The sequence below is a fragment of the Hylobates moloch genome, unplaced genomic scaffold, assembly GCF_009828535.3.
Source record: "Hylobates moloch isolate HMO894 unplaced genomic scaffold, HMol_V3 SCAFFOLD_10, whole genome shotgun sequence".
In the NCBI taxonomy this organism is placed as follows: domain Eukaryota; kingdom Metazoa; phylum Chordata; class Mammalia; order Primates; family Hylobatidae; genus Hylobates; species Hylobates moloch.
In genome coordinates this window covers 60,021,287-60,165,465 of record NW_026652285.1, presented here as the reverse complement: position 1 = coordinate 60,165,465, position 144,179 = coordinate 60,021,287, and the positions used below count along the sequence as shown (strand labels likewise).

The 144,179-nt window shown below is 40.1% G+C and overlaps 2 protein-coding genes and 1 pseudogene across 2 annotated transcripts; 2 read left to right on the top strand and 1 right to left on the bottom strand.

The window, feature by feature from the left end:
- The first annotated feature begins 211 nt into the window (after positions 1 to 211).
- On the top strand, positions 212 to 1,233 carry LOC116474204 (nuclear transcription factor Y subunit gamma-like; annotated as a pseudogene).
- A 65,361-nt stretch (positions 1,234 to 66,594) lies between these two features.
- LOC116475209 (cell division cycle protein 20 homolog) lies at positions 66,595 to 136,237 on the bottom strand. The gene is given in 4 exon segments (XM_032761236.2): positions 66,595 to 67,735; positions 67,738 to 68,242; positions 101,996 to 102,151; positions 134,829 to 136,237. Coding segments are annotated over 2 exon segments (1,500 nt in total). The 5' UTR covers positions 68,162 to 68,242; positions 101,996 to 102,151; positions 134,829 to 136,237; the 3' UTR covers positions 66,595 to 66,659.
- GAS1 (growth arrest specific 1) lies at positions 136,227 to 139,463 on the top strand. Its single transcript, XM_032164449.2, has one exon. The coding sequence runs from the start codon at positions 137,054 to 137,056 to the stop codon at positions 138,092 to 138,094; it is 1,041 nt and encodes a 346-aa protein (XP_032020340.1). The 5' UTR covers positions 136,227 to 137,053; the 3' UTR covers positions 138,095 to 139,463.
- The last annotated feature ends 4,716 nt before the right edge of the window (positions 139,464 to 144,179 follow it).

Here is a 144,179-nt window from a genome sequence, read left to right as displayed (position 1 = left end):
GGAGTCGGGGCGCCAGGGGAGGGGGAGAGGGAGGGGAAAAGGGGAGACAGTGCACACGGCGTGGCCGCCATCTTGTTTGTGCGTCAGCTTCGCGCGTGCTCCGTTCTCCAGGACTCACGCTTCCCCCTCCCCTCCGCGGTACCTAAGCCTCTGCAGTGCCCGACTCCGCAGGAGCGCCGCGGCGGCTCCTGCTCTTCCTGGACTCCCTGAAGAGGCGTTTGTCGAAATGTCCACAGGAGGAGGATTTGGTGGTACTAGCAGCAGTGATGCCCAGCAAAGCCTAAAGTCCTTCTGGCCTCGGGTCATGGAAGAAATCCGGAATTTAGCAGTGAAAGATTTCCGAGTGCAGGAACTCCCACTGGCTCATATTAAGAAGATTATGAAACTGGATGAAGATGTGACGATGATCAGTGCAGAGGCCCCTGTGCTCTTTGCCAGGGCAGCCCAGATTTTTATCACAGGGTTGACTCTTCGAGCCTGGATTGACACAGAGGATAACAAGTGCCGGACTCTACAGAGAAATAATATCGCCATGGCAATTACAAAATTTGATCAATTTGATTTTCTCATCGATATTGTTCTAAGAGATGAACTGAAACCTCCAAAGTGTCAGGAGGAGGTGCTGCAGTCTGTAACTCCTGCTGAGCCAGTCCAGTACTATTTCACACTGGCTCAGCAGCCCACTGCCGTCCAAGTCCAGGGGCAGCAGTAAGGCCAGCCCACCGCCAGCTCCATGACCACCATCCAGCCTGGGCAGATCATCATCGCACAGCCTCATCAGGGCCAGACCACGCCCGTGACAACGCAGGTTGGAGAAGGTCAGCAGGTGCAGATTGTCCAGGCCCAGGCACAGGGTCAAGCCCAATAGGCCCAGAGTGGTACTGGATGGACCGTGCAGGTGATGCAGCAGATCCTCACTAACACAGGAGAGATCTAGCAGATCCCAGTGCAGCTGAAAGTTGGCCAGCTGCAGTGTATCAGCTTAGCCCGGTCTGTATCAGGCACCCGAGTTCTGCAGGGACAGATCCAGACACTTGCCACCAGCGCTCAACCGATTACACAGACAGAGGTCCAGCAAAGACAGCAGTAGTTCAGCCAGTTCACAGATGGACAGCAGCTCTACCAGATCTAGCAAGTAACCATACCTGCGGGCCAGGACCTGCCCAGCCCATGTTTATCCAGTCAGTCAACCAGCCCTCCGATGGGCAGGCCCCCCAGGTGACTGGCGACTGAGGGCCTGAGCTGGCAAGGCCAAGGACACTCAACACAATTTTTGCCATACATCCGCAGGTCATGAGCACTGCCTCCCTCCCCAGAGGACCCGGCAGATCTCAGCGCCTCCTGCAGGCTAGGACACTGGTGCACTAGGCCCCATGCCTGGGGGCCGAGATTCTCCAACAGAAAGATGGAATATTTTTTGTTTCCTTTTTTTTCCCCAAGGAATCAATATTTCAATATGTTGAGCTGTGTGTCCAATGCTATGAAATTAAAATATTAAATCACATATTTGTGGCATTTTCTTGAAGAGTGCGACTGAAGAAATATTTCTCCTTTTGTTTTTTTTGTTTTGTTTTGTTTTGTTTCTTACCGCCACTTCTTTTTAGAAGCAAATCTCCCCGTGGGTGTACGGTATTTCTTGACCGTTGGAAAAGCTGCTCCCCCCAATATTTGCCATGTGGCCTACCCTCAGATTGAATTAGGTCAATATGTGTAGCTGCTTTTTCACTAGTGGTCCTCTCCCCATCCCTTGCTCTTACCCCAGAGCTCTGTGTATTTGCATCTAGAGGCCATGGAAACACTCCTTGCATTTAAGAGACAGATTTATTCCCCGTGGAGAGTGGGTGGGTTCATTGCCACACTCTTTTCTCCCAGGGACCCGGGACACTAGGACTTCATGCGTTTGCTGCCCACCTCCTCTTTATTTTTTAAATGCATTAAAAACTGTGCTAGTCCCCTTTCCATGGTCTTCAAACTGCATGAAATGCAATAAATCTATTTTAGATTTAAAAAAGAAATTAATGATAAGACCTTATCTTACTCAAAAGTTAGCCCTTAGATTTACTAACACAATAAGAGTTGCAAAATAGACATATGGTTTCAGAAACATACATGCAACTGATTGTTTTTTATTATAAATTTTCTTACTTCCTTAATGATAGGAGTGGAAATGTGGATTTAGCTATCCTGTGGATAGCCACTGCAAAGGTGAATTTAGCCCACGGTTTGATGATTGGACTGTATTCCTTTCTTTATTCATCTGAACATTTCAACCAGATGGAAGCACTGTGCTAGGTGTTGGGGACAAAATGATGACTAGGCCCATCCCGGCTTTGAGAGTTTCACAGTTAATAATTTCTAAATAATGAAGCAAAGACAAAGGAAGAGAAATCACAGGGACCCATGAGAGAAAGAGAAGAACATAAAACTTAGCTTGAATGTGAAGAAACGTCAGGGAGGAAGGGATATCTAAGCCGTGTTTTAAAAATCAGCAGAATTTCCAGAAGGTGAATGGAGAGTAAGAGTGGGGGCTGAGAAGGTGAGCAAAAGGGAAGATGGAAAGGAAGAGCAAGAATGAGAGCAGGGACATCGCTTGAAAAGGACTCAAAATGCTGGGTGTTCCTCAAGCACTGCATTAGAGGCCAGCCCAAGAGGGACGTGCGGGACTGTCGTGCATGTCAGGTTTGTTGTCTGTGCCGCATCTTCTCCCCCTGACTCTGGTAATGGCATCCTGGTTTTCTTTGGGGGAATTACTCCTTCTCTAACTTTTTTATGGTTGGGGATAGGGCTCTATCTAACTCAGGGCTCCAAAGATGAGCACATGACCCATGACTGGCTGCTCAGAACATCCCCTCATTTTTGATACTACTAATGGGTTCAACAAGAGGCAAACGCTCAATGGATTACATAGAATGAGTAACACTAGCTGTTGCAACAGTCTCTAAATCTCAGTGGCTGGTTTCCCCCTCACAAAAACAAACAAACAAACAAACAAACAAACAAAACATCGTGCACACTCCTGATCAGGTGGTTCTTCAGTATGGCTTCCTCCAAGTGGTGACTCAGGGATCTAGGCTCATTTCATCTAATGGTGCTGTCACCTGCTGAATGTTCTATGCCCAGACAATGAATGAAGAAGTGAATGTGGAGTGGGTCCAGGTCTGGAGGAGATGGTCTTTATTTTTACTTACATTTCCCTGCCTGGGACTGTGCGCATGACCAGACGTAGATGCAAGGAACCTGGGAAATGTGCTTAGCTGTGTGCTCCAGAGGAAAAGGAAACAGTTTGGGGAGCACATTCTTTTGAATGACGCTTCCACACTCAAGCGGGGCTAATAAGAGCCAATGAGCCCAAGTCTTGGGGTCATTCTTTCCGGAAATAAATGGAAAAAGAGTTTTAGGGAGGCAGAGGTGACAAGGAAAAAGTCTGGTGATGTGGTAGAACCGTGTCTGGTGCTTTGGTGAGCTTCTGCGCACCGAGCCAGAAGAACTCACCCGAGAAAGAAAGCACCATGAAAACAAAAGATAAGAGAAAAAGAGGGTCCAGGGTAAGGCAGGCAAGATGCCTACAGTGCAAATTTAAGAAGGCAAGCCTGTGTACATGGGCTCTGTCTCTCAGGGCCCTGCTAGAGCAGAGTCAGTACTTGCATGACCTGCTGCCTCAAATCTTGCACCCCAGGCACAAAGATTGCCCAGACCTCACCTTGAGACAGAGAAAATCTTGGGAGTATTATTGAACTCCTGGATCCATCGGAAACCAGACCCATGCACTGGAAAATTCAGCCACATGAACCAATAAACATACTTTTAAGCTAAAGCTTTTTAAGTTAAGTTTTTGTGCCTTGCTACCAACAGAATTCTGATAAATATGCGTTAGTGCCATGGATAATCTGTGAAACGTTTTAAGCAGAAGAGTAGTAGAGAGGGGCCAACATAGTTAACCCAATCTACGTGTAGCACATCCTGCCATTCTCACCGAAAACGGGCACTCATCTTGCCTCCATGAAGGTTTTTCTCTGCATAAACTGTGTTAATCTTGCCATCAGGATTCACATCTGAACGCAAATTCAAAAGCTTTCTCTAAATCAAAATAGCCTTTATAAGACTGTATTGGATGCTTTTGCCTTTCCTGCTTTTAGCTGAAAGTTTTTGAAGCTGGTACTGCAAGCAAAGGCCTTTCTGTAGCTTTTCTGGCCCCTCCAGGACCAATAAAAACTTGAAATCTTGCAGCAGGAAAATATGCTCCAAGTTAGCACTGAGTCTTAAGGAAGTGAGTAAGTGAAACGAGTGTTTGCTTTTTGGGATTGAATTTGATGCTGGGTAAGAACCAGAAAGTATACATAGTGTATTGGGGGCACTGCCAATGTTAATCCCATAGGTGGCCCCAGTGGGGCAGTGGTGAACGCTACCTTGGAGTCCAGAAATTGAAATAGAATCCACTGTCACTGTAAACTATTTCCTGAGACAGTGATTGTCATTACCAACATTCCCTCTTCTGCTGTTTGTGAATCTCAAGGTTTAGATCAAAGTAACACTGGATGCAATGGATATAAATAGCACAGTGGGCCATTTTACAGCCACTCTGTGGCCACACAGGGGCTAACTAGGGAGTGGGTAGGCAGGGAATGGTGATATAATGACTCTCGATTATTACGCAGATCAATTTCTTTTTACACCGAACAGATATGCCCTAGAATATTATGATACATGCTGTCTTCTTATTATCAAATACCAACGTGTTTCTGTCAATGGTTTCGTAATTTCCAAGAGAGAGAAAGCAGACATTTCCCTTGAAGCTGTTCCTCCTGATAAGTATCCCAGATCATCTCAGGAATTTCCATTTGTCTTATCTTTTCAGCAATACTGCCAGGAAAAATGTCAGACTTTTCATTTAAAGAAGCCAGAAGGTATTTGAGTTCACATAAAAGATGAGCAATATTTTGGTTGGTTTTTCTTTTTTTAATCTCACTATTAATTTCAGTTGTAAACTGTCCTATAAGTTAAATGGTAATTTTCTTTTTTTAATTTTATTTTATTGTTATTATACTTTAAGTTTTAGGGTACATGTGCACAATGTGCAGGTTTGTTACATATGTATCCATGTGCCATGTTGGTGTGCTGCACCCATTAACTCGTCATTTAGCATTAGGTATATCTCCTAATGGATTCCTCCCCCCTCTCCCCACTCCACAACAGTCCCCGGTTAAATGGTAATTTTCCTTCAATCTTTTTATGTGGTCACCAAGTAATCTCTGAATAGATTTGAGAATGGATATTAGGAGGCTTGGATCTCCTGTCTTAGGGAAAATCCCTTAAGGGATCTATTTCTCACGTGCTCCTGCAGACAAACAGAAATAAAGCCATGTGACATTGTTGCCTGACAGTTTTATTTAAAGGTGAGTCTTCTTAAATTGATATTAACATATATCTTCGTATTAGTCCACCTTCATACTGCTATGAAGAAATACTCGAGACTGAGCAATTTAAAAAGAAAATGAAGTTTAATGGATTCACAGTTCCACATGGCTGAGGAGGCCTCACAATCATGGTGGAAGGCAAAGGAGGAGCAAAGGCATGTCTTACATGGTGGCAGCCAAGAAAGTATGTGGAGGGGAGCTGCCCTTTATAAAGCCATCATGCCTCATGCCATCATGCCTCATGAGACTTATTTACTATCACAGGAACAACATGGGAAAAACTTGCCCTCATAATTCAATTACCACCTACCAGGCCCCTCCCATGACACCTGGGGATTATGGGAGCTACAATTCAAGACGAGATTTGGATGGGGACACAGCCAAACCATATCAATCTTCTACCCTAAAAATTGCCTATTACAGATTTCCCTTCTTCTTAGACTGTTCCATGAGCCTTTTTGGAGCTGAGCCACTCTCTTCTTTTAAGAGTAGTCTTTTTGTTCACTGACGTAGATCCAAAAGCTTTTTGCTTTGCATTATTTTTAATCATTATAATTCACCTGGGGATCCCTTGAAATGCTTTAATGAAGACATAATGAGCAATTATATGCTTAAAAACACCGAACTAGAAGTCTATGCTAAACATAAGGCTCTCTTGTCATTAGTCTAGGTATTTACCTCAGCTTATCTCTTTGTTATTTTACCCAAAATACTACTTGTTCTAATGGAGTCTATCTGCATTCTAGAATCAGACAGAATTCCTTCTCCTTGACTGCAGTGATCAGGGCTTGGAAGAGCAGACTAGCAAGGATAATGAGCCGATTTTGGGATGCTGTCAAGTAGCGTTCCTTCACACAAATCCCCAACTATTTTGCAAGGTGATTTGGAAAAGAGGTGTTTACCCCATTTGGAATGGCTTTCTTTCTTTCTTTTTTTAAATTATTGATATTTTATTTTATTTTTTTTTTACTTCCACCTTTTAAGTGCATGTGCAGATTTGTTATGCAGGTAAATGTGTGCCGTGGTGGTTTGCTGCACAGATCATCTCATCACCCAGGTATTAAGCCCAGCATCCACTAGCTATTCTTCCTGATGCTCTCTCTCCTTCCACCCACCCTGCCCTCTGACAGGCCCCAGTGTGTGTTGTTTCCCCCCATGTGTCTATGTGTTCTCATCATTTAGCTTCCACTTATAAGTGGGAACATGCAATATTTGATTTTCTGTTCCTGTGTTAGTTTGCTAAGGATCATGTCCTCCAGCTCCATCCATGTTCCTGCAAAGGACATGATCTCATTCCTTTTTATGGCTGTGTAGTGTTCCATGGTGCATATGTACCACATTTGCTTTATCCAGTCTATCACTGATGGACATTTAGGTTGATTCCATGTCTCTGCTATTGTGAATAGTGCTGCAATGAATGTACATGTGCATGTGCCTTTCTGACAGAATGATTTATATTTTGGTGGGTATGTACCCAGCAATGAGATTGCTGAGTTGAATGGTATTTCTGCCTCTAGGTCTTTCAGGAATTCCCATACTGTCTTCCACAATGGTTGAACTAATTTACCATCCCACCAGCAGTGTAAAAGCATTCCTTTTTCTCCACAACCTCGCCAGCACCTGTTTTATTTTTTTTTTTTGATTTTTTAATATTAATAATGGCCATGCAATGGCTTTCTTCTTTCCTTTGGATTATTTAAAGCCCTCTTGTCTCGTCATATAAAACAGAATTCTAGACTCCTGTCAATCATTCATTCACTGATTTATCAAATATTTATGAAGCTCCTACTATGGGCCATGCCTTATTCTAGGCACGTGGGAAACATTGCTGAACAAAATCAATCAGTCATCAGCCCTCCTGATGCTTATATTCCTGCTTTGAGTCCACATGGGTCTTGCTTTCTCTGAAATACTCCGACATTCATTGCCGAAAAGAACTGGATTCTTACCTATATACCCTGATGGCTGGTGTCCTAATTGTTTCACAAGTTAGACTCACAGGGTCATGTTAAACGAACAGGCTTTGGAATCCACTGGCCTGTGTCACATCTCACCTTGATGAAGCACTAGCTTGAGCAAAGACCAGAACTCTCTAGGCCTCATTGCCCTCATTTGGAGGTGGCAAAAATAAAACCACCCAGTTCACAGAGTTCTTGAGGATCATATTAGAGTTCCACATGCCATACTTAGCCCTGTGGCACACTGAAGTATGCATTGCATATTATTATTTTGTCTTGAATGTGAAACTACAGACTCAAGTAGTCAAGAAATACCTTTAAAATTGCTTCAAACTGACCTCATCCTCCTTCACTGGGCAGGCTGGAAAATCATTTTGAGTCACTCCTGTGACTTCTCCTTCTCTATTTATGTTTTAAAAATCTGAGAGCCTTGTGTTTGGCATTCAGAGGCAGAGAAGGGTCTGTGATTTCCAGATGCAAAAGGGTCTGTGTGGCAGATCTCTGCTTTTGGGCCATGCATGAGGCTGAATCTTCAGTGTTTGGGCTCCAGCCTCCCTAGGAGCCCAGTGCCACCACATTACCTCAGAGGCTTTGCAAACTCACTAGGGTGCTTCCAGAGACAGGCCTGTAGGTCCCTGTTTTGCCAACAACTTTGGAACTTTACCCACTTCCTGGTCTGGGGTAAGCCTGTGCTTCCATCTTTTTGCCCTGGAAGATAAGACTCCTTATAGTCCTTTGTATCAAGGACACCCAGAAAATTTCAGTCCATCTAGGCTTTCACAAAGGCAAGAGAGTTGAATTACCAACCTCGAAAAGCTTCAGGTTCCTACCATACCACAAACCTCCCTGATGCAAAAGAGTTTACAGGTAGGAAGAGACCTGGAAACAAGCAGGCCTGGGGAGGAAGACTATACTCTATAGACACAATATCCTTTATAAAAATGGATATCTCCATACAATTTCCTACAACATGGAAATATTCTCTGCAGTTGGGACCACGTCTTGTGCTGTTGTGATATTGCTTACATCACCTGACAGACATAGCCATAAACACAATGAATAAATTTGAAATGCAGGCACAAGGCCTATTCAGTGCGTGGGGAGGTCAGGTTGAAATAGTTGAAATGGACATGACTTACTTCCAGGATTTTGATTTATGAGTCATAGATCCAGGAAACCTCCATGTCCCGCAGTTCACTCCAGATGGCATTCCCTGAAAGGTGTCTGTCTTGGATCTTGTTCATGGAGGGGGCGTTACTAACAACAGCCAGGAAGACCAGTTCATTTCACAACAGGGTCTTGGTCACCTGGACTCTGAGGCTATTGTTAGCTCTGTGTCTCTCTCCCTTTTACTTTTATGCAAATGTTATAAATAAACTATAATACTCATCTTGTGAGATGCTCAGTTCCATTTCCTGATCCTTGGGACACACAGTGCCAACTCTGATGGTAGCATAGTTTCTATGCTCTTTCAAACTCAGCAGTCACAATTGTTTGTTTCTTTTTGAACAATTTGCATTCAGTCTTAATAGAAAGGTGTCAGACTTTATTTCGGAGAACCATCCAAGAAAGAGCAGAAACACACTCAGAAATATTTGTTCAGAGACAATGGAAAAGCAAAATACATATTATTAAGGGTCTGATGTTTATCAAATGACTTCTCCTTCAGCAAATTATGAAGTGCACAGACGTAAGATCCATTTATGTTTTTCTTTTTCTTTTCTTTTTTTTTTTTAAGACGGAGTTTCACTCTTGTTGCCCAGACTGGAGTGCAATGGCATGACCTTGGCTCACTGCAACCTCTGCCTCCTGGGTTCAAGTGATTCTCCTGCCTCAGCCTCCTGAGTAGCTGGGATTATAGGTGCTGCCATCACGCCTGGCTAATTTTTTGTATTTTTAGTAGAAACCGGGTTTCACCATGTTGGCCAGGCTGGTCTCAAAGAGCTGACCTCAGGTGATCCACCTGCCTCGGCCTCCCAACGTGCAGGGATTACAGGCATCAGCCACCGTGCCCAGCCCCATTTATGTTTTGAAGTGAATATTTTGGAGAAAAACACATGGAGGAATAAAATTCATTTTGATGATCACTGCAGTGGTAAAGAGCACAGACTCCGTGAGCAAATGGCTACATTCGAATCACAACTCCTGCACTCATTATCCCTGTGACCCTGGGAGAGTTACTTAGCTTCTCCAGGACTCCACTTCCTCACGCATGAAAATATATATAACAATAGATTTGCAATGAGTATTGTAGGGGTGCTGGCACCCCACTCAACCTCCTATGGCACACCTTCTCCCTGTGAACACTTATGTCTTCTTACCCCAGTCTCCCTACTTGTCTTTGCAGGGACTTGCTGGCCACCAAGTCACATTCAGCACATGAGCAAGGCAGACTGGAGTGCTAGGAAGTCATGGCCCATGGGAGCAGGACTTCTTACCAACAAAACGAGAAGTGGGTAAGTAAGTGCTGCAGCCTTCTGGCCCCTGTGGGGAGTTGGGGGCAGCTCTGAGACTCTACATCCTCTCTCAGAGGTTCCCAATGGAATGGGGGACTGGCTGCCCACAGCAGGAACTGTTCATGAACGCGCCCTGTACTGGCTTCCATCCCTCCGCGCTGTCACCTCTCCAACCTTGCTAGCACTCCTTGGAATCACCTCCTAAGCAAAATTCTGGTCCCCGGGAAACACAATCTAAAACAACTATAGAGTAACGTAATGTTATAAAATGCTCTGCACTTTTCACTAAGTCACAGTAAGTATTAGGTAAATATTGGTCAAATGAAAAAAAAAAGGCAAAGTATAAGTTATTTTTACCAGCCTGAGATAGTCAAAACATAGGATAACATGCTTTACTGGCTTGGATTTGACAGGAAATCCTGGACCAAGAAAAAGTAATATTTAAGAAAAAGAGTATCTGGTGACATAAGATTAATAGTACTTTATTTATTTATTTATTTATTTGTTTAGAGACAGGGTCTCTGTCACCCAGGCTGGAGTGCAGTGGCACCATCTCAGCTCACTGTAGCCTCTGCCTCCTAGGCTCAAGCAATCTTCCTACCTCAGCCTCCCCAGTAGCTAGGACCAAAGATGTGCATCACCACTCCTGGCTAATTTTTGTATTTTTAGTAGAGACAGGATTTTGCCATGTTGCCCAGGCTGGTCTCAAACTCCTGAGCTCAAGTGATCCACCCACCTTGGCCTCCCAAAGTGCTGGGATTTCAGGTGTGAGCCACTGTGCTTGCCCAATTACCATTTTTTTTTTGAGTGCCTACTATGTGCAGAACAAAAACTTTAGCAAAGATTATTGATGAGCCTTAAAATTTCACCTCCAATTTGCCAAATTTCCTAACATTTACATATACTCATACAAATTTATACACCCATGTACATACATCTATCTGCATATGCACAGCACCCACACTCACGCCATGCTACTCACGCATACACAGAAATATTTATGTACATTCATCAATGGGCAATGACTGGAAAGGCCATGGCCAAAGGCAGGATAACTTTCTGTAATAGGCAAGACTGATATTGGGCTGGTATGGTGGAGCCCTAACCTGTATTTAAATACTGCAGTACCTCCAAACTGGTTGGTAAGTAATCTCTGCCCTTTACATTCAACTATTGCAATACTTACCAACATTTCATGAGCAGAAAGGGTAGTAGTAAATTTTCAGTATGGAAGTGCTTCAGTCCTAAGTCCAAAATTAATTGGCTTAGATATTCAATTAGAGCAGATTTGTTAGTATTATCACAAAATTCATCTTCAATTGAGCAGCACAATTTTATAAAGTGACCAAGCAACTCTCCATCAAAAGTGGCAATTTTTGTTAAGCATGAGGTCTGATGATCCTAAATGTGAAATATAGTCATAATAATACAATAAAATAAAACAAAATATTTAAAACTACCTTGAAATTGCTAACACTGTTTTATGCCCATGTGTTCATGAATTCCCCATGTATGCATAAGTCAGAATTTAGAAATATTTAATATAGAACAAACCATGAAATTATCTGTATACAATTAAACATTAAATAAATCCAGATTAATTAAATCAACTTGATTTAATTTGAGCAAAATGTCCTCTATTACAGTATTTTTGTTAATTTGAATTTAATTAGCTTTGTAGTTTCATTTGTATTTAATGTGCGAATATATTTTGAGTTTACAGTTGCATAAGCTTTGCAACTACAGAGGTCACACTTAGGTTTAGGTTTTTACATATTTAAGTGACATTCTAATAAAAATGATTTTTGTCAGGACCAGGGTTCCAGAGCATTTTTCTCCCTTTATAAAGATTTAGTGCCCCCTGACTCAAGTTTGGCACTTGTTCACTGTCTGGGGTGAGCCAGCTAACTTTTCTGTGCCTACGTTCCCTCATCTCTAAAACAAAGATGTTCTCTGCTCACCACCCTGCACCCCCAACAACAATAAAACAGACTTTCTGTGGTGTCCCCAAAGCTCCAGCCAGGCTCCTGTCTGGAAAGGGCATGCGGTAAAACTAACTTGTCTTTCTTCCCTTGCCCTTTCACTGGGGAGACAGGTCGTCTTTATCAGCATTGTGTTTTGTTTGTTTTTGCTTTTAATCTGTGAGCGTTTTTTAAAAAATGAAGTCAGATAATTAATAATAATGTAATCCGTGTTTCAAAATTTCTGAGACAATAGATTTTGAATGTTCCCACTAGCTTGAGTTCATCATTCTGTATTGTATACATATTTCAACCACCACATTGTACCCTCTAAATATATACAATTATTGTTTGTCAATTAAAAAAAAAGAGTCAGATCTTTAGAATCCCAGAAATGAGCTTCTCACTCAGGCTTGGCTATATCATTTTTGCGGCCCAGTATAAAGTAAAATTGTGGGGGCCCCTGTGCAGAAAGCAAGGAGCAGTGTTAGGAATTAAAATATCAAGCGCTTCTCCCCCTACTCCACTCCCTCTCAATCTGCTGTGGTGTTTTATAGTTCCTATTTAGTGTCACTGTCGGCAGGGCCAATGCAGACCCTCACAAGCCCACAGAGGCCTTCAAAGCATGAGTGTGTGCACTGGCTACCACGATCCCCCTCACTTCCCTGGATCCACTTCCCCTGACCCAGGCAGATGGATGATCCCTAGGTATTGTCACCCCTGTAACATGCAGTCAAGGCAGGCGAGAGGCTCACCTCCACCAAGTCACCCCGCCAATGCACCGTGATGCTGCTGCCTTGAGACACCTGACCATCCCCATGCTTGTGCCTAGGCCCCGACCAGGGGCAGTTGCTAGGTACGGGCAGGGAGGAGGAGGAGGCCGAGCAGGACCCAGAACTCCAGAGAGTAGGAAGGCCAAGAACATGTCCTGAAGAGGACCCTGTGTAAACCACATCTCCAAGCCCTCAGCCTCAGTGCTTGCTTCCTTGTCTCGTCAAATTTTATTTACAAAACACAAAGCCAAAGATTAGATGATTAAGAATATCAAGATGACAACCACAGAATACTAAATTCTAAGGACAACCCTCTTGAAGGCAGGACCCTGTGCAATTGTTCTGGCCTCAGGCCCATGTTCCTGTTTCTAATTAAGGTAGCCAATAGGCATGCTTATTGTGATGGTCATTTTCCTAATGTGAGGTCTCTCCCTCTAATGACTACACAGAAATTAGAAAATTCATTGCATGCATCAAAACGTGTACATCTGAATGGGAGAAAATAGATGGGCTCAAGGAGAGCTATAGATGGCAGAGCCTAACTCCTAAATGGAGCACCTCAGGGCCCTCCATCACCAGGAAACACCAGGCACACCGATGAATGTGCTAATTGCAGGTCTGGGTGGGCAGTGCATGGAGAGGCAGAGTTGGCGTGGGCTGCGTGGGATGTGGTGCAGGGAGGGTATGCTTTCCTTCTGCTACACACACAACAGCAGTGCGGCTGGCACAGGAGCTGTCACCCTCCTGACAGCCAGGATTTCCCTTGATGTACCCATCTAGGCTGGGCTCTCAATTCATTTTGGTTGTTTTGTTTCCTGCATGCATTCCGTGGCCAAATGTAAGATGAGAGGTTGAGAATTTCCCAAAATATTCAATTCTGTTTATAACATCTGACTCCTAAAAAGAAAGCCAGATAAGCTGGTATTATCAACCACCCAACAAGTCAAATTCCTTTCCTTTTTTTTTTTTTTTTTTTTCAGATGGAGTCTGGCTCTGTCACCAGGCCGGAGTGCAGTGGCGTGATGTCAGCTCACTGCAACCTCCGCCTCCCGGGTTCAAGCGTTTCTCCTGCCTCAGCCTCCCAAGTAGCTGGAATTACAGGCGCATGCTCCCATGCCTGGCTAATTTTTGTATTTTTAGTAGAGACAAGGTTTCACCATGCTGGCCAGGCTGGTCTCGAAATCCTGACTTGTGATCCACCCACCTCAGCCTCCCAAAGTGCTAGGATTACAGGCGTGAGCCACAGTGCCTGGCCTCAAATTCCATTTTAATCCAGAATCTTTTCCTACAGTTAAAATTGCATAGCTCCAGGACCTAATGCCTGCACAAGGTACACACCCAATAAATATTTGTTGAATGAATGGCTGAGTTGTATGGTTTGGCTGTGGTCTCAACCAAATCTCACCTCAAATTGCAATAATCTCCATGTTTCAAGGGTGGGGCCAGGTGGACATAATTGAATCATGGAGGCAGTTTCTCCCATATTGTTTTTGTCGTAGTGAATAAGTCTCATGAGATCTGATGGTTATACAAATGGGAGTTCCCCTGCACTCTCTTTATTGCCTGCCACCATGTAAGATGTGACTTTGCTCCTCATTTGCCTTCTGCCGTGATTGTGAGGCCTCCCCAGCCATATAGAACTGTGTGCCCATTAAACTCTTTCCTTTATAAATTACCCATTCTTGATTATGTCTTTATTAGCAGCATGAGAACAGACTAATACAATGAGTAAACGAATGCATTAATTTGGAGTTTTCGTGTTTGCGTTGACACAATTTTTACCCCCTTACAATAACTAGAAAAGGTAGACAGAGCAAGTGTTATTTTCCCATTTTACATATGAGGAAATTGAGACTTGGAAGGATTAAGTACCTTGCTCAAAGTTACGTAGGGCTTTTCTGCTGCTACAGAGAACACAACAAAATTCCACCCTGATGGCTGTGCCACCTGCCCTACTTTGCTCACAAGCCACATTTGTGGTTATCCTTTAAGCTTTGTCTTACAAATTTTGTCTTTTAAGTTTTACCCCTTTGGTGAACCAGGGCAGACAAATTCCATTTTTGTGGACTCTGTGTTTCACTGGCTAGAGGTGATGATGAGCTAACAACAGTAAAATGCTTTAAGGAAATCATCATCACCATTATCACACACACACACACACACACACACACACACAAACACTTTTAAGAGACATACTTAGCTGTGGAAGTATCTCTCCAGTGTTCTTTTGGTACAGAAAACATCCTGTTTTCCAGGGATACACACTTGGGGAGATAGAGGAGTGGACAATTATGCTTAAATACTCAAATTCTAGGACTCAATTCGCTGGAATTCCTGCTCTGTACTTTATTCCATGAGTGACCTTGGGGACGTTATTTAGTCTTCCTTGACCTCAGTTTCTCACTTGTAAAATTGAGATCATAAAAATAGAAAACTTGGAAGGGTGTTGTGAGATGGGCTGGTCAAATGCTTACAGAGTCCCTAACACGTGGCGAGAGAATAACAGGTGTTCTCTTGTTTCTAGTGCAGGCAGAGACAGCATCAAGGAAGGATGAGGCCAAAGCACTGAGACATAGATTTGTTGTGAAGGGTTCCCCTTACATATATGTCATTGCACATCTGTGTGTGCATGTCGTGAGATTAAATCGCACTGTCCAGCTGGCTAAAAAACAAATTAAACATATTAACCCAATTAAATAAACGTACAAACTTCTATATTTGCAAGTGCATCTCAATGCTTCTCTATGTTGTATAAAATTCAGCCATACGGCACGGAATTTGCCCCTAAATCTCAAAACATTGGTCATTTTGTGTTTCTTTTATCTTTCTCTTTATTTCTTTCCTTCTTTCTTTCAAAAATTAAAGTTGTTTTCTGGCCTTTTGAAAGACAGTTTCAGAAAATAAAGCTGAGATTGAAAAAAATCCTTATGTTGTTTGTTGCTAAATTCATCCCTAACTGTAACTGGGGATCTCATTTAAAATGAAATGACTCAGGACAATTTCTACTGGAAAATGAATTACTCCAGGCTTATGTTTCCTTAAATGTAAGCGTGTGAGGGAATCTCTTTATACACCTTCTAAATGAACAGCTGCCTTGAACTTTCTCATAATCAACCACACGAAGCTCTCATCCTTTGCTTAGTTCCTCCTTCAAGATGAATCAGGGAAGGGAAAGATGAAAGGGGTTGGTAGGGAAGCATCCCAGCAATCTTCAGACAAGTGGAATTGAAGGAACACTTTTAGATCCTCTCCCAAAGCCTGGCTGCAGCCATAAGCGTGAGCTTATTACCACAACAATATTACCACAACAGTGAACTCCCCATGCCAGCTTAGTTCTCATGGTGGCTTTACAGTGTACACGCCCATTTGTTCATTTCTGCTGTGTGGAAAACAAAACTATCCAAACCTTCAGTCACACATTGCTTTTCTTTTGAGATAAAACCTGCTAATGGGTATCTAGGTATAGACGTCCATTTGATTAATGCCAAGCTTCTGAATAGCAGAGAAGACTAAGAAATCCAAAGAGAGAACAAATCAAGATAAAAGGATATTTTGTGATTCACTCACTTAACAAATGTTGAGAACCTTCTGTCTTCCAGACACTGTCCTAGGCTTTGGGAATGGAGACATGAACAAGACAGATGTGAAAACTTGCTTTTGGGGCACTTAGGTTAATGGGGGTAGACAGACATAAACATATCTTTTAGGAAATATATTTTAGGGGCTTATATATCAAAACAAGCAAGCAAACCACAGCCAGTGCATTTGAGCACCTTGGTCTTCTTATCTGTGTTGTCATGCTGTGATTACGGGGAATTACCTCAAACCTGAGACTGTTTCTTCATCAGTAAAATGGGAATGATTCTACTTACAGGTTTGTGGTGAGGCTCAGATGAAACGATTGCTCTCTTAAAAGCATTAAGTTTGATTTTCAAATTTTGATAAGATCAATTTTTATTGAGCTGCAATTTTGTATCATGGAATACACTAAAGCACTTCAATAGACAACATCTCACCCAGACTTCATGAGACAACTCCATATAGTTGGCAGAGGCACCAAATGGATGAGCTTAATACTAAGAACTGGTTTCATAGGAACTTATTGCTTTTGCTGGAATACGAGATTCAAATAAACTAATTTGGAATAGGCCCCAATGAAATCAAACTGTTAACATTTTCATTCTCAGATCCACTAAAAACTGGTTGTTACTTCTTTAATTCTTACTCTCCTTAAGTAGCCAAAATTAGGTTGGAATTAAACCAGTTCTGATTTGGGGATTTCTCTTTTAATAAAAATGATGATCCCCTTTGCCTCATGCTTGAATGCCTAGGAGTCAACTAAGATTTAAAACATCAATTTGAAGCTGATATAGAGATGCCTTCATTAATGGCTCATCTTTTTAAAGCCTGTGAATCCCTTTGATGGTTGGTGAGTCACTGTTAATTTTGGTTAACTTAGGGGAGAGATATAGGGGAGTTTAGAATGTGGCCACAGTTAGAATTTGGCCCACATAAAAAATTTACGTTAGCTTACTCAACATACATTTTACCTAGGGCGTCTGAGTCTTGGCCATTACAATCCTAGACACAGACAAGTTTTCACTGCTCAGCATTGGGTTAGGCAGTTAGATCACTTTTGAACAAGTGATCAGGGGTCATTATAGCTCACGCAATGTCAGCATTTTACTAGGCTACTCTGCTGCCCGGAGAGAAACGTCTGAGAAAGTAGGGAAAAAAATTACAGCCTTTGGATGGTATTTCAAGTCCTTCATGGCCTCCCCAACTATCCTCTCTATGGCCCACTATTTTCATGTTCTTAGAGAAAACTGCATTACACACACACACATACACACACCCACACACAATGCCTTAATGTACTCCAAATTTAACAAACACAATTACATATTCATGTTTTACAGAATGCTGTTTCCTATATTGGGGATGCTTCTCTCCATGTTTGTCACCTCACGGAACCTTATTCTTCAAGTTTCAGTTCAAAATTCACATCTCACATCTTAGCAAGACCTTCTTTGATCTTCCCAAGTCAGAATGCACTGTTTTGGATTCTCTACTCCCTTACTCATAGACTTCCTGCTTACTAGGGACAGATGGGACAGATGGGATGGTGGGCACAGATATCCTTACATGGTGGTTAAGACAGTCAAAATACTGCCAACTTCGCAGTATCCAAAAGCAGATCGACTATGGTAAGGGCTAGTCATGTTCACTATGCAGTGGCAGAACAGCTGTGATTAGAGGTACACCATTAAATTCATCCAGTTAATTATTCAACAGTTAATTCATCTCCTGGTAACCCATGTTGTGTCATTCTCTCTGATTGGTTTTTACAAATGTAGGCCCACAATCAACAAGCAACATTAGGGTGAGGCCCAACAAACTCTCCATAAATGGCAACATCTGTTTGCTTCCAAGTCTTGCCATCCTTCTAGCAATTCCAAGGCATGTTCTAACCTCATTCTTATTCTCCAGGCCTTAGCAAAATATCTACCACTAATTTCTTAAGTTTCTGGCAGTGAGTACTTGTGCCAGCAATTCCAAAGTCTGCTTAATTTTAAGTCCCACAGCCACAGCACATCATCTGATAGAATGGGGCAATAACTTCCAACTAGTCTGGGCATTTCCTACACGTACTTTCTCTTGATCTCAAAGTACCTTAATATTTTAGAACCTGGGTGTCAGAAGATGTTGGATGAAAACTAATTTTGAGCTCACCAGTTCTCAAAATGGGTTTCAAACACCATTGTCATACAAAACTCACACAGCACTACAAAAGTTCACCTCTCCTGAGTTCTACCATTCATTGCAACAGCTATTATTTGTCTTTACAACATATCTTCAGCTCTTCAGGATTATTCTGGCAGTCATCAGTGGCTGGATTTAACTGACTCTTTTGTTTTTATACCATTTTTCCAAAAATCTTCCTGCCATGGGGAAAATGCACTCAACTTAGGTCTAGGGTAACAGTTAATCCATGGTCTAGAATATAGCCCTTGATATAGCCTCACTTGAAACCATGATCCATGAGGTGCAGCCTTAGAGCAATGGCACGGTCAGAAAATGCATCTGATTATACCCACAATAATCTTTAAATTACCCACATTCTTTATTTTTATTACAAAGGATGTACAAAACTCACTACAGTAACATTCCGTTTTCTCTCCCGTAAGATTCCCAGAAGTGTCCGACATCTTTGAGGCTTCCCCTCCAGCCCTGCCTTAAGCACCGCTTGCCTTTCTCCCCCATGCCTTTCGCCACTTCCTCCAACCTCAGTATCTGAAAAGCCCCCAAATCTATGTGAAAATGGCAGAGGATTAGACAAGGATATAAATGGGATAGGCAAAGCTAGAAATGTTTTAGCAAATAACAGGATAAGAAAGAATGGAACCTACATATATTAAAATGTCTAGTGATAGATGATAAAAGGCTTGGTGATAAATTAGTTGCAAAGTAATACAAACACCCATATGAATTTGGAAGCTTTCTGATTCCATGTCATGCATGGTCTTTGGTGAGTAATTCTTATTCTGGTCTGCAAAGTACCAGTGGATGCTAGCTTATGCTGAAACTTTTCTGTAGCTGGAACTGTGTGTAAAACCCAGGGAGGTCCTTGATTCTGATTTCAGTGCATGATGGTTTCAGGCCTCTTAAAGAGCTGTCTTGATTCCAGTCTTTTCCCATTGTAAGTGACACACGCAAACTTCAGGATGAATTTGCTGTGGGTTTGTGCCATGGATTTTCCAGACTTCTTCCCCTTTCTGTTCCCTTACATATTCTTTTACATAAAACTGATTTCTGGCTCATCACAGATGTCGCTCAGTGTTGTTCTCCCGAGGACAAGAACAGTCTGATTTCTACCACTTGGGCTGCTGCAGAAGCCACGTGACTCCCTCATTTTGCGAGCTATTCTAAAATAAAGAGAATAGCACCTCTTTAATTTTTTTTTTCTTTTTCTTTTTTCTGTCTTTTTTTTTTTTTGCTTGTTAGATAGTTTACAATAGTATCTGCCTAAGTGACACTGTGAGTTGCATTGCTTCAGGCACTCTTTTTAGCTACCTTGTTAGTTTTGACAACTCACTGTCTAACAGAGAACTAGCAGGCAATCCTGGAAAATAGGCTATTTTTAAAAAAAATCTAAAACACATCAGTGTTGTGTATACCAGTAAGAAATTAAAAACCTGTGACATGGTACTCAGATGCACTCTGAGTTTTAGAGATACTAAAATGTGAAAAAGCTTGCATTTAGAATCAGTAGACTATCATGTATACACACATACAATTTTTGCTACTTTTGCATTTTTGAGTGAGAAGAATATATGGATGGCATAAAATCCAAGAAGTCCCAAAATGGCACCCTTGTGCCAAGTCTTCCAGTTCACCATCTAAGAGACAGCCACTCTTACTGGGTTCTTCTGTTGAGCATACATTTTATTGTCATCGCTGTTGTTTGCTATTTAGTTTGTTTAAAGTCAGGTTTATGCAGATATACATATAGTAAGATTCACTCTTGTTAGTGTATGGTTCTATGAGTTTGGACAAGTTCACAGGGTCCCTCATGCTCCCTTGTACCCATCCCCTCCTTAGCCCCCAGGCCTTGATAATTACTAACCTGTTTTCTGTCCTGACAGTTTTTCCTAGTCCAGATGTCGTATCAATAGGACCACACAGTAGGTAACCTTTTGAGTGTGACTTTTTCACCTAGAATAATGCATTTGAAATTCATGCATGTTGCGTGTATCCGAAGTTCATTCCTTTTTATGAGTATGTTTTCAAGTGCAACTCTTTTGAGTTATTTTTTTAACCTAAATTGTCTGTGGCTGATCTGTGAAAATTGTGTACTGTTTCTGTTCCACAAACCTACTCTAAAGTCACATAGCCTGTATATTTTCCAGTGCAGTGACCACCATGCAGCGTCCATGTTAAACTCTTTGGTTTAATTATAATTTAAAGTGCCTTCAAGAGTGGGAAAAAGGGTTACCTTTTCAATAACTGTGAAGCAAAAAGTGGCTTTTAAGGATATGTTTTCAGCCTACCTTCTAAGAATATTCATGATTTAATCTTGGGCCTAGGGTGGCCTCTGGTATGTAATTCAGAAGGATCTGAACAAGGCTTACAAAAGAGTATTTTCTCCAATTATGTTTCTTTATTTCTTTGTGTCTCTACATTTTTCTGTCTCTCCATTTTTGTCTCTTTGTCTCTCTCTTTCTCCTGGTAAAAAGTGTTTTCTCACCTAGCAAAAAAACAAATAGGAAATTGATACTTTTAAATTTGGATAACCTCGAAATTTATAAACATTTTTTCTGGATCAATTGCTAGCCATAAACAAAAAAAAATTAATATAGAATGCATTAACTGGTAAGAGTGGTCCAAAGAAAAGTAAATCAAGAAAGAGGACAGGGAGTGCCTGGGGAACGGTGATCAGTCAGTGCCTCGCCAATACACCATATGATACTCAAGTACAGCAAATTCCAGGCAGAGGGAGTAGCAAGGCTGACACCCTCAGATAGGAGCTTGACCGCACATTAACTCCTTTGCTAATGCTTTAAAAGGTAATATGTTGGAGGTTCCTGATGATAGTAACTGTAAATCCTGAATATCCTTTGGATTAAAAACAAAAACATAACAAAATAGAAATATCAAAGGCCACGGAAAGCCCTAAATTTTGTCTTCACTGAAACTTCTATATTCTTGAGGACAATGACCTTGTCAGGGTTCCTTTAATAGAAGCTCTAACCACTAAATCACAGTGCTCTGGGCTCCAGCCTCTCAGACTACTCAAGGAGATTGTTGACTCTAATCCCACTTCATTTTTAGTTGAACCAAGGTTATAATGGAAACACACACACACACAAACACACACACACACGCCGTACTTTGTGAATGACCCACAAGCCCTCAAATCAAAAAGTCAACTGGAAAGAATGTCTGTGGGTGTGCTATTGCAAAATAGAATAAAATGTTTTCACGATTCATGGCTATATTTTAGATAATCTCGGAAGCGCTTTCCATATTTTCCTCTCATTTCTTGCTGTTGTTCCTCTGAAATCTCTTTCCACTCCTGACTCTCCTCCACAATCATTGACATTAACTGAGTTATATGGAGAGGAGATCTTCACTTGGAGCCTGTAGTTTCAAGCTTGAATTATTTTGCAGGAGAGTTTGATAATTCCTCAGTGGGTCTCCCGTTAGGTCCTATGTCACTTAAGGTGTTTTTGAAATAAAGTAACATATTCATTACCCCCAAAACTTCACATTTTTTAAAATTTTGCACCAAATATAACAAAGTTTATGAAAAAAAAAAGATGACGAAGGGGAAGAGGCAAAGTGTTAAATGTCCATGCATTTCTTCATCTAGAGCACCAACAAAAGCAATGATTAGAACCTGGGGAAGATATCATGAACATTCCTGGTGACAGACACTAAAAGTGAATAAAACTGCCAGGTGAAGACTGCTGCAATGCTTGGATTGGCTCAGAGCTGCAAAAGCTGAGTCTGGTCTGGACGGAAGTGGTTACTCTTAAGTTGCCAACTTGCCCTAAGACCAGAGCAGTACAGAGTTGGGAGCCCAAATCTTGACATGGGGTGGGAGGAGGAAAGCCTGACTGTAAAAACTTATTTCTTATTTTTTAAAAACATAGCTTAAAGGGCTCCTTCTATGATAGCAGCAGCCAAGTTAAGAGATTTTTTCCTTTCCTATGAAGATTATAATCCTACTTTTACTTTTCTGTCTCCTCTTTTCCAGGAAAATTTGTGCATGAGCTAACATGATTTTCCTATGACACTGATGGGATTTTCCTATTTACCATTTGTTTGTGAGCTTCTTCACATTATACAAACAACACATTGCAGGAGAACAGACTGTGCTTGACCAGTTAGAAATGGGATTCTCTTAAAGTCACAACTTCACTCATTGCCTAGATATAATAACAATGGTAACAATAATAGGGTTGGTTAATTATTTAGTGCTTTCCATGGGCCAGGCACTTTGTTAAAAGTTTTATAGATATCACCATATTTAATTGTTGCAGTGATCCCATGTCTAAGGAATTTCTATCCCTATTTTCTGCATGATGGAATGGGAGCTGAAGAAAGCTGGATAACTGTACCCGTGTTACATAGCCAGCAATGCAGAACTCAAAATTCATTTCCAAAACTCATGCTTGCCTCCAAACCATCTTTTGGTTTTTAAAAAATTTATTTATTTATTTATTTATTTATTTATTTATTTATTTATTTATTGAGACGGAGTCTCGCTCTGTTGCCCAGGCTGGAGTGCAAATGGCACAATCTCGGCTCACTGCAAGCTCCTCCTCCTAAGTTCATGCCATTCTCCTGCCTCTGCCTCCCGAGTAGCTGGGACTACAGGCGCCCGCCACCACGCCCGGTTAATTTTTTGTATTTTTAGTACAGACAGGGTTTCACCATGTTAGCCAGGATGGTCTTGATCTCCTGACCTGGTGATCCGCCCACTTTGGCCTCCCAAAGTGCTGGGATTACAGGCGTGAGCCATCGCACCCGGCCCAAACCATCTCTCTCTTGAGTCTCTAAACTTTGAGCTGAGTCTTGAAATTCTTATTGATTATAGCATTGATTTGAGACCAAGAGAAAATTATGAAATAGGCAAGTTTTGTTGCCAGTGGCCCTTCCATGGCCATTTGTCACTACTATCGCCCCTCACTCCTATTATCCACATCTGCTCTCAAATATCTGTTGTTTCTGACCAATTCTTTGTCACATCCTGGTTACCTGGATTCTGTGCCCTCCCATCCACCCCTAAACTACCTCCTTCTGAAGTGCCCATGCCACAGAATTCTTCTCTGAGCAACGTTTATGATTCTTGTGTTCCGTGTGCCTCAGGTTCCCAATCTCTGCACTCCAAAGGAACAGCTATACACTCTTAGCAGTGCATGTGTAGCATCTAACATTAGCAGGTGCATTTCACACATCGTTCTGTGCTGCATTTTACCAAATGTACTGCAAGCAGAATGCCCAGAGGGGTCCACAAAAAACCCCGTCTCTACAAAAAATAAAGAAAAACTAGCCATGCGTGCTGGCATGCACCTATAGTCCCAGGATTCTGAGGTGGGAGGATCACTTGAGCATGGGAGGTAGAGGCTGCAGGGAAGCGTGATCACACCACTGCACTCCAGCCTGGGTGACAGGGTGAGACCCTGTCTCACTCTGTAGGAGGCCTGGAGACCAAACTGACAGGGTATTTCTATGATTCCAGATAGATACGCTTGAAAACCGAGAAGGTTTTAAAACAGAAGATTATTATTTGCATTTACTCTTTTTAAAAAAGAAAATAAAGAAATAGCTGGGCATATGTAAAGAATATTATATGTGAAAATGAGACAAGGTATTGATAAAAAGATTTTAAAGGAGAAGGTGAAAGGGAAGCATCCTGAAAATCCTGAGTCTAATACTGGGTTGAGTAGAAGACCCCTTTGTGCAGTCTTCAAACATGGTGGAAGCTCAAGGTTACAGGGTCCCTGTGTTGTGGTTACTGCAAGTGCCCTGGGGACGGTGTCAGGAGCCATAATATGCTAAATATCTATGTTTTCTTTCCATGTTCATTCATGTTTAAAATAACCCAATGCCTGATTTTTAAGCTGCAGCTAGAAAAAAAAAGAATGTTTTAGAGATGACAATCTTTTGTTGTTTTCTCAAATATTTAATAACTGACAAATCTGACCCAGGTCTCAAACATTACTGTATGCAGAATGCTTGCTGATATGGTGCTGTGTTCTGCACTAATGATAACATTGTGGTAATCTCTTCTTCTCTCAACACTTGCTGTCCAAATTTTCACCATTTGAACTCAGTAGCTGAGCTTTCTAACTGTAGTAAAAATGAGAAGAAATTTTTGAATAAATTCCTTGCAGTCAAAGATTTGCAGCCTGCTCTCTGAAACTTAAGAGCCAAATGGATTCAGAACCAAGTCAATTCTGCCTGCTTTGCTATTCAATCTCAGTAGTTGAACATTTGATATCTGAAGCAGGAACTGAATAGATTGGTGGGAGATGGATATTTTAATCAACTCCCAAATGCATATTTCATGGAGAAGGAGGAATGTTGGAGCAAAACAGTATAGATTTGAGAAGGCTTAGTAGATCCCTTTGTTTAATTGTGTTAGGCAATGAGTTGTAAATTAATTAATGAGTTATAAACTAGATCCATAATTCTATAAGAAAGCTGAGAAATTATTTGGGAAATTGATAAGAGGAAGGAACTCTATAGAGATATTATAATATTATATCATGTCAAAATCTCTTCTAGGCTGAGCTTGGGGGCTCACACCTATAATCCCAACACTTTTTGAGGCCAAGGCAGGGGGATATCTTGAGGCCAGAACTTCGAGTCCAGCCTGGACAACATGGCAAAACCCTGTCTCTACAAAAAAAATAAAGAAAAATTAGCTAGGTGTGGTGGTGTGTGCTTGTAATCCCAGCTACTTAGGATTCTGAGGTTGGAGGATCACTTGAACCTGGGAGGTAGAGGCTACAGTGAGGCATGATCACACCACTGCAGTCCAGCCTGGGCGACAGAGTGAGACCCTGTCTCAAAACAAAACAAAATCTATTCTAGTTACTTTTTAATAAAACGATTTTAGAATTCTCTACTTTCCTTCCTTCCCCTACCTCTCTTGCATCCTGCTTGTTTGTTTCTTGCTTGATAATCTAAGTGATAGTTCTCCACATTGTCTCCGCATAGAACTCTATTATCTGAATGGTTAACTCAACCAGAAGCATAAATGAAAGTGAGGCCGCTAATGAAACCAGAATTTGCTTCACAAACAGGGAAACATCTGGAAGACTTTGGGAATTACTTTGCTTCTTCAGCTGGGGTTTTGTTTGCCCTTTGCTTCTGATCTGCTCCTAGATTTTCACATATGAGACAAAAAAAAACTTTGACTAAAGCAATGTTTCCCAACCTTGCCGGATCACGAGAATCACCTGGGGACAACTTGTTAAATACACAGACCTTGGCATGACTGAATCAGAATTTCTAGGAACTTGGCTTGGAAATCTGTGTTTTAACAAGAGTTCCAGATGAGCCTCATGATCAAATGGGTTCAGGACTCACTAAGACAGGCTTTTGTGGCATGATCTAGAAGCATGAACCAACAGCACAGAGCTCCACTGTGTGTAAGTATGAACAGCACAAGCCATTCACATGAGGACCTGAGACATTCATGGGCATCTGAAACCTCAGCATCATCATTCACAAGCTTTAGTGTCCATCAGAGAAACCAACTGCCAATTCCCTGCCCTGCTCCAGAAGATTCCAAATCAGCAGGCCCAAGGGGAATGCAAAGAACAGTTTAAGAAGCACTCATAAATTAATGTCATCTGTCATCTCTGCTTAAAAGCTAGCTCTTTGCAAATTGGTGAAGTAACACAATTTTCCCAATCATCTTTCTCTTCTTCCCCACCCCTTCTCTCTCCCCTGTATTAGGTCAATTTTCATATGGTTATGAAGAAATACCTGAGACTGGGTAATTTATAAAGAAAAGAGGTTTAATGGAATCCCAGTTCCACATGGCTAGGCAGGCCTCACAATCATGGCAGAAGGCAAAGGAAGAGCATGTCTTCCATGGCAGCAGACAAGGCAGGATGTGCAGGGGAACTGGCTTTTATAAAACCATCTGATCTCTTGAGACTTACTCACTACCACAAGAACAGCATGGGAAAAACTTACCCCCATGATTCAATTACCTTCCACTGGGTCCCTCCCATGACACATGGAGATTATGGGAGCTACAATTCAAAATGAGATTTGGGAAGGAACACAGACAAACAATATCACCCCCTTTCCAAGGCTGGAAGTGGCCTTATATCACTTCACAAGGGCTTGAGTGCTCAGGCCCCATCAGGAATCCTCCTTTCCCCACAATGTTTCATCCCTTCCTCCCACTTTAGACTATAAATTCCCAGGCTATCCCCTCTCTCCTCCATTTATGCTGAGATCTCCCTAAATTTCTCCAGTCCATCAAGCTATCTCCCTTGAGCTTCAGAGCTTTTAACTTCAAAACTATCTAGAGCTTTTCCACCTGATTATATCAGGCGTGCTTGAAAATTCACAAATTTGAGCCACAGACTCCCATGTTGTGGCTGTCTACCACATGCCTGAGGCAGACATGAAGTTTTCCTGATTTTTTTTTTTACTCCATGTCACCTTTTCCCCAACATCATGCCCATCCACAAGTTCTACCAATGCTATCAGCCACACCCTGTTGTCTAAGTACACTATCGTTGTTGGTTCAGACTTGGGTTTTTGGTTGGGAGGCTGAGGTGGGCGGATCACGAGGTCAGGAGATCGAGACCTTCCTGGCTAACATGGTGAAACCCCGTCTCTACTAAACATACAAAAAATTAGCCGGGTGTGGTGGCGGGCGCCTGTAGTCCCAGCTACTCGGGAGGCTGAGGCAGGAGAATGGCGTGAACCTGGGAGGTGGAGCTTGCAGTGAGTGGGGATCACACCACTGCACACCAGCCTGGGCGACAAAGCAAGACTCCATTTCAAAAACAAACAAACAAACAAAAACAAAACAAACAGATTTGGGTTTTTGGGTTTTTTCCTACCCCAAAGCAAAACAACAAACAAGTACGCAAACTCTGCTGCAACCTCTGGCTTTCCTATCTCAGTAAATGGCACCACCATTCACTCCAGAATCTCATGGCAAATAACCTGGAGTCCTTCTTGCCTCCTCGAATCTTCCTTACCCACATCCAACCCATAAGCAAATTCTCTAAAGCCTACCTGTAAAATCAACCCCCAATCTGAACATTTCTCCCTCTCTGCATTGCTCCCACACTGGTCCTTGCCTCCAATACTGGAATGACTGCCCTGTTTTTTCTGCATTCACTCTTGCCACCGCCTGGTGACTGTTCACTGTAAAATACAAAATGATCATTCTGAAATGTAAGTCACTATATTAGTCTCCTGTTTAAACTCTTCCAATTGCTTTCCATACACTTAGGATAAAATAGTCTCTTTTTTTTAAGATGTAATATCACGTATCACTGTTATTAAATAATAAATCCATGTGGTTGTAGAATTTTCTGTTCTACTCGTCTACATTATTTCTTTATATGATACTCTTTTGCAAAAAATGTAATTAGTTGAAACAAGTCTTAATGAACTTTAGAATCACTTTATTAAGTTCTAAGAAGTTGTCTGGCTTTTTAAGTTGAGTGAAAAGTCTGTCAATTTGGAGAAATAACATGTTTTAATATTCAGTTTTATCAATTCAAGAAAAGATTATACATTTTCATTGTTTCAAATATTTTTAATATCCCCTAGTTAAATGTTGTAATTTTTATTTATTAAAATATTTTACTACTTTAAAATGTGTTATTTTCTAAGAGCTTTTAAAATAAGGAATTGCTATTGAATTTTATGAAATTCTTTGAGAAAGCATTTCTTGTTGAACCTTATTTTGTGATGCATAATATTAATAGACATTCTAACATTTTTAATTTTTAAATAATCAACAAAATTATCAAATATTTAAAAATTAAAAATGTTAGAATAACTACTATATATATACATATATATATAGAGAGAATGTCTATATATATTGAAGATGAAAAATTTGGCAATTTAAAATACATGTACATTGTGTTCTGATGATCACAGTCAAATTAAATACCACATCCATTACCATTCATAGTTATCATTTGTGTGTGTGGTGAGGACACTTAAAATTTGCTTTCTTTTCAAATCCCAAATAAACAACACAGAATTATTAACTACCTATAGTCACCATGCTATACATTAGATCCCCGAAACTTATTTATTTTATAACCCAAAGTTAGTACACTTTAACAAACATCTCCTCATTTCTCCCCCTCCACCCTAGCCCCTGGTAACCACTATTCTACTCTCTGCTTCCATGAGTTTGACTTTTTTAGATTCCACATATAAGTAAGATCAAAGAAACTGAAAACAACACAAATAAATGGAAAGACATTTCATGCTCACGGGTTGGAATAATTAATATTGTTAAAATGTCCTTTCTCCCCAAAGTGGTCTACAGATTGAATGCAATTCCTGTCAAAATTCTGTCATTTCTACAGACATAGGAAAAACAATTCTAAATTTTGTATAAAACCACAAAAGATCTCAAATAGCCAAAGCAATCTTGAACAAACAGAACAAAGCTGTAGGTATCACATTCCCTGGTTTCAAATTACATTACAAAGCTATAGAAATCAAAACAGTATTGTGTTAGCATAAAAAGAGACACATAAACCAATAAAACAGAATACAGAGCTCAGAAATAAACTCATTCATATATTGTCAAATAATCTTCGACAAGGGTGCTGATATGTTTGGGTTTTGTGCCCCACCCAAATCTCATCTTGAATTGTAATCCCCATAATCCCCAGGTGTTGTGGGAGGAATTAGGTGGAGGTAATTGAACCATGGGGGCAGTCTTCTCCATGTTGTTCTCACAATAATGAGCGAGCTCTCATGAGATCTGATGGTTTTATAAGCATCTGGCATTTCCCCTGCTGGCACTCACTCTCTCCTGCCACCTTGTGAAGAAGGTGCCTGCTTCTGCTTCGCTTTCTGCCATGATTGTAAGTTCCCTGAGGCCTCTTCAGCCATGCAAAATTGTGTCAATTAAACCTCTTTTCTTTATAAATTACCCAGTCTCTGGTATTTCTTTATAGTAGTGTGAGAATAGATTAACACAGGTGCCAAGAATACACAACAGGAAAAGGACAATCTCTTCAATAAATGTGGCTGGGAAAACTGGGTATCTATTATCAAAAGAATGAATTGGACCTTGTCTTACATCATACACAATGTAAAATGGATTAAAAGCTTAAATATGAAATCTGAAACCATAAAATTTTAGAGAAACACATAGAGAAAATGCTCCTTGACGTTGATGTTGACATTGATTTCTTTCCATGTGACACCAAAAGCACAAGCAACAACAGCAAAAATAAACAAGCAGGCCTACATTAAAATAAAAAGCTTCTGTACAGCAAAGGAAATAATTAACAAAATGAAAAGGCAACTTATAGTATGGGAGAAAATATTGCCAACCATAATATCTAATAAGGGGTTAATATCCAAAATATATAAGGAACTTGCCCCACTCAATAAAAAAATAAAAACACTTGCCCAACTCAAAAAAAAAAATGAAAAAGGCAGAAACAAATAATCTGATTAGCAAATGGGCAAAGGACCCGAATAGATATTTTTCCAAAGAAGCCATATAAATGTCCAACAGGTACATGCAGAAATGATCAACATCACTAATCATCAGGAAAATGCAAATCAAAACCACAATGAGCTATTACCTCACACTTGGCTATTATCAAGAAAATGAGAGATAACAAGTGTTGGCAAGAGTGTAGAGAAAAGGCAACCCTTATACACTGTTGGCAGGGATATAAATTGGTGCAGTCATTATGGAAAACAATATGGAGGTTACTCAGAAAATTAAAAATAGAACTGACATATAATTCAGCAATTCCACTATTATGTATATTTCCAAAGGAAATGAAATCAGTATCTTGAGATATCTGCACTCTCATGTTCATTGCAACATTATTCACAATAACAGAGATGTGGAAACAATCTAAGTGTTAATCCAAGAATGAATAGACAAAGAAAATACAACAGAATGTTATTTAGCCACACGAGAAAAGAAGAAAATCCTGTCATTTGCTACAATGTGAGTAAGCCTGGAAGACATTCTACTAATTGAAATAAACCAGATCAAATAGCACATGATCTCACTATACATGGAACCAATCTCTTTTGGAATTCTCCTAAACCCTGTACCATCTGGCTGTATTGCATCTCTACCTGTATTTCCTGCCCCTCCCACCTCCTTTTCTCTCTGGTCTTCTTGTTGAGAATGTTTGCATTTACTGTACGTCGGCTTGCACCCTTCTCTGTAAGGTCACTGTGGCACAGGCACCTTCTCTGCATTCAGGACTCTGTCCACCTGTGTCCCCCTAGGCAAATTGTGCCCACCTAGTGAAGATAATCATAAATCTCACTTGGCTCAGGGACAGTCCCCTCTTATGCTTCTTGTTCTGACATCCTGTTTAATGTATTATTTGGCCCAGAATTTTTTTTAACGGAATATTGTCAGTAGTAGAGGCAATAACTTATATGAGATATATTTTGTTGTCCTGCATTTTGTTCTTTCAGCTTTTGCCATAGCATTGCCTGTCTAGTAACCTGTGAGGATCATGTGCAGTGAAAAGCACTTTAACATCTAATTAAATCTGAAAGACCTCTAGGGATTATCCTCTGCTGTGGCCTGAATGTTGACATCTCTCAAATTCATATGTTGAAATCCTAACCCTCAAGGTGACAGTATTAGAAGGTGGGGTCTTTGGGAAGTGGTTAGGTCATGAGGAGAGAGCTCTCAGGAATGTGATCCATGTCCATATAAAAGGGGCCCAAAGTAATTCATTAATTTCTTCCATCATGTAAGGACATAGCAGGGAGGTTCCATCTATGAGCCAGAAAGTGGGCTCACCTGACACTGAATCTGCCAGCACCTTGATCTCGGACTTACTAGCCTCCAGAACTATAAGAAGTAAATTTCTGTTGTTTATAAGCCTAGTTTATGGTATTTTGCTGGAGTGTCCTAAGACACAGTCTTTTTCTGATCTTTTCCAGAAGGAACCAACACCTACATTTCAAGTACAGATGCAGGGGGCTCACTGATTAAAACAAAGTGTGTACAGGCAACTAACTCTTCCTGGTTATTGGGTGGTGGTGGGTGAAGTCTCTACCTAGTACTTGGTGCCTTAGTCAATTGTGCCATGGCCTGCATCACAGCCTGCAAGACACACAAAGCTACCAGGCCATTAATCCGCAGAATAAGCAAAATGCGGGAAGTTATACACTGTGTGTACATGAGTATATTCGAGAAATACAAGTTTAGCAAGTCTATCATAGAATGTGTAGAGAAAGACAGAGATTCTTGCTAGAGGATTTTTATCATTTATTGTGTGATATCGATCTCCAGCTATGTATGTACTGCAATGTTCAGCAAGACATTTTTATTTTTCAATACATCCCTTCAACAGCAATAAGCTTAGAAAACTGAAAAGGAATGTTTCATGACAAATTAAATACTACATTTCCATGTCTCAAAAAAGTTGATGATAAATGTGCAACTTACACAAAATATCAATATCCACCATCGCAGGGAACATAGTGATACCAAAGACCATGTGAACCCCAGAAGACACCATGCAGCTGAAGGAGCATCTGTGCCTACCTCAAAATCTCAGTGATTATTTCAAGAAGACTGTGAAATAATGAATTATATGTACATCCAACTCTTCCCTGTATATTTCTGCTTCATAGGCTTCTTAACTTACTGAAAACAGTACTTTTACTACAACACTTTGTGGTAGGCAGGAAAATGACCCTCCCCCACAAGATGTCACACTCTAATCTTTGAAATCTATGAATATGTTACCTTATCTTACCTGGTGGATGAGATTGGACTGATGTTATTAAATTTGTAGCTGTTGAGAGTAAGAGATTATCTTGAATCATCCAGGAGAGCCCCACCTTATCCCAAGGAGACATGAAGATGCTACGATGCTACACCACTGGCTTTGAAGATGAAGGAAGGGACCATGAGCCAAGGGGAAAGATGGCCTCTAGAAACTGGAAAAGGCAAAGAAACAGATTCTCTTCTAGTGCGTCCAGAAGAAATAAAGCAATGATGTCACCTCAAGGTTAGGCCAGTGAGACTTCTGACCTATAGAACTGTAAGGTCAAAAAAAAAAAAAAAAAAAAGAAGTGTGTTATTTTAAGCCCACTATGTTTGTGGTAATTTTGTTTTTTTTTTTCCTTTATTTAAAAAAAAATTTCCCTTTTCTTCTTATTTTTTAGAGACAGGGTCTTGCTCTGTGCCCAGGCTGGAGTGCAGTGGCATGATCTCAGTTCATTGCACTCTCCACCTTCAGGGTTCAAGCAATCCTCCCACCTCAGCCTCCCGAGTAGCTGTGACTACACGAGCGCAACACCATGCCTGGCTAATTTTTTGTGTTTTTTGTAGAGACGGGGTTTCGCCATGTTGCCCCGGCTGGTCTTGTACTCCTGGCCTCAAGTGATCTGCCAGCCTTGACCTCCCAAAGTGCTGTGATTACAGGCATGCACCCCCACACCCAGCCAGTTTGTGGTGATTTGTTACAGCAGCAATGGGATATTAATTTGCACTCCAACCAAAATCTATATTCACGGTATCATCACAAAAACAAATATTTTTATCTTCAATGTGGAGCGTTTAAAGTAAATTTCAATAGTATTCACAATAATAACATACGGTTTATCTTAGGATGAATTTTTTAGACGCTTTACTTTGTTTCCACGAGTTGAATGAAAAAAAAATCAAACAGTTATTGGAATTGACTTGGTTGATTTTCTATCCAAAGCATCTGATGATATCATTTAACCGTTTGCTCAGGTCTTCTGTTGGTGGAGCCGCCTAGGGAGTCAGGTTAAAATATTTACACATTCCCATAACAAGAAAGACCAGATGTGAAGTAGAACTAAAAATATCCTTCATTTCAAGGTAAGAGTTATTTTTATCTCTTATCAACAGATGAGTTATTTGAATTTCAAATTTATGAACCATCAAAGGCAAAGTTTAAGATTGCAGGCATTTGTATGAATAAAAATAAGTTTATTTAAAAAAACTTTAGAAAAATATTAGTCACACAGAAATAGAGATACATGAGTCTAAGATTAAAGTAATAAATATATTTCTCAGAATATATTAGTTTGCTGGGTTTTTAGCACTTATCACACACTTGAAATTAACTAATTTATATATTGGTGTTCATCATCTGTCTTCCCCTGCCCTTGTCAGAATGCAGGCGCCATGAAAGTGTGGCTTTATCTTTATCACATAGCCAGTACTTAAATATGTACAATAAATGAATAAACCTTCTAGCGATCTTCCTACTTCTGATTTTCACTCCTTGAATCTACTCTCACATGGTAGAGTGTGGAGAGAGCCCTTTCTAAAGTCGGGAGCTTGTTGCCAGGGTCAGGCCAGGGTGAGGCATGCGAGGCACTGGGAGACAAAATTTAAGGTGGTGCTCATAACTGCGGGCTGCCCCTGCATATATATGGCCAGAGAGTGAATGGTGCCTTACATTTTGCTAGGCTCCTGGTTTGTCCCACCCTAGTATTGACCTGGCTTATACCTTACTATTTTATTTAAAACCTTTCTGTAAAATCCCTATTTCCCTGGACATAAAATGCAAGCTCTTCAGTGGAGCATACAAGGTTGTACATAATCTTGTTTACCTCTGCAGTCTCATCACCCACCACTTGACTTGTTTATATTTAGAGTGCTTTCCTGTAGGTAGCATGTGGTTGTGTCTTGCTTTTACAACCAATCTGACAGTCTGCCTTTTTAAAAATACAGCTTTATGCCATGGGGAAAGGGCTCCCTAGTTAATAAATGGTGATGGGATAACTGGCTATCCATACGTAGAAGAATGAAATTGTACCTCTACCTATCAACATACACAAAAATTTATTCAAGATGGATTAAAGACTTAAATGCAGCATTTGCTTTTCAGTTCCTGCAATAGTTTGCTAAGGATAATGGCCTCCAGTTCCATCCATGCTCTGCAAAAGACATGATCTTGCTAATTTTTGTGGCTGCATGGTATCCCTTGATGTATATGTACCACATTTTCTTTATCCAATCTGTCATTGATGGGCACTTAGGTTGATTCCATATCTTTGCTATCATGAATAGTGCTGCAATGAACATTCATGTGTATGTGTCTTTATGGTAGAATGCTTTATATTTCTTTTGGTATATACGAAGTAATGGGATTGCTGGGTCTCATGAACACAAAGGACAAAACTACAGACACTGGGGTCTACTTGAGGATGGAAGGTGGGAGGAGGGAGAGGAGCAGAAAAGATGACTGTTGGGTACTGGGCTTAATACCTGTTTGATGAAATAATTTATACAACAAACCCCTGTGACATGAGTTTACCTAGGTATCAAGCCTTCACATGTACCCCTGAACCTAAAGCAGAAGTTTTTTTTTAAAAAAAGACTTAAATGTAAGACCTAAAACTATAAAAGTCGTAGAAGAAAACCTAGAAAATACCCTTCAGGACATCAGCTTTGGCAAAGACTTTTTGACTAAGTCCTCCAAAGCAATTGTGACAGAAACAAACACTGACAAACAGAACCTAATTAAAACAGAGAGCTTCTGCACAATAAAAGAAACTGTCAACAGAGTAAGCAGAAAACCTATAGAATAGGAGGAAATATTTACAATTTATGCACCCAGCATAGGTCTAATACCCAGAATCTATAAGAAACTTAAACAATTCAACAAGAAAAGACAAATAAATCTGGGCAAAAGACATGAGCAGACACTTCTTAAAAGAAGACAAAAAAGCAGCCAACAAACATGAAAAAACGTTCAACATCACTGATCATCAGAGAAACGTGAATCAAAACCACAATGAGATACCAACTCAGACCAGTCAAAATGGCTTTTATAAAAAAGTTAAATAATAACAGATGTTGGTGAGGCTGCAGAGAAAAGGAAATGCATATACACTGTTGGTGGGAATGTAAATTAATTCAGCCACAGTGGAAAGCAGTTTGGAGATTTCTCAAAGAACCGAAAATAGAACTATCACTTGACCCAGCTATCCCATTACCAGGTATATATCTAAACGAAAATAAATTGCTCTACCAAAAAGACACATACATGTGTATGTTCATTGCCACACTAGTCACAATAGAAAAGATGTGGAGTCAACCCAGATGCCTATCAATAGTGAATCGGATAAGGAAACTGTGGTACATATACACCATGGAATACTATGCAGACATAAAAAAGAACAAAATCATGTCTTTTGCAGCAACGTGGATCATCTGGAAGTCATTATCCTAAGCAAATTAATGCAGAGATAGAAAACAAAATATCGCATGTTCTCACTTATAAGTGGGAGCTAAATATTAGGTACACATGGTCATAAGATGGGAAAAATAGACACTGGGGACTACCAGAAAGCAGAGGGAGGGAGGGGCCAAGGGTAGAAAGACTACCTATTGGGTTTTATGCTCACCACCTGGGTGATGGGATCAACCACATCCCAAACCTTAGCATCACACAATGTATCTCTGTAACAAACCTACACATATACCCCCTGAATCTAAAATAAAAGATGAAGTTTTTAAAAATAAAAAATAAAAATATATCACAAAACGATACACCTTTATAAAGATATAATTCACAGACCATAACATTGACCCTTTTAAAGTTTACAAGTCAATGGTTTTTATTATAGCTCAGAGTTGTGCAACCAACACCATGGTCCAATTTTAGACATTCTTATCATTTCCCCCCAGAACTGTCCCCATTAGCAGTCACTCTCCATTCTCCCTCCCACACCAGCTCTATGCAGTCAAGAATCAATTTTGTATACTTGTTTGTTCTGGAGGTTTTGTATAAATGGCATCATACAATATGTAGCCTTTTGTGACTGGCTTCTTTCACTTAGTGTAATGTTTTCTTTTTTTTTTTTTTTGAGACGGAGTCTTGCTCTGTCGCCCAGGCTGGAGTGCAGTGGTGCAATCTCGGCTCACTGCAAGCTCCGCCTCCCAGGTTCATGCCATTCTCCTGCCTCAGCCTCTCCAAGTAGCTGGGACTACAGGCGCCCGTCACCACGCCTGGCTAATTTTTTTTTGTATTTTTTAGTAGAGACGGGGTTTCACTGTGGTCTGGATCTCCTGACCTCGTGATCTGCCCGCCTCGGCCTCCCAAAGTGCTGGGATTACAAGCATGAGCCACCGCGCCTGGCCAATGTTTTCAAGATTCACCTATGTTGTAGTATGTATTGGTATTTCATTCCTTTTTATTGCTTAATAGTATTCCATTGTAAGAATATATTATACATTATTCATCCTTTCATCAGTTGATGGACATTTGGCTTGTCCCCAATTTGGCATATCATGAATAATCCTACCAAGAACATTTGTGTGTAAGCTTTTGTGTGGACACATATTTTCAGTTTCTTGGGTATATACTTAAGACCAGAACTGGTGGGTTATATGATAACTCTTTGTTTAATATTTTGGGAAATTTCCAAACTGTTTTTCAGAGTGGCTGTGTCATTTTTCATTCTCACCAGCAGTATATGAGGGTTCCAATTTCTCCATATGCTTGTCAGCACTATCTTTTTTTATTATGGCCATCCTAGTGGGTGTGAAGTAGTATCTCATTATGGTTTTTATTTCATTTCCCCAATGACTGATACTGAACACATTTTCATGTGCTTCTTGGTCATTTGTATATTATCTTTGGAAAAATTTCTATTCAAGCCCTTTCTCCCTTTTAAAAATTGAGTTATCTGTCTTTTTAAATTGTTAAGTTCTGAAAGGTCTTTATATATTCTAGATGCAGGATCTTTATCAAAAATATAATTTGCAAATATTTTCTCCCATTCTGTGTGTTGCTTTTTCACATTCTTGATGGTGTTAGTTGAAGCATAGGAGTTTTCAATTTTGATAAATTCCAATTTAGCTATTTTTCTTTTGTCACTTCTGCTATTTTCTGCCTTTTAAATGGTTTCAGATCATTTTCATTTAGTGTCATCATTGATAGGATTAGATTTAGATCTATCATTATATTTGGTTTTATGTCCTATATATTCTTTCTTTCCTCTCAAAGTCTTTTTTGTCTTCTTTTGGATTAATGGAATATTTATCTTTTTAGTGGTTGCTCTAAGTTTTACAATTTATATCTTTAATGTATTACTTCTTACCTTCAAAAATATTATAGAATCTCAAGTATAGTCTGAGAGCCTCCTAATTGTGTACTTCCAGGTCTAACCTCCTAGCCTGTGTTCAATTTTTTACCACACATTTTATTCTTAATTCCTACATGTGTTCTAAATATCATAATACATGGTTATTATTTTTGCCTTAGACAATAAATTATTGTATAAAGGGATTAAAAGTAAGAAAATATTTCTTTATTATTTGCCTCATTTTCAATCATTTTTAGCACTCTTTCTTTCTTTGTTTAGATTCATATTTCTATGAGGTATCATATTCCTTCTGCCTGAAAAACATTGCTTAACATTTCTTATAATTCAGGTTGCCAGAACTGATTTATCTTAGCTTTTGTTTGCTGAAAAAGTCTTTATTTCACCTTCATAGTTGAAAGATATTATTGCTGGGTATAGCATTCTGGATTGAAAGTTTTTGTTTCTTTATTTTAGACATCTACCCATTGTCTTTCAGCTTGCATAATTTACAATATGAAGTCTATGGTAATTCTTTTCTTTCTTCCTTTTGTGTTTCTCTGGCTACCTTTAATATTTCCTTTTTATCTTCCATTTTCAACAGTTCGATCCTGAAGTATACTTGCACTTTGTATCCTTTTTCTTTTTCCTCTTCCTTTCCTCCTTGTTTCTTTGTCTTTCATCTTTATAAAGTTCTTTTTTCCCCGGTTTGTTTCAGTTTGAGTAATTTCTCTCAAACTATTTTCAAATTCACTGATGTTTGCCCTCTTGGCAACATACAGTCTGTACATGGGCCCCAGAAAAAAATTTTTTTACAAAAAACTCTGATTTGTTTTTTAATTTCTGGTGTCTCAATTGACACTTTAAAAAATGCTATTCATCTCTGCTGAAATACCTCATTTGTTTAATGAATGTTTCATTCAACTCTTTAAAATTATTCTCTCTTCCCTGATGGTAGAATGCTGTGGTTTTTGTTGTTGTTGTTATTGTTTTCATCATTGTTTTAATCTTTTTCCACTATAAACTAAACTTTGTAAGGACAAGGACTTGGTGTAATTCACTGTCATATTCCAAATACTCATTACTATAGTAATGCTTTAACAAATTGTAATTGAATGAACAAAGTAACACACTTCTATTTTAATGGCTACTACTGCCATGGTTTAAAGTGTTGCCACTTGCTGATAAAATGTACATTAGTATCTGTTTCTGTTCTATATCTCAAAAAAATTACTAAACATAATGATTTATGCTTAAATAAGATAATCTAGGCTAAAACATTCAGGCTCTAAAAATTGAAAATGAATGCATTAAATATGAGCTAGGAGCAATAATGAATGGTCAAAATGTTTTAGAAAAGCATAAATACCAAAGTTCCCTACTGCAATGAACAACCATAGTTTCTGGTCATTAGTTTTAAAGACTGGCATTCATTGGAAAGCAACTGATAGCTCATAGAACTGATAGGAAACTAGCAAATAGAAATTAAAGGATGTGAGAGAATGAGGCTGCTCTGGGGGATCCAAGGACCCAATCACTTTGTAAGAGGCCCAGTCAGACCAAGACACTGCTATTGACATAAGACTCCTGCATAGACTCCACCACTGACTCCCTGGAAGCCACTGTCCCTAGCTGCTGATTGTTTTGGCTCATCCATTTTGGTCTTCAGCAGTGGTAGGCAAAGCATAACAGCCACTATTGGTGGCCTGCCACTATTCCCTCCTCTCATTTCACTGCAAGCCTCCACACTTTCTATTGTCAGCACCTGCACCCCTTAGCCTGAGGGAGCCCTCAACCAAGAGTATTTGCATTAGTCAGGGCTATCCAGAGAAGCCAAACCAAAAGGCTGTGTGTGTGTGTGTGTGTGTGTGTGTGTGTGTGTATGTGTGTGTGTGTGTGTGTGAAGACAGAGACAGACAGAGAGAAGAGATATTTTAGTAAATTCGCTCACAGGATTTCACAAATCCGAAATCTGTGGGGCAGGCTGGAGATCCAGGATAGAGCTGACATTTCAGCTTGAGCCTGGAAGCAGTCTGCAGGCAGTCAATTTCTCTTAAGTCCTTCAACTCATTGGATAAAGCCCAGTGACATTATGGAGGGTAATCTGCTGTATTCAAAATCTAGTGATTTAAATATTAGTCATATCTAAAAATATACCTGCACAGCAATATCTAGACTGGTGTTTAACCAAACATATGGGCACCATAGCCTAGTCAAGTTGACATGTAACATTAACCATCACAGTGTTAATGTTTAAGTTCCCCAGCTCCCCCATCCTTCTGGTGTGAAAACTCTGAGAATTGTGTTATAGGCTGTTTTCCAGAGTTTCTCATAAGGATTAAGCTCCTGTTGCCTACAGTGATGACTCGCTTGATAATGCAGCATTTATTGTTTTTTTCTCCTTGCTGTTTTACTTTCCTGCCATTTTACCAGTGTCTTTTGGAGTCATTTTCAAAATAAACTCCTTGCAAGTAACTTATTGTCTCTCAGTTTGCTTCTGACATAATTCAAACTGAGATACAGAGCATAGAATTACCACAGTAGCACATACAATAAGGAATTTCTCTTAAAAAGAAAAAGGACATTTGGGATGCTGGACAATCAAAAAGTATTTTTCTACTTATAGCATAGGCGACATTTAGACATTGATCTCTACTGAAGTTTTCTTTCTGAATCCATCTTTTTTTGTTAGATCATTAATAAAAAAAATTTTTAAAGTTAGAGAAGTAATTGTCTTCTTAATCATAATAATAAACATTAGAGACACTCACTTATTAAAAGATTTATAAATGGCCAAAAGAATACTGACAATTTCATTGAAAACAAAAGTATAATACAAAAAAAAGCCTGAATTTTGTAACAAAATTGACCATGTAGTATAATGATCTTAAGGGTAGAAGTTTTGTCTCTGTATACGTACTTATGTTTTCATTTATTAAGCAAGGCATAGCATTTAATCATGGCTGGTGACTGATTTTGTATTGCTGTTAGGTAATTATTTTCAGGCAACTTATCAGAAAATTGGCTACTTTTTAACTCTCAAATATTTTATGAAGGTAGTGTAGTTAAGTGTGTAATTTATGCAAAAAAACCAAAAACATCTACTATTATGTGTGTACTAATTAAGAGCATCTTGTTCTTAATGTAACAGTTTTCTATAAGAATATTTCCTGCCCTTATAACCTGCTTTTATATCTTTGACAGCATTTTTGCGGTCATAGACTCTACTAAAATATTTTGAAAAAGAAATCTGTGAATTGTATAATTGAGGTGGGATAATTATATAAATGAGGAAGGCCATATACAGTATGAATTTTGTATTTAAAAGGCATATGAAATAAAATGAAGGGTGGCAGGTTGGTTATTTACTTTGAAAATGACTCCAAAAGACACTGGTAAAATGGTGGGAAAGTAAAACAGCACAGGAGAAAAAAAAAACAATAATGGTGAAATGTACCACAGTTTAAGTAGGATTAATGTCTGAAGTGACAGAAATCATTGCCCTAAGTTTTCCAGGACAACCTGACAAAGAGAATGTTTGAAAACAGAAATATCTGTCACAATATGTCTGATTTTTTATTCAAAATATGGATCTCATCACCCTAGTTTCTGGTCTCATTGTTTTTAGATTTATCTCCACTCCTATTCCCAATATTCTTCATTGAACATATTCTCTTACTCTTCATTTATAATTCATGATTAACTGGCCAAGGTTTATTGAGAGAATCCTCAGTCTGAGTATCAATGCACTGGTTATAATTGCCACGCACTTACATTGATGCATCATTTATTTTGAAATAGAAGTTTTTAAAATATGCTAATAGTCTTGTCTCCTAAACTGTGGAACCATGGTTTATAATTCTAAGGCCTTCCTTGTCACCTAAATAAATGTCAGTGTTTGTACTCGAACCTTTCACTTCTGAATGAGGTATATGGATAGGCTCTCTATGGCTGATTTGGATCTGTAGAATACCTTGCAAAGCAAGTAAAGCTATTTGCCTTACAAATCAGGTCCTTCTTACATAGAAATAGTCGTAGGCAGTTGGCTCACCTGGTCATCTCTGATTGAGTTTTAGTAATAAGAAGGTTTTGAGCACATAACTATTCAGATGAATGAGAATTCTTAGTACGTTATGGCTAGTAAGCAATCTCTTAGAACCAACAATATTGTTGAAATTAGATGACAGTCTCTCTCAGCACAGAGGCCTAGTTACCTTCATTGGCAACTTCTTGGTAGGATGAAGCAGTTTGGGTGAAGTATGTCAAACCCATTCACTATAACCAGAGGGATTTTTCCATCAGTGTGATGTCATTACAGAATAAATAAATAGCAAAATTTTGAAAATGATTATGATTTGATGAGGCAATAAATAGCAGTCATTAAGGACAAGGCTTTTTAAATAGGCCGATATGATGTTTACACCCCATCTAACCAACTAACTAAATAAGGAATGTACTGAGTCTCCATTCTCTCTGCTATAAAACAGCAACAATAATCACTTACCTCAGAGGGCTGTGTGAGTATTAAATGAGATAAAACATTGTGAGTGCTAGCTTAGCACCTGGCACAATGACTGCTCAAATAAGCCCCAAAGGGTGCAGAGTGACTATGTCACCATCTTGATTGCATAAAACAATTATATTCAAGGCTTGTTTTTCTTGTCTTTGCTATCAGCTCTTAACATATTACAGCTGTTCTATGTCTTGGAACCCCAAAAAAATCATCAAAACACCAAGGTCTACTCTTAGAAATGTGATCACTTTTGTCAAGAAAAACGTATTTTAAAATTCTCTCCATCACTAGTTTCTAATTCTATCACTAAGGTGAGCGTGCGTACCCAGGGGATAGCAAGATGCTCCAACTGAATGAATAAATTTTCTATGTCAATTTTCCCTCTTTTGTGTTTCACTTTTGTGTTAGTGCAGTAGGATGTATATAGAATTTATAAATAAATATGCATGTATGGGGGATACTGCCCTGAGTACACAACCTTTTGGAAACCACTGTTCTAGAACAGGAGCTGGCAAACTAAGGCCCATGGGTCAAATCTGGTCCATGGCTTACTTTTATAAATAAATAAAGTTTTATTGGAACCACAGCCGTACCCATTTATTTACATATTTTCAAAGGTCACTTTTGCACTACAATGGCAGAGTTGAATAGTTGCAACAGTGACTGCATGGCCTGCACAGCCTAAAATAATTACTAACTGACACTTTAGAGAAAATGTTTGCCAAACCCTGTTATAGAAAATGATTTGTATAGGAGGAGAAACATAATGCATACCGAAACCTGGTTTTTATACCTGTTCACACGAGTACTCAGACCCACCGGCCAACTCAGGAAGGTGGATGATGTTTCCCAGTTCCTTGCTACTCAGAGTGTGGTCCAAGGACTGGCAGCATTGGTGTCATCTGGAAGCCTGTTTGAAATATAGATTCTTTGGTCCCATCTCAGACCTATCAGAATCTGCTTTTGAACAGGACCTTCAAGAGATATGTGTGAACGTTAAAGTTTAAGAAATATCAGTCAAATTTATATAACTGTTAGGTGGCATGTTGGTGAAATACTTAGAAATGCCAAGCCACTATAAGTGGACCTTAGTTTTCTATTTCTCATTGTACATAAATCTGCCTCTTGCATTGCACCAATGCACTGATTGGCCATATATAGAGAACTAGGGGAGCTGGCATGGTCTGGCTCTCCTCCAGTTAATATTTATATATGGAAAGACTGAGTCAGCAGTATATGAGCTTTGCAATCTGTCTTTTTTATGAAAAGAAAAAAAAGTATCTTGTTCCTGAAAGTTAAACCTTAGCGATGTGTTTATTGTTGGAGAAACATATACTGCATTGAAGGAAAATTGATCTCTAGATTTTTGTTGCCATAATTAAAAAAAAAATTCTTAACAGTTATAAAAGAAGGTTAAAGACAGAGTTTTTGTCCCCTACCTCACAAAGATGACACGCATGTAAGATTCACTATAGGAGGGCAGCGCAGGGCAGAATGAGCTTCCTAAGCACACGAGGAGAAGCCGAGGCTCCCACTCAGGACTGGGCACCTGGGCCTGTGAGCACTAAAGGAGCATCGGATCAGGCTCATTGTACATTTCTGGTTTGGAGCTGGCTGACCCTTTCCTTCTTGAGGTTTTGTCAAGGGGTTTCCAGTTTTCCTAATTAACTATTAATGAGGTGGGTGTAATTTATTGACTAGGGCGAGGTAAACTAGCTGTGCCTGGAGTTGAGTTATGTTTCCTGAGGGAAAAGAAAACGTATGAAATAAATCATTCTCTCTTTAATTAGCAGCTTTGGCTAGCTCACTTGAAATGACTGCGCAAAATGTGAAAAGAAGCCAGAAGTTTAGTCAGAAACCTAAACGTGGGTCTCATTTGCTGCTTACTGAGAGATTTATGCAGTTCAGGGTGAATGTGTCGGGGGACCTGGGTGAGTTGCATGAAGCACCGTAATGAAATGTTTTCCTTCTGCTATGACTCTGGACAAAGCCTGAAGTAGGTTCCTTCCTTCTTTATTCCAGTGCATGCTCCAAATGTAAAAAGCCAGAGGACCCCAGATAGAAGAGAGGAACTAATTAGTGTGTTTTCCAACCTTTTAGCTTTATCTTCCTGTCAACTTATCTGCACCATTAGGTCTATGTATCATTTTTACTTTCTCAACACAGAGTGCCTATTCTCTGACTTTAACACTACAAGCTATTGGATATAACTGCACCCAAGCTGGAAGCAAAACTTTATGTATTGATCAGTACAGGAAAAAATATATTTGTTGTTTCAGTTCTGGTCAACATTCATTGGGTGCCTACTAAAATGTGTCAGATACTGTACTAGGGGGATGTAAAAATGACTCAACCCGGTAGGGGATCACAGATGCTGTGAGAGGAGAAGAATCTTTGAGAGTTCATGAGAAAAAAAAACAAAAAAAAAACTGATTATGGAGAAGTTTTAACTTTCTCAACAGACTAAGAGTAACTGAGATAATTTTCTTCATCTCACAATACTGATCATACTTAAAAGCTCTAAAGAACATTGACCCCTTGTCTTCCCGTGATTACTATCCCCGGCCTAAAAATTGCATGAGGAAAATGTATTCATTCTTCTTCCTGTTATTTCTCAGTATAGCCAATTAGACTTTTTCAAGGTAGAGCCCACTCACACCTTGAGAGTGAGTTTCAAGTTGAACCTGCTCTTTCTGGGGTTAGAATCCACCTTCTGTGGCCAAACGTGGTTTTCTGCCTTGAAGAAGAATGACCCGACAAGCTTTGTGGACACCCAATGGCTCACTGAAACGTTTCGATGAATGAATCAAAAACATATGGATTACGTTTTCTTGAACATACTGGTGATTTTCACAGAAAATGAATTTGGCCCCAAGCATTTTGTTCTCCTGAACTTTCTGTCTGGACTCCAAACCTTAGCAGGAGGCTGGGCAGAGATGGGGTTGGCCCGGTGTTTTCAGTCTGATAAGTGGATTTTATTAAAACCTGCAGCTTCTTTCCTGACTCCTTGTTTGAACGTTTTTGTGAGGGGTCCGCTGCAGACGAGCCCACTTTTAGCTTCTCGAAGTCATCCCTTTCCCCAAATGGCGACCTTTTTACTCCTTGGAAACAAAGGAAAGAGGAATTCCCATGCTTTCCTAGGAAAGGCTCATTCCCCTGTCGCAGACCTCTAGGAACAAAATCACCCCCACACGCTACCATTTTAAAAAGAACAAAACAAAAGAGTTCTGGGAGCCTTTTTCCTGCCACAGAGCTATTATGAAAATCTAGCTCATGTTTCTATTTCGATCCCATTCACCTTTGTCAGCTAATACTTCATATTCGTTAAATCCAAACCTTGACACTCCAGTTTCTTTTCCATGCCTTGGTGTGGAAGAAAGAACCGGCTTTTCTCAGAGGCCGGCATCTTTCCTCGTCCCCTTGACTAAAGCCACTCTGCCCACCTGCTGCCGAGAAAGCAGAGGCCAGTTCAAACCTGGGCATGGCCCTTGCCAAACAGGGGCTGAGAGCTCATTTGAGGAAGAACAGACCACTAATAAATCGCATGGTCATTACCCTTTATGCATACTTGTTCTAATAGGTGTCGCAGATTCCTGCCTCCTAATAAGGAAAGGAAGTAGAAAAACACATAAATTCTCTCAAGGGAGTCAGACAGCCCGAAGCCACGCTCCACAGCTGCAAACGTTACCATGAGCACAAAAGCAAAACAGGGTTTAAAAAAGTGATACATTGCCAGGGATTTTGGCAAGATTTCCTTGAATCCAGACTATGTTTTGCACTGTTTCAGCTGAAAAGAAGAACAGCACTCCTGCCTGCCACATGTGGTGGAATTTGGAGATTAAATAAACAACGGTGTTAATTGATCTAAAAGGGCTTGATTGAAAGCATCCTAACATTTCCCTTTATCTTGTTTTGTTTGTTTGCCTGCTTGCGTAGTTAGTTATTTTAACTTTCGTTCTTTCTTTCTTTCTGTTCTATCTTTCTTTCTTTCTTTCTTTCTTTCTTTCTTTCTTTCTTTCTTTCTTTCTTCTTTCTTTCTCTCTCTCTTTTCTTTCTTTCTTTCTTTCTTTCTTTCTTTTTCTTTCTTTCTTCTCTCTTTCTTTCTCTCTTTTCTTTCTTTCTCTTTCTTTCTTTCTTTCTTTCCCTTCCTTTCTTCATTCCTTCTTTCCTTCCTTCCTTCCTCCTCTCTTTCTTTCTTATTTTTCTTTCTTTTAAAAAACTCTTAGCAGTTCAAGTTAGAGGTGTTTTTTCCTTTTCTTTTCTTTTCTTTTTGCCTCCAATGCCACCACATCATTAAGTCTAACTATTGAGCATTGAAGGTTTGCTCAGGGGACGATTCTTGCCCTCCCCACCTCCTCTTCCTTTCTTCTTTTCTAGGATTTACTTTCTCTGGGATGGTCTGGAGATTTGCTAGAGATGTACTGCATACATATGTGGTGACTGCAAAAGGGGAAATTCATGTGCCTGTTGAAAAGGCCATTAGTCTACCCCGTGAGAATTTAAGGGCTTATGAAGAAAATCCATCAGAATATATAAGGCCAGAGTTCAAAGGGGACCCAAAAATCCAGAGCAGCAGATATAAATTGCTGCACATTCTGATTTTGTCCAAATTTGTTTTGTTAATTAAGACTGAGTCTTTCCTATGAGCTAGAATTAATTTTCCACAAAGAATACATTCTAGACTTTATTTCACAATTATTTCGTTTCATCTAGTCTTGCTCACACTGACTTTAGGAAGTTACTTTTGAAAAGAATGCATGATTCTGAGCTTGGATTTTTGTTGTTGCTCATTTTTAAAGTAATTTGTTTCATCTAATTTTGCACAAATGGAAGCTGAAATATTGTATTGCTGGAGGGTCTCTTATTCACATAAGAAGCAGAACTCCACAGAATTCCATGTCTTCATTAAATAATCAGAAAGGGCTTTTATCCATTACTTGGCATATTTTAATGCTTGTACTGAAATGCAGCATCAAATAAATGCTCTATTTCCTCCATGATTGGGACCTATTTCCATTTTTCTAACCAGAAACTTAGTCTAGGAAGACAGGAAGTCAGGCCTCAGCTCCATTTTCCAGCATCCAGCCGGTATTTTTCTTTCTCTATTTTGTATCATAGAATAATCAAGGTATTTTACAGAGTTTCACATTTCTCAAAGGCCACATAGGCAGACATGGTAAACAAAATAGCTAAAAATCCTAGGTCCAGTGGTTTTCAAAATGTTTCAAGAAACTCAGAGATTCCGTAATCATGCTTCAGATGTTGAAAACTTCAATTTCAAATTAATAGCTTATGGAAAACTATGACAATCTCTATTAAAATTAAAAATACATACAATATTTGACCTAGCACCTATACTTTGGTGGAATCCTTCCATTAGAAATAAAATGCCACAGTACATTAGGATGGATGGATGGATGGATCGATCGATCTATCTATCTATCTATCATCTATCTATCTATCTATCTATCTATCATCTGTCTGTATCTATCTATCATCCATCTTCCTATCCATCCGTCCATCTATCCACACACACACAGGATTATTAGAACATTGTTTACTTTATTAAGGAGATGGAAACAATCTGAATAGCTAGTAATAGGGTAAAGACTGAAAACATGGTGGCCCATCCTTGCAGGATATTTCTGATGTATCATTAGGTGAGACCCTCCATAAATAAACGATACGGGTATTTAAAGATGCCAGTTCTCATCCACAATCACAGATGAAACATTCTTTTCTCTCTCAAACATCTTTATTGTCGTTATTTATGCTGACATTTAGCTTTCATGCCTTCAGCATAAAGGAGTTTTAGGTAAGATTTAATTTAAAAAAAAAAAAAAAAAGCCCTACCAGATAATGAGCCCTTCAGAGAGAGAGAGGAACACAGCTGGGAGGGACCATGGGCATCTCACCTGTGTTGGTAATGTTTCATTCTTAAGGTGGATGGTTACTACAAGAGTAGTCATTATGTCAGTCTTTATATTCTTTTGCATGTCTGAAACATTTCTCTTTTGTGAGACAGGGTCTCACTCTGTCACCCAGGCTGGAGTGCACTGATGCCATCTTGGTTCACCGCAGCCTTAACCTCCTGGGCTCAAGACATCCTTCCACTTCAGTCTCCCAAGTAGCTGGGATTACAGGCACCCGCCACCACACCCAGATAATTTTTTGTTTTTTTTTTTTGTAGAGACGGGGTTTCACCATGTTGCCTAGGCTGGTCTCAAACTCTTGGGCTAAAGGAATCCACCTGTCTCTGCCTCCCAAAGTGCTGGGATTACAAATGTGAGCTGCCGTGCCTGGCCTCATAATTTTTAAAAAGATAGTTGAGCTTTAAAATGTGCAGAAGTTCCTAGGCTGGTATATCATAATCATCATGGGAAACACAGGGTAAGAGGAGCTATCACAATAAATCTAAGGATATCACACCTATCTTCAACATCTAGGCTTCCCCACCACCCTCTATACAAAAGACATCCCAGAGAAGCAAAATCATTTAACTTTTAGACATATTACAGTATGTTAATAATCATAGCATAAGAGATAACATTGACATTAATTAGCTAAGAGAGATTTAGCTATGATTATGGTCAAACATAGGTCACGTTTCTATTTGCTGTGATGGAAACATCATAACTGCTTATCACGATAGACACATAGAGCATCATCTTATAGAAAAGTCTGCTGACATCTGATCATGTCCTAGTGCCCAGGGGCAGGCTGAGTAGAAGTACTGTCTCCCAGCTATACCATAGTGACACAGAGAAAGCATTGAACCCACGATTCTGGAATCAGATACATGGATTACAGAAGTAAATGATGGTAGAACTATCAGGTATAATCTCTGCCTTTTGCAGGAATTTTTTTTTTTTTTTTTTTTTTTTTTGAGACGGAGTCTCTCTCTGGCTCCCAGGCTGGAGTGCAGTGGTGCAATCTCAGTTCACTGCAAGCTCCGCCTCCCGGGTTCACGCCATTCTCTTGCCTCAGCCTCTCAAGTAGCTGGGACTACAGGCGCCCGACACCATGCCTGGCTAATTTTTTGTATCTTTAGTAGAGATGGGGTTTCACCATGTTAGACAGGATGGTCTCGATCTCCTGACCTCGTGATCCACCCGCCTTGCCTTCCAAAGTGCTGGGATTACAGGCGTGAGCCTCCGCGCCCGGCTGCAGGAATTTTTAAGGGAGCAGATCCATGAGTTTGAATGGCCTGTGGTAACTGCGGCTGGCTGGAGGCACAGTTTTTCCTCCAGACCTGGCTTTCTGACTCCCATTCCAGTTCCTTTTCACTGTATTACACTTCACATCGTCAATCATAGGGCCTCGCCCCAGCTCACTTGAATCAAATAATCATCCAAAGATATCAGTTTGCTTAATTATATTTAATTTCCCAAACTTCCTTCCGGGATAGGAAGCAAAATTCAACTGGGTATGGTTTTTCTCTTGTAAATATTTAGAGGAACTGTACTGAGTGTTAGAATAAGTGTCTATTTCTAGTCAGAGAAAGTTGCCTTTCAGTGGTGATGAACCAAGGCCATTTGCCATCCAGAACAAGCCATATAGCTCTGGAACAAGCTGTAGCATCTAGATTGTGCTGCTCCACTTCTTAAAGAACTCAGAGTATAACTCTACAAGTTTCTTTATGATCATGGTATCTCCCCTGCCAGGTAAGTATAAAAAGTTATTTCAATTAGAGTTTATGGCAGTCATCAAATAAGCTCAGTGTTGCTAACTAGATCTGTTTATTATTTTAGTCGTCATTTATATATGATGATTTAATTTTAATTAACCTGGATGCATTGTATTGTAAAATGCTCTGGTTCCCTATAGCAGGGTGGGAAGGGAATTATATTGCTGACTTGCATTAAAGTCAGCACTAAGAGGCAGGTTGAGTAGAAAGAACTCAGGCAGACACACAGGCCTCAGATGGGTTCACTACAAAAGGGGGAGGAGAAACAGAAAGAGGAAGTTGGCCCTTAAAGAAGGAAAGAGAACAAAGGAGAGGCAAGCACAGAGAACATGATAGAATTAGACATAAGCAGACTGTTCAGAGAAATGAGATTTGATCAGAAAAATAGAAAAGCATGTGCAGACAGCTTCTGAGTAGTAAAACTGTGTTGTATTCTGCTTTGTTTTATCACAAAGACTCATTCTTTTTATTATTGTTATTATACTTTAAATTCTAGTGTACATGTGCACAACGTGCAGGTTTGTTACATATGTATACGTGTGCCATGTTGGTGTGCTGCACCCATTAACTCGTCATTTACATTAGGTATATCTCCTAATTGTATCCCTCCCCCCTCCCCCCACCCCACAACAGGCCCCAGTGTGTGATGTCCCCCTTCCTGTGTCCATGTGTTCTCATTGTTCAATTCCCACCTATGAGTGAGAACACGTGGTGTTTGGTTTTTTGTCCTTGTGATAGTTTGCTCAGAATGATGGTTTCCAGCTTCATCCATGTCCCTACAAAGGACATGAATTCATCATTTTTCATGGCTGCATAGTATTCCATGGTGTATATGTGCCACATCTTCTTAATCCAGTCTATCATTGTTGGACATTTGGGTTGGTTCCAACTCTTTGCTATTGTGAATAGTGCCGCAATAAACATACGTGTGCATGTGTCTTTATAGCAGCATGATTTATAATCCTTTGGGTATATACCCAGTAATGGGATGGCTGGGTCAAATGGTATTTCTAGTTCTAGATCCCTGAGGAATTGCCACACTGACTTCCACAATGGTTGAACTAGTTTATAGTCCCACCAACAGTGTAAAAGTGTTCCTATTTCTCCACATCCTCTCCAGCACCTCTTGTTTCCTGACTTTTTAATGATCGCCATTCTAACTGGTGTGAGATGGTATCTCATTGTGGTTTTGATTTGCATTTCTCTGATGGCCAGTGATGATGAGCATTTTTTCATGTGTCTGTTGGCTGCGTAAATGTCTTCTTTTGAGAAGTGTCTGTTCATATCCTTCACCCACTTATTGATGGGGTTATTTGTTTTTTTCTTGTAGATTTGTTTGAGTTCCACAAAGACTCATGCTTATCAGCCAGAAATCAGCAGACATAGAACACAAATACCAAGCAGTAGGGAGACAAGAGTAATCCTAGGGTCAATACGTGAAATGATACAGAATTTTGCCCTTTTATTGTTACACTCGTTTGTGATGTACTTGTTTATTTCTATTTGAAATGGACGCAGTAATTGATCATGTCTTCATCCCACAACTGAAGCCCTCCTTTTCTGCCCTAACCCAGAACCTCCTCCTGTATTGCCTTTCCCTTTTGGGGATACCTATGCAGGAGGCCTCTCAACTTGAACCATAACTTTTTTTTTTTTTAGTGCTTAATAAATTAATCTCATTTGTTCATTTATTTTTTTTTCCTTTCAATTTTTATTTTAGGTTTTGGGTGTACATGTGTAAGTTTGTTACAAAAGTATATTGTGTGATGCTGGGATTTAGAGCACGATTGAACCTGTCCCTCGGTGGTGAGCTTAGTACCCCTTAGGTATTTCTCAACCCTGGCTTCCCTTCCTCTCTCCCTCTCTAGTAGTCCTCAGTGTCTACTTTTTCCATCTTTATGTTCATGTGTGCCCGGTGTTTAGCTCCCACTTATAAGTGAGAACATGCCATACTGGGTTTTCTGTTTCTGTGTTAGTTTGCTTAGGACAATGGCCTCCAGCTGTTTCCATGTTGTTGCAAAGGACATGATTTTGTGTTTATTTTTATGGCTGTATAGTATTCCATGGTATATTTGTACCACATTTTCTTTTTCCAGTCCAGCATTGATGGGCACTTGGGTTGGTTCCATGTCTTTGCTATTGTCAATACTGCTGCAATAAATATACAGGTGCAAGTGTCTTTTTGGTAGAATGATTTATTTTCCTTTGAATATATACTTAGTAATGGGATTGCTGAGCTCAACTGCTATGAATATGGAAATTTTAATAGAGCTATGATCCTTCTCACTTCCTAATAATACTTCCAAATTGTTTCTTAAAGCCTCCTTTACATCTACTCCCCTTGCCCAGTTCAGGCCTTCATGATGTCTCACCTGGACCATTGAAATAGACTCCTCCCTCCTCTTCTTGCCTTTACTCTCAACCATCTCAATGTATTTTTCACAGAGAAGCCAGAGTGCCAGATTTCTAGAAGAAAATCTCAACATGTCAATTTCTTGATAAAAACCTTTCAATTACTTCATGAACTACAAAATAAATTCATTTCCATATACAGATTATGTGAATAGATTCGTTTATCTGTGTAACTCTTGTTCCTCATATAAGATTTAGTTAGGGCTTCACCTTATCGAAAAACTAGTGAGAAGATCTTGCTTTTTTTACTTTAGTGTCCTGTGTAAACCATCATCATTGCACACCTTACATTATATTGTAATTACCTGTGCAATACGTTTGTTTCTTTTATTACATTATAAACTCCCTTAGGGAAGTTGCAGCTCTTATAAAAACTTTTTGAGAGCTTAACACAGTAGTACCTGGCATATGATAACAGGTCAAAAAAGGATAATTGGACAAATCTTTTTCTTATAAAAATACTATTGAGTGCTAAGTGGTTTAAAATAAACCAGGTTTTTCCATGAGCAGAGCTTTCTATTTCTAAATGAAATCAACCCTAAAAATAGGAGCCACTAGATATCAGAAACTAGAGATGTACAGTGTGCATAAAGAAGTCACAAATGTTCTCATGATGATGTTAATTTTCTTTTAAAACGAAGGAAATGAAAACCGTGTTGATGTTCTAAATCAAGACATATGGTTGCCTCAGGAAGGAATTCTTATTTAATATCAGCTTTATTGAGATGTAATTAATATACACTATTTTAAAATACATAATTCATTGTTGTTTAATATGTCCACAAAGTTGTACAGCCATCACCTGTGTCTCATTGTAGGACATTTTTATCACCCTACAAAGAAATTCTGTACCCTTTCAGAGACACTCCACAATGCCTCCTCCTCCAGCCCCTGGCAACACTAATCTGCTTTTCATCTCTACGGACTTCCATATTTTTGGACTTTTCACATAAATTTAATCATATAATGTGGCTTATTGTGTCTGGCTTCTTTCATTTAGCATAGTGATTTTAAAAGTTTAACCATGTTGTACCATGTATCAGTATTTCATTCCTTTTTATGACTGAATAATATTCCATTGTGTGTGGATAGACCACATTTTGTTTGTCCGCTTATCAGTTGAAGGACTTTTGGGTTGTTTCTATTTTTGACAATTATGAACAATGCTGCCATGAACACTCATTTACTAGTTTTTGTATGAATATGTGTTTCAGTTCTCTTGAGAATACAGCAGGGAGTGGAAATGCTGGATCATATGATAACTCTATACATATTTAGCATTTTGAGAAACTTCCAAACTGGTTTCAGAGTGGCTGCACTATTTTACAATTCAAACAGCAATGTATGAGACCTTTAATTTCTTCATATCTTCATGAACACATTTTTAAAAATTTTAGCCTTCTTCATAGTTGTGAAGTAGTGTCTGCTTGTGGTTTTGATTTACAATTCCATAGAGACTAATGGTGTTGAGCATCCTTTCATGTGCTTGTTAGTCATTTGTATGTACTCTTTGAAGAAATATCAATTGAAATCCATTGCTTATTTTAAAATTGGGTTATTTGTTCTTTTGTTGTTGGATTATAAGTGTTCTTTATATATTATGCATTCAAGTTCTTTGTCAGAGAATATGCATGTATTTTCCCCACTCTGTGGTTTGTCTTTTCACTTTCTTGATGCTATTATTTGAATCACAGTGGTTTTACATTTTGACTGAGGTCAATTTACCAATTTTCTCTGCTTTTGATGCCATATCTAAGACTTCTGCTATCATGTAAAGTCACAAAGATTTGCCCCTATGTTTTTTGCTAAGTGTTTTATAATTTTTGTTGTCACATTTAGTTCTTTGATCCATTTGAGTGAATTCTTATATGTTGTGAGGTAGGGGTCCAACTGTATTCTTTTGCATGTGGATAGGCAGTTTTCCCAGCATTATTTGTTGAAAAGACTATGCTTTATCATTTAATTGTCTTGACATCCCTGATTTTGTAGAAAATCAGTTGACCATAAAATGTGAGGATATTTTCTAGATTCTCAATTTTATTCCATTGGTCTATGTTTAGCTTTATACCAGTATCATACTCTTTTGATTATTGTAGCTTTACAGTAAGTTTTGGAATTGAAAATTGTGATTCCTTTTTGTTCTTTTTTTCAACACTATTTTGGATATTATGAGTCCTTTCCATTTCTGTATAATAAAGAGTGTGGCTGGCCTTTGTCCTCAATTCCTGGGAGATAACCTCTGAGCCCTTGGAATTTCTCAAAAATAGTAGTTTCTTTGTTGTTCATTTTGGGCCTTTGGACCACACCTGTTAGTTTGTGCTGACAAGGTTACTCAAAATGAGTCTGTAGATAGTTTATGATAAGAAAATGACTCAGGATGGGGACTGTCCATGCCAAAAAGACCAACCATATGATTAGAAGGCTAGGGCTTTGAGCCATATCGTAGCATACCTGACTTGGGGGAGGAGATGGGAGGTTAGAGATTGAGTTCAACCATGTAGCCAATGTTTTCATCAATTATGCCTATGTAAAGAAACCTCAGTAAGAACTCTGGACACTGAAGCTTAAATAAACAATGGTGAACTTCTCTGGTTGGCAATTCATTTTGAGTAAGTAGGAGCACATTTCAATGCCTAAAGGGTGGCACATCCTAAGGAAGATGGAAGCTACACATTTGCAATCCTCTCAGACTTTTTTTCATGTGTCTCCTCCTTTGGCTGGTTCTAATTTATATATAATTAAAATACTTCTTTATTTGCGGAAATGAAGCTGTTGTCATAAGTATAGCACTTTCTTGTGTTCTGTGAGTCATTCCAGTAAGTTATCAAAGTTTCTCAAACTCAAAGGCAGTTGTGGAAACTCTTGAATTTTTATCCAGCTTGTGAGAAGTGAGGATGGATTTGGGGACCCCTGAACTTGCAGCTGGTCTCTGGGTTAGGGCAGTCTCATAGAGGACTGTGTCCTTAACCTTGAGCTAGGCTAACTGCAGGTAATCTTCATACAAATTTTAGGACGAGCTTGTCAATTTCTGCAAAAAAAGAAAGCTGGAATTTTATTGAACCTGTAGAGCAACTGGGGAACTTTGTCATCTTAACAGTAGTAAGTCTTCTAATCCACAAACAGGGGATTGTTTTACATTTATTTAATATTCTTTTGTTTCTTTTAATTATATTTTGTAATTTTCACTGCATAAGTATTTCACATCCTTGGTTAAATTTGTTCTTAGTTGTTGTTTTTTTTTAAATGCTCTTGAAGATGGAATTGCTTTCATAATTTTATTTTTAGGTTGTTCATTGTTAGTGTATAAAAATACAATTGATTTTTATAGATTGATTGATATGGTTTGGATCTGTATTCCCACCAAATCACATGTCAAATCGTAATCCCAATGTTGGAGGTGGGCCTAGTAGGAGGTGATTGGATCATGGCGGTGGATTTCTCATGAATGGTTTAGCACCATCCTCCCTTGGTACTGCTCTTAGGATAGTGAGTGAGTTCTCATATGATCTGGCTGTTAAAATGTATGTAGCAACTTCCCCTTCTCTTTCTCTTGCTACTGCTCCCACCATTTGGTATGCCTTGCTTCCCCTTTGCCTTCTGCCATGATTGGAAGCTTCCTGATGACTCCCCAGAAGCAGAAGCCACTATGCTTTCTGTACAGCCTACAGAACCATAAGCCAATGAAACCTCTTTTATTTAAAAATTACCCAGTCTCAGGTTTTGTTTTGTTTTGTTGTTGTTGTTGTTTTTGAGACAGGGTCTCACTCTGTTGCCCTGGCTGGAGTGCAGTGGCACTATCTCGGCTCACTGCAACCTCTGCCTCCTGGGCTCAAGCAATTCTCCCACCCCAGCCTCCCAAGTGGCTGGGATTATAGGCGCCTGCCACCATGCCCAGCTAATTTTTTGTATTTTTAGTAGAGACAGGTTTTCACCATGTTGGCCAGGCTGGTCTCGAACTCCTGACCTCAAGTGATCCACCTGCCTTGGCATCCCAAAGTGCTGGGATTATAGGCATGAGCCACTGCACCTGGCCCCAGTCTCAGGTATTTCTTTATAGCAATATAAGAATGGACTAATACACAGATCTTGTATCCTGTAAACTTGATGAATTCATTTACTATTCTAATAGTTTTTTAGTGGATGCCTTAAGATTTTCTATATATAAGAATATGTCATTTCAGAATAGAAATAGTTTTACTTCTTTCAGTCCAGTCTGGTTGTTTTTATTTCTTTTTATTGCCTAATAATTCTGGATATAACTCTCAGTACAGTGTTGAATAGAAGTGTCAAGAGTAGACATCTTTGTATTTTTCTTGATCTTAAGGGGAAAGCATTAAGTATAATGTTGGCTGTGGGTTTGTCACAGATGGCCTTTATCAGGTTGAGGAAGTTCCATTTTATTCCTAGTTCTTTGAGTATTTTTATTAAGAAAAGGTAACTATTGTTTTGTGAAGAGCCAAGAAGAACAGCTGAATGAAACACCCTATAAAGCAACAACATGAGGCCTCTTCCATTTAGCTACTTCCTTATTTTCCATTCCAGTTGTGAATCTTGAGAACAGAACCTCTGAATTGTAGCCAGTTGCCAATTTATAGCAAGCATGTTACTCTGCTGCCATTGGAAACTTACAATGAGACACATAGCTCCCTATTAACCTGTGGGCTATAAAGTTGTTCTTCTGAGAATACCCAGGGGAAAGAATAAAGGTAAGGGGATGTAGAGAGCAGATGACTCTTCTCAGTACATCCAGTCCCCTCTCTAAGCAACTGTGCTGGCAGCTTACACACACACACACACACACACACACGCACACAATTTCACAACAGCAAATACATTTTCTTCCTTATCTGTGACTGGTCAGAACACTAAACTATTAATATCTCCAACTAGATTGTCCTTAACTTTGTACAAAGGTGAAGAGATACCCTCCTACCCTCTATCGACCTGCATGCAAATCATCTAATCAAGAAAATATCCTGTTAAAGTGCTCCTGATTTCTGAATGTATGAGCAGCAAAGGGGCCCTGAATCAGAAATAATTATTTCAAGGAAGTACCTTTACAGTTCCAAGAAAGTTCCTGCTTCTTTATGAAAACAAATTCTCTCTAACTGAGATATTAACTTCCTCAAACAGGAGGTGCTTAGAAAGAAAGGACAGGGGATAGAGAATGGGAGTTCCTTTACTCCCAGTGGGGGTTAGTCAACTCTCCATACCATCCATCCATCCTCATAAGCGTGACCTTTTGTAGTCACCTGACCCTAACAACACAAGAAAGGAATTTTAAAAGGAGGTTTAGAGAGAGCAACTGTGCCAGACACAGCAGTGACGGAATATTCACTTAGAAAAAGATAACTCTCTTGATTGTGATATTGCTGTTTGCCTCATTCTAGGTATGCAGTGAAGACTCTGCTTCCTCTTGCACATCTAGTCTGATTGATTGTAGTGACTGTCTTGTGAGGCTGGGTCAGGGCTCAGGGAAACAAAGTGCAGTGATGAATTGGCAATGCCTGCCAAGACCAGAGGCAGAAGATATGTGGTCCTGCCTGACTGTTTCTCCAGGGTCATTAGTAATAACTTCCCTATTTAGTAGAAGAAGAAAGTAACAAAGTGGGATCGAGAATTGACTTTGAATTTTAGCTGGAGTTCCACTGTTGCAGATATTCTTGGATAGAATGCAAGGAAAAATACATTTACTTTTCATGATCTGGGAAACTCATCGAGACAACTGCCTTAAGTTTTTTTCCTTTGTGTTGTGAATACCACTGCCATTTCCTTCTGAACAGGTAGTAACATGGTTTTGTTAACTCAAAGAATACAGACTTTGAGTCTCTTTCACACATATCTAAAACCACCCCTGGGACAGCATGGTATGAAAGGAAAGCCAGTTTCTTATTTTCCTCTCTGACCATTCCATTTTGTCTTGGCTGCAAGAGATGCTGTTGTGAAGCTCAAGTTAGGAGAGAAACAAAGCGTCATCTCTAAGTGGTGTTAAGATGAGCTAGAGCTCTGGGAGGTACACCAGGGCATGAACAAGTGCCGTGTAAGCCCTCAGGAGCACTCCAAGCTGATGTGCCATGGAAGGAGGTCAGAATAGCTGATGGAAAAAATAAAAATGCATAGTGATTGCCATGTAGCCCATGCATGGAAGTTTTGATGGTGTGTGTGTTCTCCAAGACCGCCAGTCCAGGGTTCAAATCCTGGCTGTGCACCCGCAAAATTCAGAAGGTCCTGGACAATGTTTTATTTCATCTTTGAATTTCCTCATCTGTAAAAAAAATAAATAGGCAGGGGGCAGTAAGAATACCTAATTTACTGGATAAGTGGAGGAGTAAGTGAAATGATATATAGGTAATGAGCATACAATAGGGTGTGAGTGTGTGCATAAAATTTTGTATATATTTCATGCAGGTAATATTTTTGACATCAAGGATTAGAGATCCTCTGAAGTAGATTCGATCTTCAATACTAGGTTTTCTAACTTAAATTGGAATTCAGTGTAAATAAGGGAAAATATTAAAATCAGGCTGAAGAAAAGCAACATAGACTAAAGGGAGTTTGTGGAACCAGGGAGAAAAAGCTAAGAGAAACAGAAAAATGTGATTTCTCCTCCAGCAACAAGGGCATCGGCGGGCATATTCCACACCTCTATGGTGCCTGGCAGAGGACACACTAGGTATGATGTCAATGCCTACCCATCTAGGATGAAAATCTTCCATCACTGGAGGGTCCACTAGAAGACCAGGTGTGCCTGAGTCCCACAACATCATATGTGTTCTTACTGACGCAAATGACAATCACTTCATGTGTCCATTTGACATGTAACGTCTTGAGCCTTCTTCAGTATTTGTGAAATTGGCTTCAGTTGCAAAACTCAAAAGACAGAGGCTGGGGGCCTTATGTTCATGGTTCATAGTCTCAGGCTGCTCTAAAACCTCCCAACTTTTAGCTAGAAAGAACTCTTGATTTACAATTACACCATGATGGATTACCTGAAAACTCAACCTTCAGGCAAACTGTGATTAACTTGACCAAAGACATCTGGGAGAGCCATCGATGGCCTGAAATTATGATCTTAGTATTCTAGCCTGAAACTAGACACCACTGGAATTGCCCTTCTGCAAGACTTCAGCACAGGGGCCTTTGTTTGCTATCTCAACAATTTTTTGTTTTTTTCTTGGAACAGTTCAGCAAAAAACACATCCGCAGGAACAGCCTACAAAGAATCAAAGATGACTGTCCAGCTTAGCAGAAGTTGCTTTTAGAAAACAAACTTCATCTTGCTTAAATGCTGGGAGAAAAGCAATTAATGCCTTAATGATTAGCAACTGCCAAATAAGTAAGTTTGTCAGAGCCATGGACTAAGTATAAAATTTAGTGCTTGAAAAATCATATGCTCACAATTAGCTGGGCTTTGCTGCTGGATACTGTAAAATCACAACATGCTGTCAAGATTCATTTTCAGGGGCTGTTATCGGCAGTGAGTAAAGGTTGAAATGAAATGCAAAACAGATTTACAGGTGCTAACATGAGCAATTTATCAGCATGCAGCAGGCTCCCCTTTGTTCTCTGGACAGCCCTGGGGACTTTGGTGCCTTCTTTTGTGCTGGGGAGTTAATGATCCAGCAGCGGCCCCAGAAGTAGGACTTAGAAAGAAACTAAAGAAATTAAAAAAAATCAGTAAACCCTCTCACCCAAAAGAGCCTTCCAAGAAACTATTTGGGCTTAAAAACTACAGTTGTAGAGACAAGCTACATATTTTCTTTCTGTCCATTTCCCTCCTAGCCAATACATTGCCATCTAATCTGGGTCATTTGCTCTAAGGGGATTTGACTTTTTTTTTTGTCTCCACAAAGTCTAAACCCTATGCCAATGAGGACAAGAAGCCTACAGAGCTTATGCCCATTTGCTCTAGAGGATACGGCTTATTCATGGAAGAAAAATCAGCAAATTCATCCATTTACTTTATGTTTGGGAGTGCCTTAGGAGCACAGCAAATGGGTGAGGTAAAAGTATCTAGGTGTATAAAATTAAGTCAACTTTCCAAAAGGGCCAGGGACAACAAAGCAAGCAAGAAGATAAAACCATTTGAAGGTAACTGTTGTGGAGGCCTTTCGCATTTTGAAAGACCAAACTCATGCTTTTAAAAGAAAATCAATGTAAATTAGGGGATTATATTTAACTCTGAATCATAAACACTAAAAATTTTGCTAGAATTTAAACTTCTCCAATGAATTAGAAATATTTTCTTCCAATGAGAAACAAGTGAATGGGGTTAGCAGCAAATATATAAGAGTAACACATCTTAGAGGAGATTTTCACATGGCGGAGGAAGAATGGAACAAGTTGTGGGGCTCACCTTGGGGTGAAGGACCTCGGTCTGTCACGCCTGGCTCTTGCCATTGCCATTCCGGCTGTCATCAGTGTCTCTCCTTATCCCTGGACCTTTCTCCTACACTTCACCTCCTGGAAAGTCCATTCTTTCAATATTGGCTTCCTTTGTAATTTTCATCAGCCATTCATTCTGTTTAGTTGGCTTCCACTGATGAACGGGGTGATGGTGGTGCGAAGGGAAAGAAAGTAAAAGAGGTGAGAGGCGAGGTAATGTGCAGAGTAGTCAAAACCAGGCCTTACAAGAGCCAAAAATAGAGCCCTTGAAATCATAAATATCTGGAGATCACTTCAAATAGTATGTCTCCTTCCTAGTCTTCAGGAGCACCCTGAAGCTTCCATTCTAGCAGGTCAAGGTCCTGCTTTTGACCTAAGGCAAGGTCAAAAGCAGGTTTCATGAAGAGATAATGGAGAGGAAAAACATCTATACTTAAAATAAAGATTTGCTTTCCTGTGGAATTGTGAAAGCTTTTGTATAAACAACTCAATTTAGGACTTTTACTTTGGACCCTTGGAGGTGTTAATAGTTTACACGGAATGCCCCTAAAGAGAAACCACTCTTGACATTAAAAATCTGCTATGGTTCACCTTATACTTGCATTACAGAGAGGCCATGTCCTGATGAAATTCAAGTGCAAGTCAAAACTTTAAGATATATTTCCCTAAATAGATTTGCTATCTTCCTAGGCATTAAGGAATAATCATATTTTCATTAGACATTTTTCTCAAGTCAATGAGATATTTCTTCCTGTTTCACGGGTCTAAGGGAAGATGTGTATTTTTAACTTGGAGGCCAGCAGGGAAAAGGTGAAACGGGAAAAGCAAGAGAAGCAGGAAGGTGCCCTTGCTTGCAGCCACAGACAGTCATGCTGCAACACTCTCTTGCTCTCCCTTCCTTGAATTCCTCCTGAATGGGTCAGGAAACAATGAGAGACATGGGAAATTAATATATTTCATTTGCAGGGAGCAAAGTTGGCTCTGGACTTGCATTCCTGCTCATGATGCTCACAGATAGAGGGGTGCTCTTTCAAGGTTAAGGGGAGAACCTGGAATGGAGTTATAATGAGGACATGGGAAAGCTGGGGAGCTTTTTACATATTACCTCTTTACTTGTTCCTGTTTCATGATAAAATATGTTATGATCTTAGATCATTGGCATAGTTGGAACTACCATTAATAGGTATGAAATATTCTTAGAAAGCTAATGATCCATTACATTTGAAAACAGTAAAGTCCTGCAGACATTATTGAATCAAGGCTAACATTGATGGAGTCCAGGAGCCCATCTGGTTTTGACTCTACTTTGAGCCTTAACTCTACCTTGCAGAGTTCTCCAGGTAGCAGAGCTCAATAAATGTTTGCTGTTGAATTAAGTGACTAAAATTGAATACAGGATGAAGGCCACATTGTAAAGTTGTGGGAAACAATGGATTTGTTTTAAGAAAATAATGTTGGCTTACCATTTGAAGAAAATACTAATTTTCATATGATTTTAAAAAGAATTTTCAGATGAATGAAAAGGCCAAATGTAAAGACCAAATTTGGAAATGCAGAAGAAAATAAAGGAGACTCTCTTTACAAGCTTGATATGGGGACAGTCTTCCAAAAGAAGATAGGATACCCAGAACCCATAATGGAAAAGAAAATCAGATATAATGACCTTAAGGAAATTTTTTTGAGGAATGAAAGACACTATAAACAGCATTAAAACACACACACACATACACACACGCACACACACAAAACACAAAACAGTCTGGGAAAAAGTATTTGCAAAATATATAACCGTTAAAGGAAAGACAACAGACAAACCACACAATAGAACAAGGGTCAAAGGATATGAGTAGTTAATCCACAGAAGAAAATTCAGATAATCAACAAACACTTGAAAAGATACTCAGCCTCACCAACAATCAAGAAAACACAGACGAAAAGAAACACGAGATACTATTTCTGCTGCCCACTTGGCTGGAAAAAATGAAAACAATTGTGAATTAAGTGTTGGCATCCTGAAGACTCCCTTGCAGCATGCTGCTAGGAGTGTACATTGGTAAATTTGTGTAGGTAAATACTGAAATGTAAAACATGTGAATTACTTGACATCTATAGACAAACACCTGATGCATTTACTGCAGTAGAGTTAGCAAGACACAGGGGGACTAAAAGATCCAGAACTAGATTATTTTTGTAGGGGGTGAGCAAAAGTCAGGAAGTAGTGTAGGGTGAATTGGGCATTGTAGTGTAGGCAATGAATGGGTTAAAGAAAGGGCCATGGGAACGGGGAAGGGCGGGAGAGTTAGAGGGAGGAGCCTTCCAAGGACCAAGGGAGAGTCTTCATGGTACTGCTCCCGTGGCCCAAGCCATTGGCCAAGAAGTGGTTCCTGGGCTGCAATCCACTCACACACGTTTTGTTTATTGGGCTTACATTTTCTGGTAGCAGCCATCACCTGCAACTCTGTTTTGCCACAGTCAGTACCACTTACTCCCCATTATTTCCATCTGGCCAGGATGATTCATTTATGGTTTTGAGCTGGCTTCTGTCAAAAATTTCAAGTATTTTTGTCCCATGCCCTCTGGATTAAGCCTGCATTGTTTGTTGTGCAAGAATATAAGATAGTGAGACCTGGAGTGCAACCTGATCTCATCCCTCATCCTCTATCCCTCTGCTGGACTTGTACATGTTTGGGAAAGTACCTGGATTCCAATGGAGTCCAAAGGGTAAAACATATCCAGACAGATAAGAAGTAACCCATCCCCATGCCATCCACAGGTCATCACTAAGATTCTGGGGGTAACGATGAGGGCCCAGAAACATATGCCCTCAGGTGCCAACCCAGATGGCAGGCCCCAGAGTGGAGCTTGAGACGTTCCCTATGGAATGGGAAAGGCTCAAACTCCCTGTAGGTTGCAGATAAATGAGGGGGAATATTCAACTTTATGTTTAGACATCGTTTTTATTGTTTCTTGATTCTGTGATGTTTACAGAACACAGGACATGTCCTTGTCTTTCAGAAGTTTACCCGAGTCCCAGAAACAAAGGCATACAAACTCAGTTGATAGAAACTCCACTTTTCCCTTTACCCTTGGACTATCTCATTTTTGTCCCCTCCCTTTCTTTCACACCCCATCTTGAATCCCTCAGCAAACTCTGTTAGTGCCACTTCAGAATAGATCCAGGGTCTGACCACTTCTCACCACTTTCCCTGCTACTGCTTTGGTCTAAGTGAATCCTCTTCCTACCTGGTCTCCCTGCTTCCACCCTTGCCTGGCCTCAATCTAGTCTCAACATGGCAGCTAGAGTGACTTTCAAAAGTCAGAGGCCAACAGTTCTTCATTTAAAATCCTGCAATGGCTCCCCCTTCAGCCAGAGTAAGTCAAGATCTTCATAAAGGCCCAGGAGACCCCATGTAATCTGTATCCCTCCACCCCATGACCTCTCTGACCTCACCTCTCACTAGGCCCCCATCCCTCTCACAGCTGCACTGCTGTTCCCCCACCCCTTGGTGGGGTGGTACAGGACTCCTGTACCATTCATTCTGCCTGCCCAGGCCACTCCCTTTGCTTGGCTAACCTACTTTTCTTTGGCAAGCGTTTGAAAGTCACCTTCTCAGTGAGACTGACACAGAACCATCCCCAACTAAAATTACAGTCCGCTCTGTCTGTATCTCCCTACCATGTTGTATGTTTTCCAAAGGGCTTAAAATACCATGTATTTTACTTATTTATTATGTTTATTCTCCACCTACTAGAATTTTAGCTCCTCAAGAACAGAGATTTTTTTAACCTGTTTTGTTCCCTGGTGTATGTAATCCAGAGGGCTGTGAATGAATGAATGAATGAATGAATAAATTTATGAACGAAATGGTTATTAACTGATATGGATGGCTGTGTCCCCACCCAAATCTCATTTTGAATTGTAGTTCCCATAATCCCCACATATGGTGGGAGGGACTCGGTGGGAGGTAATTTAATCATAAGGGGATTACCCTCATGCTCTTCTTGTGATAGTAAGTGAGTTCTTATGAGATCTGATGGTTTTATAAGTGGCTTTTCCCCATTTTGCTCAGCACTTCTCCTTGCTGCTGCCATGTGAAGAAGGACGTGCTTCCCTTTCTGCCATAATTGTAAGTTTCCTGAGGCTTCCCCAGCCATGCAGAACTTGAGTCAACTAAACTTCTTTTCTTTCTAAATTACCCAGTCTCTGGTATGTCTTTATTAGCAGTGTGAGAACAGACTAATATATTAACAAAAACTTCATTTGTTAAATATCTAGGAAGAAGCACAGATTAGTGCTAAAAATTTAATTAAATGGAGACGTCAGGTTTTCATAAATAAAGATGTATCACCAAAGTGCAAAAGGTGTTAATTTGAGGAATGGTTTGTCCTTCCAGGTTGAATTCATACAGTTTAAGGACAATAGTGTGCAATTTAAAGATAGTGTGATTCAAAAATAAAGACAACTCCCAACTTTTTTACCCTCTCCTGAACTTTGGTATTTGTTTATCCAAGTACTGGATTGACTCATTAGAACTAGATATTTGGAATTATATTTCAGGAATTCATAACTGCTTTTAATTACTGTAGCAAATATCTAAGCATAAGAAAATAAACTGCAAAAAGATTAACAGGTATTAAGTACTATTTGACAGTGGATTCAAATGCTGTCAGATCTAAAAACTCAAGTCATGCATTTTCCAGCTGTTTTAAGTCTCAGAGCAGAGCTGAATGTCCTGAAAACTTATGTTTCTACAGAGAAGATTATTAGCACCAACTGGGAATCGTCAGGTTGGCTCCAAAGTGGCTAATCTCAGAGATGCTGCTCCAGGAAAAAACTTTTTTCTCGTAATTACAGGAGATTGCAACCACGGAAAAATAAAAGGCAGGAGAAATGGAGAAGTAGATACTCTGGAAATGTAATCTTGGTTAGAGAGAGAGAAACCACCTGACACAGAGAAAACAAAAAGCTATGTTTCCTCAGCCATGCACACAATTTAGTCCTGCTATTCTATTCTGTGAATATCTGAAAGTGAGGTAGTCATAGCTCACATTTTTAACCTAAATAGAATTACCTTTTGTGACCACTGGCAACCTAGGTTTGCTTAGAGTTTCTAGATATGAGTGTGAACTTATTTAAAAGTATTTTATTGTGTTCAGGTTTTTGGGTGCCTATTTTAACATTTTTTTCTTGTTTAAAAAATGCTCATTTTAGAGAATTCACACTGAAGTGTACAAAGAAAAAAACTAAAATCACCTCTAACATCACCATATCATTAACATTCTGACATTATTTCTTTTCCGTCTTTTTCCTCTGCTTGTATGATGACTCCAGACCTCCATCTAAATTTTCAACAGGTTGTCTTTCATGTCTACCCAGTGACCTCCAAACATTTTTGATATGACTGAGGGGTCAACCCCCTTTCTTATCATCACTTTGTGCAGAAAATACCAGGACTTTTAACCATTGGCTAGAATGCTCCATTCTGGGAACTGTTGCCTTTACTGCTGACAAACTCAGGAAGTCTGCAGCAAGGCCAGTCCAACGCAGGACCCTGGAGGGAGGGTCTTCAGTAGAACAAGAGTCTGGAGGTCTAAAACATTCACCACTATGTGAAACACAAGTCTCACTGCCAGGTCACTGGTAGAAGTTTCTCTGGAAGAGGAGGCTCGAAGGCAAAAGGAAGGTCCTCCTCGCATTGCTGCTCAGGCCATGCAACTACAGCCTGGATTGCTCCTTGTATTTGCCCACTCAGGAGATACACTGGGTTTGTGTCAAGGCCCTTCTGCTCGGGTGGTCAAGTCAGGAGGAGGTTGACATTAGCCTTACATTGTGCCTCAATCCAGCCTCTCCCTGGAGCAACTTCAACCCTGGTTTTGGGCTCAATATCAACTATAGACCAATCTAAATGCAACCTTGCCATCACCAAGCAGAATGTTAGTGGAGCTCTATAATGGGAATATTGGAGAGGTTGCCTCATCACTTCCCTGAGAACTTGACCATGCAGTGGGTTAACGGGGGTGGGCACGTGCTTTATTTATTCATCTCATAAATACCACTGACTCCTATTTTTTTAATCACACTGTGGTGTCAACCAATCTCTTCTGTCCTCCATCTGCTCTGAAATTATTCAAAGCACATTGCTGCAGGTGAGTTATTGTAAATTGTCTCTTATTTATTAAAACAGGATTGAATATAATTCTATAATTAGACAGCAGTTTTTTTTTTTTTGAAGAGAGACATGACTTTATTAGAAAAATAAAAAACAACTGAGGTGATGGGTTGGTCTTCAGCGGATGCCTTGGTGGATGAGGCTGCTTTTGGCTGCACTGGCCTTCTCCTGCTCCCGCCGCCACGCAGGGTCCAACTCAAAACAGTGCCATAGCCTCAGGGTCTCATCTGCTGCTGCGGATGCCACTGTGGCCCCATCTGGGCTCATGGTCAGACTCAGGACCTGGGATGTGTGACCTTTGAATTCAGCCACCTTGGCTGTAGTTGGGTACTTCCAAATAACCAGCTGGTTCTGTGCAAAGCCATGGCCTGAGATGAGCTCCTTGTAGTGGGGAGACCAGAGGATGGAGCACACCTGGGAAAGGGCATCCATGGCACTCAGACGAGCACCAAAGCACACGTTCCAGATGCGAATGTGTCGATGACTGCTGCACCCTCCTGTTGCCAGGACATTGGACTGCCAGGGACACCATGCTATGGCCTTGACAGCCCCTTGATGCTGGGTGAATGTCTGCAGAGGAACCCAGCCACCCTCTCCAAGAGCACTAGGCCACACATTGACCAAGTTATGATTGCCACCACTGGCCAAATGTCATCCATCTGGGGCCCAGCGCAGCCCACACACTTCCTGGCTGTGGCCACTCAGTGTGGCCACATGATGTTCTGCTACCCGAACATCATGGTGGTGGATGTGGCCAGAATGTGAACCACTGGACAGGATACAGCTGTTCCAGCTTAGGGAGCCCACTCGGGCAGAGTGACTGGTCATATTTCGAAGCCATTTCTGCTGCTGCACATCCCATAGCTGCACCTCAGCACTGCTGATGCCCACAGCCAAGTAGTTGCCCTCTTTGATCCAGGCCACAGAGGATACATATTCCCCAGCCTGCTCCATTTGCAAAAGCTGCAGGATGTCACCAGAGCTTGCACTCCACAGGTACACACTGTTGTCCAGTGCCATGGCCAGTACATTCCCAGAGCTCCAGTCCACAAGGTTCAGGTAGTAGTCATTTCGGATTTCAGGGGCATCCACGATATGGTCTGGCAGGGAAGGAACGTAACGGCAGGTCTTCCGGCTGGAGCCAGGAGTGGCCTTTTGGCTGTAGAGTACTTTCAGTCTGTTCTGGTAACCTCTGGCGCATTTTGTGGTTTTCCACAAATGAGCCGAAGGATCTTGGCTTCCTCTACATTAAAACCGTTCAGATTCAAAGCCCAGGCTTTCTGATGTTCCTTCTTGGTGGGCTTCTGGCTGTTTTCAGGCTGGTTCTCCTTGCTCAGGAGGAAGCTGGCCACCTCCATCTGGGCAGCACTGCGATGGGGGATATAGCGGTCACCGCCAGGTTTGCTAGGAGTGGTCTGAACCTTGGAACTGGATTTGCCAGGAGTTCGGCCCGGAGTCCTGCCGGCGCTGTGGGATCGGTTGGCGGCCCGCATGGGTGAGGGGGCCGGGCCTGCGGCTTCCTTGGCTTTGCGCTGCCAGCGCGTAGGGGGTGCACTGGGGATGGGTGCATCCAGCTGAAGAAGCGAGTGCAGGTCACTCTCGAAAGCGAATTGTGCCATGGGAACACCCGCAGGGGGAGGGGTCCTTGCAATTGGTGCCTACGGAGCCCGTGCCCTCCGGAGCAAGTTGCAATTCCGACCCTAGATAGCAGTTTTAAAAGCATCAAACAGAACAAAACAAAACAAAACAAAACAAAACAAAACAAAACAAAACAAAAAACAAAACAAAACAAAACAAAACAAAACAAAACAAAACAAAACAAAACAAAAAACAGGCAATGACTGAATATCGTTGTCAGCTCTATTGCTTCATTATCAAACGGTTTTCAGCCACAGCTTATTCATGATGGTGTAGACACTGTTTTGAACATAAATAAATTATATTTAGGTACCACGGTATAAAAATCTTGAATATGTTTTGAAATATACACAAAAATATAAAACAACGGATGATATTATGATAGACACGTGTATATTCAGATATACATGTATATATATGTTTATTCATTCATGTACATTTCTATGTGTGTATATGAGTACATTTTTGTATATATACATAAATGCATGAGCACCAGTATTTTCTCTCTGTCTCTCAGGGAGCATTCCTATATACCTATTTTTTAAAAATCCTGGTTAAAGAATATATTTTCTACCTTGCAATATATTACAATTGAAAGTGGGCGTTGTTAACAAAATAGAAGAGAATAATTCTACAGAGAACATCTAAACCATTCACACAAACAGCAACTAATACCCATGAATGAACAAACAAATAAAATATGTACACTGTTTATGTATGATGGTTGATTTCATACTTAGAGGCTCTGTATAAGAAAAAGGACAGGAAGAAAAAGGCTTTTCATATTCAGGAACATCTTGATACTTCAAGAAATATGTGAAGGAAAGAGAGGAAGGGGTGGGCCAAACATCACTGGGATGAAATTTCTGGCATGAAAGAGTGCGGGTGAAGACCTGATGTTGTGAGTGAAAAAGCACATGAAAGTATAATGCAAACACCAGATGGCTTGAGAGAGAGAGAGAGATTTCATAGGTCCTAGGAAGAGACGGGACATTTGCAGCATACTGACAGCCCATCATCTTTCTAGAATATTCAGAAAAATTCAAGTTTTAACCTATATTTGTTCTTTATAGAGTCCCTTTACGTAATTCTGCTTTAAAACAATTCTTCCAGAAGGAATAAATGCAATTTATTTGCTATCCAATAGAGCTACAGGGATTTCCATTGGCGACTTCTTCCTTTGAGAATAATTATCTCGGGAGTTAAAGAGTACAGACATCATGGCATGTGAAGATGCCTCAGTGGCTTTGCAGGAAAAGCGAGTTTGCACAAAAGCAACAGACAGCATCAGAAGTGGCTCTTTGAAACAGGAACAAGAAATCCAAATCAAATTTTTCTGCTCCTAAACCTTATAAACCTTTCTTCTCTGTGCTATTTGCTCCCCATCTTCAGTCCCCAGAGGAGATGTCCATCCTTTTACCCTAGGATATTCCTGAAATTTATTTTTGGAAGCAGCCTTCCTTCTCTCTGGCTCTAATCCTTTCTCTTTCTTCCCTATTAGAGTTCAACCAGGATGGCAACTTGACTGGGTTTTACAGTTTCATTGACACGCATGAGCTCTATCAAACTTCTGGGAGTTTTTCTGAAATGTTTACAGAGAAGGCACCTGGAGCCTATTGAATTTCCCTCTTCAGATGTTTAAGTTTTCTTCTGTCTTGGTGGCTACTGCCTCCTTCTCACTTTCTGCCTTAGGTCAAGATAAATGAATTTTCCACCAAGAAAGCCATATGGATCTCTGAGGTTTTGAACTCTAACCAATGCTATCTCGTTCATTGCCTTTGGGTTTCAGGGTCTTATTTTACGTCAACCTCAGCCTCTCTCTTCTGCAGTTCCGTATCCACATGAGCTACAAGAGTCCCATGAAGGCCTCTTCCTCTGCTAATAGCTGCCTTATTGTACCACTTCTGTATTCACTTCAGAGATAGAGGATCAAATGGTAGAAACTTTTGGCAAACTTTTGACCAAACAGAGAATGGCTTACATGAGAATTAATTATGCACTTGTTCGTTTTACTCAATAGAACAATCCCATCTGTATTGGGTCTGTATGTTCCATCTCCCATGCAAAAGAAGCACCCTACAAAGATACCTTCAGTCCGGGCGCAGTGGCTCACACCTGTAATCCCAGCACTTTGGGAGCCTGAGTGGGGAGGATCATTTGAGCCCAGGAGTTCGAGACTAGTCTGGGCAACAAAGAGAGACCCTGTTTCTAAAACAAAAACAAAAACAAAGATATCTTCAGAGCCTGTTCAGTCTTTGGTCCTGGTTTAGATATAGGTATACAGAGAGAGCTATTTGAATAATCAATTCCCAGTATGATATGATTTGAGCATTTGGAGAGGTCTTCTTTATATATCATAGTCCTTAGATTATTACCAATAAATATTTTTCTTTTGGGGTTAACATTATGTAATAATATATTTTGAATCTAAAATTTCGATGGAGACACAGGACACAGAATATATAATGCTCAAAAAATGTAATGCTCAATGAAATGAATGTCTCTATCATATTCTTTGTTGTTGTTGTTATATAGATGAGGGCTTCCTATATTATCCAGGCTGGTCTCGAACACCTAGCTTTGCCTCCTTATGTGCCAGGACAACAGGCCTGAGCCACCGAGACTCTCAATATATTATTAAAATATAAACAAATTACCTGAAGTTGTACCCCTCAAAATAATATGTCATTTTCACTTTAATGTAAATTAGTCTTACTATAAAATCACTTTCCTGCTTTCAACAAGTTGCAATGTAAGACGGGACATTTTCTGAAATGGAGAGAAGATAAATATGAAGTAAGAAGCTTTGCCCCAGCAGGCTTTTCCTGGCAGAAAATATGGACATCTGGGTGGTGTCATAGTCAGGAGGCCAAGAGGAAGGATTTGCCAAAATGGGTAAACTGGGCAGTGCATGAAAACTGGTGCCTTTGCTCCTATGGGCCATCATCCTGTTGATAGTGAGGTACCAAGAGAAGTGCTGAAGGTAAAGCCCTGTGTCCTCCTCATCCATGATCTTGGCCGAAAGCATTAACCTCTGAAGAGTCTCGGTGCTTTTAGAGACTTCCTGGTCTGAAGTGACTGCCTGTTGTGGACAAAAGCTGAAAACAAACGACATAAAAACAAACTAAAAAGGTCAGTTACTCAAGGATCTAGACAACTAGCCAACACCTCCACAAACAAACGGGAGCTTAACAGACTTTTCAAAATTACATTTTTTCCAGTTTTTTTTTTTTTTTTTTTTACTTATTTAATAAAGTGGAAAATACAATGCAGTTCTGCGAGGCATTTTTTTTTTCTTTCATTGTGTCATTTACTGCTTTGCTTAAGGGGGAAAAGTCTTTTACACTCTTGCCAAAAAAGAAGCAGGGGAGGACTAAGAAGGAATGTTTTATTTGGGATTCCTGTCCGTATCCGTCAAAATGAAAGAATTGGCAAGATGATATTGAAATAATGGTGGATAGTCTTGTTGGCCTCATTTTGGATACTTTCTTGAAAAGGCTGTTTATTAGATTATGCAAAGCTCTTAAAAATTCAAAGAACTCTTATTTTGACAAAACATTTTTCCATCATCTGGTTAGAATTTCTGGGCCAGTTAGCTCAGATCTACTATTTCCTCCCCATGTGTTCTGCAAACCATGGGGGGAGAGTGTCATTATTTTGCAGGAGTCAGGAATGAGATGCAATTATGGGGCCTGTGGACAGGAGAGATGGTATCTTCTCCCAAGCTCGCTAGCACAGAAGGCCACTTGTCTACATTCAGGAGCCGCTGATTGAATTTGGCCTAGTATATCCTACAAGTGCCTTATCAGCCAACTCTCCTCTTCTGTTAATTTAGAAAGAAACCATTGTGTGATGTGGTTATTCTTATGAGGCCTGCAGAACAAGTGCTGCCTTTGACATGCTGAGTGTGCAGTGTACACATATGCCCTCGTCTATGAGTTCACATGCACACAAACACGCACACAGCCCCAAATACCCTCCTGCTTGGTATGAAGGGGAAAGCCTCAGACGGGGGCCTGCATCTCTGTAATTCAAGCAGATGGATTTGGAGCTGGCCAGAGGGTTTGCTCTCCTCAGTCTCTTTCTTAATATCTTGGGGGTCAGTTTATATTCAGAAATCCAGTGTATAGGAACGCTGGAATAGCTGCAATTTGGGGTAATTTGCCTGGGTTTGCATTTGTGCTTTCTTTGGCCTAATCTGCTTAATTGAGACCTGAACTCCGGCTGGCTGCCAGCATTCACAAAGCATGTGGGCACCAGACTGATTGACCTCTATTTCTGTCAACCGAAAATGCCATCCCTCCCACTCCTTTAGCCTCTCACCCCCAGGAAAAGTCATATACTGAACCTACTTGCCTGAAAATAAATTAAAATTTTCAGTAAATAGAGACAGTAAATGTACCCATTTTCACACTTATCTCTCATTCTCCAAAGATGGAAATGTGTTAACAAAAGAAATATGTCATCTAAAAGGGAAATCAATACTGGGCCAAAATTCATTCTCATTTACCAGAAGAGAGTTCACTTAGAAAGAAATATTCAGACACGTATTGACATGTCTACTGAGAAGCTCCCATCCTCAAGCAGCCTTGGGAATTCCAGACAAAGTTTCCTGGACCTTATTTAACTCGAGAAAGGGAGAGGGATGCATGTACAGTGTACTCTCATACAAGACAGCATGAAAGGACATAGATCTATTTTAGAGATAAAAGCAATCTGTACAGAGAGGGGATGCATTTTGTTCTGGGAGTTGGGGAAGGAAGGTTCATGGAGGAGTCCCCTTCTAAACTGAAACTCTCTTCCATCAGGAACATACTGCTCACAGACATGGAATAGCTAAATGGGAGCACTACTTTCACTTTCCAGGTGTGAATTGAAAAATACCACACACACACACACATATGTGTATAAATATATATGTATGTGGTATGTGTGTACATGTATATATGTATTTCTATGTGTGTATATATGCAAATGTACATATATAGGGAGTGAGAAATTGTTGGTTTTTTTTTAAAAGGATGAATTATTAACTTTTATTATTTTTATAGCATACATCATACTTTCTGAATATATTTCTTTTTTTATTATAATATTTTTCTTTTTTTAAATTTTTTTAATTTTTTTATTATAATTTAGGTTTTAGGATACATGTGCACAATGTGCAGGTTTGTTACATATGTATCCATGTGCCATGTTGATTTCCTGTACCCATTAACTTGTCATTTAGCATTAGGTATATCTCCTAATACTGTCCCTCCCCCTCCCCCCACCCCACAACAGTCCCCGGAGTGTGATGTTCCCCTTCCTGTGTCCATGAGTTCTCATTGTTCAATTCCCACCTATGAGTGAGAACATGCGGTGTTTGGTTTTTTGTCCTTGCGATAGTTTACTGAGAATGATGTTTTCCAGTTTCATCCATGTCCCTACAAAGGACACGAACTCATCATTTTTTATGGCTGCATAGTATTCCATGGTGTATATGTGCCACATCTTCTTAATCCAGTCTATCGTTGTTGGACATTTGGGTTGGTTCCAACTCTTTGCTATTGTGAATAGTGCCGCAATAAACATACATGTGCATGTGTCTTTATAGCAGCATGATTTATAGTCCTTTGGGTATATACCCAGTAATGGGATGGCTGGGTCAAATGGTATTTCTAGTTCTAGATCCCTGAGGAATCGCCACACTGACTTCCACAATGGTTGAACTAGTTTACAGTCCCACCAACAGTGTAAAAGTGTTCCTATTTCTCCACATCCTCTCCAGCACCTGTTGTTTCCTGATTTTTTAATGATGGCCATTCTAACTGGTGTGAGATGGTATCTCACTGTGGTTTTGATTTGCATTTCTCTGATGGCCAGTGATGATGAGCATTTCTTCATGTGTTTTTTGGCTGCATAAATGTCTTCTTTTGAGAAATGTCTGTTCATGTCCTTTGCCCACTTTTTGATGGGGTTTTTTAATGCTATCTTTAAAATGGTATCTCTTTTAAATTGTTGAAGCATTGTGATAAATTTAGGAGATGTTAAGCAATACTTAGTTTATGGAGATATAGGCATATATGCCATTATTGGTCAGGTTTCTATCTACTTACTGACAGAATAGACATAATTTTCCACAGTGCTTATAGCTATATGTGATAAGAAAAATTGTTGTCTTTCTATTAATGTCAGTATTTTTTCTTTCAGCAACGCTACTACAGAGATGCTCTACCTTACCTTCAAATAATATGGCTGGAAACACTGGTGGGATTTCTGGCAGACAGTAGCTATATCTGAGGTTCATATGTGGCAGCTGCACAACCAGCCCAGTGCAGCCTGCAGTGGTAGAGCATGACTTCCCTCATTTGAATCCTGGCTCTACCCTGTTCACACTGCCTGATCCTGTAGTTACTTTAAGCTTTCATTTTCTTCTCTATAAAATAAAGATCATGACTAGGCCTACCTCTTGGGATTGTTACAAGTCTTTAGTGGGACGATAAGGTCAGCCCAACATATCTGTGGGTTCTGCATCCAAGAATTAAACTGTCTGGGGATGGAAAATATTTGGAAAAAAATAACAGTACAACAAGAGGAAATAATATAAATAAAATACCAATATAGTATAGCAATTAATTATATTGCATTTACATTGTATTGGGTATTATAAGTAATCTAGAAATTATTTAAAACATACAGGAGGATATGCATAGGTTATACCCAAATTTATTCATTTTAGATCAGGGACTGGAGCTTCAGCAGATTTTGGTAACTTGGAGGTGTGTGGAGGGTGGGGGAGTGAGGAAGTGGTCCTGGAACCAATCGCCCATGGATACTGAAGGATAACAGTATACACTAAACATATTGCACAATCCTTGGTACAGAGAAAGCATTCTAAAAATGTTATCTATCATCATATACACAGTGTAATAAATACTTGGACATACAGTACACAACTTAGACAACATAATTATGATTTCCTTAGAATTGTTTTATCTTACTTTTCTAACCTGAAAGTACAATTAAATTACTAGAATATCATACAGAAAGTAATTGACTAACACTTTCTTTTATATGTATAGTATTGACTTTATTTCCAGTTCTGCTGTGATTCAAGTCCTGCTAATTCAAGGACAGGGAGATTGGTAAAGGCTGGGCAAAGGGATCTTTCTCAATTGCTGCAGTTCATCAAGACAGATTCGATATCAATGAGAACAGTATTTTGAGAGTCTTATTATCCTTAGTGCTTCTATCTAATGAATCACAGGAGATAGGTCTCCATAACTTAACAGAGCATTCAGGTAAATTCAATGAAAATAAGTCATTATTGCATGTTTTGACTTGTAAAGCTCCTCCACTAACTCCTGAATTCCTTGAAGTTAGCCATATTCATCACAGTCCCTCCCACAGCCCATGGCAGCATGTTGGGCTCTACCTAGGACTTTTGCCATGAAGAAGGAATGAAACAAATGCAGCAGCTCCCTATAGTTGGGTGCAGGTCACATGATGTATGACTTGGTCAGCTTGAGCCAATGACACAGAGTTATGTGGCCTTTGCCTGCTCACGAACCTTCAATAGCTCTCTCTGACCAAGAAATCAAGCCCCAAATCTTTAATCTGTGTAGAAAAAGGATGATATTTGCAGTCTTTCTGCAAGGCAGTAGGTTAGGCTCTGAGAATACAAACATGAGAGACTCAATCTTTGTGTTAGGGAGCAGTGCTAGTTCCAGAGGGCCTAGGAATGTTATCTATTAGAGATTGATGGGAAAGAACCCAGATCATCTGGGTTTTTCATCTGAGAAAAAAAATCATAAATGCTCACAACAGTGTGATATGGACTATTTTCTTAAGTATTTCTAAGGAAACTCAAATATTCAGTTAACAAAGTTTCCATCCAACATGGAGGTAGAGCGTGGAAAGATAGACAACAGGGACTGGAAAGAGTGAGTGGGGACAGGGGTAAGATGAAAAGAAGTGGATTAAAAGGTACAAACATAGAATAAGATAGAAGAAATAAATTCAATGTTTAATAGCAGAATAGGGTGACTATACTTAACAAAAATGTATTGTACTTGGGTGGTAGACATCCTAAACACCCTGACTTGATCACTATGCCTTATATACATGTAACAAAACTTTTCATGTACCCCTAACAAATTAACAAATTAACAAACAAAACAAAACAACCCAAAGGTTCCAACTAGTTTGATAATTTCAAGATATTTCCACTCACATTGTGAAGACTTTCTTGATCACCCTGCCTTCTCATAGTCTAGTTCTTTATCTTTCAAATTTCTAGAACAATGGTCATCTGTGTGCCTTTACTGGCATAGGACACAGTAAGGTGTAGGGTTCATTATGTTTTCTGTACAAATGCACCAGCACCCAATCTTGATTCTAAGCTTGGTCAAGCCCTAGATTCTTCTCCTGTGATGAAACACGACTCAATCCCAACATAAACACCTATGAACACCTTGCCACCTCACAGTCCCTTGTCAAGTGAGTACTTCATTCTTAGTAAGCCTTTTGGGACTTAAATCAGTCAATATGTGAAGTTTCCACGTTTCCTGGTTTCTGCAGTGGTGATAATGTTTGGTTAGCAATATCCCAGTGTACTTTATTGCTCTGCAAGAAATTCCCTCAGGCCTGTAGAAGAACATCCTTATGCTGTATGTCAGACAAGAGTTATTTTAGTTACCTGAACTGAGATACCACTGTCTGCTGAGTAAACATTCTGTTCAGGGGTTAATGTGTTCTTTCTGAACCATTGCTCCAGGAATTTGGAAGATGGATAACTAGACTATCAGAAGGTAGGGTGATCAAGAAAGTCTTTGTGATGTGGGCAATACTTTGAAATCATAGAATTAAATTGGATTTGGGGAGGGTTTTGGGGGTGTTTTATTTGTGCAAATGTATGGGGTACATGAAATTTTTGTTACATTTATTTATTGGGCGGGAGTCTCTCCAGTTTATGTTTTATGTTGTATGTGAAGCTACTGCAACAAGTAGAAAGAAGGAAATAATGAATTTGAGTAAAAATTAATAACAAAGAAAATGAATGTACAAATAACACATTTATGAGTAAGCAAGTGTGCCATAAAGAGACTTGAGAATACTAAATGTCAGTTATTGGAAAAGGAAAATAAAATTAACAAACCTCAGGTATGACAGATCAAAAATAATGGTCTAAAAAATAGATTGAACCTTCAGTCTTTGCAAAAATGGAAGATCAGGAACAAGATCTCAGAATCAACCTGAAACAAACAAAACAGAAAAAAATATGTGAAATAATGGTTTTCAATACATTGGACATCAGCAATGAAACACAGTGATCTATGAGAGAAAAGAAAATAAATCAGGTAAGGCAGGGTTGTTTCACAGTTCTGCCTTACAAGAGATTCCAGGCCATGGCCTGGGGTTGGAGATCATAGTAGAGTCACCAAGTTGAGGAGTCAAAGCTAAAAATCTGAATAGATGAAAGTGGCTGGAGTTTACTGGGAAGCATACCAGAGAGGGCAGCTGCACACAGAGAGAACTCAAGAGATCTGTAGAGATTTTCCTTTATTTATTCAACAGAGCAGTAATCAGAGCATGTTTGTGAAGAAACTACCCAAAGTTGGGGAAAGAACTTCCCTAAAGACTTGGAAGGAGCAGTGTCTGGAACTCACATAAGGCAGGTAATGGTGCCTGTACTCACCATTAAACTAAAAAAATAGTGTAATTCACCTAGCATTGGGTAGTGTTTAGAAGGGATTTATCTCAGTAGTTTGAATAATTAGCACTAGACTGAACACTGTTCTGGTCCTTTTTAACAAATCTTAAAATCCAGATCTAAAAGGATCAAACTGTCTCCAAATAACACAATCGTATCCCAGAAAAAAAGCTCAAGATACTCAAAAGAAAGCAAAAAGTATCCAGAGCTCAACAAGATAAAATCCTCAATGTCTAGCATCCAATAAAAAATTATCAGGCATTTAAAGAAGCGGAAAATATGAACCATAGCGAGAAGGAAAAAAATCAAACAATCAAAATATTAAACATTGCAAAAGGAAAGGTTGGTGAGTTAAAGACATCGCAAGATAAACTATCTGAAGTAAAACGTAGAAGAAAAAATGACTCAAAACAAGAGAAAATAACAAAAACAACAGAGCATCATTCATGTGTGGGACAACATCAAATGACCTAATATACCTGTAATTGAAGTTTCCAAAGAGGGGAAAGATGAGACAATGACTTTTAAAAGAAATAATAGCTAAACCTTTTTCAGGTAGATAAAAAGCTATAAATTCACAGACTGAGGAATCTCAATGAACTTTAAGCAGAAGGAACATGAAGAAAACCACACCAAAGTATAATGTAGTAAAATTATTCAAAGTCTGTAAAAAGCGAAAATCTTAAAGATTTTTCTTCCTCTGGAAATCATGCCAGCAAGAAGATAATGGAGTAACATTCTTAAAGTACTGAAAGAAAAAAAAGTCAACATAGAATTTCATACCTAACAAAAAATATTTTCAAAAATAAAAAAGTTTTTTAAGTATACCAAAGCTGAAAACATTCATCACCAGCACCTTCAGGCAGAAGGAAAACGATATCAGGTGGAAATATGGATCTACACAAAGAAATGAACAACACTAGAAATTATAACTATGTGGTTAGTGTATATTTTTATTATTTATTATTAAGTCTAAATAAAATACTGTTTAAACAAGAATATTACAAAATCATGTGGAGTTTATAACACGTAGAAGCAAAATGGATGAGAAGAATAGCACAATTACTGGAGGAAAATGAAAGTATACTACAATAAAGTTTTTATACTATGTGTAAAATAATATAATATGACTAGAACATAAAATGTGAGAAGTTGAAGATGTTTACTATAAACCCTAAAGCAACCACTAAATTAGCAAAATAAAGTTATAGCTAATAAACAAAGATGAAATAGAATATTAAAATACTCAATACAAAAGAAGGCAAAAAAAGAGTTTTTTTGAAACAAAGAACAAATGGGACAATTAGATATTCAATACCAAAGTGGTAGATTTGAACTTAATACATATTAATAATCATAGTAAATGTAAATGATCTAAATACATTAATTAAAAAGCAAAGATCATCAGATTGGATAAAAAAGATATAGTAACATAATATAAATCATATGTGTAATGTCAATATAAAGATACATTGGTTAAAAGAAGAAGGATGGAAAAAAGATATAGCAAGCTAACACTAACTGAAAGTAGAAATAGATAATTTCAGCTAGAAATTTCTAACTGAAAGTAAAAATAGACAAATCCATGATTATAACTGGAAATATTGACACCTTTCACTAATTGATAGAGTGAGTAGAAGCCTGGCCAACATGGCAAAACATATGAAAAATACAACTGACAAACCAACCAACCAACCAAGCGACAACAAAACAGGTCTACCCTGGAATCATACTCTAATTTTTTCTATTTTCCTCCCTTTCTGATCCTTTATCCCACTTTCTTTTTCTTCCTCTTCCTTCTCCTTCTTCTTTGTCAAATAGAGGATTGAGTTAGTATCATCGATCCATACAAAGTCCCTCTCTCATTTATTTTCTTTAATTCCCACCCCCCATTTCTATTCCCCATCTTCCCATGTGCAACCTTCCTAATATGTTTGATATGCATCTTTTTGTTTGTATGTACTTTTAGAAAATGTTTATTGTTTTGTGTGCAAAAAAATAAATAAATAATTTCTTTCTTCAAAAAAAAAAAAAAAGAAAATCAGTAATAATAGAAAAGACTTGAACAACACTGTCAACTAACTTGACCTAATTGACTGTTACAGAACATTCCACTCAACAATAGCAGAAAACACATTATTTTTAAGTGTGCCAGGAATGATTACCAAGATAGACCATACCCTGTGCCTTATAACAAGTCTCAATATACATAAAATAATGCAAGTCATACAAAGTATTATCTCTGACCACAATGGAATTAAATTTAAAACAGATAACAGAAAAATATCTGGGAAAAAAATGGATAGAAAGGGGGAACATAACTTCACATTCTGCTGAGATTTAAATAATAAGGGGTTATTAATACAACTTTAATGTGACTTGAAGATGTAAATGAAAAGTAGAAGTTTCTGGAAAAAATAAGCTGTATTACAAAAATAAAATAATGATTTAAAAAAATCAGTATTTTATCTTCCTCCAAAAGGTCTAGAATTAAGTGCCTTTATAGTGAATTCTGCCAAGTATTTAAGGAACAATTAATTTCAATAATACATAAATTATTCCAGCTGGTGAAAAGAGGAAACTGTCTTCAACTCACTTTATAAGTATTATATAATCCTTGTACCAACCAGGCAAGGACAGTACAGGAAAGCAAAGGCATCAGCCAATCATACTAAATTCATTAATCTTTATAGAAGATATCATGACCAAGTTAACTCAGAAATGTAAGGTTGGCTTAACACTCAAAAAAATCAAAGTAAAGGAAAAACTACAGTAACAAAAAGCAGATCCATGGTTTACTGGGGCTGGAGAGAAAGCGAGTATTAACTGCAAAGGGGCCTGAGAAACTTTTTGTGGTGATGGAAAAGTTCTAAACCTGTTTATTGTGTTATTCGCATACATTTACCAAAACTTACCGGACTATATACTCTAATAGGGTAAATTTTATTATATATAAATTATGCCTTAATAAACCTGACTTTTAAATATCAAAATAAATATTTATACTAAATTTTAATAATCATGTGATCATCTCAATAGAAATGCAATGGAGAAAATTTGATAAAATTTAACATTGATTTATAATAAAATCTCTTAATAAACTAGAAATAAAAGCAAATTTCTTAACCTCATAAAGACTATCTCCAGAAAACTTACAACAAACATACCCAATTATGAAAGGCTGATGCAAGAGCAAAGACCAAAGGCCAGAGTAGTGCAAACACTGGAAGTCATAAAGAGTGCAGCAAGGCATAGAAAAAAAATTAAACCTGTAAAGGTTGTGGAAAAGAAATAAAATCATCTTTACAATGAGTTATAATACAATTGCATAGAAAATCCAATAGAATAGGCCAGGCGCGGTGGCTCACGCCTGTAATGCCAGCACTTTGGGAGGCCAAGGCAGTCGGATCACCTGAGGTCAGGAGTTCGAGACCAGACTGGCCAACATGGTGAAACCCTGTCTCTACTAAAAATACCAAAAATTAGCTGGGCATGGTGGTGGGCGCCTGTAATCCCAGCTACTCAGGAGGCTGAGACAGGAGAATTGCTTAAACCTGGGAGCCGGAGGTTGCAGTGAGATGAGATCACGCCACTACACTCCAGCCTGGGCAAAAAGAGTGAAACTCCATCTCCAGAAAAAAAAAAAAAGGAAAATCGAATTGAGTAAATAAACTCTTAGAAATTCTAAGAGATTTTAACAGGTTTACTGAATACAAATCTACGTTTTAAAAATCCATTAAAATTTTCTATGTGACATAGTTAAAAATGTATATATTTTTAAAAATACCATTTATAACAGCATCAAAAATATTAAATACCTAGATATGAATCTAAACAAAAGATGCACAAGGCCTCTAAAAAGACAATTATAAAATGTTATTGGAAGAAGCCATAAATTGGTGAAAAAATAGATCATATTCGTAGATTGGAAGTTATAATACAGGAAAAAACTGCAAACTTGCCCAAATTGATAGAAGGATAAAAAATTTTGCCTTTTTTTTTCATGCATGACAAGTTAACTGAAAATATAGGTGGAAGCACAAATGAACAAGAATATCCAAAACACCCCTGGATTTAAAAACAAAAGAAACAGGGTGGGGAGTGGGTATTTGCCTAATCAGATACCAAGAATTACTACAAAATTATATAATTAAGACAGTTGAGTATCATTAGAGAAAAAATGCATATCAATCAAATGCATATAATTTTCATTATATGAAAATATATATGCATTATAGTTCAATGAAAGAGAGAATAGGCTTTTCAAGAAATCATGTTAAAACAATTGGTTCAATTTTTATGGAGAAAAGTTAAGTCAGACTGTCCTTCAGAATATGCACAAAACTCAATTCCAGGTATATTACAACCTAATTTTGAAAGGCAAAACTTTGATAATTTTAGAAGACAATATAAGGAGAATATCATCATAACTTTGGGATAGAAAATGATTACTTAAAATGCAAACTTTATAGACATCAGACAGAAATTGATATATTAGATTACATATATATATTTTATACTTTAAGTTCTGGGGTACATATGCTACATGGGTATACACGTGCCATGGTGGTTTGCTGCACCCATCAACCCGTGATTTACATTAGGTATTTCTTCTAATGCTATTCCTCCTGTAACGCACCACACCCCTACAGACCCTGGCGTGTAACGTTCTGCTCTCTTTGTTCAACTCCCACTTATGAGTGAGAACATGCGGTGTTTGGTTTTCTGTTCTTATGTTAGTTTGCTAAGAATGATGTTTTCCAGCTTCATCCATGTCCCTGCAAAGGACATGAACTCATCCTTTTTTATGGCTGCATAATATTCCATGGTGTATATGTGCCACATTTTCTTTATCCAGTCCATCATTGATGGACATTTGGGTTGGTTCTAAGTCTTTGCTATTGTGAACAGTGCCACAATAAACATATGTGTGCATGTGTCTTTATAGTAGAATGATTTATAATCCTTTGGGTATGTACCCAGTAATGGGATTGCTGGGTCAAATGGTATTTCTAGTTCTCAATCCTTGAGGAATCGCCACTCTGTCTTCCACAATGGTTGAACTAATTTACACTCTCACCAACAATGTAAAAGTGTTCCTATTTCTCCACATCCTCTCCAGCATCTGTTGTTTCCTGACGTTTTAATGATTACAATTCTAACTGGTGGGAGATGGTATCTCATTGTGGTTTTGATTTGCATTTCTCTAATGACCAGTGATGATGAGCTTTTTTTCGTATGTCTGTTGGCTGCATAAATTTCTTCTTTTGAGAGGTGTCTGTTTATATCCTTCACCCAATTTTTAATGGGGTTGCTTGTTTTTTTTCTTGTAAATTTGTTTAAGTTCTTTGTAGATTCTGGATATTAGCCCTTTGTCAGGTGGATAGATTGCAAAAATTTTCTCCCATTCTGTAGGTTGCCTGTTCACTCCGATGATAGTTTCTCTGGCTGTGCAGAAGCTCTTTAGTTTATAGACTACATATATTTTTTAAAGTCTGTCAATCAAAACGTGACCACAAGAAAATGACAAGAGAAGTCAAAACTGGAAAAGGACATACATCACACAAATTATTGGCAACAATCTTATATCCAGAATGTAAAAGAAGTTTACATAAATTAATAATAGGCAAAAACAGAGAAACAGGAGAGGACATAAACAGCTATTTCACAGAAAAAGAAACTTGAGTGGCTCATAAACAGAAAGTGGCAGATTATATTCCTAAGGGAAACAAACACTAAAATCTAATGAGATAGCATTTCTCACATCCCAGATTGGCAAACATTTAGAAAGTTAGACAGTAAGTGTTGGTGAGGTTATAGAGTTAGAGAAACTCTCATACAATGCAGGTGAGAATATAACTTGGTTCAACCACTTGGAAAATAGTTCAGATAGGGCATTCACATTGGGTATGTAAATATGCACATCCTCTTTCACTCAGCAATTCCAGGAAGTATATCAGCAAATATCGTGTACATGTTCATCAGAGGTCATACTAAGAATGTTTCTATAGCTTTATTCAAAATAGCAGAAAACTAGAACCAGCAAAAATAACCATCGAACAATAGACTGAATGAACAGAGATAGTCTCATGTAATAGACTATCAAACAGCAATAAAAGCCAACGAACTTCAGCCATATACATCAAATTGATGAATCTCAAAAACATAAAGAACAAATTGCCCATAATTTTATTTGTATTAGAGTCAAATATGTGAAACTAAACAATTAATTTTCTTAAAAAGAAAGATTGGTACAGAGTATAGGGGAGTGGGTGCCCCTGGCGATGGAAGAGGGAATGGGATCAAGAAGAGATATCTAGGGCAGAAGTCTGCAAATGCTTGCTATAAAGGGCCAGACAGTATCTGTTTTTGGCTTTGTGGGCCATATGTCTCTGTTGCAACTACTCAATTTTACTGTTGTAACAAGAAAGCAAGATAGATAATATGTAAATAAATGGCCATGGCCGAGTCCCAATAAAGTTTTATTTACAAAAACAGGCTGTGGGCTGGATGTGGCCTGAGGCCCATAAATCTGCCAACCCCTGATCCAACATATTAGTAATGAATTTATGGGTGTCCAATAATTATTATTTAAAGAGTATATACACACATTACACACATTCATGTGCATTCACTATTTATGCATGCTGTATTCCATAGTAAAAACTTAAAAACATACAAGCTAGATAAATGGGTTTTATTTTTTCCGTTGCCTAAAAGAACCTAGCCAAATGCCACCATGTTGACTTCTCAGGCAGAGCTTGAAAAATGAAAGACCCCATTGCTGAAAAGTAAAGAAAATGGGAATCAATCCAAATGTCACCCAAGGCCTGGCATGTAGCACACGTCAATACCTAGTATTATTATTATTGCTTTATTATTTCCCAGTTATCCTAAATCTTAATAGCCATTCTTCCACTGAGTTTTTTAGTTCCACACTCTTTGCTTCACCTCTGTAGATGGGACCTGTCTTCCTTCCGAGAAGGGATTGTCACCAGGTTATCACCCCCACACCTAGGATACCTTTGCATAGTATCTGAAGCTGGATTATTTGGGCTCAGTTTGTAGTTCTACCACATAGCAATGTGTTGCCTTGAACAAATTACTTAAATTCTTGGGGTCTCAGTTTCTTCATCTGTAAAATAAGGATAATAATAATATTTGTCTCAGGATTATAATAAGGGTTAAATAAGTTAATACTTGTATAGTGCTTAGAATAGTGTCTGGTACACAGTAAGCTATACGTAGATTTTACTTTTTATCACTAATAACAAATTGATTAACTTTATTAACATACAATTTTAATATTATGTCTCGTCACTCTAGAGATAGTCTCCCTTAGAAATGGAGAACTGTATGACAGGCTTTTTTCTGGAGTACTACTGTGTATTTGGATTCTTAAAAATGCAAAGATATAACGTAGAATAATTGATTTGAGCTTTGTTTTCATGAGTTTTACTTCTCTCTCTGCTCCCTTCATTTCTAATTTTTTTATTATTGTTCAGCACAAGTATGATAAAAGTTATCCACATCTGTTATTTATCTTTCCATCCTGAGCAAGGCAAATGTGTATAGTTCCCCTCAGGATAACACGAACCATATGGAGCCTATGGAATTATATGTATTATCAGTTTATAAATTCAGACTTTGCCAAAGACTGTCCACAAGCAGCCCAGAGTTCTTGGGTGCAAGAGTTTGCACTGGGATGTTTATATTCAGCAAACATATTGGTGTAAAGCATGCTTGCAGCTGGTGCCTCCTCAGAGAGAGGGGGCTTGACGGTGCTTTGCTGCACATTAGGATCGCCTCAGAAGCTTTAAAAAATATCAATGCTCAGGCCATACTCCATACCAATTAAAATAGAATCTGGTGGGTAGGATCAGTGGCATCAGTATTTTTGGTTTTCCAAATTCTCCAGGTGATTCCATTGTGCAGACAAGCTTGAGAACCACCAAAAGCTTTAGAAAAGAAGATTTTGCATCTTTTTGGCCCCTATAGGAAAATGCCTAGGAATGCAAACACACCCTCATTTGGAACCAGTTTTTGCCATCTCAATTATATGATGCACATGCCTGGGTAGAAATTTCATCCTGCTCAAATCCGAATTAGCATCCCTGAAGTACTATACCTCAAGAATATAATTCTTAACAACAGCAAGCACTGATTTGACTAAAGATGATTTAATCTAGCTATATTGAGAGGGAGAAAGAAAAGAGAGAGTAAAGAAACGCAATCCCTATCCATCCAATTTTCAAGTCAATTGCTATTTATTCAACAAATTACATCCTGGGCTTAACACAAACTCTGTATCTGTTACCCTTAATCACATGCAGTTGGTCCTCAAACAGAGACCAGAAGGTGACAACCAAGGTAAGCTCCTTACATCAGCTGGCTCCAATTCAGTGTCCTGGAAAGAGTCATGCAGAATTGTGGGTCACTTTTCAGAGGACGGTCCACTGGATGCCACTCTTAAGATAATTTGCTTTGATTTCCTATGAGCAATTTCACTTTCATGGAAATCTCTGGGTCCTGCAATTCCTTATGATGGTCTCAGTGCCTACAGAATCCTTTCCCAAGTTTTCCTCTTGTTGCAGAGAAACAATGAGGAATTTAAGTTACTAGCAAGAGCGTGTTGCCATCAAGAATTGGATTCCTCATCTTGTTTTCTTAAATATTAAATAGAAGCAATATTTCAGCTGGGTGTGATGACTCATGCCTGTAATCGCAGCCCTTTAGGAGGCTGAGGCAGGTGGATCACCTGAGGTCAGGAGTTCGAGGCCAGCCTGGCCAACAAGGTGAAAGTCCGTCTCTACCAAAAATAAAAAATTAGCTGGGCATGGTGGCGGGCATCTGTAATCCCAGCTACTTGAGAGGCTGAGGCAGAAGTATCGCTTGAACCTGGGAGGCGGAGTTTGCAGTGAGCTGAGATCGTGTCACTGTACTCTAGCCTGGGTGACAAAGCGAACCTCCATCTCAAAAAAAAAAAAAAAAAGAAATAATATTTCAAACAATAATTTTCCTTTGTATGTTAAGTTGCTTTGCTGTATAGAACCTGCTCCTGATGGCTTTAGGTAAACGATTTTAGTGATTACAGATTATCTGTAAAATGAGGAATTATTTAACAACATAATCTCCAAGGCTATTTCTAGTCCTCAAATCTAAAATGATCTGAATTTGAGCACTTAGAGGTGGTAATGTAGTTGAAAGACAGACAAAAGTTCAAGTACCAATTTCACTACATATTTTGGACAAGTTACTTATTTTTTCTGGGCCTCAATTCCTACACCTCTAAACAAGGAGCTGATTATGGTATTTGCCTCCTACGTCTGGAGAGTCAGGTAGCAAAGCATGGGCTCTAGAGTTAGGCTGCATGGCTTGAACCACAGTCCAAGCACACTCGGCTATGTCACCTTGAACAAGGTATGTAACATCCTTCTACTTCATTTCCTTCACCTGTAAAATTGGAATATGACAATGAATATTTCATAAGGGAATCATGAAATGATGTAAGTTAATGGATATTAAATTTAGCACAAAACCTGTGTTAAATAACAAACATTTAAAAATAACTATTGCTATCATCACCATGTCATCAGTGTAAAACAAGATCACACAGATAAAGTACAGATGCTAGAGACGTGCACGCTATCATCCTCCTTGTCTTCCCCTCCTTTTATTTCTATAAGATTCTCCAGCTGCAACATCTTCCTAATATCTTAGATTAAACCTGTGGGATCCCTGAGGATATGGAAAATTGGCTCATTTTTCACTCCTAATGCTATTCCCTGTACTCAGTAAACACTCAGGGAATGAATAAATGAATGAATAAAAATGTTTGCGAATTAAGTGAGAGATGTGATAAACTGGGAAGTGATGATGAAGTGAGAGTCCTTAGAGAAGCCTCAGGAAGAAATGTGAAATTATTTATACAGAGGGAGGAGGGGAAAAATTAATGGATAATAACAAAAGTTCTTAAGGAGCATGTGAGAAAGAAATTAAACTTCCCCATCTATGAATATGCCTAATGGAGTCAAAAGTTATATGTAACATTAAGCCCATCCTCATGCTTCACCAGCAGTGTGGCTATCAGGGGCTTTCAGGAACTTTCTGTGGGAGATCAAAGCTGCCTTCCATGATGTCAACACAGAAGCTTAAATGTTCAGTTTATATACTTGTGACTAAATAATACACATCTAGATAGAGGAAAACTAAGAAAGTCACTATGGGTTCTAAATGACAAGTGTGGAAAGCACACATCTATCCTTCACTTTCAGATCCCCTTTGAACTGCCACACCAAAAAAAAAACAAAGAAGAAATACCTGTGCAAGGGACTATTTAAGAATGTCATACGTATACTAAAAATCTTAAGCACGCATCTATCCTTCACTTTCGGATCCCCTTTGAACTGTCACAACAATACAAAAACAAAGAAGAAATACCTGTGCAAGGGACTATTTAAGAATGTCATACGTATGCTAAAAGTTTTGAGGAATTTCTGTGAGATGTCTGGGAAACAGGGCAGATTGAGGAAAAAGTCTGCCAATCACAATTCACTGCATGAGAAGGTGCCATTTTCTCAGCAGAATCTCACCAACTTCTAAGTGCCAGAGCTAAGGTCAGTCCATAACACAGCATTTGTAGGAAAAGTTTGATCCTAGCAGGCACTGAAGGTCACTTGGAGTAAGGACCCCATGAACACACTCACTCCCACTTATCCTGTGTTTGAAAGTAGGATCAGGCAATAACCAGGGAATTTGAAGAGGCAGTTATGCCAAGGGGAGGTGGGAGTCTCAGAACCAGCTGAGAAACCAGTGACAAACAGGAAAAAAGAACTCTTTGAAACCCAGGTGACACTGCCTCTAGCTCTGACTCCTTCCTTATTTCTTTTCATTTTCTGAAATTTTGTGTTAGTGAAATAAAATTACAGAAAATCTAATCTTTTCCCTTCTCTCTTTACCTACACCACTCAATGCCTTAAAAATATTTCTTAGTTTTCCAAAAAGGTAAAATACAAAATTTTCTTTCTGCAGGAATGAGCAAATGGACACAAAGTGCCAGGCACAGGAATTAAAAATGTCTTCTAAAGGTTTTAAGGAATCAGAAACAATATCCTCTCAAGAAACAGAATTATTATGTGAAGTATGTCTGGAAATAAACTTAAGAAAGTCTGGAATTAATATTCTTGATAGGATTTAGAAAACTATTAAATAAGCAATCAGACGAGAGGGAAATGCAACTTGAGATAAGAATATAATTGTGTAATTTGAAACCCTGGTAATGGTAGGGAGAGGCTGAGAACATATTGCAGCAAAAAGAAACAGTGATGCCCAAGTTAACTTTCAGAAAAAGAAAAATACATGTTATATTTGCTTTTACTTGCATGAAAAAAAACTGTGGAAGGTACACAAAATACAATAAAGGTAATTAAATATTGTTGGTAGTAACAGTGGTAATGGGCAGATGGGAGTGGAATGGGAGAGAAACTTCCACCTAAAAAAGAAACCTGTGTAAAAGAATCTTATATGCCTGATCTCTGCTATAAGTTTGCTATTTTAAATTACTGATATTAGTGGGATCATAGAATATTTGTTCTTCTGTGTCTGGCTTATTTTGTTTGACATAATGTCTCTCAGCTTCATCCATGTGGCAAATGACAGGATTTCCTTCTTTTTTAAGCATTAAGCCACCCCCCTTTTTAAGGCTGAATAATATTCCATTGGATGTATGTATCACATTTTCTTTGTCCGTTTATCTGTTCATGGACATTTAAGTTGTCTCTGTGTCTTTGCTATTGTAAGTAATACCATAATGAATGCGAGTGTGCAGACAGCTCTTGGAGAATTTGGTTTCAGTTTTGCAGGGTATATACCAAGAAGAGGGATTGCTGGATCATCTGGTAGTTCTTTTTTTAAGTTTTTGAGGAACTGCTATACTGTTTTCCACTGTGGCTATACCAGTTTATAGTTCCAGAAAAAGGTTTACAAGAGTTTCCTTTTCCCTATTTTTTTGATCATAGCTATCCTAAAAGATGTGAGGTATTACTTCATTGTGGTTTTAATTTGCATTTCCCTCATAATTAATGATACTGAGTACTTTTTATATATTTGTTTACGATTATTTATGTTTTTTTACAAAGTGTCTATTCAGGTCTTCTTCCCATTTTAAAAGTCAGATCGTTTTTCTGCTATTGAGTTGTAGAACTAACTCATATATTTTAGATATTAAGTTTTAATCAGATGTATGATTTGCAAATATTTTCTCCCATTCCACAGGTTTCCTCTTCATTCTGTTAATTGTTTCCTTTGCTGTGCAGCAGCTTTTTAGGTTGATGTAGTCCCATTTATTTATTTTTGCTTTTGTTGCCTGTGCTTTTGGTGTCATATTCAGGAAATTCTTACTAAGGTTAATATGAAGAATCTAGAAATTTGTATTTATTTAACTTTTGAACAAAGTTAATGTGTTACATATTCAAAAAATAAATAAAAACCATGAAAATTTCTATTTTAAAACATGCTATTTAAAAAGGTAATGCCAGAAGAAAAGATAATAAAGTGACTTCTGAAGAGAATAAATACAAGTAATATATGAGATACTGCCATTTTTTTCAAACGCTTTTAGCTTTTGACTTGTAAAACTGTGCATATGTATTTTTACATCAAAAACACAAAATTAAAAACTTCTTCAAGAAATTAGAAGAAAAAAGATTATAGATTTAGTGAGAAAGAGAGCTATAGATATTACCAAAATGAGAAAACAAAACAGAGAGTGAGAAAGTAATCAAAGATAAAATAGAAAAAAAAGTGTATTGAACTAAAGCAGGGGTGTCCAATCTTTTGGCTTCCCTGGACCATACTGGAAGAAGAATTATCTTGGGCCATACATAAAATACACTAATACTAATGATAGCTGACGAACTAAAAAAAAAAAAAAAAAAATGCCAAAAAATCATTTGTGTTGGGCTGCGTTCGAAGCTGTCTTGTGGGCTGCAGGTTGGACAAATTTGAACTAAAGCATTTGTGTTGTTAAAGCAAATAGGCTCACTGAATATGAGGCAAAATAAATAAACAAAGACAGACATGGAGACAAATCCTTTGGAAACATATTTTTGAGAGGATATAGCAAAAGATTTCATAATGGCAAAAGATTCTCCTCTACAATACTAAATCGTAGCTACTGCTTTTTCTTGTTTCCATCTTCAGCACCTGAATATCCTTCTTTTTTTTTTTTTGAATGGAGTCTCGTTCTGTCTCCCAGGCTGGAGTGCAGTGGCGCGATCTCACCTCACTGCAACCTCTGTCTGCTGGGTTCAAGCAATTCTCCTGCTTTAGCTTCCCGAGTAGCTGGGACTAAAGGCATGTGCCACCACGCCCAGCTAATTATTTTGTATTTTTAGTAGAGACGGGGTTTCACTATGTTGGTCAGGCTGATCTTGAACTCTTGACCTCAAATGATCTGCCCGCCTCAGCCTCCCAAAGTGCTGGGATTACAGGCTTGAGCCACGGCACCGGGCCAGGACCAGCAATATCTTAATGACCAGCATTTGTGGTTGCTAAGATCCAGGCACAGTGCTTAGGGTTTGCATGTGCTTTTTCCTTGAATCTTCAGGACAATGCCATGAGATGGGAATTTAAGTATCAGAAATGCTAAATAACTTACTCAAGGACACAAAGCGAAGAGCTGAACTGATGCATTCTGACTAGATGATCAATATTCCTTATCACTGAACTCTATAGGAATAAAAAAATAAGGTTGTAGTTTACAACCCCAACTGCAAATTAGAATCTCCTAGAAAGATTTTTAACATCTTGCTTCACTAATGGTGAGCCTGGCTTAACTTGTCTGAGGAAAGAGTGTGGATATTAAATTTATCGGATAACATTTAAATTCTAGTGTGAAGCCAAATTTGACAGCCACTATATCAGAGCAAAACCTAGGGAGTTTTGAGGATAAAAAATGTGCCCTAAGCAGGACTAAAGTAAGGTGAATGAGGCCCTGAGGTGCAAAATTTTAATGAACACCCAAAAATTCAGTAATCAGGAGAAACAATATTTACTGTAATTTTTAAAAATAAGAATTAAATGACATGTAATGAATTCTAATTCATGCTGGACGAAATACTAAAATTTTAAATTGGGGAGATCTGATGTTGCACTTGTATGACTCACCCCACCCTAATCTTGCCTTGTCAAACTCTATTTCAAATTTTTATATTTTGTCTATCATAGATTTTTGCATAATTTTTATTTTTAAAAATACTTTATTAACTTATTCTGTCTCTTCATATTTTAGGTTTTTGTTTGTTTGATTTTGGTTTTCTGACATGAAGAATAGGGAAAAGTACAGCCACTCCATCTTTCTGGGTGTCCTAAGAGTTTTACATCTAATGAAACAGTCAAGTGAAAGCAAATGAAAGTCATCCTCAGAAATTAAAGTCTTCAAGTAGAGTTTCACACATATACTCTTCTTTCAAACATTGCTTAAAGGGCCAAGCGTGGTGACTTACACCAGTAATCTAAACTCAGCACTTTGGGAGGCCAACGTGAGTTGATCTCTTGAGGCCAGGAGTTTGAGACCAGCCTGGCCAACATAGCGAAAGCCCGTCTCTACTAAAAATAAAAATTAGCCGGTTATGGTGGTGCGTGCCTATAATACCAACTACTTGGGAGACTGAGGCAGGAGAATCAGTTGAACCGGGAAGGCAGAAGTTTCAGTGAGCCAAGATTGTGCCATTGCACTCCAGCCTGGGTAACAGAGTGAGACTCTGTCTCAAAGAAACAAAACAAAACAACAAAAGAAACAAAAAAAATTGTTCAAAGAAATACTATAGCATATTCAAGAATGAGGAAGGCATAATATTTTCATCAAAGATGAACGATGAAATCAGAAAACTACAAATAAGTCTAAATAATTATTGTTAATGTGAATATTAAGCATAATGCAAATATCAACAATAAGTCTTAAAATAGAAGACATATACTATAAAAAATTAATAATGTGTATCTAAAATTCTAATATATAAAAAATTGAAAAGAAATGTAGAAAGAGCAGAAATAAAAATATATTAAATGTATTACCTTTCAGAGAGAAAATGAAGCTATTCTACTTTGTTCTTTGCAATTTGTTTTTTTCAAGTGAAACTCATGTAATGTAAAATTAGCCATCTTACAGTGAACAATTCAGTGGCATTTAGTACATTCAGAATATTGTGCAACCACCTCTTCTATCTAATTCTAAAACATTTCATCACCCCAAAAGGAAACCCTATACCCATTAAGCAATTGTCCTATTCTCCTTTCTCCCAGCCCTTGGTAACCATCAATCTGAATTCTATCTCTATGGATTTACTTATTCTGGACATTTTGTGTAAGTGGAATTATGCCATACTTTTGTGTCTGGCTTCCTTTACTTAGCAGAATGTTTTCAAGGTTCTTCATGTTGTAGCACACATCAGTAAAACATTATTTTTATGATTGAATAATATTCCATTGTATGCATAACCACATTTTATTCATCCATTAATTGATGGACAATTGGGCTGTTTTTACCCTTTGAGTATTGTTAATAGTGCTGCTATGATCATGTGTGTACATGTATTTCTTTGAGTCTCCATTTTCCAATTCTTAGAATAAAACATAGGAATCTTGGATTTAACAATGATTCTTAGATGTGACACCAAAATCACAAGCAAAAAAGAAGATGAATAAATGGACTTAATAAAAAATAAAAATTTTTGTGCATCAAAGGACATTGCCAAGAAAGTGAAAAGACAACCTACAGAATGGGAGAAAATATTTGCAAATTATGATTTGATAAGGGTCTAGTATCCAAAATATATGCAGAACTCTTACAATTCAACAGCAAAAAAAAAAAAAAACCACTCAATTTTTAAAATGGCAAATGACTTGAAGAAACACTTCTTCAAATAAGCTATACAAGCAGCCAACAAGCACTTGAAAAGATGCTCAACATCATTGGTCATTAAGGAAATACAAATCAAAACCACAGTGAGGTACCCCTTCACACCCACTAGGATAGCTATTAACAAAAAAGGAAAATAACAAGTGTTGGTGAAGATGTGAAGAAACTAGAGTCCTTATATATTGCTGGTTGGAATGCAGAATGGTTCAGGCATGTTGGAACAGTTTGGCAGTTCCTCAAAAAAAATAAACATATTAAGTTTGTATCCTAGCAACATCCCCTTTCAAGGTACCAGTTTCTGTATTAGGTATGGCCAGCTAAGTTGCAATGAGAAAGGGTTGTTGTGCTAATACAGATGAAAGAGCATGGTGGCTTAGACTAGAGTTTTAGCAATAGAAATGACAGGACATGGTCAAATTCCAGATGGAACTGAGACATAGAATCAACAGGACAGACTGATACATGGCATATGGGGGGACTGGGAAAATTGGTAAATAACCTTCCAGGCTTTTGGTCTGCATAACTGGGTGAGTTGGTGAGGGGTAGTGGGGGACACATTTTCTGAAATAGGAACATTTGACATTTGACCTGAATGAAATACAAAAGACGAAAAGGACCCAACCAAGCAAGTATTTCTGGGAAGAATATAGCAAAAAGAAGAAACAGTAAGTGCAGAGACTTGAGGAATGAAATGAGCTTGGCTAATTTGTGGAACGAAAAGAAGGTTCATGTGGCTATGCTGAGAGTTGGGGGTTTTCTTGCCACTGAAAAAAGATCACTTCAGTTTGCCCTCTTTAAAATGATAAGAATTACTGATCGTTTTAATTAAGTACAGTACTAATTACTGTACATGGTATACCCAAAACAGGATATTATCAGCTTTAAAACTTGCTGAAATTGATTTGTAATTTGAAAAAACACACCTGTAGTTATGAGGTAGATGATTTTAAATTATTTTCTGAAAAGTTCAACAGTTCTAAATCATTTTGTGTACATTTTTCGTGTCTTCAAACAAGGCAGGCAAACACTGTTTTTAAAAAACAAGCATACACTTAAAAAAAAGGTATACACTTTCAAAAAGTTCAAAGAAGTATTAAATTCAAGGCCTTATCTACTAGAAACAGAATCTTCACAAAGTAATATTATTCAAGTAATTACAGACTGATAATATTAAGATTTAATATTTGAATAATTCAAAAGTCAGCAAAATCTTATTTTACCTCTTATATTTCAGTGTTGTCCAGGCCTTAGCTTGGTTAAAATACTTAGTTGTTAGAACTGTATGGCAAAACCCGATAGCGCAAGTGGAGTGCTAAAAGTTAGACCACTGAGCCTAAGGCCACAGAACAAGGCAGAGGCTGGATGAGGAGGGTCTTACAGACCAAATCTGGTTGTGGGGGATCTGGCTGGCATGAATTACAGCCACCAAATCTTCACATCACATGTTCTGCTGTGTTAGTTTAGACACTGCCTAAGTAGGTTTCTACCATACTGAATTATTTTTGGCATGAGCACCCACTTTCATATGCTAAATAAATGTGTTCAAACTTCTCTCCTTCTCTTTGAATATAATGTTTCCTTGGTCTAATGCAGACAATCACAATATTTTGTATTCATAGAAAACTTTTTATGCATGAGATTTCAAGTATGTACTTTGGCAAAATAAACAGCTCTAATAATTTTCCCAGGTCCCTGATGTCCCAATTGCATTGGAACTTGCAGTTTTCTTGGCGGGGCGGGGAGGGGGCCACTGGGCCAGTTGAGATACCATTCTGCCTCTATCCTCCCCCCTCCTTCATATTAGATAATATGCTGAAGAACTGCACATCATACATTTTCTTCTGAGAAGTTTTTCTCCAGGAAGTTGAGCTTCCATGGAGGGTCACCTCCTTTTAAAGACCTTCCTTACTCTTCCTCCTACTACCCCCACTCCTAACTTCCACTCCCTGCTCTAGTACCCCCAGCAAAATTAACTCCTTCCTCCTTTTCAAGCTCCACTTTACCCTGTTGGAAACTCTACCATGGCTTGGTTGTCAGGATTATGAGCTTTGCAATTAGAAAGACCTAGAGGTGAATTCTAGCTACTCCATTAACTAGCTGTGTGCATTTGGGTCTCAGAGGCTCACCTCTAACACAGGCATGACAATTGGACTGACCGCAAAGAATTGTTATAAATATCATAAGAGACAGTATTTACAAAGTACTTGGGACAGTACCTGGGGCAGGGGAGGTGCTTGATCACTGGTAGTCATTAACAGTAGTAATCCCAGTAGTGTTTCATCATTGTTATCACTATTTTGGCAATTACGATAGCTTTTTGCATATACAGTTGCCCCCTTCCCTGACTCCCATTCATGGGTTCCACATATGTAGATTCAATAAACCTCGAAAAAAAAATTTTTGGAAAAAAATTTCATCTGTGTTAAGCATGTACAGACTTTTTTTTGTTATTGTCCCTTAAACAATACAGTATAATAACTATGTATATAGCATTTACATTGTATTAGATGACTTAGAGTATAAGGGAGGATGTGCATAAGTTATATGCAAATACTATGCCATTTAATATAAAGGACTTGAGAATCCACAGATTTTAGTAGCCATAGAAGGTCCTGACACCAATCCCCAATGGATACTGAGGGACGATTGGACTTGTTCACTTATCTTTCTCTACTGAGTTGTTGCTAAGCCCTGTAATGACAGGGCACTAACTTATTTGACCTTGTTTTCCCACCACCTAATTGAGGACCTTAATAAATGTTGATTGAATTTACGAATGAACTACTTTTGCTCACGACTAGCATTTTCAGTCTTTTTTCTACTCTCTAGACAACTTTTAATCCACAAATAATCAACAAATGACTCAGTTACAACCTCCTTTCCCTGCAAGTTGTTTATCCAATCAGTGACGCTGACAGATTTGAAATTCATCTCAGGCCAAAAGGATAAGTCAAATAGGCTCACAGCTAACAGGAGAGAATGGAATCGCTTGGACAGCCATAAGTAAAATCATTCAATTTTTAGTAGTGAGAACTATTTGTTTTTTTTTTTTTTGAGACGGAGTCTCGCTCTGTCACCCAGGCTGGAGTGCAGTGGCGTGATCTCGGCTCACTGCAAGCTCTGCCTCCCGGGTTCACGCCATTCTCCTGCCTCAGCCTCTCCGAGTAGCTGGGACTACAGGCGCCCGCCACCACGCCTGGCTAATTTTTTGTAATTTTAATAGAGACGGGGTTTCACCATGGTCTCGATCTCCTGACCTCGTGATCTGCCTGCCTCGGCCTCCCAAAGTGCTGGGGTTACAAGCGTGAGCCACCGCGCCCGGCCTATTTGGTTTTTACTATTTCTTTATGTCTGAATTACAACATCTTCAAGATAATTAATTTTACAATATTATATTATATCACAATATTGGCTTTTTCCCACCATCCTTCCATCGTCATTAGCATATTTGTATTCATCCTTGTGCTGTCACCTCATAGGGTCAAGATGGCTGCCAGTTCTCTAGGCATTACATCCACCATCAACAACCAAGTGGAAAGTAGTGGACAAAAGGCTTTTTTCTCTTGGGGCTCCATCTTAAAACTTCCATTTTTATTTCTTTGGCTAAAAGTGGTTATCGTTTATACTCCCTCTAGAGCACTCATTGGTAAAGAAGAACGGAGCTAGTATCGTTACATTAGATCAACCAGAATTTGTCCACTGGGTCTGGGTCTTCCCTCAGGTTGAGAGACCTCTGCTGGCTACATGGACCCAAAATCTAGGCCCTTTGTGCAGAGAAGAAGGTATTAAATGGCTGTTTGGTTGGAAATGAACTGCATCACAATTATTATCAAGAACTTATAGATAAGAACATAGAGGCTCTGAGAAGTTAAACAATACCGTCAGCAGTACACAGCTCATGAATAAAATGCAAGATTTCAATCTTCAATGCCATCACCAAATTAAGCAGTTCTTAAAATATATAAGGCTTGCAAAAAAAGAAGAGAACCCCTTGGAATTAGGGCATTCCTGAAGAAGCAAATTAGTAGAAAAGTGAAGAGAGAAGGAAAAGTTTTACTTAGCTGTCTACTATAAGCCAGGTGGTATGTTATTTACACTGTTTCCAGACTTAGAACAATTGATTTTACAAAGAAGGGCCCAGAGAAGTTAGGTAACTAGCCCAAGGTCACACAGTTTGTTAATATGGTACAGTTATTGAAAAGCAGGTATTCTTATTCCACAGCCCATGATCTTTGCATGCCATTGCCCTGTCCTTTTGTGTAAGCACACAAAATGGGTTTCTGGAATCAAAACTTACACCATGAGCAGAAAAGTCCAAAATTGAGCCAAGGGATTGCTGGGAGAAGGAAGGTAGATGGCCGCCCAGGAATCCCTGTGTTCCTCTAATTGCCTGATGCTGTGTTTTCAGATAGGATTCATTGTCCGGCTGCCCACTGAACTAGTCCCTCAGAAACAACTCTGCTTCTGACATTTTCCCATAAAGCTGTCACAATCCAAATTCTTACTTATTTAAAACCAGTCATTTGTTTAAAGCCACAGGAACACATTGGTGGCTGTGGGTGGCTGGGGGCCAGCAGAGTGATCTAAATGGCCTAAATTATATGGAACCCTCGTTTTCTATCCTGACAGCCTGCCTCTGAGATAGAGTCTGGGTCCAAGAGTGGAAATCAATTTTGAGCTGAGGTGTGTTAATAATTACTTCTGCAAAGCTCTTGCTGCCATATCTAATTCCCTCTGTGGGAATTCTCTGTGATGAGGGATTAGATGAGAGATAAGAAGTTTAAAAGAACAAACATCAAAGTATCTTTCTAGAAGTTTCTGTTGGGAGTAAGAATGGGGCTCTGTGGATAAGTAAAGCTTCAGAGACAGGCAGCCTTGGTTTGCAATGCCATCTTTACCATATAGTGGCTTAAGATTGTCAGGCTATTAAGTTTCTCCATGAATTTTATTGGTAAAAGTAAGACTGACAAAATTGGCCCTTTGAATGCCTGTGGGCATAGCGCAAAGTAAAGCTCAGCCCATTGCTTGGTACACAGCAGGTGCTGTTTACTGTCACATCTTCCCAAAACCTCCTTTCTCAACTGGCTCTGTTCCACCCATTTGGATAAGGACTGAAAAGCTGTTCAGATACCTGTTCCAAGGCCAGGTATCTAATGCCCAGTTGTAGAGGCATGCAAAGCATGACGGCGCCCTTAACATTTGGTAGTCATCAGATAAACAAGACCCTGATGCCATAGGTCAGATTCTGACATTACAGCTAAGGGAAGCCAGTTGTCTAGAAATGGAGAAACTGGCTGGCAATTAAGCAAATTTATAGATATTTCTAAAATTCCTAGGAGCCTAGATTTAGCAGGGAAGGAGAGGTAGGAGTAGTGGTATATTTTACCAAAAGCTCAAATAAATCCAAATCCAACAGAATCACTGCTCAGAGATGTAAAAAGACAAGAAAACAATGAAAGGGCAGAAAAAGATTATTTTTCAAAGGTTTTCTAGTTGGGACAGCAGGCACACACACACTCTGTTTCTTTTCTCTATCTTCTCAGGCTGGCCCCAGGGTCAGAGGAAGAACAATCCTCCTCTGGTTTGTTTTTACCAACAGTCTCCAAAGGAAAGATTTGGGAGAACTTTTTTTTTTTTTTTTTGCCAATTTGGATGATGTCTTGCCCTCTAATCCAGAAAGTGGATTTTTTTTTTTTCACCCAGCCTTGGAAATCAATGCCAATTTATTTATTTATTTATTTATTTATTTATTTATTTATTTATTTATTTCTGTAGAAATTTTGCACAATTTAAACATGTGAATTTTCACATTGGCTTTGTTCTTCTTTTCTTTGCATAGATTTCCAACTTAATCAGGAATGGCTGGATACTGTAACTTTTTGGCACAAATAGCAAAAAAAAGGGGGGGTAAGGGTGGGGGGAGTTCTTTTCCAGGACCGAACTGTTTGCACTCTTTGTTTTGATGGTGCCACCTGACCCCCCTGGGAAGGGTTGAGTTTCTCCACATCCATCACGCCTACAGAGGGCTGTGTCAAAAGCCCGACCAGGCCTCCCCCTTGCCCATCTATGGCTGATTATTCACTGCATTGTGTTCTGAAGACGCACAGGCTGTCACGGAAAAGGTGCATTCCGGCCTAGCCGCTCAGGACATTGACCCTTTTGTGAGCCGACTTTCCTCTCTTATTCCCATATCTATGACCTTCCTTCACTGTTCAGAGCCGTTTCAAGTGTGAGCTTGCAAGGCATCGTTTATCCAAAAATGTTGGCCCATAACCATCAGCATTCAGATATGAGTAAAAAGATATGTTGGTAATAAAGCCAAACAACAATTAATGTGTCAGGATTCCAAAGCACATTTTGCAATACCAGCTCATGTTGCAGCTGATGTCAGAATGTACATGCTGTTAATCTAATGAAAGGGCACAAGGATTTCTCTAAGCCCTGCACATATGAAGACGCTATCAGATCATCTGACTTTTTGTTTGAGCACATTGTGTACCACATTGAAAGTATTCCAACTTGATTTCTATCCTTCTAAAAATTCTCTCCTTATCTGCTGAAGTCAGATTTGGATATATTCTCAAGGGAGTAAAGATTTAGCTGATCAGAATTGGAGTCATTAAGCAGGCCTGGAAATTCCCTATCAGGCACCCACGCCAGTATTTCTTGGTGCTGCATAGGTTAAGAATTTGGAAGGAATGGGGCAATGGGCCAAACAATCTCATCTCTGAGGTTTTTTTTCTGAAATTGGATGAAGGCACTCTTTGCAATCACACAGGATGAAACATTGCAACTAAATAGATTGCCTTTAGTACCTTACCCTAATTAAGCCAGTATTGAAACTGTATATAAGCAGTTTACCAGGAATTGCAAACTCAGGTGCCCAGAGGACCACATAGGACAGTTGGAGGGGATGTGAGACGGTACAGTAGTGGGGACAGTGACAACCAGAGAGAGCATTCTTTGTCTAGAGGGACATTCACTACTCTTCTATCCTGAAAATGCAAATATGGCAAGATTTTCTATTTTTTTCCAAGAAAAGTAAAAAATCCTGATGTTTAGGATAAATTTTTAAATCTTGGCTACCAATTCAATTAAAAAAATCCATGCAAATAAAAAAGTCTGACTGCTGAATTTGGCCCATAAGATATTAGCTTTTAATCTCTACAACAGACTAGAACTTGGAAATTTGTTTCTACCCACACAATTTGAAGCTTGACGAGTTGAGAGTTATAGTGGCCTTTTTCCTGTGACTTCTTGGACAGTCTGTCACTCAGTTCTGCACAAAGAATGATTCAAGATAAGGGCTTCTTACCCCTAGGCATCCCGGGGTCCTTCACCACAGTTAACGCACATTGGGGGTTGATTCAGTGATGCTGCTCTTTGTTTCCTATGACTGCTAGCCCAAATTGCCACAACCTTGGTGGCTTAAAACAACACTAATTTGTTTCTTGACAGTTCCGTTGGCTGGAATTCTGACATGGTTTTTACTGGGCTAAAATCAAGGGATGGGCAGAGTTGCATTCCTTTCTGGAGATTCTAGGGGATAATCCATCTCCTTGCCTTTTCCAGCTTCTCGACACTTCCTGCATTCCTTCCCCTTTCTCCATCTTCAAGGCCAGCAGTGGCAGGCGGAGTCCTCACATGACATCCATCCTACCTTGCGTCCATCACCATGTCCCCTCGGACTTTGGTTCTTCTGCCTCTTCCTCCACATTTCAGGTTGCTTCTGATTACATTGGGCCCTCCTGGATGATCTCCCTATTTTAAAGTCAGGTGAATAGCAACCTTATTGCCCTTTGCCATGTAACCTAACATATTTTCAGGAAGACCTGTTGAGATGTGGATGGGAGAACCTGAGGTTGAAGCTTTAAAGTGAGACCAGTGAGCCACTGGCTTTTAACCTAAGGAACCCATGTTCCATTGACTCTTTGGGAACCTTCCCATGAATGACAGCAAATTTCTGGTGACTTACTACCCGGTTGCTTATCTAACGTGAGGGCTGTAGACGGCCTTTGCTTCTTGTCATCATTTCTCCTCTTGTTGAGTTTCGGAATCACTGGCCATACCAGAGTAACCAAAACCAGAGTACAAACAGCGTTACATGGGGCAAAGAGATCAGCAAGGGATGAACATAGAACCAAGTGTTCTCAATGTCTGCTTTAAATGCCTGCTTTTCTGGAAGGTGTACAATGGTCTTACCATTCATCATTTTCGTAAGTCATATGATATTTCAGCATCCCATTCATTCCATTATTTTTGCATTGAACCAAAGGAAGTTTTCTTCAACTGCACTTTTCTTCCCTAATCTTTGGAGGCTCATACTGTCCCCTCCAATTAGTTGCTCAGCTCCTCTGCCTGAAAAAGATAAAAAGATTCAGGTAGCAAATGCCATTTCCTGTCTACTCACTTAAAATCCCTAAAACCAAGGACTTTGTTTTGTTTCTTTTCTTTGTGTTTTTTGTTTTTCAATTTGCTAAACCTTTATTGAATGGCCTCACTGTCTGTAACACTCCATTAGGGTTGGGATGGGGAGACTAATTTTTCAAAGTAAATTAAATGTCCTCTATTCCTCATTCTCTTATTGAGTAAACAACTGGGTAAAAGTGGAAACGGAGGAGAAAATGAGTGAATGTTGGAGAGTAGAGAATGCTGCCTGGGGAGTAAGAATGGATCTAATGAGCTTCAAAATATCAACTGGAATGTTGCTATTACAATCTGGTTTTCTGCCTTAAATATTATTTCGTGCTACAATTGAAAGGAGAGAATCCCATGTTGGGTGAAAAAGTTAAAAGTAATGCAACATGGAAGGTCAGGGTCAATGCTGTGGTGTGAATGATGGGGCAATTGAGAATGGGTCTCCCTTAGATTCTACCTCATTTTTTGCAGTTTTTGGCCAATGCCTTGATCAGAACTTCTTTTCGTGGTCATAAATATGTGCCAACTTGTGAAATTCAAGAGAAAAAAGTACTCTGTCAAAATAAAACCACAAAATTCTGAATGTTGGTTATTGATGTTGCATGTAGCTGATTGTATTGCAATTTACTTAAAAATAAACCTGTCTTCCCCTTGAGGCTGAGGTGTTGAGGAAGCAATGAGTCCTGACTTAACTTGTCCTTCCAAACTTGAGTCATTCTTAGCAACTGCTAGGTGCTTAATGAAAATGTGATTTAGGTTTTGCCCTTCACTCCTCTGAATTCCATTCTCCCACCAGCTTATGATATCACAAAAACACAGTGCTAGACAGGATTTTGGCCCCCATGACTTTCACTCCATGTTTTATGCTTGTGATTATGTTATATAATTAAGGTTGACAATCGACCTTCAATTAGAGAGATTATCCTGGATAAACAGGGTGAGCCCTGGGTAATCACAGGGTGCTTGAGAGTGGAAATGGAAGGTAGACAGATGAATCAGAAGAGATGTGCAGCATGAGAAGATTCTGATCCTGAACTGTAGGGATTGGACCATTGCAAGGTGTGGAGAGAGGTCTTTGAGAGCTAAAGCTGACCCCAGCTGACAGCCAAAAAGGAAATGAGAACCCCAGTCCCACGACCACATGAAACTGAATTCTGCCAACAATCCAAATAAGCCTGGAAGCAGATTGTCCCCCAAAGCCTCCAGAAGGAATGAAGTCTTGCCAATGCCTTGATTCTAGTCAGGTGAGACCATGTCAGACTCTGACCTACAGAACTGGAAGGTAATAAATTTGTATTGTGCTAAGCTACTAAGTTTGCAGTAATTTGTTACAATAGCAGTAGATAACTAATTTTAAAAAACTATTTGTAGATCCCTAAAAATCCTTCTTGTAGACATTTTATATCTGGCCTCTCCAAAGAGAAGTGTCCCCTCCCTCCTCCTAACCACAGAGCACCTGCTATCCATTTGACACTTGTAGCATAAGACTTACCATAACATTAGCTCAATTTTCTTGTACCTTATCTGACCCAATTGACTGTAAGGTCCTTGAAAGTAAGGACCAGGTATTAGTGATGTTTGTCTCTTTTTGCATAAGGCTTAAGGGAAGCCATTTATTTCTGACAAGAAGGAGTCCAGAACTTATTTGGGAGAGAGGTGGTAGCAGGCTTGACTATGGGAATTGTTTCACAGGCTGGGGTCTACAATGGGTGGAAGTGTTCAGCTCTAGTCCACCAGGAGGGTCACTGCCAAACCTGAAGGAGAACCAAGTCAGATACGGCAGCTACCGTAGGAACCCAGATATCTGAAGCCAGGAAATGAAAGCAAGTACATGCATGTTGGGAGCAGCAGGGAAGGACCTGGAAGATTACATAAAACATCTGCTGAGTTGAAAGATTTGCCTTTGGTGCCCAGTAGGATATAGTTGACCTGACTTAAAGGGCCCACGACCTCATGAGTGTCCAGGGATAGCCATTTTCCTAGCTGGCAAGCTATAGGCATCTCCCTATCACCAGACTACCATCAAGATAATAGCCTTCAAGCAATGTATTATCTCTAGTAACCTAGAGACTAACCCCTCACAAAGAATTCTAGAGTCCAAATTTATAACTAACTAACCTTGAGTGGGTCTTGAAACATTTCACTTGATTCCATAATCTGAGTCTAAAGCTTCAAAAATAAGATCTGTTCCCCCACCTCCCCTCCACCCGCTACCACACACACATTCCCACTTGGCTAGCCTGGAAAGTTCAACTGTAGAGACTACCTTCCATTTGGATCTCAGTCAACCCTAGGCGCTCTCGTGGTTGTCTCAGAAATACGGATCGTCCGCAAATCAGACTTTTCAGCTCACCAATCCCAAGTGGTAACCTCTCCAGCCAAGTCACCCCTGGAAACATATTTTCAACTCTTTTAGCAGAGAAAAATATTTGGATCTCTGCCTATTTTGCAAAGGCTTAGCATCAAATTACATACTCAAGGCTTCTGTTTTTTTAATATTATGTGTCTGTACTATTTAAACATACATGGAAAGTAGTATTTTTTTCCTAACAAACTAAAGCTTGCTGGCGCCAGAGTTGCGTTTGTGACTGTGACCGTTGTGTGAATCGTGTCACTGGGATGCAGTTAAAGGCCTCAGCAAAGTGGTCTGAATGCTCAGGATGGAGCCAGCCGGATTGGGACAGGGAATGTGGTCCTTCCCTTTGCTTTTCTGGAAAGCGTGATCATCACTGCTCCTACAAAAACTTTCCATTAATTACTCAAATGTCACATCCTGTGTTTCCAAGCTGACCACAGTAAGCCTTTGGATATTGAAATGTTATTCTCCTTTTATTTGTGGATACTCTTTTCATTAAATATTTTTCCTGTCTATAATCTTTTTTTTTTTTTAGTTTAGAAAACATTCTTAGCCTAGGTATCTAGGCTATGTAAGCACATGTGCTTTGTAACACTACATACTTCAAGAGGAAAAGAAAGAGATTTTTGGAACGTATTTTCCAAGTCTCAACTGATTAAGAATCTATTTTATCTTCTATGTCCATGAATAGTTCACCAACGATGTGGCCCAAGTCTCTTACCCTTAAATATCATATAGCGTCATTAGTGCAGACTTCCCTTGGGAATTAAGGAACATTTGAGCAGTGGCTGCACTGAAGCTTATGGTCCCACAGTTCAGGGAGGAAAAGTTAGCTGAATAAATTAACAATATAAATAATACTTCAGAGGTTTTTTAAAACCAGTTAAGAAAACAAGCTATTTCCAATCTCTCCATATGAATTATTAACATTCTAAATTCTAATACTAAATTTGTTATTTTGTTTTATTAAGCCAGGCATTTTCATTTTCCCTGCTAGGAAGGCCCTTATTAACATAGCTGAAGTTATTATATCTACCTGAAATAAGTAAAACTATATATCTTTAAAAATTAATACTTTTTAAACATTTTCAACCAGAATTTTGCCCCCTTTAATGATGTTTGACTCCAGCTTTAATTACATAATAAGCTGTTTGGCTGTTCCCTTCCTTTCTTTCCCTTAAGAACCTCATTTTGACTTTGGACCACTTTCTTTTTGCTTGATAAGTGTTGCAAAGTCCTTGCTTAATTTACCTGGATCCCCAGAGCTGGCTGATGAACAAGTTGTGTTTCCTAGGAGGCTGTGATGGTTAAGTGGACTCGCAGAATCTGTGCCATCCAGCTCAGCCATGCCTCATCAAACAGAACTCACTCTCCTGTAGGCCTGCCACAAGTGGAGGCAGGAGCTCACATTTTTGGTTCACCTACTATGTGCCACATGGTGCAAATCACTATAAATGCATTACCATATTTCATTCTCCCAGGACACCTAAGACAAAAGTGCCATTGTCCTGATAATTTCCTACTCAGAAGAGCAGTGTTTTAGGCTAAGGACCATCTGATCCCAAGGATCATATGAGTATATGTAAATAAATTGGTCCCTTAAGTCCAATAAAAGATCCAATAAATTACAACATCCTTTAAATAAAAGCAGAAATAATTTCACAAGTCAACCACTTCAGTGGAACTAAATATTTTGTTGAATTTAAGGAAAGAATTGTCTTACATGTAGTACTTTAAATTGTAATAAAGAGTTTTGAGTAAAACAATGACAGGCCTGAAAATTCTTGTAAACTGAATATTTTGGAGGTGATTCAGATAAAGATTAAGGCAGGAGGTTGTTTCTTCTTTTGCTTTTCAGAGTTATTTTCTGATTTTCCCCTGATTAGAGTGAGATGAAATTTTTTGCCTTCCCCTCAAACCTGCAAGTCTTGTCATAGCAATGAGAGAAAAGCATGGCATGGCTGAATAATCTTTAGAATATGCAAAGTCAGGCATGTCATTTCCCTGTTCTAAATGCTTTAAGGACTCCCTGATGTCCACAGTAGAATAATCTAAGCTCCTTGGCAGAGCAGACAAAGGCTACAGAATCCCACTGTGACTTGCTGTGCAGCCTCTCCCCCGGCCCTCTACTCCTGCATTCAGTAACAGAGACACCACTCCAGGCCCTCATGGTCTGGATATCATTCTGTCTGCCCAGGGAGGCCATCTCCACTCTACTTCAAGCATCATAAACCACTGCTTTCCTCACTTGTTTCTGTCCTATCCAACTCTATTCCTGCCTCAACAGGGCATCTGCCTTTGTGTATTGTAATCCCGGGGCTGTGTGTTGATTTCTCACTAGATGTCAAGCCTTCTGAGGACAGACACTGTGTCTTTTCAGCTCAGCATCCCCACAGTTTTACTAAGTCACTTTGCCTATTGTGGAATGAACAACTTTCCTTTGAACCCACTCTGAGGTCTATAAGCCCAGGTTTAAGCAATAGAAGTTAAGGACAAAATGGCAAAATAAGAAAACTGACCTTTTTACATTGGGTGGTCTATGAAATTCTAGACGAAATTTTGTATGTCTGAGCATCAGTTTCCTCATCTATAAAATGTAAGAGTCTACATAATTGGCTCTAAATGATGTCACCCACGGCTAGAAAGAGCTAGAGTCAAAGGCTGACCTCCCATCTCCAGATCCTTGTCTATTTTCCTTTTATCACAGGTCTAGTCTTGACGCGGTAGCCAAAATCTTAGCAATGTGAATTCCTTTAGAGCTGTTGAGCCCTAAATCTCCAGTTGCAACATTTTTTAAGTGACTCTGTTCGAAAGAAATAAGCACTGGGCACATTACAATTCAGGGACAGCCTGATGATGAAAACTATAGATCGTGTGGTACTGGAAATAACACAAGGAAAACCTTTTCTTTTTCTTTGTTTCTTTATAAAATGTATAAACCGTGGCTGTATATGCAGCAAAATATTCTTGGGGTATAAGATATCAGTAAATAGCTATTCATAATATCCTGAAATATACAACTTTCAAAATTGAAAAAAAAATTTAAAGGAAATATATAATACTAAGAGGACTGGAGATGGTTAATAGTTAATAGTTTAGAGGAGGAGTTAATAGTTATTGACAGTTATATTCACTATGTTGTCTCCTAAGTAAAAGAATGCATGGAGTCGACTTAGGAATTTAGTTACAAAGAACAATAAAATGCATTTCAAAAGCAAAATTATTGGATCCAGATAAAAAAAATTTCAGGCCCAATTGTGTGCTGCAAATAATAGAAAATTGTAACTTCAAATATTTCATAACCAATTTAAAAGAAAGACTTCCTTCAAAGTAAAATCATAGTATTTTACAAATTAGAAGATATTTTCACTATCTGAACTTCAGGCACATGGAGAAACTATATACAGTACACAGCTGTCTTTACATTGCCCTTTTTGTTACCATAAAGTACAGTAAAAAGAGACCAATCCCTATAGAAATGAGATATGCTCTTTTTTTGTCAAAAAGAGTTGCACTTTCATGATTTCCCACAAAACAGCTGCAAAAATACCTACAGTAGGGCATCTGGAATTCTTAAAAGTGACTTGAGGATTTGTGGCTAATGAAACATTGTGAAATAGCACTCACCATGTTGTAAAAACTACCCTTAACTATTTATTGGTATTTTTTAAGACAAAAATGAAAGGTGCCCTAAGCATATTAGCCTAGCTTGATTAGAAGAAAACACTAAAGTGACAAAGAAATAGTGTAAATAAATGCCTTGCCAGAAACAAATCTTGACACAGTAGACATTTAAGTCTCTTTTGAAAGTTATGAAAAACTGTGGTAAAATCATAACGTGACGGCTGTCGCTTAAGTGTTTGATGAGATTGCGGGACATCATCAGTAATAACTTTCATGTTCTTAAAAAATGTGGTTTCCTATTGAGACTGAGCATTGTTCCCAGGGAAAAAAAAAGATGGAATTCTCTTAAAGATGTTTTTCATTTTTACCTCTCACAAAGCAGGACTATCAAAATGAAAGCAATGGCCTTTTCATGAGAACTTGGGTCAAATAAACCACATATTGTTCCATCTTAAAATGAAACATCTGGTTGATTTAAGAAGAAAACGAGCTTAATTATTCTTGAGCATCTAACAGAGAGAGGTTAACTTCAAAATCTATATGTCTTTCCAAGCTAAACATGGAGGGGGGAAAAAAACTATGAAGTTATTTTTGACTCAGGAAAGTAGATCTGGAGGTAATTTAGTGAACACAAATTACCATTGACAAGGGAAGAAATAATTTATTCTCCTAGTGAGTCTTTTTTATGTGAGTGGGCAGTGTGGAGCTGTCAGCAGAGAAAAGGCATTTGGATAGATTTAAAATAATTGAAACCCAAGTCCAAAATCCTATAAGATATCCAGGGTATCATATACAGTTGTGACATTCCTTGGAGAAGTTTAACTTCTAAACTGAAGCATGAGGGTGAAGCCATGAGATATAAATTTGGGTAGAGGAGAGTTCACAACTTGGAGATAAACAGGTTGGAGGGATAGCCATCCTAAAGTAATTCTTAACAAATCCTTTTCTTTTAGCCTCACTTTCCATTTTTTCCTTGGGTTGTCAACCTAAAGGTCTCTTCTCACTTGAGTATTTATGGATGTCTTCTTGGAAGTCCTGTCTCAGCTCAAGTGCTCCTCCCTATGACCCCTTCCTTGAAGGTGGACCTTGACTCACTGTTGATGGTCATTACCAAACATAATCCCCTTGGAAGGGTGTTGTCCTTTCCCAGCTGGAACCATAAGGCATAGGTGGGATGAGGCATTGATTGGGTACCTGGCCAAGCTTCCCTCAATGTCCTGTTTCCTCTTCTTCACTTGGGTGTCACTGAAGACTAAAGGGATGATCAGATTTTCCTGAAGGTGTGGAGTAACTTCAAGGCAACTACATCCTAAGAGAAAAAAAACTTTAAAAAAACTTACAATTATACTTTAAAACTGTCTTCTCTCACCGCTCTGGGGGAAAGCACCTATAGTTGAAGGGAAAAGTGCCTTCATAAGGGATCTCCTCCAGGTCACACTCAAGTTAATCACCTTGACCTTGACCACCTGACCTGTACCTCCCTCCACCATTTCTTCTTCTAATCTCCATGATGTGAAACTCTGCAGGCTTTTTGGCCCTCATCGGCTCAACTCACGATCTGTCCTTTTCTCTGCCTAGCACTATATTTCCTCCAGTTTAGAACACTTTCTCTCTGAGAGGAACAGCAGACTAGAAGGAATTGTGATTGCTGGTAATTAGCCTTTTAAGTCAATGAACAAGCCATCTAGCTTCCTTTACATGATGGAGAGACTGTTGAACACACATACTTACATATCTCACAGAGACAAACTTTAAATCTCAGAGAGTATCAACTAAACTTGGAGGGAGAGGAGTAATTACCTGACTGCACCATAATTTGCAAAACTGCCTCTCTCCCAGTGGAGTTGTACTTCACTGTATTACACAGAGCTCTGTTAATGCAATCCCTTAAACCCCAACAATGCTCTCATTCTCTCTTTACCATCTACAAGGAATAATCTTATAGCTTTGGTTAGAACACTCTTTTAACTACACAAATACTTCTCCGACACTTTGAGGTTGACAAATACATCAAATTCTTATCTGAGTGTCATCATAGTCTTTTTCTGGGGCAAGGAAGTTATAGTGACACCTGAAATTATTTTATTGACGAAGATTTCATAGCTGGCTATTGGTCATATAATCAAATGCAACATGGGTAGTCACATGGATAATCTCAAATAATTTATGCTCAAAATAATCTTAATCTAATGGTTTATGTATATTGGAAGTGAGATATGTTAAAAATTTGAAAATCTACTATAACTCAGAGAATAGTGAAGCTTTACTTTAAATACCAAATGCAAGAGGCCCTGAAGACTAGCAGCATATTTGCAATGACTCTTCAATGCCACATCCATGTTTCTGGGGATTGAAGTGATCTACCTCATCATTAGGAATATTCTGGAACTCAGGCAAGTCCTATCTCTAGCTCTGTGATTCTCAAACTCTTTCTTAAGGGAGAGGTGTGTATGTGCGAGGAGCAGGAAGAGGAGTGGTAGCAGCAATGTGTGTGTATGTGAGAGGAGGAGGGAGATGAAACATAGGGAAGGGCTCCCAAATGCTTTTCATGGCAAAGATGGCTCAGGAAAGCCAAGTTTCATGAAGAATCAGGAATGGCTATAGAAGCTCTATATATTCAGGACCCACCTTAAGCAAAACTGTCAATTTGGTCAACTATACTTTGTAAGACCAGCTGGTAAGCTAGTCTTACCAGGAGTTAGGTTGTATGACAAATCATTTGCTCAATGAATCCCACAAAATAGGGGAAGCAGAACATCCCTCATATTACCTATACTTTACCTCACTGTAATTTCTTGGTTTCATGCTTCTGCCTTTATTGTTTAAATTGGTGCAGGATGGGAAGGGTGAGAGAGAGAGCAAGCGGGGAGAGAGAAAGATCGTTTGCTAAGGAAGATCTGAGTCCCGGGGATGGGGAGAGGAATTGTAGCCAAGGCTCACCAGAAAGGAAGCTTGGAATAAGCAGCTTGAGGCCCCGTTTCTAGCACAGTTGCTTATGCATTGTGGGATCCACCATGTTTACACCAGGGAAAAAAATTGAATCTACATTAGTAGGTTGGTTTTGTGTGTGTTTAATGCCCCATGTAAGAGAAATGAAGATTATCTCTACTTTAAAAAGAAATTAATAATAAATTCAGCCACTAGAGTTCATTTTCAATTGCATTATGAAATATTAACAACGTAACTAAAACAAAGACATTTGACTTTATTTCTGAAGGTGGTATTAACTTAGGAATTCAAAATACTGACTAAGATGAATACAAAGTGATCAGGTGACTTTAATATTATGCTGAACAGCAAATCTTAAAAATGAGTGCTACTAATGGGTCTTTTTTTTTAAAGGATAAGAACACTGATTTCCAGCCATGGTTTGGAGTTCTTAGGAATTTCTGATTATCCAAGGACTCTTAAGGAATTTGCCATTTTAAGTCTTCTGAAAAAAATACAGATATTTGTTACTCACTATTTGATTATTTCAGTCGGGGGTTAGAAGGTTAGGTGGAGTCATGAAATAAGGCCAAATAATTTAATGTTGCAACTTACTTAATAAAATTAAATCCAGGATACACAAGTCACTGAGTTGGGAGAGAACTTTCTGGAAAAGGTTACAATTAAAGTAAGAGGGCTTCTCATCAAGACAGGGCCTCAGGACTTTGGCACTGAGGCATAGCCTTGTTTCCAGGGAAAGAAAAGAATTTTTACACATTCTTTGAACTTATCTTCACTGCTTTAAAAAAGAGAACAAGATGGAGAGCTAAAGCCAGAGAAAGAAAGGGAGGAAGAGAATGTTAAGGAAACTATGACGCATAAGGGATAAAAAGAAGGAACATCTGCAGGATAATTAGCAAATTCCTTCACAGACAGAACATTTAAATCTTTAAACTTTTCAACACCAACTAGGCTGCATTGCTTTCAAAATACTGTTTACTATTATTTTCTATTCTAAATTCAGGAACTTCTTTACAGAGGAACATGGGGAGAGAGAGGGGAGAACCATCTTCTTATGGAACTACCATTTTAAATCTCAATCTATCATGAATGTTCGGTATTTTGTTTCCACTGATAGGGGAAAATAGCTTTAAATAACTTCCAGGCCTGCTAGATATTCAATTTTGCCCATGCTTTAAATCCAATTAATGTGATATCCAAAGGCACCACTTTTTAACAAACCAAACAGATGGTGTATTTCACCTCCTTCGGTTACTAAGGAAAGTTAAGGGATGAATTGGGTTTTTCATCTGGCAAACATAAAAAGGAACTTCAAATGATTGTGTCTCATATGGTAAACCAGCAAACAATTAGCTTACAAGATTGACTGGGTTTCAAGAAGACAATGGAGGTGAGATTGGTTTTTATACTTAAAAATTAAGAATAAAAGTATACTTTAACTATAAAAGAATGAGAGGTAAGCTAAGGAAATGAAGCTTGCCTCCTATCAGAGTAAAACAACGAAAACGAATAGAAAGCCCCACAAGCCATCCCTACTGGGCTAATGCAGTGCAAGAAGGGTCCCCATCCCTAAGGCAACAGGACAAGCAGGTAGTAGCTCAGACAACAGCATCTGGAATGGCCATGGCCTTATCCGTCACTCCTCCTTAACTCCTTGTCATCCTTCCCTCCTCCCCTCCTCTTCTGTTTCTCCTCCACCCCTTTCTTCTTTTCATGTTATCAGAGGATACTCTGATACTAAGTTAGGGCTACTACACCTCCACTGAGCCCACAACTGGAATTTAACAACGTCTTTCCCTCTGAGGCTAACATATGAGGCAGTTTGACAGGAAAGCAAGAGTCTAGGAGTATCGAGGAAGAGAGGTAAAAGATGCTTGTTATTCCAAACTCTGACTTTCACCTCTAAGAGGCATTAGATGATTTCAGTTAGTGAAAATGATCAATTTCTTGGCATCCCTCAAAATACCATGATTTATAACATCAACAAGAATTTGCATACATGTCCTTTGGTAAGTAAAAATATGCACAACTCTTCAGTCACCACAGGCCATTTGTGATGAACCTAGCCAGTGCTTATTTGCTCACAGGAAGTATCAGTTACATCGTGAAAAATCACAGAATGCTGCTTTCATAGCTCCCGTCTTCTGTGTCTTCCTCATCATTCCTAGCGAATTGATTATCAGTGTGTGGACCTCGCAGGTCTCATAGGTCAATGCCTGATGCTATAGAAAAGGTCTTAATCGGCAGGGCGCGGTGGCTCACGCCTGTAATCCCAGTACTTTGGGAGGCTGAGGTGGGCAGATCATGAGGTCAGGCGATTGAGACCATCCTGGCTAACACAGTGAAATCCCATCTCTACGAAAAATACAAAAAAATTAACCGGGCGTGGTGGCAGGCGCCTGTAGTCCCAGCTACTCGGGAGGCTGAGGCAGGAGAATGGTGTGAACCTGAGAGGCGGAGCTTGCAGTGAGCTGAGATGGCACCACTGCACTCCAGCCTGGGTAACAGAGCCAGACTCTGTCTCAAAAAAAAATGTCTTAATCACTCACTTAGCTCAACACCAGACTGCCTATATCAAGGGCAGGAGGAAACGTGGCTCACCCACTCTTCTGAATATGATCCCAACTTTTCCTGCCAAATGAATCAGTTGAAATAATAATAACAATAATTTATTTGGATGGAATTTTTGGTGCTCTGTGAGAATATGTACCAGCAGGCGATTTGATGGCACCCCCATATAACAAGCCTTGACATTAACACTGCTCAAACGAGAACATTAATAAATGTTTGTCTCCTAATATCTCTTATTAAGTGCAGGCAATAAATCAATTGTGCTGATTACATTCCACTGACCTGAAAAGAACATTCTTCAGATCGTCCCATCTTTTTAGATGCTGGCTATGTAACAATCAATAACTATTCACCTACAAACTTGTGTTGGGCATAGTAGGTACCCACTGAATGTTTGTTGAATTGAAAGAAAGACCCCTAAACTATATCTTACCAAAACCTCTCAAAGGCAATTCATAGGCATCTGAAACATTCCTAAGTGCGACAAAAACTAGCGTAACTATATTTATCAGGATCCACCTAGGAAGGCAGAAACCACTGTGGGTACATCAAAGAAAGAGAATTAAATTCCCTACATAGATAATAAATGCTAAGAAGCTGAACCAGGCACAGTGGTGTAACCCAGAGATCTGCATGAGCAGGGAGCTGCCACGTCTCCAAGGCTAGAAGGACAGAGAGAAAGATCATAGTTACCTGAGCCCAAGGGTCAGGTCACAGGAACCAGTGAGAACTATGGCAGCCAAGTGGGTAATGGAGGTGTGGAGTTGGGGGATGCTGCTTGAGGCAAAAAGGGACAGGAAAAACATCCTGGATTCTCCCTTCTTTCTTTCTCCTTTGTCCCTCACCAGTGCCTCCCCTCAGCAAAACCCTGCTGAAAAACAGCTTACAAGGAAGCCTGAGAAAGTCAGCCAGCAGGGTAAAGCTCTCAGTGATGCAGAAGAGGGGAGAGAAGGGGAAGGACGGGGACTGGATCTGGAGCCAATGGCTCAAGGATGGCACAATGGTGGAGTGTCAGCTTAGTTAACATTAACACTAAGTGGCTAAATACATTTAGAAAAGAGAGAGGCACTGTTCTCCCTGACACATTATAATGTATGTGCTCAAAACAGCTTATGTCACATATACATTTAGCTATGCACACAAATATCAGAAAGACTCAAAGAAGTCACCAAGAAGCTCATACACAAAATGAAGAATAGGAACATTTAAAATGACATCAAATAATTTTAGACACATTTCTCTCCAGCGTTGCCTAAACAATCAAAAGGGATCACTCTGCACATGTGTAGTGTTGAAATCGGCATCCTGAATCCAAGGCAGCTAACTACTTAATCTTCCTTCTCTTTAGGAAAGCAAAGGTTGGCAGCCTTGGGAAGCTGGCTGCCCACGGAATGCACATTTCCCACCAATCTATTTTGCCCAGGCTTTTTACCAGTTCTTGGAGCCTACGGTGTCTGGCTTGTGGCTAGACCACAATTCTGACAGGAATTGTGAGTGGGGGCCACGCCAGGCTGACTTCACCGTGATGATATCAGAGCTGAGGCTGGGTTGCCAGTCTCAACATGCTGATGTCAAAGCCAGCCCACTCCTCCAGCCTGCTTGGTTTGTTGGCTAAAATAATTGGCCAACATTAAACCAGGGACTAAAGACCAAATGATTGTTTAAGGCCCCAGCAGACCAGTTTCCCAGCAGCTGCTCAAAGTAAGCACTTGATAGCACATCATGTACAATGAGGCAAGAGAGGCAAGATGTTGGAATCAGAGAGATCTAGCTCCAAATCCCAGTTGCTTGCTAGCACTATGGCTCTGGGCATCTCAAGCCATGCATCTGCAAATAGGCAGAACAATGTTAGGATTAAGGGCATGGTGCACATATAAACCTAGTACACTCTAGCGTAGAGTATGTGTTCAGCCCACGACATCTCCTGAAAGTATGAATGCTCAATAAAAATTAATCATCAATGGCTGGGTGTGGTGGCTCATGCCTGTAATCCCAGCACTTTGGGAGGCTGAGGCGGGTGGATCACAAGGTCAGGAGATCGAGACCATCCTGATTAACATGGTGAAACCCCGTCTCCACTGAAAATACAAAAAATTAGCCACGCGTGGTGGCAGGCGCCTGTAGTCCCAGCTACTTCGGAGGCTGAGGCAGGAGAATGGTGTGAACCCGGGAGGTGGAGCTTGCAGTGAGCCAAGATCATGCCACTGCACTCCAGCTTGGGCAACAGAGCGAGACTCCGTCTCAAAAAAAAAAAAAAATTAATCATCAATAACAATGATAACCCTTGGCTGGGCGCAGTGGTTCACTCCTGTAATCCCAACACTTTGGGAGGCTGAGGCAGGCAGATCACGAGGTCAGGAGTTGGAGACCAGCCTGGCCAACATAGTGAAATCTTGTCTCTACTAAAAATACAAATATTAGCTGGGCGTGGTGGTGTGCGCCTATAATCCCAGCTACTGGGGAGGCTGAGGCAGGAAAATATCTTGAACCCAGGAGGTGAAGGTTGCAGTGAGCCGAGATCATGCCATTGCACTCCAGCCTGGACAACAGAGCAAGACTCTGTCAAGACAGACAGAGACAGACAGACAGACAGACAGACAGACAGAAAGAGAGAGAGAGAGAGAGAGAGAGAGAGAAAGAAAGAAAATACATGAGGGAGATAGTTTTGCAAGGTGGAATATTGGGCTAATCACTAAAATAAAATTGCAGTGTAAATGGCAAAATGAGTTGCCCATGTGTATTAGTCTGTTCTTACCCTGCTATAAAGAAATACCTGAGACCAGGTAATTTATAAAGAAAAGAGGTGTAATTGGCTCATGGTTCCACAGACTGTACAGGAACATGATGTTGGCATCTGCTCGACTTCTGGGCAGGCCTCCAGAAAACTTATAAACATGGTGGAAGGCAAAGTGGGAGAGAGCACTTCGAATGGCCAGAGCAGGAGGAAGGGGGAGCAGGAAGGTGCCTCACACTTTTAAACAACCAGATATCTCGTAAGAACTCGCCCATTATACAGTACCAAGGATGGGTGGTGCTAAACCATTCATGAGAACAACGCCCCCATGATGAAATCACCTCCCACAGACCCTACCTCCAACATTAGGGATTAAAATTGGACATTAAATTTGAGTGGGGACACAGATTTAAACCATAGCACCATGTATGTTTAATAAATATGTCCTTCTCTTGCTTGAGACACAGAGTTCCCCAGGTTGTTTATTTGGCAACTAACCCTCCCAACCAGGCTTCCCACACTCTCAGATGATAATCCTGATTCATAAAGTCAACAGCCCCTAGAAAGGAACTTTCTACCCTGAGTCAATATATACGAAATCATTAGTAACACCGTTACCCCCCTTTTTTCACTGTTACTGAGAAAAAACAGTCCTAAATACGTTTCACTTTGAATACGAAGACTGTGCCTTACTGGCTATATATGACATTGAAGCATTAATATTTGCTGTAGTAAAAATTCAGAGACTAGGCTGAGCGCCGTGACTCAAGCCTGTAATCCCAGCACTGGGAGGCTGAGGCGGGTGGATCACCGGAGGTCAGGAGTTCGAGACCAAGCTGGCCAACATGGCGAAACTCTGTCTCTACTAAAAATACAAAAATTAGCCAGGCGTGGTGGCACACACCTGTAATCCCAGCTACTCAGGAGGTTGAGGCAGGAGAATTGCTTGAGCCCAGGAGGCAGAGGTTGCAGTGAGTTGAAATCGTGCCACTGCACTCCAGCCTGGATGACAGAGCAAGACTCTGACTCAAAAAACAAAGAATTCAGAGACTACAAACTTCAAAGGAGATTACTATTTCCTAAGGCAGCACTCTCAAACAATTACATCTAAACATTGCTTGCTGTTCCCTTTCTTCTTTAGCTTCCCTGCCCTCCTATTTTTTTCCTTCTTGCCCTATGTAGCTGTACCATTAAATTAGACACATGAAATTATTTGTAGCAAAGTATCCAACAGGCCGTCTAAAAAATGTGAGTCATATCCAAGTAATTATTTTAAGGATTTTGTTATTTCAAAATTTGAGAAATCTGCACATGAGAAGAGTCCAAAAGCTAGGCAACTGCTTTTCTTTCAAGGGGTATGTTGACATATTCAGCAAATAATTTCCAAAACACCATGATATGTTTGAAGTTGTTTTTCTCTCTAGACAATTGTGTCACTAGAAAATCACATTTGTGAAGTATATTTTCTTAGATTGGCTTGCCAGGTGACTGGAAATAAAAGGCAGGTTCTTAAAAATTACCTCCTCCGAGGCCTATCTCCCCCAATCGGGGGGGTTCAGTGCATTCCAACTGTACACTTTTTGCTTTAACGCCCTGTGTGGCCTTGCTCAGTTTAGATTTGAACCCAGTTCAAAAAAGCACAAGTCCAGGAAAAGATTATGCAAGACTTCCGTGTTTACGCTGCGCTGTACATTCTTAGCAATACTAGCCATGTCATCCGTAAACTTCAATCTAAATCTTATAAGATTACCAATCAACTTCTTGGCAAATATGACAAATTTCAAGACACGAATGGAGAAAATTATTGAAAAACAATGTTTTCCAAGAAGTTTATGAATGATAATGAACACGAGTGCATTTATGAAACCAGTGAAGCAAACGTTTGTGGAGTGTCTCCTTTAGGCCTCACACTGTTGCTACGTGCTCAGAGAAACACAGAAGTGAGTGAGACCTAACTCTAATACTTACATTAATATACTTTAATCTTTAATACTCTAATACCATAATACTGTACTCATAGATATAATACAATATTATTCCACTTAGTGGTATAAAAGAACCGCCATTTTACTATGCTCACAGATTGTCTGGATCTGTACATTGGACATAGGAAATCAGATGGGAGTGATCTGTTTCTACTCTACAACATCTGAGGTCTAAGCTCGAAAGACCTGAACAGCTACAAGTGAACTGACCAACTGACCAATTGCAGGGGGATGGAATCATCTGGGTGATTCTTTCTACACATCTGACATTTGGCCTGGGAAGACTTGAAGGCGGGACTCAGTTGGAACTGCAGAATGGAGCACCTACTTATTGCCTCTCCATGTAGTTTGAGGATCCCCCCAACATACCAGCCTCAAAGTACTTGTACTTCTTACATGGCAGCTCTGAACTCCAAGGGCAAGGGTTCCTGTGAGCAAGGCAAAAGCTAGATCACCTTGTGTACCTAGCCTTGGAAGCACTACTTCTGTTGTATTCTACTGATCAAAGCAGTCGCAAGACTGCTCAGAGTTAGGGGTGGGAGGAACATAGACCTTACTCTCCACGGAAGCAGTGTTAAAGAATGTGTAGCTATGTTTAAAATGGCCACAGATGACTGTTATTAATACCTGCATTCTACAGATAAGAAAACTGAGGCATGGAGATGCAAAGTAACTTGTGCAAGATTACTTATTAAGCAGGAAGTAGAGCCAAGTTACAAACCCAGCCCACCTGGCTCAAGAGCCCATGTTCTTTCCTAGTAGCTACGCTGCCTCTTAATTCAGTCTTGCCATTTATTCAACAAATGTTTATGAAGGTTTATGTGCTGGTCTCTGTTCAAGGCTCAGGGGCTCTAGCACTAAACAAACTATATAAATGCCCTTCTCTTAGCATTTTACATTCTGTTTGCGGGTGACAAATAATAGAAAAGTAAGTATATAATATACCAAGTGATAAGGGCTAATTAAAAAACTAAGCAGAACAAGGCAGGTAGAGAGTCACAAGAAGTTACTTGATTAATGTTATTCCATGTAGGGAGGTCATGAAAGGCCTCTGTGAAGATGACACAGTGACATTACTGGAATAATAATAATAGTCCATCATGTGGATTTCAGGAAGGATTGTATTTAAGGCAAGGAATACCACCTCCAAAACCTTGATGGAGAGGGAAGGACGGAGGAAGTTTAGGTCCACCAACAGCAGAGTGAATGGCAGGAACAAAGGACCAGATTTGGGAGCCAGCTTGCTAAATATAAATGACAACACATCCACCTGAAGGTCTCCAGCAGATTGCTTGTGGGCCAGTGAGAAGAGATGAGGTAAGGGAGGTGCTGGGGGATGGGATCGTGTAGGACCCTGTGGGCCACTGTAAGAATTTTGGCTTTGACTTGTAATGAATTGGGGGAACTATTAAAGGGATCTGAGCAGAGAAGTGACATGATCTGAATAGTTTATGAAGAACAAGTGTAGAAGCAGGGACAAGTTAGGAAGCTCTTGTCACAGTTTAGGCCAAGGATAATGTTGGTTGGGCCACAATGGTCAAGTTGGAGGCAATGAAAAATAGAAAGATTGTTGATTGATTTTGAAAGTGTAGCTGCAGGATTTGGTTATGGTACTATGGAAGAAATGGGAGTTCAAGAATCGCTTCAGAGCTTTGTCCTGAGTTGTAACTTGCTGAGATGGGGAAGAGGCTGGGGGGAGAAGTAGGTTTGAGGAAAATGGAAATTCCAGCTTGTGCTTTTGATGTGCTCCATTGACAGTGACTACTGGACTTCTGAGTGGAGATGTTGAGGAGGCAGAAAAACAAATCTGAAACTTAGGGGAGCAGCCTCCTTGAATGAAACTTGGAGTCATCCTCTCTTCCTTCTATTACAGTGGGTAGCTAGTCAGGCATGGGCAGGGCAGCAGAAGTCTCCCCCAACCAGGAGTGTCAGGTCGCCGTCAGGAGATGGTCAGGCAGTTGTTACAGTTTCTCTAAAATAATAATTGGTCACAGCCAGAACCAGGGAAAGGCAGTCTCCCAATAGAGAGAGAAAAAAAACCCCTTAAACTGGTGATCAGCAGCTTCCTGATAAGATCTCACGAGCTGTGGGAGTGAGCTCAAGCATATGCATTAAGAAGAGGCAAAATGGTGGAGTTGATCTGGTATATGACCTTCTAGGAACATTCGAATGCTAAGGGAAGAACGCCTCAAGTGAGCATACTTACAACTCCAGTAGACACACTAGGCATGTAGCCCCTCCCAAGTGCCAGCAGTAGACACACTGCACATGTGCATAGCCCACCCCAAGGGAAGAATCAGGGGAGAATCGAGGGAGATGGGCTACAACCCTTCAGAAGTATACCAACGTTTAAAACCCCGAATCAAAGTTCAAACAGTACACTTGATCTCTCGAGTTGCCCACTTGGCCCTCTTCCAAATGTACTTTACTTCCTTTCGTTCCTGCTCTGCAGCCTTTTAATAAAGTTTAACTCCTGCTCTAAAACTTGCCTCAGTCTCTCACTCTGCCTTATGTCCCTCAGTCTAATTATTTCTTCCGAGGAGGCAAGAATTGAGGTTGCTGCAGACCCGTTCAGAATTGCCTCCACTAACTTACTTTGGTGTCACGTGATACAGAAACATTCCACTGCGAACAGTTCCTTTATTTATTATATCCAGTCAGTTACTAAACACTGTCATTTCTTGCCTTGAAAACAATCTTTCTTGCCTGCCCTTCTTTTTATATTCACTGCTCCCTCCTTGTGCATAAGCACTCTTTTCATCCTGGTTCATGGCAATCTCATCTTAATTAGTACTGCTGCCTCTCTTCCCTCCAATCAGTCCTAACAGGCTAATCTTCAAATGCTGCTCTGTTGTCACTCATCTGCCCAGAAACTTCCACAACCATCCAAGTTTCCTTAGCAAGAGTCCTCAGACTCCAGTGTGCAGAAGAAATCACTGTAGATGGTACCACATGGAGTTCGGCAGGCTCCACTACCAGAGTCTTCTGCAGGTCTAGTAGATGTCCTGGAATCTGCATTTATGAAATAACCCAGGGAAGCTCTATTCAGGCTCAAGATAGGCCACTGTGGTGGTAGAGGGATCTTCTTGCTTCAGGTTAGCTGGTGAGTCTGTGAAGGACAGGGACTGTCTCACATTCACCTAGAGCAGCACAGCACCAGGACACGGCAGATGGGCAGTAAAGAGTCATATGCACAGAACTGCATGAGTTTCTTTTCAAGAGCCACTAGGTGTGTGCTCATAGATACTAGACAAATAAAGCATCTCCTCTGTGGTTTGCTTTAATTTAGCCAATATGTGTATCATGCTAGATACTCAACTCTTCAGTTAATAATTTTATGCTCTGAACTTCCTTTTACCGGTTAAGAAATTTGAGTTTCAGTGAGTTTGACTAATTCCTATAAGGCTGAGATTCAAACCCTGGCTGTTCCTAGCATCTGTGCTGATAACCAACCACCTCCCCTGGGGAAGTCCGCAGTGAGTAACTCTCTCATTTCTATTAAAAATCCTGGAAAAAGTTGCTTTTACTTACTTTTTCCATTGTCTCCTCATGTTCTCTTCCCAATTCACTATAATCAGACTTTACCTCATCATTTTACTTGTCAAGGTCACTAATGATCAAAATCTTGCTCTACGCAATGCAATGGTCACTTCTCAGTCTTCAGCTTATGTGACCTTTCCATAGCATTGGACATGACCAATCACCCCCTTCTTTCCAAAGTGCTTTTTGATATTTTCAATCTTAGTCTTTCTCTTATCTCCATATATATATACTCATTTGGTTGTTCAAAAAACATCTCTAACTTATCCTGCCCCAAGAGCACTTCTAACTTCCCACCCCCAATATCTGGTTAGACTTGAATCAGAGAAGTCAGAATATGGCAGCTAGCACTCAAAAGCAACGGGAAAGAGAAGAGGTTCAGCCCACCAACATTGTGCTTTGCCATTGACGAGGTATTGTACAAGCTGGTTAGGCATCAATGGCACCCTGAACCTTTTTCTCTATGTAGTAGCTCCATGACTCACTCCACAAAGCTCAAGTTCTCATTAAACTTGTTACATTATGCCTAAGAAGCTTCCCTACACATGAGATAGACATTTTATTCACAATCATCATTTTAAAACTGATGTCATGGCCAGAGAAAAGGTGGGCATTGAGGAGAGAGCAGAATCGAAAGGGACCAGCTAGGTGACCCCAGAGCCTAATCTTGCCCTATTATCTACTGACACAAATGTAATATGAGGCATATCCAGCATCAATCTTAACGGTCGTAGCAACTGAAATAGAGACCAGTTCCTGAGAAATAGAACTAGATCACAGACAGGCAGTGGGGCGTCTCTCTCCTTCCTTCAGGGAAGCATATGGTTACCAGTTGCTTCACGTTTAACTGCTGTGGACCACTGGGTCTTCCTCAGCTGTTTCTCTCTGCTCCTCTCTCCAGTTAAGCTTGCTCTGTTTGCACATGGCCTGCCCTGTCAGCCAGCTCCCAATCTATGCCACATTTCAAGCCAATCTCCTTGTCTCTTGGTTCAAATCCCAAAGAGAGGAATCAGATTGGTTGCTAGACAATGGGTTGGCTGACCTTGAGTCAGACGCCAAACCTGTGGCCATTAAAAGTCGAGCTGTGTTTTTCAAACATGAACATCTGGGCTTATGAGATCTATGAGTCTGGGCATTTCTCACTGAAAGAAAATATTTTATAGTAAATTCCAATGGTGTGGATTATGTAATGACAAATAGCAAAGCAAGATCATGTTTTCCTGATAAATTCTTCTTGAGAGTAAACTACTTATAATGATTACTGAAAATTACAGAAGTAGGAATCAAATGTACTGTAAAGAAAGCACTGAAGTTAAAAAAGGAGAAAGACTGATTTGAAAAGGACAGGTGGAAATGAAGAGGGAAAGAACATAATTCACTAAGTGCAATGTCTCCCTGAGTATGCGTATACACGTGAGACTGTAGATCAGCAGAGAAGGAATGAACCAATTTTTGGAGAAACAAAAAAGCCAAAGGGGAAAAATAGGAAAATACTGGTTGGATGATAGCCAATTTCTCAGCTCCAGACATCTGGAGACAAGACACTGAAAGGTGAGGAGCTGCCCTTGCTGCAATTCTTGACTCCGTGTGGCTGGTTACTGGGGATATTTACATTAAATTAATGTGGCTGGCTATGGCTGTGTTCAGCACTTGGATACGCGGTTAAATAATCAGTGTGGTTTGGCTGCTGGTTTCTTTACTGTGGTTAAATAATTGGTGTTGTCTTGGTTGCTAGCTACTTTAAAAATGTATATGTGCACTTGTTTCTCCCTCTTTTTTCCTCCCTCTTGAGCAATTTTGACAAGCCCTTGGCAGAGAAGTGGCTGATCAGCTTTTAAAGGGAGGCTTTTCTTCCACCTTGTTTATGCTTCCCTCAGATGTTTCTCAACGATTTGAGAATCGCATAGACTTTTCCTCCAGGACCTAGAAGGTCCTAGGAAGGAATTCACTTCACTTCTTTTGCTTGTAGAATAGAGATAAGGCTAAGCCTGAGGGCATCTGCCGTTTTCCAGAAATTCCAGAAACAGACTCGGCTTTTGTAATGATGGGTCACTCAGTTCTCAGATTTACCACGAAAACGGGGAAAGAAAATTATGAGAGCCATTGGATAAAATGAACTACGAGCAGGAATTTCCTCCTGTTAGTTATTGCTAGACCTCTGGAACAGAGACCAGCTTCTGACACAAACTGGTGTGCAATTTTTTTTTTTTTTTTCTGAGGCAGTGTCTCGCTCTGTTGCCCAGGTGGGAGTGCAGTGGCACGATCTCGGCTCACCGCAAGCTCAGCCTCCTGCGTTCACGCCATTCTCCTGCCTCAGCCTCCTGTGTAGCTGGGACTAAAAGCGCCTGCCACCAAGCCCGGCTTTTTTTTTCTCAAGTGTACTTCTGTATTTTTAGTAGAGACGAGGTTTCACTGTGTTAGCCAGGATGGTCTTGATCTCCTGACCTCATGATCCCCCTGCCTCAGCCTCCCAAAGTGCTGGGATTACAGGCGTGAGCCACCATGCCCGGCTGGTGTGCAATATTTGTTCGATTAATAAAGAATAACAACAGCAAAAATGCATAATTCAAGATTGACATAACGTCTGTTCCAGAAAGTTGGTTCATTTGGTCACTTTGTTAATGTGTTTAATAATTGTTAAACTACCACAAACTGCTCTGCCCTGGGACCATAGGAAACCTTCTTGCTTCCATATGGCTCTGTCTCTTTCCTTCCTTCCAAACCAAGGGTCAAGAGTGGATTTGAGGGTACAAGAAGGGGCAATTAACCCTCTTAGAGCAGCACTGGCTGTGACAGTGAGGCAGTAGACAGCTTAGGTCCAGAGACAAGCCTCTACCTGACAAACACAACAAATGCAAATGAAAGCAGAGTCTTCACTGGCTGCTCAGAAACCACAAGATTCTCAGGGTTCCATAGAGCATGGAAACTCAATGCTCTGAATTTGGTCAGATACAGAATGGAAACAGGTGTTTCAGAGCAGGAAGTTAGGGAGGAAAGAGCAAAGCTTTGTTTCTCAAATATGTCCCATCAATAATAGGATAATTTCATCTCAAACAGAAGTCCAGATATTTTGTGTCAGTCATTCAGTGATTATCCAGATAAAAAATGTTGATTTTTTTTTCCTAGTATGTCTCTAGTGAGAGGGAAGGGAATTCCTAAAATTTTAAATGAAATCTGGGAGGATTCTTCAGAATTAACTGATTTTGCCATTTTAGTAAGAAAACTTATTCCTCTTCACAAAAAGTAATAATTTTTTGACAATACTGATCAAGTGGAGGAAAATGCAAACCTTTAACCAAGCCTATTGGCACTGTGCTATATAGTACAGGGAGGTGGGGGATGACAGAGGACAGGGGCTTGGGAGAGCACTTTCTGGGTGCCCTCACTTATGAGTTGGATGATGTTGGATCACTTAACCTCCTTGTAGTTAAATGTATTCAGTCTTTACCTTACTAATTTCCTGAGGACTTAAATAATAATGTATGACTTACACATAAGAAGAGAAATTAAAATTAAAGCTACAATGGCATAAATTTTCACTTATCAGATTGGCAAAGATCCAAAAGCTTAATAATAATATGTAATGTTGGTGATGATATTAGGAAACACTCTCATGCACTGGCACAACTTCTACAGGGAATAATGGACCTATCAGAGATACACAGATAGAACAATTGATCCAGAACAATTTAAAATGAACCTCCTCTTTGACTCAGTAATTCCACTTCTACAAATGTAACCTATGGCTGCATTAAAATATTTATGAGATGACAAATGTGCAAGAATATTCACTGCCACATTGGAATAACAAAGAATTTGAATTTAAATATTCAACAGTAAGGGACTAAGGGACTGCTTAAATAATTTATGGAACACTCAAAAGTGGAATGCTACATACTCATCAAAAAGGATAAGCTAGGAATACATTAGCTTTGTACAAAGTGACATGGAACAGTGCCCAAAATATACTGTTAAGTAAAAAAACAAGGCAAAGATTGTTGTTTTTAAAAAGATTCTTATATATGTGTATACATGTAATATCTCTGGAAATGCATGCCAGAAATTGATAACAGTGGCTAAAGGAAGTGGCAGTTTCAGTGCAAAGGTAAGTGGAAGCTTGCTAAAATTATACAATAAAAAAAAATTCTTTTGCATTTTGTACTATATATGTGTAAAGGATTTTGATAATTAAATATATGTCTATGTGTGAAACAAAGATATGTAACATAAGGTCACCTATCACAAACTTCACTAATCAAGAGAAAACAGACCAGAATGCTTGGCCCAGGGCAGGTACTCAAGAAATATTTCCGGATGGATAATTGAATTATAAGAAGTACTATTTCAACATAAATAATCATTTGAGGAGATGTGTACCACAGAGAGACCAACTTTTGAATTCAAATAGCATGCAAAATCTCACTTCATTTTTTAAATAATGGACAAAAAAGAAATACTAAATCCAGAAGCTTTAAGAAGTGAAGCTGTAAACGAAAAAATTTGATTTAAGATCCCTTCTAGGTTAATACAGAATGCTTCCAGGGAATTTAGGGAGATGAAACTCTGTATGATATTCTAATGGTGAATACATGACATTATACATTTGTCAAAATGCATAGAATGAACAATACTAAGAAGGAACTAATGTAAATCGAAGACTTTAGTTAATAATAAAATACCAGTATTGGTTCATCAATTGTAACGAGTGTACCACAGTAATATAATACAGAATGTAAATAATAGAGGAAACAGTTGGGGGGAGGAGGAATTGTGTGGGAACCCTCTGTACTTTCCAATAAATTTCTCTAAAATTGCCTTAAAACTAAAAGTGATTTTTTAAAAAAGTCTAGTAATAAAGAAAGAAAAGAGGAACAGAGATGGAAGACTTGAAAAAAAATTATTCACCTTCCTAGAACATACAGTGGGAACTCAATAAACATCTGTTGGATTCAACTGAATCAAATTCAGTGAGAAATGAGCAGGTAAGTGTGCATATAAATTTAAAATTTAGGAAAAGTGTGAACTCATCAATGAGGTGTTTGATGAAGTCCTAGGATATATATTTCATTAAAATGAATTAGATGGCTTGTAATCTTTATCAATAAGATTATAGATTTTTCCCAAGACATTTATGACAATTACAGATTTTCAGCAGTAAATATGTAAGCAATTGTAGTATTTTTCTAAAATTGTTTAGAGAAGCATTAACCTGAAACTTACAAATTTTGTACAAGCTTGTTGCTAGATTTTTTTTTTCCTGTGGATAGGTTTTTTTGGGATGTCTATTGTCTTTATATAAGTCCTCACAAGATAAAAAGCAGACTTTTGAGGCATTTGATAAGTTCTCTTACAAACTATGTTATTTTTATTTAGAAAACAGTTTATCTAGCTTTATAAAAGAGTTAAATTATTTAAAAGTTTATTTATTTATTTATTTTTTGAGACAGAGTCTTGCTCTATTACCAGGCTGGATGGAGTGCAGTGGTTTGATCTTAGCTCACTGCAATTTCAGACTCCCTGGTTCAAGTGCTTCTCTTGCCTCAGCCTCCTGAGTAGCTGGGATTACAGGCATGCACCACTATGCCCAGCTAATTTTTGTACTTTTAGTAGAGATGGGGTTTCACCATGTTGGCCAGGATGGTCTTGATCTCCTGACCTCATGATCCACCTGCCTCGGCCACCCAAAGTGCTGGGATTACATGCATTAGCCACCGCGCCCAGCCAAAAGTTTCTTCTTAATTTCAGTCTTGACTTCAGTAGTGAGAAGCTAGATTTGGAAATAAGGCCTAGCACGGCTTTGAAACATACTAACTATGCATATTGTAGAATCCACCCCAATTATTGGAGAATTTAGTAGGTAATGCCCAAACGTGCCCAAGGTACTCTCTTGGGGGAAAAAATGCTCTTGGTAGAAATATGGTTGTACTGCTAACTGGCTAACTGCACTCCACTGAGGTTGAAGCATGTTGTGCCTCAAATGTTCTATGTTGTATCTTGCCAGTGGGTTTAAGTCTCTATTTCATTAATATCTCTTTTCAAAAAGTATGAAAGTCGAGTTTCCTGATAATTGGAACTCCTACTAATTTTGAAAGTATTTCCTCGTGTTATTAGATATTGAAACTGAGCCAGGATCTTGATCTCCCCAGTCCCAAAGCAATGATAAGGGGGTATGTTTTCTGCTCCATAGAGAACAGCAGGCTGATGGTGTTAAACAGCTGCTCTGTCTCTGTTGATACACTCATCAGTGAAAGCGGGATCGTATTGTCATTTTGCATCTTGGAGTTGTTATCCATGTTCTCTGAAGAATTAAACGTTTGTTCCTTCCATTTTTATTAATCTTTACACAGCGCCAAATCCTTATGTTCCTGTACCAAACAACTTATTTACCTCTAAAACCAAAGAAAATAACCAGTATCCATTTCTTTTTTGTATTTTAATGTGTATATTTCACGGTGCTTCTCAAATTGTCTGTTCGGAAACTGCAGAATTTTTTTGTCTATCACAGATACTTTGTAAAACAAAATTTTTGAAGTTACTAGAAAAAAGAATACCTACAAAATAGAAGCCTCAAATTTTATTATTAGCTTCAACTGACATCATATTACTCTATGAGATAGCTATAAAAGTATTCAAATGCCTGCTCTAATGAGCTGAGTGGTCCATCTCATCACGGACCACTACAAAGCACTGGATCACATTTGTGGAGCCCTGGTGTAGTGGCTGATTTTTCTCATCGTGACCGCATTGGTTTTCCTTCAGGAAGTGCTCTCTTTTTCTCTCTTTCTCTCTCTCTTTCTCATCTCTTTCACTAAGGTACATGGGCACATGGCCCAGATCAATTGAGGTTCCAAAACTTTTGCTAGAACTTTTGGAGGAAAAAAGTAATTATTTCTATTGGGATGGCTAGAATGCAGATAGTGTCCTTCCTTATCAGTATTTATTATTATTGGAAAGATTCTCAGGAATGGGTTGGGCCAAATAATATTTGTATTTTACATTTTAAAGGTATTGCCAAAAAAGAATCCAACATCTCACATTTACACGAGCAACTTTTGAAGGTATCTTTATAAGAACTGGCTGTCAAAGTGCTTTCACATTTTAGTCGGTCTATGGAGTGTTAAAGTAATATCTCATTGTTTTCTAATTTCCTTTCGTCTAACTACTAGTTAATTTAAACATTTTTTCACTTGTTTGCTGACAATTTGGATTTACGCTTCTGTGAATTGTCTGTTTCTATCTTTCACCCATCTTCCCTTGGTCTGTCCTTTTCCTGTAAGTTTTTTTTTTTTTTTTTTTTTTTTTGAGACTGAGTCTTGCTCTATCACCCAGGCCAAGGTGTGGCAAAATCTCAGCTCACTGCAACCTCCGCCTCCCGGGTTCAAGCAATCCTCCTGCCTCAGTCTCCCGAGTAGCTGGGATTACAGGCGCCTGCCACCAAGCCTGGCTAATTTTCGTATTTTTTCTTTTTTTAGTAAGGATGGAGTTTCGCCATGTTGGCCAGGCTGGTCTCGAACTCCTGACCTCAAGTGATCCGTCTGCCTCAGCCTCCCAAAGTGGTCGGATTACAGGCGTGAGTCACTGTGCCTGGCCCTTTTCCTGTAAATTTCTAAGAGCTCTTTGTTTACTAGAAAAATTTGTCTTTTTCATTCACTATCTTAGTTTAGGCTGCTATAACAGAAAATCATCGACTGGGTGGCTTAAGCAACAAACATTGATTTCTCAGGTTGACTACAGTTACAAAGAGTATGTTCACATAGAAAGGGGGCGGTGAGACTTTACGTGTGTTATCCAGGAGCAGAGCGTCAAAAAGGAGACTTTCTCTCGTAATCCCTTAAAGCTGGGGGACAGAAGCATTTCTCTGCTAAAGAGGCAAACATACCAAAGTCCCCGGAGAAGGGCAAGATGGAGATGCCATGGTGGATACTCAGAAGAGAAATTCCAGTTTGTATGTGTGTGCATGAATGAGTATGCGTGAGTGCATGCATGCGTATATGTTAGTGCCTGTGTGTGCCTGCATGAGTGTGCACATGTGTACATCCATATACGTATGTGAGTACATGCATCATATGTATGTGTACGTGAGTGCATGTGTGTGTGTGCATATATGTTTGTGTTTGGGGGCACAGGCAAGAATAGATGGGGCTAAGTATTTGGAATGGTCTTTCAAACTGCATTTTTTTTTTTTTTTTTTTTTTTTTTTTTGAGACAGGGTCTTGCTCTGTCATCCAGGCTGGAGTGCAGTGGCGATCATAGCTCACTGTAGCCTTAACCTCCTGGGCTCAAGTGATCCTCCCTCCCCAGCCTCCTGAGTAGCTAGAATAATAGGCACGCATCACCATGTCTGGCTAATTTTTGTGGGTGTTTTTTGGTAGAGATGGGGTCTCGCGATGTTGCCTAGGCTGGTCTCAAACTCCTGGCTCTAGTGAGCTTCTTGCCTTGGCCTCTCAAAGTTCTAGGATTACAGGAATGAGCCACTGCACCAGACCTCAAACTGCTGTAACACTGGTAGTGACCTTGGCCTTTTTCCTGAGGAGTCACTGTAAATTTTTAAGTGGAGTAGTGATTTCATCCGACTCATTTAACATCAGCATGGAGGACTGCTTTAGAGTAGTTATTCCAAAATGCTGTCTGAAGATGCAAAAGTTTCTGAAGAAGTTTCCCCTGTGTTGTAAATTCAGTTAAAATGAAAAAAAAAATAGGACAATATAGTAAGTCCTTTAAATATCCAAATTCATTCAACTTGCCTGTATTCTCTGGTTATTCCTTCTCTGCCTTTGGGGTTTCAAATCCTCTTTATTCAATAAGACACTGGTGTTAATAGATGGTAGTAGTAGGTTTGTTTGTTTGTTAGTGCTTGATAAAATAAAAAGTTGGCTTCTTTTTTTAAAAGATATTCCAGGTTTTTTTTGAAAATAAATGGATCTTTGAAATCTCAAAGTCTAGGAACCACTGGCAGAAATATGCCTTTGTGTGTGTGTTTGTTTTTTTCCATAGTACACATTCCTTGGCCCCTGGGGAAGAATTCAAATATAATGAAGTTGGCACAGGCATACGTATTTTGAAAAAGCTCCCAAGTCCTTTAGAAATGCTTCTCTGGTTTACAATCGCTGGTTTGGAGGAGAGTTGGGAAAGACCTGGTATTCAGCAATGAAGAAAACCTTGAAGAAACCAGGACATGAGAAGACAGGAAGGGTGAATGTGAACAACATTTTTCTCAGATGGAATTAACAGGACTCAAGGATGCGAAGATGGTCCTTGCCGAAGATATAAGCAAAGCTGGTGTTCAGGAGGAGGCTCCAGATCATTAGCTGGGAGAATGACCCCGCTTTACTGTGCATGAAAGGGATTTCCTTCTACATGAGGTTCCATCCTTCCATCTTGTTCCCAAGAATTAATTCTTCTTAAGAAGGCAACAGACAAAGAGAAGACTTTTGTGAAGAATGAGGTAAACATTCAGGATACAAAGTCTAATGTAGAATTCTAGAGTAGATGGTGCTTGGTTTCCATGCAGTATCTGCCACAAAATGAAGTATTAATATTTTCTGGTTTTAAGAATGCAAGTAAATAAAGAAAACAAGAGAGTGGATGTGATATGGTTTGGCTCTGTGTCTCCACCTAAATCTCATGTTGAATTATGATCTCCAATGTTGGGGAGGGACCTGGTGGGAGGTGATTGGATCATGGGGGAGGGATGGAGGGATTTCCCCCATACCGTTCTTGTGAGAGTGAGTTCTCAAAAAATCTGGCTGTTTGAAAATATGTAGCACCCCTCTCCTTTGCTCTCTCTCTCCTGCCAGCCACGTGAAGAAGTGCTTGCTTCCCCTTGCCTTCAGCCATGATTGTTAGCTTCCTGAGGCCTCCCCAGAGGCAGAAGCCTATAAAGCCTTCTGAACCATGAGCTGATTAAACCTCTTTTTAAAATAAATTACCAAGTCTTTATAGTAGTGTGAGAACACACTAATACAGAGTGTCTGTGACTTAAGACTTCTGTTAAGTGGTTAGAGCCTCTGACATCTCCAAATGGCCAAGTGACATATTGTTGAGTCCTCTGAGGGCAGAAGTCTATCTCCTCCTACTTTATCTGGGTTATGTTGCTAAAGCACCAAAAGGTAATTGGTATTTGTTGATCGAGGTTTTTGTTCTTTCACCGAACCAGTCAACTCTTTTGGAAATATAATTTTATATTTTAAAACTTCAGAACTATTCTGTATTTTTTAATCTCTCAGGGTCTCTATTACTGTTCTTTGTAGTAGAAATGATTTGGACTAGTTCTGAGTTGGCTGATTTAGAAGACAAGAAATAAGTGCGGATTCTTCATTCATTCAACGTATCAAATATTTTATTGACACCTATGATGAGCCATTAATTGAATGTGGAATGTGAAGAAAAGGGAAGAATTCAGGCAGATACTAGCATCTTTCACCTAAGCAATTGGACAGGAAGAAAAGTTCTAATGCTCTATTGTTGCGTAACAAACCATCTCAAAACTGAGTGGCTTAAAAGAACATTTTTTTGTTATTTCTCAGGATTCTTTGGGTTGACCAAGCTAAGCTCTGCTGTTCTTGCTTGAGGCAAGACCAGAACTACAGAAAGGTGAGTGTAGTGTCTAAAGTACAAAATTTAAGGAGGCACTCACTCTTGGAGTGTTGGAGCCCAATTATGAAGGTCAATGCCTCCTTACATTTTGCACCAAAATGCCTCACTTGCTTCACCCTGATCTTGACCCTGGCTTGGGGTCTCTCTCATGTGTCTTCAGTAAGATGGCAGCTAGAGCTGGAATCATCTGAAGGTTCAACTGGGCTGGACATAGAAGTTAGTGTCTCCACTCACAAGTCTGGTGCCTTCTTCACTCACATGGCTGAAACAGCAGGGAGCTGGCCAGGCATCCCTTTCCTTCTCCATGTATCCTCTACACATAGTAAGCATGGGCTTCCTCACAGCATGCGAGTCTGAAGGTGGTCCAGATGTCTTACGTGGTGACTGGCTTCTCCAGAGCAAGTATTCCAAGAGGCCTGATAAGGTTTGGCTCTGTGTTCCCACCCAAATCTCATCTTGTAGTTCCCATAATTCCCACATATTGTGGGAGGGACCCAGTGGGAGATGATTGAATCATGGGGGTGGATCTTTCCCATGCTGTTTTCATGATAGTGAATGGGTCTCATGAGATATGACGGTTTTAAAAACAGGAGTTTCTCTGCACAAGCCCTCTCATTGCCTGCTGCCATCCATGTAAGATGTGATTTGCTCCTCCTTGCCTTCCACCATAATTGTGAGGCCTCCCCAGCCATGTGGAACATTAAGTCCAGTAAACCTCTTTCTTTTGTAAATTGCCGAGTCTTGGGTATGTCTTTATCAGCAGTGTGAAAATAGCCTAATACAAGGCCCGAGTAGAAGGTGCAAGGCTTCTTGTGATCTAGCCTTGGAGGCTCCAGAATGTCAGTCACTTTCACTATGTCCTATTGGTCAAAGTCAGTAAGGCCTACCCAAGACTCAAGGGGAAGGGGATTATACTCTGCCTTTTGATCTGAGTAGTAAGGATGTAAAGGTAGGGAGAAAACTGATGGAGACCAATTTTGGAGGGTATCTACCACAGTAAGCCCAGTAAACAAATAGGTTTTGGGGATGGAAAATTAGAAGTGCTCTTGGGGAAGCTTAAGTTTGAGATGTCCTTGGAACCAAGTGAATATATATATGTGGAGATCAGAGAAAGACTGAGATTGAAAACATCAAATTAGGAGATGCAATTTAAAATCAAGGCACTAGATGTGGTTACCTAAGGAGTTGAGAGACAGAAGGAGCCACCAGGCAGTAAAATGAGAGAACAGGGGAGTGTGGAGTTTCGGAAGCCAAAATTTTAGAAAGCGCTTTGAAAAGAAGGAGGTAGTAAGTCATGGCCAATGCTGCTGAAACGTCAAATAAGCTGAGGACTGAGAAGTGACCATCGGGTAGAGCAAGGTTTTGGTCACTAGTGACTCTACATAATCGAATGGAACTCGATTATGTAGAGTGAATCGAGTGGGGAAAGTGAGTAAAAGCAAGATTTTCAAGTTTTCCTGAAAATGGGATAGCGACTGAGTAGGGACATGGAGTCTAGAAGGTTTTACTATTATTTTTTTAAAGATAGGAGACAGCATAGCTTATTGTGGTGAATGGAAATGACAGTAAAAAAGTAGGCTGAGAACCCCTCAGGCTTGCAATGCTAATGCTATGTGATTGGGATGCAGAGTTCCCCAAAGCATGCAGAGCTCTTGGGTCTCCCTTAAACCCCACTGAGAGCTGTATCAAGGCCAAGGTGGGGCAAGTGTTACCAAAAACACAACAACAACACAGAAAAGAAACATGTTAACTTCGTGAGCAGTGGTTCTCAAAGTTTGAGAGCAGCATTCCCTGAGAACTTGTTAGAAATGCATATTCTTGGGACCCACCAGTCCAACTGAATCAGAAACTCCAAAAACTAGGGATCTGAGTTTTCGGATATGTGCTAAGCTTTGGGTCCCACTATTCTACAGGAACGCAACAAAAATTCAAGTAAAGATGAAACTGAGTGCTGACTTTGTTCCTTACAGGCCTAAAATAACAAAACTTTAAAGACAAGAGGGGCTTTTTCAACTGTCTAATTGGCTTCGACCCTTATCTGTGAGGGATCCCAGACACAGAGAAGGTGTCCGAGTTGTCCAAGTCCTCCAGGCTGGACTGAGAAGACAACTCCAAATAATAGGAAAAAAAAGAGAGAGCGAGCCAGGGATATGGTTGTTTTGATGTGCCATGAAGTTGCAGCCTTTCTGGATTTTTTTAGTATCGATTTATATTGCTGTTTGTCTACTAATACTCAAATCAGAGCAAGACGGTCCACCTTACCTCAATCTGGCTCTTAAGGTTTGATTTTGGTTCTGGGGACTGCAGAGGTGCAGCTTCCCACGGCAGACCAAGCTCCTCTGAGGAAGGTAGCAGCCTCAGCAGGCACAGGAAGATTTCCCGCAGCCGGAGGAATCTCCTAGTGCTGGGCCTCCGTGACTTTTGCCATTTCAAATTCACTTGGCCTCTAGGGAGAGGCGGACAGCCCGACGCTGAGCGCGTTGGAGCCCCGGCTCCCTCTGTTTCTGGAGAGGAGATTTAGCCTTAATTTTTGTGACAGATGGAGTTGATAGTCTCTCCACGGAAAGGGGAGGAAAAAAGCGCCAGTTTTTGACAGGCCGCAGACGCCCGCTGCCTCTGGTGGCCGAAGGCTGCGTTGCGCCCCAGTTAAGGTAGCTCAGAAACTCCCGCGCCGAGAAGGCAGAGGTTTCCTCTGCAGAGCAGCCTCGCTTAAATGTAGTGAGGGGCTGAAACTTACACTTTAATATAAACCCTTGGTGCTTGCCCATTTATCTCCTTCTTCTGTCTTGTGACTGCGGCCAGGTGGTACTTGCTCGACATTCTTGAATATTTTTAATGCTATTCAAATTTTTTCATTACTGCACGTGTTGCAAGCTTATCTTCCTAAGAAATTATTTCGGTTGATTGGATTTCGGTCTTGCAATTTGAAAACGATGCCTGGCGCACAGGCGGTACCTGCCAGAAGGCCTAGCTGGGGCTGGGGGGTGGCGGGCGGGTTGTAAGCATCTCATCAACATCTCCCTAATAAAGTGTGTGCTTCTTTCTTGTATGCTTCTTTAAAAAAGTTTCAGTCTCACATTTTCTCTCTGGATTCTCCCCTTCCCCTCTGTGGTGATCGAGACCCAAAGACAGGGAGCCTGGAAGATAAACTGAGTTCTGAATCCAGTCGAAAGCACAGATGGGGGCCAGCGAGAATTAATAAAACTACAAAAAAAAAAAAAAAAGAAAGAGAAATAGAAAGAAAAAAGAACGAAACAAAAAAGGCCCGTGGCTGAGCCGGATGCAAACAGCTGCCCCTAAGCCCTGCCCGCTGGTTCTGTGCGCGAGCTGGGGCTGCATATCCGAGCCTCCTTAAGAGTAGGAGGAGCTCCGGGCCTCCGTCAGACTCCCTAAGCAGTTCCTTTCAAGCCCTGAATGCCTGAATGTGAGCTGCCCACCACCCTACCGCCCTCCCCCACTCCGCAACCCCACTCCAGCGGCTCGTAAAAAAAAAAAAAAAACTTTCAACAACAACAGGCAGGACCAATAGCATCTCGGAAAGCCGGGAAAGGGGGCCGAGCAAAGGGCGAAAGAGAGTGGAGAAAGGAGAAAGCGGGCAGGCTCGGAGCGCGCGGGGCCAGGGCTCGGCGAGCCGGAGGAGCGTTGCTAATGTTTTTGTTTGTTTGCTTTTCCATGCATGCATAATGAGGGGGCACCGCGGCACCACGCGGGGGCTCCCGGCCCACTTTTGTATTTAAAGCCTCGCTGCTAACGAGTTTGCAGCCGGGCTCAGCGGATCCGCTCCCCGGGCTCTTGGTCACCCGAAAAGCCGCCGCCGAGTGAAGCCAGGGAGCCGCTCTCCGGCAGCGCCGACTTTCTTGTTCTCCCCGCGCCTCCCGGAAAGAGCTCCCCGGGGCTCGGCCGAGGCCGGGGTTGCCGCGGGCGGAGGGGGAGGGGACGCGGGGCGGCCGGGCCGCGGGAAGGCGGGCAGCGCGCGGACGCCGGGCCAGGAAGCGGCGCGATGCGAGAGACCGCTGCGGCGGTGGCGGCGTCGCGGCACTGAGCCCAGGAGGAAGGAGCCACCGCGGCCGCAGCGCGAGCAGCCGGCGCGGGGACAGCCGGCCGCACAACGGATCTGCAGGCGCGGAGCAAAATGCACCCGCCGCGCCGCGCGGTCCCGCAGCCCCGCCACGGCCCCGCGGCCCGCACCCCCCCGGGGCGACAGTAAGCCTCTCCCGCCACCACCGGGGGCCGAGCGGAGGGCTCTCGGGTGGGAGAGCGGGACCAGATCTCGGCAGCTGTTCATTTTCAGGAAGCCACCGCAGCCGGAGCGAAAGGGGACCTTCTGCCACCAGCGGGGCATCAGCCAGCGGCGCGCATGGATTTATGAAGACACTCATGCAAGAAGTGGGCAGGACTTGGACAAACTTTTCCACCGGCTCCGCGTCCGCCGCTCCCCGCGCTTCGTCTCCTTTCCCCTCCTCTCCCGGCGGCCGCCGCTGCCCGCGATGGTGGCCGCGCTGCTGGGCGGCGGCGGCGAGGCCCGCTGGGGGACCGTGCCGGGAGCCTGGCTGTGCCTGATGGCGCTGCTGCAGCTGCTGGGCTCGGCGCCCCGGGGCTCGGGGCTGGCGCACGGCCGCCGCCTCATCTGCTGGCAGGCGCTGCTGCAGTGCCAGGGGGAGCCGGAGTGCAGCTACGCCTACAACCAGTACGCCGAGGCGTGCGCGCCGGTGCTGGCGCAGCACGGAGGGGGTGACGCGCCCGGGGCCGCTGCCGCCGCTTTCCCGGCCTCAGCCGCCTCCTTCTCGTCGCGCTGGCGCTGCCCGAGCCACTGCATCTCGGCCCTCATTCAGCTCAACCACACGCGCCGCGGGCCCGCCCTGGAGAACTGTGACTGCGCGCAGGACGAGAACTGCAAGTCCACCAAGCGCGCCATTGAGCCGTGCCTGCCCCGGACGAGCGGCGGCGGCGCGGGCGGCCCCGGCGCGGGCGGGGTCATGGGCTGCACCGAGGCCCGGCGGCGCTGCGACCGCGACAGCCGCTGCAACCTGGCGCTGAGCCGCTACCTGACCTACTGCGGCAAGGTCTTCAACGGGCTGCGCTGCACGGACGAATGCCGCACCGTCATTGAGGACATGCTGGCTATGCCCAAGGCGGCGCTGCTCAACGACTGCGTGTGCGACGGCCTCGAGCGGCCCATCTGCGAGTCGGTCAAGGAGAACATGGCCCGTCTGTGCTTCGGCGCCGAGCTGGGCAACGGCCCCGGCAGCAGCGGCTCGGACGGGGGCCTGGACGACTACTACGATGAGGACTACGATGACGAGCAGCGCCCCGGGGGCGCGGGTGGTGAGCAGCCGCTGGACGACGACGACGGCGTCCCGCACCCACCGCGCCCGGGCAGCGGCGCTGCTGCAGCTGGCGGCCGCGGGGACCTCCCCTATGGGCCGGGGCGCAGGAGCAGCGGCGGCGGCGGCCGCTCGGCGCCCCGGGGCGCCTGGACCCCACTCGCCTCCATCTTGCTGCTGCTGCTGCTTGGGCCGCTCTTTTAGCCCTCGCGCCCCTCGCCGTTGGCTGCGGGAGAGCCCGCGTCCCACTCCCGTGCTCGCCTCGCCCCCGCGCCGGGCACCTGTGGCTTGGGACAGATAGAGAGAATGGTTGGGGATACTTCCCAAAACTTTTTCCAAGTCAACTTGGTGTAGCCGGTTCCCCGGCCACGACTCTGGGCACTTCCCCTGAAGCTCCTCTCCGGAGCTTGACTTCTTGGACCTCCTCCCCCGCCCCAATTCCAAGCTCCAGAAACTCCCAACTCCTCTGCCGTCCAGAAACCTAGCTGCAGTGTTCAGGACGTCCGGGAGGAAGCGGGCATGTGGGGGACAGAACAGTAGTCCTGGACTCGAAAGGGAAGGTGCTGACCAGTGGGGCCTTAGCAATTTGAAGGGATGGGAAGGAGAAATTATATTTGCAAAGGGGCTGTCTATTAGCATATTTCCTTTGAGGGGGGAAAAAAAGTGCCAGTATCGACTTTTATAGATTGTGGCCAGTGAGGATATTACAATCCTATGTAAACAGAAAAGTCCCACTTACCGATTCATTCTTTCACTGTTTGTATCAACGCCCAGAATTCTCAGTGACGTGGGGGTGAGGGTGGGTGGCGATTGCCTTAGAGGGAACCCCTAAGTTGGTTTTGGATACGTTTGAGCCCTTGACCTTGCTACCACTCTGATCTCTTAGCACATTTCTTAGGATTAAGGGTCCAAAAATGCTGATCTAAGGGGTTGCCATGGTGTTGAACAATGCAACTTTTTATTTAAAAAAGCTCTGCACTGCCATGTATGAAAGTCTCTTTATGATGTTTGTTTTTTTGTCATTTTTGTTCTTTACATCAAGAAATTTTATGTTTAAATATGCGGAGAATGTATATTGCCTCTGCTCCTATCAGGGTTGCTAAACCCTGGTACATCGTATATAAAATGTATTAAAACTGGGGTTTGTTACCAGTTGCTGTACTTTGTATATAGAATTTTTATAAATTGTATGCTTCAGAAATAATTTATTTTTAAAAAGAAATTAAAAGTTTTAAACTCACATCCATATTACACCTTTCCCCCCTGAAATGTATAGAATCCATTTGTCACCAGGAATCAAAACCCACAGTCCATTGTGAAGTGTGCTATATTTAGAACAGTCTTAAAATGTACAGTGTATTTTATAGAATTGAAGTTAACATTCTTATTTTCAAGAGAATTTATGGACGTTGTAGAAATGTACAAATGCATTTCCAAACTGCCTTAAACGCTGTATTTTTATAGACATGTTTTTTAAAAATCCTAAGTTTTTAAATAACTATGGATTTGTGTATTTTTTTGGTTATTTGTTTTATTAAAACATGTACATCAGTAAAGAGTTTTAAACAATGAATATGGTGTAGTTACTTTCCAGAGTTACACTGTGGTTAACCCAATAATGGGTGAGGAGGGGGGTTGAGGGGGCACTGAGAATCTATCAACCGTCAACTGAAATGAAAATACAGTACAAGACAAGAAATGCATGCTATTATTTCTGCCTTTAATTTAATGAACAATTAGACATCTGTAAATGAGGCAGCCAAAAATATATAATTGACTGGCCTCTATTGGTGTTTGCATTTGTGGAGAGAATTCACAAAATAGTGTCTCCTGTACGTGATTTGAGGATAACTCAGACATCATGTTGCCCCGCCTCCCGCTTTTCCCCTGAGACCTCACCTCTTTGTATCCCCCTTCCCATCACCCCTTACCCCCAAGAGTATCCTCTCTGGCTACTAGCCATTCTCAATCAAACATGCCAATAACATCTGTTACCAATAGGTTTTAGGAAGCTTGCAAGCTCAATACTTCAAAGTCATTTTCACACTTTTGGTGAAAAAGTACAAACTTTTGTTGCAAAACATTCAGACCAGCAAAAGTAAACACACAGGGGAAAGGAACAATCACCAGAACTTGTAATATTGTTGTGAGGAGTTGTTTAGCAGTGGCTGAAGGCTGGGTTCCTGCCAGAGCTACTGATCTACACTCAAACGCCCTTAGATAAATAATTACACTCTTAAGCTGTGTCGAGTGCTGATACACTTGACCTTGTAAATAGAAATGTTTGCAGTAGGAATAAACTCCGGCATTGGAAAATCTTTTAAACATTAACACAAAAGAGAGCGCTCTGTCCTCTGGGGATTTGAGCCTGAACCTCGCCAAGCTAGGCACTTGCAAGGGGGAAAAAAAGTTTATTTATCTTCTATTCCTGGTGTTTATTTAAAGCTTTTCATTTTAAACGCGGTGATTGGAAGGCAAGTCGGGAGTTTAAAAGTCACCACAAATAAACTTTGTCTGAGGGGTCGACAGATTAGCAAGATCTGGTGTCTCTTTATTTGATATTAACATGTGCTGAAAAAACATAACCAGATTTCTCTGCTGCCTAAAGTAATTAACGAAGCTATGCCCCCATTCTGACTTCCTCCTACCCACTCCCACCCCCCTACTTTCAAGGTTTCTTGTGTCTCTAACTCGCTCTTTTCCCAGCTTTTATGGAGGTATTCAAGACACTTCTTGGTGCACCTAAAACCGTGATTTCTATATGTATAGTATTAGAAAGTCTAACATAGCTGTAGTGTCAGACTTACGCCCAGGAGAGTGGTGTGTGGTTGGAATCTCCAGTCACCTGAATGGTTGAGTAAACATATTGTTAAAACAAAGCTGAGAGCGTTGTTTCTTTGGGAAGTGAACAGAGTATTCCCAGAGACTTGTAAATGAAATCAGCTTTCTTTACAAAACGACAAGTTAGCAGTGCTCCTGCGTTTGTCCTTAAATATATTTAAATCATCTCCATCTCATGTTATTTTAACACATTCTTGACTAAAAGTTAAGTCTTTGTCCCAGTAAAAGGCCCAGTTTTCCCCAGTAAGAAGTAAAAGGCATTAGCACTAAAAAAGGCCTGATAATTAACTGCTACAATAAACTCACAACTTGATTTTACAGGGTCCTGTCAAAAGCATCTGCCTGGAATAAATCAACACAACTCGCTCTTGGGGAGAGAGGACATGAGGCTTTATGCTTTCTTCCTTAAAGAAAGTGAACATTGATTGGTGGTCCATTTTAATTTAAACAATTATACACTGGAGCCCAGGAGTCCTCTGGTACCCCTACAGACCTAACGGAGGTTGTTGAGATGTTAGAACCCTTGGGCTAGTGGTTATGAGATTGCATATTGCCATCTGCTTCTAAGCAGAAAGGATTTTTACAGATGTTGACATCTGTAATATCTCACGCTCTCTGGGGAGCCTTTCGGAATTTTGGACATTTGGCCATCTCAAATGTCCCATGGAGAATGGCTGGAAGTCCCATTAATGAAAGAAAAGGTACCTCTGGCTTTTTCTGGGGATTGTCAAAAAGCATCACCCTTCTAACAGAACTCTGCCAGGGTGAGAGGAACTCCTTCTAGATTTCATGTAAAATCATGAGTCCTCACGGCCTTTCCCATTTCCCCAGTTAGCAGGTTTGAATTCTCAGTGACAGTTTATTTGTCTTTGGAGGCACTTCAGTGACAAATGTTTAAGGGAGTGTGGGACAATGGTCGAGAACAAGGAGGCAGTTCATTGAACTGACAGTGACCATACAGTAAATAGAAGGAGGTTCAGGCTTCACTGCTCACCCGAGCACACAGCAACGCTTTTGTATATAATCACAATGGACATAACATAAGGTCTCTGTTTATTTTAAACAATATATAGCGATGTACATGAGCAATACACGTATGTAAAGTGGAAACATGTCTGTAGGGAAATAAGTTCTTCTACTAAATAGCAGGACTTCTCTGTACTTGGACAGCAACCCTACAAATGCCTAGAAGGATGGACATAGCTCCTGGCCCTGACTGCCACAAATTTAAGGGACCACCAGGCTCTAACACATCTACGGTGCACTGCCATTCTCCAAATGGGGTCCCTGTGAGTGAAGACAGAATCTTTCCATCTCTCTGCCTTGAAGAGTCAGGAGAACCCTCATGGGAATGAGCTTTCTCTCTTCCTTGCCACCGTCTGTATTCACACCCTCACCCCATCCCAGCAATGTTACAGAGCATCAAATAAAAGTAGATCCCCAAAATACCATGAGGACTTTCAGAGACCTCAAACATTGTACTAAAATTTTTTCTACTTTTAAACTTTGGCTTTGCATTGTTAGCTTGTTGAGTTCATTGTGGAGGCTCTCTAACAAAATAACCTCATGTATCTCTTTTCAACCCATAAAAAGAAAAGCCTGCGTTATTTGTGTTTTGACCTCTTACACCAAGGGACATCAGAACTCTTGCCAATTGACCCTGTTTCTCCCAGCTACTCAAAGCAAGGTTGTGGGAGGGCATCAGGTTGCAAATGCCTTGTGGCCAGTGTAGTTAAGGAGGGTTGAGTTTCCAATGGGTCTCGCTGCCTTGTGAGTGAAGTAAAGTTGGACTTTACTGTAGTCTATTTGAGAGATTGCCTCTGGAAGACAGTGGAAAAGGTTCACCTTTGACTATCTGAATGACATAAGTCATGTGCTATTAGCATAAATACCTTCCTTCTAAGCATTAATTTAATCAATTTCTTAAATAACAGAATGATCTACTACAAAATAGTGGACTGTATACACTATATTTTGGCACAAAGATGGTCATTCTCCCACTAGTAACCAGGGGCTCTAAATAAATGATTTCAACAATGTTTTATTAAAGGACGACAAGAGCCCTCGAGCTGCATTAATGGGGAGAAGTCGAGTGGCACTTTTGTTATGGAAATGTTAAGCACATAATAGCGCGGCCAAACAATGTGCAGCCACTTCATTCTTTCAGCCATGCTGACACCTCTTAAAGAGGAACTGCAGGGAAGGATGTGGGAAAGATTTGCTTTCCGAGGAAGCTTTCAGCTAATATTTTGGAGGGCTACCTTCAAACCCTGTATAATATGCATGCAAGGGAATCCAGAAGGGCTGCTGAGATGCAGAAAGTGTTTTCTCCACTTATTTCAGGAGCATGGGTTCCATAATAAAATCAAATGTCTATGTTTTTGATACGGCATTCACCAAAACAATACTTTACTGATTTTGTTGTTCTAAGAGTTCAATTTTATAAAGTTGATCAAAGACAGTTACTCTCAATGGTGCTGGTATATACTATAGTTATCTACAGCATGTTCTCCTTAAGCAAACAGATAGCATCTAAACAATGTTGTCAAGGACATCTTCAATCTGTAATAAAAAATAAAATGCTATTATAGACAACTTTATGTTCTCTGGTTATCAATATGTGTCCTTACAAGTTTATCTTTTATTTACATTTTATAAGTGCTATAGGATATTTACGGGTTCTTGGATACCAGAATGGGGTTAATACCACAACTAAATCTGATTGTATATTTTATCCCTGATTAGATGTTACTAAGCATCAAAATGAGGAACAATTTCAGTGAGATCTGAGGTCTTTGTCATAGACATTTCTTTTAGAAAAATGCCAGCCTTTGGGTTTTCATCTACGTCACTTCTTACCTGCCAGTTAGTTTCACTGATGTGGAGCATCCTTCTGTAACAAACATTGAAGTGAGTTTTGCAATGACTAAAACCTGTGTCCCTAATCCTGAACAGGTGCTGGGGGGTATAAAAAGAGCTCCAGAGGCATTTCCTGAGGGTGTGCTGTGTGTGGGTGTATCCATGTGAATATGATACAGTCACGTCCATGGACAAGCTGACACTCAGAATGAGGAGGTAGGCACACATAGAAACTTATTATATGACATGGCAAGCATAGAAGAGGATCACAGCACAATGCTGGGTTTAAGGAAAGCTTCTTGGAGAAGGTGACATTGAAGGTAAATCTAAAGACAGGCATGGAAGGTAGCCAAGAGAAAGGTGGGGAAGGCCATTGGATTAGAGGTAATAAAAGAGAAAACTTCAGTTGCATTAAACGTAAGAGCTTAATTAAGCAAAGAACGCTTCGCAAATTGGTCAGCCTCCTAAGCCACAGTAGATTGGGGTACTCCAGCGCAGCCACGTGCTGGAAGAAGATATATGGACAGAAAAAGGACAGTGACGTACAGAAAATGGAAGTGAGGGACAGAAACAGCTGGATTGGTTACAG

What these genes read in the sequence shown, in the direction of transcription:
- GAS1 (XM_032164449.2), top strand. Translation starts at nt 137,054, where the DNA reads ATGGTGGCCGCGCTGCTGGGCGGCGGCGGCGAGGCCCGCTGGGGGACC.